Raw genomic sequence first — 144,179 nt, forward strand, 5'->3', positions numbered from 1 at the left:
TTCTGCCACTTATCTTGAATCTATGTCCCCTGGTTCTAGAATTCTCCACCAAGGGAAACAATTTTATCCTGTCCACTCTATCTATTCCCCTCATAATTTTGTACACCTCAATCAAGTCACCTCTCAGCCTTCTTTGTTCTAGGAAAATAACCCTAACCTATCCAATCTCTCCTCGTAGCTACACTTTTCTAACCCTGGCAACATTCTTGTAAACCTCCTCTGCACTCTCTCCTGAGCTATTATGTCCTTCCTGTAATGTGGTGACCAGAACTGCACACAATACTCCAGTTGTGGCCTCACCAGTGTTTTATACATCAACATCTCAAGGGCAATTAGAGATGAGCAACAAATGCTGGTCAAATGCTCACACCTCATAAAAGAATAAAAAAAACCTGCTGGAAAAAGGAATGTACGATGTGGAATCAAAATACCATTTCCTGCTGGCTTAGAAAGCCAAAATCAGGGCCAGTTACTCCCTCGTTCCTTCCACCTAGCCACTCAATCACGAAGATTGTTTATTTCCACCTCCAAAATATTTCCCGCCTGCACCCCTACACTACTGATGCCCTTGTATCCTCAACTGATGAAGCATGACTTGGACCCACGAACTTTTGGCTCAGAATGGGGAGTGATTCTACGAAGAACAAAACCTGAGGTCTCCCTGTGAGTGAAATTCCTCCCATCATTAATTCCTATTTTGTACTCCCACTAATAGTCTCACTAAAATTAACACAAAGAACTCCACTGTCTCAATGTCCAAAGAGCTCATGCTGCAACATTCTGATAACCAAGATAACCTTTCAACAAGTGAGACAGTCTTGTTGAGTATGTGTGCGAATGCAATAATGGAATCCAGTGGGCTACAAGTGAAATTCATAATTTAAATTTATATTAAACAATAATGATTCTAGTTATGTGCTGCAAACAGAACAAGTGCTATTATACAACAGATATACCACGAAACAAAAAGATGTTACATCGGGGGCTGGCTACAAGGACATTATTTTCTGTGAGTCCTACATAGCTGAGGGAACCATAAAGATTACGAACAATTCCATAAACTGTGGTTGTGAGAATGCATCATTCTTGTATAAATCTTTAAGAAGGATTTTTATTTTAAAATAAAAATACAAAATTCATGACTGTCTTTGCAAAATGCAAAATTACAAATTAGTGAAATATTAAATATTTTACAAGCTTTCATAGTTTATTCAATACACACCATGTGACTAAAATATCAAACCTTTGTTGTGAATACTAATTTACTTTGACATCTTGGCCATTCCCCCTCCTGAAGGCGCTAATTCCACGCTGGATTACGGTTCCATAGGTACCGGTCTTGCTTTGGTAACTTGTCCAACTTGACCTACTTTATGCCTAAGCATAGACAGTGAGCACTGACAAGCTATTCAAACATGGAGGGCATCAAAACTCAGCCTAATCATGTCTTCATTCAACTTCCAGCAGGGGTCATAGATAGAGATCAAGGATAGGAATGCTGGCCAGTTTTTATCTTATCCTGGCAGGTGGAAACCGGTTGTAGCACCCTTAATGCCACTCCAGCTGTGATTAGCTAACTCAGACATGCAGATCTAAGTTGTTTCTTTACCATTCTCCCATCTTGATTGAGGCACAGAAGACAAAGGTGCTAATTAAATACAATTCTCTTATTTCGCAATCCAACTCAGAGTTAGGATAGGGTAAGCTTAATTCAACTCATACCACCATCCTCTCATCTTAGTGGCCCTATGTGTTTGAAGCAGAACTATTCATTTATGTTGTAGTGTGAATCAAATTGTTCTTTCATCAATACAAGTGTCCAGTAGAGGCAGGCAAATTTTAGATGCTGAAACCAAATCTTGCTTTCTGTCACTGCCCAACTGAACAATTAAAGTGTCTTGAAAGGTAATTTGAATAGTCTTCCTCCCCAAAAAGATGAGATTTATTTTGTTTGTATGTTAGCACAATGAATGGATTGTATCAATGCTGGTTAGTATATCAATTGCACAATGTCACCCATACATTAAAATACATTCAATGATTAATTTACATCTAACACTCTCCTACATACTCTGATAAAAATTTCTATGAGCTGCAACAGAAATATACAACCAGAATGATAGGAACTGATCAGCACTCGGTGATAATTAATTCCTTTTAAAACCAGAGCACCGAGATATTTGAGATTTTTCACAGTGATTTACAGCAAGATGACGGCACATACTCGTCAATCCATAATCGGAAAACTTCACTGCTTCTTCTTGTTAAAGAAGTAAAAATGTTTGCGAAGGAAATTGAAGGAACCAGGGATCTGCTTGTACACTCCTTTAGCTTCCTCATTTTCTGAAATGCTTCTTGTTACCTGAAAAATAAATGCATTCTGGACCACTTGCTCAAAATTCTCAACAGCAAACCATATGATGATGCACAGGCCCAACTGCTTGTACTGTTCCATATTTTTTTTTAAAACTGTAAAATAAACTTGTAAAAAGCCAAAATGCATGCAGCCAACCCTGAAACTGAGCCATAGGAAGCTCCGAGATTTGATCCCTGGGTTCCCAGGTTGCAATTCAGCTGGTTTAACATAAGTGAACTGGTCAAGGGCCTCTCTCCTGATTGCTTTTAGTGACATGTGCCTGAAGTGCATGTATAAGGATATGATCAGACTTGACTGTGAAGGGAAGAGCTTGATAACACTCACCAACACAGCACCATACCTGAAGAAAGGCCACTCATGGAGGGTGCCCAATGTTTCCAAACCACATCCAACAAGATTAGTACCTTCAGAAAAAGAACTAGTAAGAAAACAAGAAATAAAAAAAATCACCCCACTCAACCAGTTCTTGTTGATGTTCCAGATACAATGTACATTTCATAATTGGTGTTGTCAGTAAAGTTTTAGTAAAACTTATCAAATTTCCATACTGTCTTCACTTAAACTGTGAAAATATCCAGCAGTACAATTATAAATTTGTCCTTCCAAACTTGGCTATATCTGGAGAGGCCAATCTGAGCTGAATAGCACTGAGCTACAGAACTGGTTGATATAGGTCTATTATGTGTGGTGGTAGCGAGGGAAGCATATTGAGGGAATGATGTATTTCGTTTGAGGAGTATTATATATATAATACATTGATAACAATACACTTAATACATCTGCTGAGAACAATGTACACTCATTAGTTCAGATACAGCTATCCATATTTGAATTATCCAAAAACTTCCAACATTACCTCTTCCCCAAATTGTTGTTTTGCTCAGAAGAAAAATTAGTTTAAAAAGCTAATTCCAATGAATAAAGATCGATTTTAAGCAGGTGAATCAAACTACAATAACCTGTGTTTATGCAGCATCCTTAATGTAGAAAACATCCCAAGGCACTTAAATAAGAGCATTATAAATAAAACCATTTTTGGAGATCCCGGGAGGGATTTGATTGATGAAATTGGTTTTAAGGAGCATCTTAATAGAGGATAGAGGGGTAGAGAAGCACAGAGGTTTAGGGAGGGTTTAGAGCCAAAGTAACTAGAAGCAGGGCTGCCAATGGTGGAGCAATTAAAATGAGAATGTGCAAGAGGCCAGAATTGGAGGAGTGCAGAGATCTTGAAGGCTTGTAAGAGGTTACAGAGATAGGAAGGGGCAAGGGTGATGTTTTAAAATTTAAGGCTTTGTTGCACTGGGAGCCAGTACAGGTCAGCAAGCACAGGAGTGATGGGTGAACGAGACTTGATGCAACTTAAGAGAGTGCAGAATTTTGCATGAGCATGCTTATGTAGCATGGAAGATGTGAAGTCAGTCAGGAGAGTATTGGAAACATCAGAACCTGTGTCAAATACAATGCAGTTTTAGGGTGCTGACCCCAAAGGTTAAGTCTTAACCAGTGGTATTGTACTCAGAGTAAAATAAAACAACTCACCCGCATTAGGAGTGTTTGTAGATCATCAGAATGAGCATATTTACTGATAACATGTACTAGCGCTTTCATGTACCAAGATCCCTCCTTTTTATGTCGCCAGGACACATAGCCTAAAGGGTTCACAAACATCTGAATAACTCATTGATACTTCTCATTAAAAAATCTTAGTCACTAATTTATGTAGCCTAAGTATACAGTCAAGCTGCACACCCAAAATACAGTCACTAAATAACTCTCAAAGCTGTGACTGCACATCAAAAACTCATTCAGTACAGGCCCAATAGCTGAATGCAGCAAGACATCCTAGCATCACTGCTGTTCCCCACATCTTAACAATTTCAAGCCACTCAATAAGGTTCAGTAACAATTATACATTGTGTATTATGAATATAATAACATATTGCAACCAAAGAACAAGTATGGTAAGATAACTGCAAAAAGAATAGGTTTAAATATATTTATACCCCTGTAAATAAATTATTTGATAAAAATCAGGAAAGGACTTTTTACTTTAAGGATCATCACTAGGGATACAAGTTACTGAGACTGGCAAAAAGGTGGGAAGTAGTATTCCAAAGGGATCGGTGCTGGGGCCACTGTTGTTCACTATTTACATGAACAAATTGGAGCTCCCAAATCGGAAGTATAGTTTCAAAATTTGCAGTTGGCACCAAATTGGGTATATAGTTAATTGTTAGGAGAGCTGTGACATAATAGAAAACATGAACACACTTGCAATACGGGTCTGTATTTGCTAACTGAATTTCAACACAGATAAATGTGAGATGGTAAAGAAGCCATATTGTCCTTGGAAAATAAGAGTCTAAATGGAGCAAAGGGATCTAGGTGTACAGATAGAACATTAAAAATAGTCACAGAGGTTAAAATAAGTAACAAAGTACTAGCGGTTATTTCTAGAAAAATGGAATTTAAAAGCACAGAGGTTACATCAAACTTGTATAGGACCTTGGCTGGACCATCCTTGAGTACTATAAACAGTTCTGTTCTCAATATTATAAAAAAAGATAAAGAGGCACTGGTGAAGAAAATTTTGAATAGGCGGTGGCTCTCTTCTCTAGAAAAGAGAAAGCTGAGTGGGTGACCTGATAGAAGTCTTTAAGATTGTGAAAGAGTTTGGTAGGGTAGGCATAGAGAAAATATTTCCTCTGGTGGGGGGACCAAAACTAGGTTCATAAATATAAGAAATCCAATGAGGAATTCAGGAGAAACGTTTTTACCCAGATTGGTGAGAATGTACAACATGCTATCTCAAAGAGCAATAGAGGTGAATAGCAAAAATGCATTTGAGGGAAAGCTGGATAAACACATAAGGGAGGGAGAAACACAAGGTTATGCTATTAGGGTCAGCTGAAAAGGAGTGGGATGAAGCTTGTGTGGAGCATAAATACTAGCATGGACTAGGTGATCCATAAGGCCTGTTTCTGTGTTCTATATTCTATGTTAAAATCTAAATTACTACTCAACATTTAGGCTTCTCACTAAAAGGGACCCCATGTGAGTAATATTGTATTATCTTCAATGTTCCTAACTTCATTTCAAAACCATTAATTTCTTTACCAACCTTTTTGGAAATTTAGTTTCTTTTTTCCCCAATAATACAGTACTAGTTTTTCTTACAAGGTTGGGGTACAGCACAAACCTCTGTTGCTAATTGGCAAAAGTTATTAATCCCACTCAATGAAGCACAAAGTTGAATGATAAATGGAAAATGCCATCAGTTGGATTGTCAGAATTGGAGGTGCTTCATTTTCCAGCATTAATAGTCATCATTTTGAGAAGCATGAAAATCACAAGATAGAAATTAACATAGGTCAATATTATGCTATAAACTGACTGATGCTAGCTGCTTGAGCCTGAGAAATGCAACAGGGTTGACATTCAATTGGATCTATAGCTAACATGGTTTACATCAATCCAGAGGCACTAACTGGGCAAGTAAAGGTACCTGGGAAGGTAGAGTATGAAACCAAAATGTCACTGGGGGTCGGTAAGCTCGATACTGCATCTGGCTCATCTTCTGCTAGGCAGGGAGTTGCGTCGGTCTGCAAACTAATGGTGTCATAGGGTATACTAGGAGCACTGTCCACCTCCTCAGCTGTCTTGAATCCTGTATCCTTCAGATCTGTAAGAAAGAAAATATTTCATTGTAATGCTGTGAAAGTACAAACCTATTCGAATGAGTCCTTCAGATAACTTGGATGCTCCGAGATAACATGCAAAAGTGACCCTCTCACTACAGAGCCGGTCTGGTTGCACTGCTGGTTTATTCCACTCATGCTTTCCTTTGCCTTTTCTCTCTCCCTCTGGTCTCTCTTTCAAAACTGCATTGACCACACTCTTCCAAGCAGTAAGCTAAACAGATGGTCTCATAGACAGAGACAAGTGAAACTGATAAAAAGCAGTTAGAGCGAAAGCGCATAAGAAAAGAGATGATGAGACAGTAGATGACCAAAGAGGTTGGAAGTAAAGAGCAGCAAAGATTTTCAAAGACAATTGGAGTATTTGAAAAAGGAAGAATATAAAAACATGCAGGGAAAGGGCAAAACAATGTGACTAATAGCTCAGTTTGAACAGGTAATGATGTACAGGTACAGCTGTGATGGCCTCTTCCTGTCTTAAAATTTCTATACCATAAAATTTTTTATTCTATAAAATTTATGAAAAAATGCAAATGGTAATACAAATGCTAAAAATTCAAACTAATATTTTCCCTGAATGCACATAACATAGAATAAATCAAATATGGAAATAGGGTAACTTTTCTTTAATTGTTCTGCTATTGTGCCCATAATTCTTCTCCTCAATGCGGAAGGTGCACCAATAAGAGTAAAAAGGAAGTGACCGGATGTGATTTAAGAAGGGAGCACAAATCCAATTACTTCACAAAGTAATACCGGAAGTGTACCAAAGAATTTGTAAAATCATACTATGTCATGGGCCTCTGAAGAGAGGAGCAGTTGTGTATATGACTCCAGTCAGTTGAGTTTCCCCGATCCCCGCTGACCTCAGTTTTACTTGGGCTCCTTGGTACCACACTCAAGTCAAATACAGCCTCAATATTAACGGCAGTCACTCTCACCTCTGAAATTCAGCTTGTGTCCATGTTTGGACCAAGGCTGTAATGAGGTCTGGAGCTGCATTGTCTTAGTGGAACAGAAACTAAAGCTGGGAAGGATCATCCACTGCAGTTCTGTTGCCTTTGCATTCACGTGCTGGACTCCACCATCACTGAACTTGGAGTACCGATGGACCCTCCTCCTCCTGTTTGGTGGTGGATAACTAAGCGCCTTTCATAACTGGTCATGAGAGGTTTAGCATGATCTGTTTGTTGTGGGATTGCAGTTGGACTCTGTTCATACTATGCTGTTTTTACTGATTAGCATGAATAAAATTTTTTGCTTCACTGGGTGGGGGTGGGGTACATCAGGCTACTCCCTATTGAATGAGGACTAGTTAGCTAGTTATTGGCTTGCTTGTGATAGAGGAGTGAGGGATTTCCTAGGCATGAGATAACATATTGTGGTGGTATATAATTCTGCTGCCCAAGGTGTCTCTCGGTTTCTTAGTTTAAGCTAATGGATCTGTTCAGCATCAGATCAGATCCACTTAGTAGAAGCGCTACATGACACGATGGAAGGTATCCTCAGTGTGAAGTCAGGACTGTGTCTACATGAGGACTGTGAGGCAGTAACATCTATCAATGTTTTTGTGGACCAATGTATTGTGACAATTAGAGTGGTGAGGATGAGATCAAGTAGGTTACTCCTCTGTGATGGTTCTCTCACCACCTGACACAATCCCACACTGGCAACTACATCCTTCAGGACTCAGACAGCACGGTCAGTGGTGGTACTCCTGATCCACTATTGCTGATCGAGGTCCCCCATACAGTAAAATCTATGGAGGAAGACTGATTCATCAGCTGAAGGAGGATGGGAGATAGTAATCAGCTGGAGGTTTTCTTGCCCACTTGAGAGGATAGTTAACAGTGAACCAGACTTTTGTGGGTCCAGAGATGGCAGGTTTGCTTCCACAAGTGAACAGTCGGGTTTGTATGACAATCTGAAAGCTTCATAGTCACATTTACTGATACCTTTATTCCAGATTTGATTTTAAAACTGAATTTAAATTCTCAAATTGCCATCCTGGTGGGCTTTGGATACAGATTCTTTTGATTATTAGTCCAGGCCACTGGGTTGCAAGTCCAACAACATAATCACTCCACTACCATATCTTGACAGTAAATATTTTAGTGCTGATTTGAATATTGTTTTTAAGGCTGAGTTAAAGTAATAATCCATCCAAACTGGGCAACAAAAGGAGAATAATAGTGCCCCTTAGAAACTCAGGAACAAGACAGGAAGGATTCTAGTTATATAGCTGTTGCATTGCTGATCATTTGAAGTAACTCTTGAATATGGTCACTGGACGCTTAACTAAACACCAATAGTAACTACACCGATTATTTTTAATGCTTCTAATAGGAGATCTATTTCCATAACTCAGCAGCAATTATGGTACCTACCTCCACCACAAGCCTGAATGAAGAATAATTTGGGCTTTTCACGCAGTGTTGGGCTGTGTGAACCATCAAAATAGCTGACAATATGCTGAACTGGTACTGGTTGACCCCCATCCACTCCAAAAATTGCACCAGGAAATTGCCTGTGCTGAGCCTGAGTAGAGAAACACATTCATAACATTCAACATTATAACAGCATAGTATGCATCTACACCCAGGAAATGTGGCTAATGTATTTACACTGCAGTGTACACCCATATCCAGTTGTTAGTTACTGTTAAAATGATAATTTACACACAAATACTTGTTCTATACTGACTTATGTAGAGTAAACATAATGATGGGATGAAAATCTTCTGTCTGATAGCTGTACTGTAATTGTCACTCTTGCTCAGAGAACAGACAAGGAAGGCTGATATGAGTGATGTAAAATGCCACTGTTGCTGTAAGAGGTGTGTTCTGAGGCTGCAACTGAGGTATATTATTAGACTGAGGTCGAAGATAGCTTTACTCTGTATCTAAACCATGCTGAATCTGACCTATCAGGGCTTGATGCTTCCAATATGTGCCTGAAACCGGAAAAATATTTCATTCCCCAGCATAAATACTTTTCAGCTAAATAAGCAGAAAGTTTCACACAAATACGAAAGGAGAAAAGGTTCTATATTCTGAAGTAGTCACTCTTACTCATCAAATGAAGGGATATGCCACACACTACAAGTAGTTTATTTCCCCTGCCTATTTCTGTTAGTGCATTTGATTTCTCTGTTTGTAAGCACTCCCACACCATGCATCATTTGCTAGCTAAAATGATAATAAAGCTTAAGCTAGCTCCTTGAAAAATATACATAGGGGCATACAATGGTGAGCTGACCTTTGATTTTTTTGTAACACTTTAGGCAAGAATTTGTAACCTGGACAAAGGTCCCCTCCATTCTCTCATCGACTTAAACAGAAATTCAGTAACAAATATGTAAAAAGCAGCATGCTCTTCCAAAACAGTTACCTTATAGTCATAGAAGCTTCAAGTTCACAGCACAAAAGTTTGTACAGTACAAGTTTTTGTCCATGGGTTTGGAAAAAGGTCATTACCATGGAATGAAGAAAAATGGCAAGTTTTTCATGTATGTTCATTGGTTGTCAGTTAACAACTTACGTTTGTCAAAAACATTTTGCAATTTTCTTATTCCAGTTCAACAACAAAAATGTAAAAGATCCCTCATAACTGTCAAGATATTAAGACACTTTTACTCTATGCCCTTTTATGACATATTAACATTTGAAATAAAAATCAAACCGTCTGTACATCCATTTTCAGCCATTCCAGAAGTTATAGAAGTTTTAACAACTATCATCCGCCAAGCACTTCACATCAATGGAAAAAATAAGCAACAAAAAACTACAAATAGTGGAAATATGAAATATAATCATGCTGGAAACACAAATCGAGTCAGCAATATTCCAGCAATAGTACTGAAGTAATGAGGTCAGTCATCTCAGCTCCAGGACATCAGTGCAGGAGTTCCTCAGGGTAGTGTACTAGGCCCAACCATCTTCAGTTGCTTCATCAATGACCTTCCAACATAAAGTCAGAAGTGGGGATCTTTGCTGATGATTGCACAATGTTTAGCACCATTCGTGACTCCTCAGATACTGTAGCAGTACAACATCCAGGCTTGGGCTGACAAGTGGCAAGTAACATTCGCACCATACAAGTGTCAGGCAATGACCATCTCCAACAAGAGAGAATCCAACCATCGCCCCTTGATGTTCAATGGCATTACCACCACTGAATCCCCCACTATCAATATCCTCGGGGTTACCATTGACCAGAAAGTGAACTGGACTAGCCATATAAATACTGTGGCTACAAGAGCAGTTCAGAGGCTAGGAATAGTGTGACGAGTAACCCACCTCCTGACTCCCCAAAGCCTGTCCACTATCTACAAGGCACAAGTCAGGAGTGTGATGGAATACTCCTCACTTGCCTGGATGAGTGCAGCACCCACAACACTCAAGAAGCTTGACATCATCCAGGACAAAGCAGCCCGCTTGATTGGCACCATATCCACAAACATTACTTCCTCCACAACCGATGCACAATAGCAGCAGTGTGTACCATCTGCAAGATGCATTGCAGGAATTCACCAAGGCTCCTTGGACAACACCTTCCAAACCCATGACCACTACCATCTAGAAGGACAAGGGCAGATAGGTGGGAACACCACCACCTAGAAGTTCCTCTCCAAGTCACTCACCATCCTGACTTCACTCTCGCTGGGTCAAAATCCTGGAACTCCCTTCCTAACAGTAGTGGGTGTACCTACACCACATGGACTGCAACGGTTCAAAAAGGCAGCTCACCACCACCTTCTCAAGGGCAACTACAGATAGGCAATAAATGTTGGCCCAGCCAACGAAGCCCACATCCCATCAATGAATTTTTAAAAATTTTTAAAGAGGGAAGAACAATTTTCCTCAAATATTAACTTATCCTTTCTCTTTGACTGACACTGATGAACCTGCTGTATTTCCAGCAATTTTTGTCTTTGCTTCAGTTCTCCCGAATCTCTCCTTGTGTTAGGGATCACTCCATTGGACCTGATTAGGGACTCTGTCCTTTGCAGCAACTCAACAGGAACTGGGACCTGAAAGGGACATGCAGGTCTTTGGGAAACACTTCCACCTCAGTGTAGCGGCTCAAAGACAGTGCACAAACCTGTTTGTAAAATTCACCCAAAGGCAGCACATAACAGACAGTGGTGACAGTTGTACAATTAGCACAGTCATTGTCATTATGGAAGAGAATTGTTTCCAAGTCAGGTTCAGCAGGAAAAGAACAGGAAAACTAGGGCAGAAAATGAAGAAGAAAGTAGAGAAAGAAGTAGAAGTAGAAAGAAGTAGAAAACAAATGAAGAACCAAAGAGAAAAACACCAAAACACACAAACAGAAGTAAACCAAAACAAGAAATTTTCACTCTTATTTAAATATTACTGACCCACTGGACTAAATTATGCTATGCAGTTACTGTATCTATTGCTTGAATCAGTACCTTGACTCACCTGACTGCCATGCGAAAGAATAACCACAATACAGCAGTCGAAATCTGTATGGTCCTTGCGAGCTAGACTTTTCAGCTCCTCGACCATCAACTTTCAGAGAGAAACACATAACAAAATGAGGAAACACCATCGATCCATGATGTAACATTTGTTAAAACTAAGATTTTCACAAATCAAGTCACCACAGGGAACATGGAATCATGGTGCTGTTGTTCTGTTTTACCAGAGCAAGTGAAAAGTGGTTGGGAGATAGAGGAGAAAGAAATCCATAAGGCAGGAGATCTCTCTAAATGTTTCTATCACATACAGTTTCTGGTGTGAATAAAGTCATTACAAAAATATTAAACCTTCTGCTATGTCTAACTCCAACCACTGATTGGGTAGATTAGGACTTAGGGTGCACAGTCTAAAAATTAGAGCCAGACCTTTCAGGAGTAAAATTAGGAAACACTTACAAAGGCTGGCAGAAATATGCAACTCTTCTGCAAATGGCAATTGATGCTAGCTAGATCAGTTATTAATTTTAAATCGGAGGTTGATAAATTTTTGTTTAACCAAAGGTATTAAGGAATATGGGGCAAAGGTGGTATATGGTCACAAATCAGTCCTGATCTCATTGAATGGGCGGAACAGGCTTGAGGAACTAAATAGCCAACTCCTGTTCCTATAATGCAAAAAGCTCTGCCAAAGGTGTTCCTACCTGCTTTCGTTAAAGCCTGGCTAAATCCTGGAAGTTAACTGCTAAGTTTTAGAAGTAGAGATTTTGCACAACACATAATTTGGTCTGGCTGCAGTTAATCTCTCATATTTTCATTGGAGTTATACAAGGTGCCTGTTGAATTTGGATGGCTATCTGTAACTCTGGGTGCTGTCCATTACAGTGGAGGTAATCCTGCTTTGAGCAAATTCAATAATTCCCTTTTTCTGGCTCTTTGGAACATTCTTGGTAAGTTCTGAAGCTACAGGTTCCTTGTAGTAGACCAAGAAACCCTTGCAAAGTGTTGGATGCAAGGCTGTGCTGAATTTTACAGGCACATTGTGTTTTATGACCTATAATGACAAATCAAAGATTATTAGTAGCGTGTGGAAATACTCACGTGTTTGGTCAGATTTCTTTTAACAATAACATCAAAGTGCAATTTCTTAAAGAGATTTTGCACATTTTCGCAATCGATGTCAGAGCCTGAGCGACAAGTCAAACCACTGCTTGGAATGAAATCTATATTGTTGATGATCAAACAATAGCCACAAGGGTCAGCATCCATTTTATAAATCTAGAAGTAGGCAAAGGGAAAGGTGAAATCCACAGAAACTGAACACTTTCTGAAAATGGAAACATGATTTTCACTCAATACAGTCTCTTCTTGATAATTCAATGTCCTTTTCTTTGCAGTAAAAATGTAAATTATCCAACAATTTGAATTAAGCGCCATAAATCGAGAAAAGAGGAGTGAGAGATAAAGGGGTTTAGTAGGGTAGGGGTAGAAAAAATGTTTCCATTTGTGGGGAACATTTATGATGTCCAGACTAGGGACCATAAATACAAGATAGGTACTAATAAATTCAATTAAAGAGAAATTTCTTTACTCAGAAAGTGATAAGAATGTGGAACATGGGAATGGTTGAAGCAAATAGTCTAGATGCATTAAGGGTAAACTAGATTAGTTTGTGAGGGAGGAAGGAATAGAAGGAAGTGTTGATAGAGTTAGATGAAGTAAGTTAAGTGGCTGGAAGCCTGTGTTAAGTATAAATACTGGACCTTGTACTGCAATGTAAATTCTAGGTAAATAATGCAGCTAAGTAGCATTTGGTGGTTAAAAATTAGAACCAGATAAATTAAATTGAGCACTTTTGAATTAAGACTAGCAGCACACAAATAAATGTCTTATTTTATTGTTTTAAAAATTCTCTCTCACTCTCCGGGAAAGACAAAGTGATCTGTGACAGTGATAAGAAATGGAATTCTGTTAGTCAAGATCTCTCAGGTCTGGTACAACAGATACAGGGGAATGCTTCTCTGCTCTAACAATGTATTTTAACTGTAGCATCAGACTGTCAGCACTTATAGTATCAGTGGGAATTGTTCAATTTCCAACAAATTGTATCCATTTGACCAATTTACTAAGAAGAAGCACCAATTTACAACCAAATACTATAAACACATGTATGTTATGAGCTGGATTGAGACAAACCAATTTATCTCATATATGGCCCTTATAGCCATCAAATTAAAATCAATGGTATCTCAAGCCCCAGTGTGGTTATCAGCAGTCCACGTTTTAAATCTTAAAGTATAAATTTCATCTTATGTGTGGTTATTAGGTTGGTAAAGAACATAAGAAATAGGAGCAGGAGTAGACTACATGGCCCATTGAGCCTGCCCTGCCATTCAATATGATCATGGCTGATCTTCTGCCTCAACTTCATTGACCTGCCCACTCCCCACATCCCTTAAATCCTTGAGATACCAAAAACCTACCTCAGCCTTAAATATATTCAGTGATGGAGTCGGCACAACCTTCTGGGATAGAGAGTTCCAAAAATTCACAACCCTTTGAGTGAAAGAACTTCTCATCTCAGTCCTAAATGATTGACCCCTTATCCTGAGGCTCTGCCTGTGTTCTAGATTTCCCAGCTAGTGTCTCACCTATGAAGTACCTTCAGAATCCTGCTTGTTTCACCTCTCATTTTTCTAATCTCTAGCGAGTATGGGCCCAATTTACTCAGCCTCACATCATAGGATAACCCATAATCATTGCAGGGACCAACCTAGTGAATCTTCGCTATATCACCTCGAAGGCAAGAATATCCTTCCTTAAATATGGAGATCAAAACTGTGCACAGTAGACTCACCAAAGCCTTGTACAATTGTAGCGAGACTTCCTTATTCTTATACTCTTAAACCCCTTACAATAAAGGCAAAGATGCCATTTGCTTTCCTAATTGCTTGCTGTACCTGCATTCTAACTTTCTGTGTTCCTTGTACGAGTACACAAGTCCCTCTGAACATCAACATTTATAAGTTTCACATCTGTGGGATTGTACATACAGCACATCTGCTTGAACTGTATTAACAGAAATTGAATTTGGGACTGAATTATGTTCCACACCAGCCAATATCCTTTATTCAAAACTCAACAAGTAAACAGTTTGTATAGATGCTGATATAGCCACTTACCATGTCATCCTGTAGTCTTCTTGGAGTCGGTGTTCTTGGAAATACGAGATCAGTATCTGAACCTGAAAAATGAGGACACAAAATTGTGATGTATCTTTCTCTATGTAACAAATCTCTTTCAAGTCATTGACAGCCACAGTTCCAAACTCCCAGCTGCCCAGCATTTTGGCCTTCCATTCGCCACCATATTTCTACAGCTGTCATCCAGCTTGACACTCCCTCCTCTCCACATTTTCATGTCTTTATCCCTAGTAAGATCTTTATACTCTCTCACCCTGACCACTCCCCCTGGTTTAGTCCCCGTGTTTTCTCTCTCAAGTGCAAGGGATGTAAACTTAAGCAAATCTGATGCACAACTGTTTTATGCATTCCTCACCAGATCTGACTGGACCACGCAAGTGCAACCAGATTGACCAAAGGTAACTACTTCTTCTGGAGAGCAAAAGAAAACCTCCGGGTACTTTTATTAAGTAACAATCGTTCCTTAAATCTCTTTTCCCTGTCTCCTCCAGCCTCACCATCTACAAGTTTGTGGAGCTCATGGACTTTGTCACTAAGGCAGACCATCTGTCCCGCTACCTCCCTTACCTTCACCCACCAAGCGAAACCTCTCTTCTTCAGGTTTCTCCACCCCTAACCTTGATCCTGCTTCATTCTCCAGTTTGTGCCCTATTTCCCCATATGCCCTATGCGAGTACATCATGTCTATGAAACCCACCTTCTGCTCTCTTGACTAGATTCCTAACAAATTGCTCACCATTTAACTGCCCTTCCTCTCCACAGGTACTATTCTTCTCCCTTTCAAAATTGACTCAAAAGAAAAGCATCCCTCAATCCTTAGGTCCTCACAAACTACCACCCAAAATCCAAACTCCATTTCCTCTCCAAATTCCTTGAATTTGTTGCTTCCAAAATTTGTACCCATCTTTCCCACAAATAATAAATTTGAAACTTGTATTCAGGTTTCCAAATTAGTCACTAAAGACATCCTCTGTGTCTATGACTGTGGTGCATTTTTCTTCTCAAATGCTGCAGCCCACCCTGACAAGTTCTCACACTATCATTCTCCAACCCCTCTTCTTTTGTATAGCTCAGTGGAATCGCGCTCTTCTGGATCCATTCTTACCTGTGTCACAGGAGCCAGAGCATCTCTGGCATAGTTTTTCTTTCCATCTGCCCCTTCACCATTGTCTCTGAATCCTTGACCCACCCCTCTTCCTGATCTACATGTCATTCCTTAGAGACATGAAGTCAGCTTCTACATATATACTAACGATGTCCAGCTCTACCTCTCGACCACTTCTCAACTTTTCCACTGCCTCTGTGCTAATGTATGCTTTATTGACATCCAATTTCAGTTGAACCATGTTTTCCTCATTAAATATTGGGAAAATATTTTCTCCCTGATCTCGCTGACCTACATTGGCTCCCAGTCAAGCAATATCCTGACTTTAAAATTCTCATCTTTGTTTTCATGGGCTCGCCCCTCCCTATCTCTATAATCTGCCCCAGCCTTGCGAGATACTTGCACTTGTCTAATTTTGCTCTCTTGAGCATCCCCAATTTTAATTACTCCACCACTGGTGGCCACACGCTCATTTGCCTAGGCCCCAAGCTGTGGAATCGACTTCCTACCTTGCTTTCCTCCTGTAGGATACTCTTTAAATAGACCTCTTTGGCCAAACTTTTTGTCCCCTGACCCAATATGTGGCTCAGTGTCATATTTTGTTTTATCATGCTCCTGTGAAGTGCCTTGGATGTATTATTACGTTAAAGATGCTATATAAATCTAAGTTGCTGTGGCTGAAAAACAAAGCCATTGCTTTCAATCACACACAAACTCTGGACCCTTGCCAATGATTCCATTTCCTTATTCAGTTAGTATCCTTGGCTAAACTATACTGTTCTCAACCTCAGCATCTTATTTGATCCCAAGTTGAGTTTCCGATATATATTGTCACAAAGACTGTCAACTTCCACCTCTGTAACATTACACATCTCCACCCCTATTCAGTCCACCCACTGCAGAAATTTACATCCATTTGACTGTTCCTATGTTGTCCTAGACAGCCTTCCATCTTCCATACTGTAAACTTCAGCTCATCAAAATCTCTGCTCATCCTGTGCAATCCCACACCAGGTCCTGCTGACTTACCATCGTTGTTCTTGCAACCCTGCTTTGGCTCCCGGTCCCCCAAATCCTAAAACCTAACCATCCCCATGTTCAAATTCCTTCTTAGCCTTGACTCTCCCTACCTCTCAGAACATCTTTTAACTTATAAGTCTCATCCCTAGAACTCTCTCTTCCTCGAACTCCAACAGCTTGAGCATTCCTCTCAATACCCTACCATTGGCAGCCCTACCTTCAATCCTCTAGGTCCCACACTCTGGAATTCCCCACCCTAAACCCCTCTGCCTCTCCTCATTTCTTAAACAAAGATTTCCTATTACCTCGTCATCTGGCTGAACCTCCATTTTTGCCTAATTACATCTTTATGAAATACCAAGATGTTTTTCTAGATTAAAAAGATGTTATATAAATGCAAGTTGTTGTTACATTCTCTAGAAACAAATCTATCAGATCCTGCTTGTACTGATCCTGGATTTCTATAAATTAAGCGTATTTACATTTTACCCCAATGGCCACTTTTTATAAAGCGAAAGCTTAAAGTATTTTCAAAGATGAGAAATACAAAACACATTTATGCAGGCTGTAAAGTGCTTTGGGGGCATCCTTCAGTTGTGAAAGGCACTAAATAAATGCAAGTCTTTCTTTATGGCAGATCTCACAGTGCTTTTTATTGTACAGCAAACCAGTTTGAAAGTGCGCACTTCACAACCCCAGTGAACTGATTTATTTTATAGCGAAAAACAATGCTCACGTTTAATCAACATCCCATTAGAGAGAGTTGGGAACAAAAACAGTGTATTCCTTCCTATCTTTCATCCCCAATGTTGCTTTGATATATCCCAGTTTCATTGTCCTTGTCTGTCTTCCTAAATTTCTGAACCACTTGCTAAATCAGATCCACCTCAGGTTTGTTGTATCATTTTGTGCACTATTCAAGCCTTTTACCCATTAGCCACCTTTTTAATTTTTTTGATATCTTCCCAATGGGAGGAAAGTGAGGGAGAAGCAACCGTTCAACACCTGCCTAAACACAATGGCTGGGATTTTTATAGTCACAAACTCAGTAGCTACAAACTGGTCCCGAATTATCCACTAAATCGTAACCAGAACAGGGTTAAAGTAAACCCATTTTGTCAAATAATCAGTTTCTTTAAACACAACTTACGTACATTGGATAGGGCGAGATGTCGGGATTTCCTGCTGTACAGATTTACACCCTCGCCAGGGTTCAACTGGTTTAACAGAGGTGAAGGGCCTGTCTTGGATAGAGAGCTCCTCTTGCAGTAAATCAAGAAGCTCATGTTGCCCAGTTGCCTGCAGACTTTCCAAAAAAGCAGGAAATGCTCCTGTCCCGCGAGTCTGCAGATCAATTACCAACTGACGGGCTTGGTCCCGACGTGTGCCCGAATTCTACAGTCAAAGAAAATTCTGTAAACTCTATTTTTACAATTATTTAAAATACTGTAATTTCAAACTTAAGCAGTATTCGTACATAATCACAATGTTAGCTGGCATTTGGTTTATTTAAGTGACTAATCTTCCAGAATTCCGTCAAGACAAACAGTAACCAAAGGCAGATTTCAGACAGAAATAGGAAATTAAATCTCTTACAAATCTTCAGCACATACACAGCCCAGTTTAAAACAACTTATATAAACATGCAGATACGGCACTTCTTATCCTGTGTCTGGCTAGGTCTCAAACATGATGCTTTTACATTCTCTCATTCTTTCTTTGTTCTGTCTTCTTGGACATGTCCTGTCTCAATATTGTCCCCAACCATAAACATTCATTTTTAACCGTGGACAGCTGATTAGCTCTTCCTCTAAGGATAGGTATGATACCTCATTATTGTTACAGCTGAGATTAACTGATAGCAGAGTAGGGGTTGAAACTGGACCTTTGGAGAGATTTTTTTGGTTTTGTCTCACAACATGCAATGTATTTCCCCACTAAATCAGGGGAACAGTTAAGTTCTACTGGTGTATAAATAGGATTTGAAACCTATTTAAACGTGTAGAGCTAATTTCATTTTCAACCCTTGGGTTTTTGCATTATCAAAGATGGCACAAAAAAACACAAGAGGGTTATACAATCATGTCAAGCTTTAATATTTCAATTAGGGATTTAATTGTAAGAGATGTGGAAAGTAACTTGAGAATGAAGGGCAGGACAGTAGGTACAATAAAACAAATTTGTTTAGGGTTTGCACATAAAATAATAAATACAGATGAGAGAACAGAAAAGAAACAAGGCAAGCAGACAGAAGTTATTAAAACATTTTATTCAAACTGACTTGATTTCTTAAATGATTTTGTTGTACAGTACTGGTTGCAATGCTTAATATTTGATACACCACAGGAACAAGCTTAACAGTTAATACAGGTAAATTTAATTATTGCAAGATACAAATAAGAACGTTTCACTAACTATTTGAAGTGTGCAACTATATTTCAAAACTGGTAAACATATCTTAATGATAAGTAACTTGTGCTTTTTATGTGAGTTTACATATTTTACTAGTATTTGTTGTACTTAAAGTCATATTAATTGCAATTATAGGGGGTTGGTTAGCTCAGTTGGCTAGTGTATGGTTCAGAATAATGGCATCAGTGCGGGTTCAATTCCTGTTCCAGCTGAGGTAGACTTGGGAGCTGCCTCCTCGCCTGCCCCATGCGGTGTGGTGCTGGAAGGACCCCAGACATGGACTGGGATATTCAACTGTGTGCAGCATCACAGTCGACTTCCAATTCCACTCCCAGGCAGCACCTGCCCTTCCTTCCCTGTGACACCGTGAACCCCAGCGAGATTTGAAGCACCTGACTGGAAGAAGAGGCTTTTTAAAAAAAAAACCCAGAAAACCTGATTGACGGGATCCGTTTGTTCCCTCCCCTCCTCGACCCGACCGGATTCCCTCTCACACCTTGACTTCCTCTATCATGTCGTCCGTGAAAACGCCTTTCGCCACCAGAAAGTCATAAATGAGCTCGGGCTTCAGTTTTGTCACCAGATGCACGCGATGCCTCTGCAGAAGTTTCCTCTGAAGCGCGTTCATCTTTGACAGTCAATTCCTCAGGAATGAAGCACCGACCACTCGGAAGCCCGGCCTGACCCCACGTAAAATGGCGTCCAATCACTTCCGGGCGGAGTTCCGGGCTGTGCTGGAGTCAGGCCGTCTCCCAGAGTGGGCCACAGAGGCCACCAGGAGGGTATCTACACCCTCAGAGCATAGGAGTCACTGACAAATAAGAGTGCCACACAATCCAACTAAAAAAAAACTTGCAAAGTGCTCACCACTCAGAAATCAAGCAAGTCTGAATATACATGGCTTCAGGAAAAACCAGTAAAACTTGGAAATGAAAGGTGCCAGTAAAACTTGCCCGAACTGGTCTTGTCTACCTTAAAATGGAACCCCAGTGTTACTGATTTTTTTTCTTACAGTCATCAGCCTACTCTGAACTGTTTCTCACTTATTTGCAATTTGGCCTTTTCCATTTCAAGCTGCAATATATACGACGGCACTCCCCTCCCCAGCGGTGTCAAGGACAACCTTGGCCCCTGGCTGCAGCCACCCTAATTTTAATTCATCTATCCAGAACAACCTTACATTTTCATAACAAAAACAGAATTACCTGGAAAAACTCAGCAGGTCTGGCAGCATCGGTGGAGAAGAAAAGAGTTGACGTTTCGAGTCCACATGACCCTTCAACAGAACTGAGTGTAGTTAGGAGAGGGGTGAAATATAAGCTGGTTTAAGGTGGGGGCGGGGGGGTGGGGGGGGAGAGAAGTTGAGGGTGGGGTGGTTGTAGGGACAAGCAAGCAGTGATAGGAGCAGATAATCAAAAGATGTCACAGACAAAAGGATCAAAGAGGTGTTGAAGGTGGTGATATTATCTAAGAAAAGTGCTAATTAAGAATGGATGGCAGGACACTCAAGGCACAGCTCTAGTGGGGGTGGGGCGGAAAGACTGACAAGGTATTAGTTGTAGATTTGAAAATAATGGAAATAGGTGGGAAAATAAAAATCTATATAAATTATTGAAAAAAACAAAAGGGAGGGGGAAGAAACAGGGTGGGATGGGGGGAGGGAGTTTAAGATCTAAAGTTATTGAATTCAATATTCAGCCCGGAAGGCTGTAAAGTGCCTAGTCGGAAGATGAGGTGCTGTTCCTCCAGTTTGGGTTGGGCTTCACTGGAACAATGCAGCAAGCCAAGGACAGACATGTGGGCAAGAGAGCAGGGTGGAGTGTTAAAATGGCAAGCGACAGGGAGGTTTGGGTCTTTCTTGCGGACAGACTGCAGGTGTTCTGCAAAGCGGTCGCCCAGTTTGCGTTTGGTCTCTCCAATGTAGAGGAGACCGCATTGGGAGCAACGAATGCAGTAGACTAAGTTAGGGGAAATGCAAGTGAAATGCTGCTTCACTTGAAATGAGTGTTTGGGCCCTTGGACAGTGAGGAGAGAGGAAGTGAAGGGGCAGGTGTTGCATCTTCTGCGTGGGCATGGGGAGGTGCCATAGGTGGGGGTTGAGGAGTAGGGGGTGATGGAGGAGTGGACCAGGGTGTCCCGGAGGGAACGATCCCTACGGAATGCCACCAGGTGGGTGAAGGGAAGATGTGTTTGGTGGTGGCATCATGCTGGAGTTGGCGGAAATGGCGGAGGATGATCCTTTTAAATGCGGAGGCTGGTGGGGTGATAAGTGAGGACAAGGGGGACCCTATCATGTTTCTGGGAGGGAGGAGAAGGCGTGAGGGTGGATGCGCGGGATATGGGCCGGACACGGTTGAGGGCCCTGTCAACGACCGTGGGTGGAAAACCTCGGTTAAAGAAGAAGGAGGACATGTCACAGGAACTGTTTTTGAAGATAGCGTCATCAGAACAGACGCGACGGAGGCAAAGGAACTGAGAGAATGGGATGGAGTCCTTACAGGAAGCGGGGTGTGAGGAGCTGTAGTCGAGGTAGCTGTGGGAGTCGGTAGGCTTGTAATGGATATTGGTGGACAGTCTATCACCAGAAATTGGGACAGAGAGGTCAAGGAAGGGAAGAGAAGGGTCAGAGATGGACCATGTGAAAATGATGGAGGGGTGGAGATTGGAAGCAAAATTAATAAATTTTTCCAGGTCCCGACAAGAGCATGAAGCAGCACCGAAGTAATCATTGATGTACCGGAGAAAGAGTTGTGGGAGGGGGCTGGAGTAGGACTGGAACAAGGAATGTTCCACATACCCCATAAAGAGACAGGCATAGCTGGGGCCCATGCGGGTACCCATAGCCACACCTTTTATTTGGAGGAAGTGAGAGGAGTTAAAGGAGAAATTGTTCAGTGTGAGAACAAGTTCAGCCAGACGGAGGAGAGTAGTGGTGGATGGGGATTGTTGGGGCCTCTGTTCAAGGAAGAAGCTAAGGGCCCTCAGACCATTCTGGTGGGGGATGGAGGTGTAGAGGGATTGGACATCCATGGTGAAGAGGAAGCGGTTGGGGCCAGGGAACTGGAAATTGTTGATCTGACGTAAGGTGTCAGAGGAATCACGGATGTAGGTGGGAAGGGACTGGACAAGGGGAGAGAGAAGGGAGTCAAGATAACGAGAAATGAGTTCCGTGGGGAAGGAACATTTTCATCTTACATTATCTTTACATTTTCATCTTTGTTCTGTCTCATTGTCTCTTAACTTATTCCAGTGTTTCTGCCTGCAACTAATGGTTCCTATAGTCCGTTCCAAGTGTTGAGCTCACTCTGCATGAAGAACTATCTTCTGATATCAGTCCTAAAAAAGAAACTTGCATTTCTAGTTACAGCCAATTTAGTACTTTTGAAGGTGTAGTCACTGTTGCAATATAGGAAACATGTATGCGGCAGCCAATTTGTGCAGCAAGCTCCCTCAACCACCAATGTGTAATACCAGATAATCTTTTTAATGACATATGAGGGATAACTATTGGCCAGGGCATGAGTATCTCCCCTGCACTTCGTCGAAATAGTGTTATGGGTTCTTTTATGCCCACCTAGAGGGCAGATGGTGCCTTTGTTTAACGTCTCATCCGTAAGAACAAGCCTACATTTTTCCCATTGCTGCATCTAATTGTCTCTTAAATTATTTCAGGGTTTCTGCCTCCAATACTCGGAGGACTGTTCCAAGTGTGGATCTCAATCTGCATGAAGATAATAAAATAGTTCTAATAGAAGTCCTAACGTACGTTACCTTTTGTTTAGTTTGAACCTGTGTCTCCTTATCCTCTTCTTATGGTTTAAAGTTATATTGTGTGTAAACCTTTCCCTGCCATTTACTATCTTATATACACAGTGATTATGAAGTCCTTGTGCAACTTTAAACTGTAATAACTTTTGTTGTACATGATAGGACACAAACTATAAACAGCTTTTGAAAGCGTAATTCATAAAATGTTTAATGTGAATTTTATTAATGATGGTGAAACTGATTAAAACACTGAAACTGGGCAATTTTTATTTTCTCTTTGCAATACTTCTCTCTTATCTGCATTAATTTTTATCTACATTTTTGATCCCCACACACATTGTATTTAGCTCATTCTTTCTGAGCTGCCTGAATTCCTTTTAACCAATTTACACTGAGGTTCTGAACCCAAGTCATTTATGCAGCTTAGAAACACCCGTGGTCCCAACACAGAGTTCCAGGGCACCTCATCAGTAGTTACCTCCCACCCAACTCTGGACATTATTCTGCTAACCTTCTGCCCTCAGCCAATTTCTTACCTGTCCTCAAGTTTTGCCCTGACTTTCCAGAGCTTGGTGATTAATTAGTAATCTTTCAAGTGGAGCCTTATCAATTGTGTTTTGAAAGTTGAAGTACACAATGTCGTAGGGTATGCCATGATTGAATAGTTACTTTCTCAGAACTGGAATTGGTTAGTCAGGATCTTCCTCATCTAAATCCACTTCAACTGTTGATAACTAGTTTGTTGTTGTACAAATAATACTCAAATTTACTCTTAATAACTAAATCATTTTGTTGGAATTGTAGACAATTGAGTTAGTTGTTGCCCCTCCGATTCTAGCCTCTTGTACATGCTCCCCCCTTTCCTTTGCCCTATTGGTGATCATGCTCAGAAATTTTCTTCCTAAATACCTCTGCCTCTTGAACTTCCTTTAAGATACTCCTTTAGACTCTCTGAACAAGCTTATGGTCACTCCAGATAACCCTTTCTTTGGGCTGTACATCCATCCCCCACCCATTTGGTTATACCTGATTTTGTTCTTGAATTTCCTTGTTATAAGGTAATTTTGTCACTCCCCTGCCAAGGTTTACACAGCGCTTTGGATGAACAGTGAATATGTTTTTTGTACCACCTCAGAGAGAAATCAATCCATATACCATCTTGGCCAAACGTGTTGGTGAAACTAATTGGAGTTGTTTTCCCTAGCTAGCAATTGCTAAATGTAAGCATGATGCTAAAAGCCCGATTTTTAAATATAATACTTTTACTACAGTACATCTTGTGATGCAGAAACTTTAGTTTTTAGGATTGTTATAATTTTATTTCAGTCCAGAAAAGATGTCAAATTAAACCACAACCAACCCTCTTTGCTTCCTGTTAGGTCTCAATAGGAAGGTTGGGAACCTGAGATCACACTCTGGTTCTCCGGGGACCTCTTTCAGTGTTGCAACAGGCTGTAGTGACAAGTTGGCTGGTGCTGATTGGTTGGTTTTGAGAAGAGGCGGTGGTTGACTTTACAAATTGAAGAATTTTCGCGTTTAAAAAGTGTTGGGACTCGAAACCTAAAAATAAATAGTAAACTCGATGATAATATTAATAAAAAGCGAGGAGAGCGACGGGCGGGGGAATTGCAGTTGCTAGGGGGCGGTGGGGTGTTTCCGGTTCCGGCTCCGTGTCCCCGGTTCCGGTCTCTGTGTCCGGCTGGAAATGGTGGTGGGTCTGAGCCAGAGTGGAATGGGGGTTTTGGGGACCTGGGTTCTTCTGCTCTTCTCCCTCCTTCCTGTGGCTGAGGGGGCCGGACGGACGCTGGTGCTTCTGGAGAACATCAACATGAAGGAGACGCACTCCATGTTCTTCAGGAGCCTAACAGGTGGGAGGGTGACTTATTCTCAGTGATGGGTGCACAGTGGTAAAGAGAAGGTGGAATGCAAGATCTTGGAGCGATAGAAAAGGAGCTAAATCCGGGGGAGACGCGCATGCAAACATTCAACATTAATGGGCAGGAAAAGACTAGTTGATCCAGCCAGCCTGCCACACGCCGTGATGGCCAGATCACTATGGCTAAACATTTCCCTTCCCGCCTACTCTCCTAACTTTGCAGCCATGCAATCTCCTGGGAGAGGTGAAAATAAACAGGGAAAAGACCCAGAGCCAATATGGGGGGAAACTATTTGCAAAATTCCTCTCTGTCTCCCTCAAGGGATTGAGACCAGTCCAGAAAATCAAATGGACCAATTGTTACCTTTGAAGACACTTTTCTATGTCACCAATGTCTGACTCAGTCAGAAATTAGTCCAGCTCCCTCCTAAATGCATGCAAGAGAGTCAGCACCACCGCATCAGCTAGCAATGTGGGTGATGACTAGATCCCATCAGCGCCAGAGGTCTTTGGAGTCCAGAGAATAGAGGTTAAATGGAACTGATGGGGAGATAATCCAAATTTTGACTGGAATGCTGAGGGGTTGTAATTGTGAAAATTAAGGTAACAAGTGACTTTAAAAGAGCGACCTTCTATTAGCCACTGTACCCTCAGGACAGGGTCAATTCATACCAGTGCTAGTTTATGCTACGTCTTGCTGTAAGTATGACTTGTGTATCTTCGAATGTTCCTCATTGGTTATTGAAATGCACTAACCCGTGCCTTTGTTTGAAATCTCCAATTAGATCTTGGATTTAACTTGACATTCAAGATTTCGGATGATCCTGGTTTGTCTTTGATTAAGTACGGAGAATTTGTATATGATCATCTCATCATTTTTTCCCCATCGGTGGAAGGTAAAGATGTCTGTTTCTTCTGCAATAGCTTTCTCACTTGGAAATTGCAATTTTTAAAAAAGGCTTTTCTAGTTTCCCTGTTTAAAGAAAATCACCGGTAGACTGCAATGGCTTGCTTGGAATGCAGTCATCTGTGTAGTGCGCCCTACCAGCAAGAGAGTTGGAGGGTTTCTAATGTAATGTAAAGTCAACAGGGTTCAATGTCAGGAAATATATTTATTTCTCAGCGCTTTTCCGCTCTCCTTAAAGACATTAACTGCTTTTTGATTTCACCAGTTGTTCTCCAATTCCTTGTCCAAGTTTCCTTTCTTTAATCAAGATCATTGAGGCCACTTGTAAATCCCATATTGGTTCAGCCACAGAATTACATAGAGCATGCAGCACATTTTCAGGCCATTCAACCTGGCCAATCCACACTGATGTTTATATATTCCACGCTGTTCCCTCCCATCCTTCCTTTCAGCATTACTCTCAGTCCATTCCCTTCTCCCTCATGTGCTTATCTAGCTTCCCCTTAAATGTACCTATGATAATGGCCTCAACCATTTCCTGTAATAATCACCACTCGCTTAGTAAAGGAGTTTCTTTTTCTTGAGTTCTTGGTGATTATCTTACATTGATGGCCTCTCGTTTTACACTTCCCGACAAGTGGAAAAACACTCTGTTTAGTCTATCTTTCCTAATTTTAGAGATCCCTATTAGGTTATCTCTCAGTCTTTTTTCAAAAAAAGAGACTGAGCCTGTTCACGTTTTTCTCACCGTTTTGGTATGAGCCTTGTCCATCTTTTTTGCACCCTCTCGAGTGCCTCTAATCCTTTTTATATTTGACAACCAGAACTGTACATGGTACTCCATTTGTGGTCTAATGTTCGATACAAGTTTCGTGTAACTTTTTAATTCTATCTCTTTAGAAATAAACCTTAAATTGCTTTTTGTTATGGCCCTATTAATCTTATTTTCCTTATCAACGTATTTACCAAAATACTTAACTGTGCTCAAATTCATTTGCCAATTCTACATGTTTAATATCTCCTTGTAATTTGTTGCAGTTCTCCTCAGTATTGACTAACTCCTCCAAAAGAATTCTTGTCTTCAAATGTATCTTATGATCTCCTGTCGAGACCGATAACTTTAAATAATATATTTGAATTCCTTGTGAGCAGATTAAAGGAATCGCACAAGATTTTAATTTTTAAGACTGTTACTGTAACAAACAAAGTAAAAGCAACATATGGCTAAACATTACTTAGTAAGCAACTACAGAAAAGATAATCTTTATTAATGTTTTAACACAACTGATAACCACACGCCGCATCTGTATACATTACAACATGCTCTCCATAGGATTACAGTCTTCATAGGAAACAGTCCACAGTCATTCCCAACTTCCAATGAGTCCACGTCTTACCTGCTTTGTCGAATGACAGTGAAAAGGCACTTACCTCCATTTTTTGGAGAATTTCCAAACAAGCAGTAAGGGCCACATCAGTGATTTCTCACCTTGGGTTTGCTAGAACAAATCTTCCAGAGTCTTTAGAACCACGTGATGCATCTCTTCAGCCAGAAACTATCCTCCCTCCTGCGTTCTGCTTGTTGCATACAAGGGAACTCTCAGTCTTCTATCTGCTGACCACACCAGCTGCAGACTTTTATCTCTGTGAGACCTCTCTCTGTCCAAAAACTCGGAGGCCAAAAGGCTGTCTATGGTTAACCGAGCTGCTCCTGCCTTTGTTTTCAGGTGTGAACAGTTTGCACCTTACTCGCAGTGAGTCTCAACCTGAGCCTTGCTGTGCCCCTGGTAACCAGGCCACCCAGGTTTGTTGTCAGGCAGAATTCAAAGCAGTAAACATGACCCTCTTATTCCTCCATTTTACGCTGAATTAAAGATAGAGTCCCAAAACATCATCATCTTATAACACCCTGTATTCATAACATTTAGAAATTATGTTTTTGATTCCAAAGTCTAAATCATTAATATTTCACTATTAAATCACTAATTCAGTATTGACCAGAGTTAGATCTGGGACCTTCCCTCAGTTTGTAATGCTTAGTTTGCTATTGAAGGAGTTCGTATATCTTTCTTCTTGGTCTAATTTTTGGCTGAGAGAGTGGAGAATAAGTCCCTCCCAGGCCGAGGAATGACAAAATAACAAATGTCAGCCCATCTGTCTGCTAGAGAGACCTGGGAGCAGGTTTGGCATTTCTCCATCTGTTTCCCAACTGAAAAGCCAATGAAATAAGGAATTTGAATATTGGGAGAAAGCCAAAAGAGTGAAATTGCAAAGGACAGAAGCCACTAAAAACAGCTAACAGAAATGGAAGTTACTTTAGTTAGTTTAGTATGTTAATTCAGATTTAATACATTTTTAAGAGATTGCTTTGCACTGCCATTAGTGCTGTTTGGCTAATAAGAAAGGAGAATTATGGAGTGTATATTGTGCTGTATCAGACAGTGGGTGCGAACTTCTAAAAGAGATCCACGTGCTGCAATTGAGACCCTAACATTCTCCCACCGCCACCCGACCCCACCCTCTTTTCCCCCCTCCAACACCTCAGCTGATGGAGGTTAGAGTATTACTCTTCCTGGAACCAATGCCTGCTCTATTTGGGGGTGTGGAGGAGTGAGAAAGGATATGCAGCTTGGATTAATGGGAATTTGCTTTTGATTTTAGATTTTGGAGGCAACATCAATGTTGACACTATTGCCACGTTCATCGATGGAGGTGGAAATGTATTGGTTGCTGCAAGCTCAGACATTGGTAAAAATATGAAATAATTATTACATTTGAAATGTCGTGACTTTGGTCATGTGAAGAACACATCAAGCATTATTTTGTGCATTTTAATCTTCATAATCAAAGAACAAACTTGCATCTATTTATAAAGACTATCAATGCCAGGATGTCCCAAAGTGATTGATAGTAAATTAATTAGTTTTGAAGTATAGTCATTGTTGTAATGTAGAGGATGTGGCAGCCAATTTGTGCACAGCAGGGTCCCATAAACATTACTGAAATAAATGTCCAGATACTCTATTTTGGTAATGTTGATTGTGGAAAAAATGTTGGGCTAGGCCACCAGTGAACTCTGCTGCTCTTCAGATAATGAGTGCCCTGGAATCTTACACAGCCTCTTAAAGAGGCAGACAGGGCTTCAGTTTTAGCATCTCAATAGAAAGAAAATATTTCCAACTATGCAGCTCCCTCCCAATGCTGTATTTAAATGTTAACCTAGATTATGTGCTAGAGTATCTGGAGTGGGGTTTTAACCCATGAGCCTCTGACACGCTGGGTTGAAACTGATACATTGTACAAAAATTAATGGAGATATCTGTATATTAATTAAAAGTTTCATTGCCCCCTTTTGATCAGAATATTAATTTTGCAAATTTATAAGTTGTGATTTCTCAGAATGAATATGTAAATGGGTGTTAAAACTTGTTCTCTTAACTGGGAATAAAGCTATAGATGCAAACTATCTTTGTCATTGGCTCTTCCTAGACAGATCTTTCCTCCTGCAGGGAGCATAGTTGTATGGCCATAGTAAAGGAGGAAAATAGATGTTAAACAGATCTTCCATCCTCTTTAGGTTATGGATCTAGTTCCAGGATCTTTGTGTCCCTTTAGAGTAGAAATGCAGATAACTCTGCACAGGGGTGATTTGTCTTTCCCTGTGAGCAGATACCTGGCACCCCTGCTTTTGGTGGCTTGCTTCACCATCTCCTTTACTGGCCTATTGAAATCAGGACCTAGTAGGGGTGGATTGTTGTTGGACAACAGTAATCTGCTGTTTGGACAGCAATTTCTCATTGACCAGGTTCACAGGTTTCATAATTAAAATAGACATTGTGGATTTAGTGTTGCATCAGTTGGAAACCTGGCCCTTTAGTAGCTGGTTGGTATTATTCCTTCAGCTGATCTGTATTTCATAGATGTGTGTTTTATTTAAGCGCACTTTCCTATGTCAGAGAGTACAATACTTTAAGGTGATGCTAGCTTGGCACCAATAGGAAATGAGTATTTTATTGCTTGTGTTGGCCTCAGGCTCAAAATAAACTTATCTACACTTAAATCTACCTACCTTCGCTTATCGATTTCAATTAGAGTATCTTCGGGAATGCTTCCAGTTTCCTTTTTGCTTTTCATTTTCCCATATAGTTGCTGTGATTTCAACTTTATCCCTTATTGCCACTGATACTTGTCTGTATTCTATATGCCACCATGACCGTATCACAAACTCTCATTAAACAGTTTGTGCAATTACTGCCCATTAAAAACTCATGGTTCATAATTTGTTTTTAAGACTTCAAAGCCACTTAGCCTAAAGAATTCCTAATATCATGAATGATCCTTGCATTTTTCACCCACGCCCAACAACATCTTCCCAAATTCTATATGTTCTGGAATGGTTCCTGTAGATTGGAAGGTAGCAAATATAACCCCACTATTTAAGAAAGGAGGGAGAGAGAAAATGGGGAACTACAGACCTGTTAGCCTGACATTCGTAGTAGGGAAAATGCTGGAATGTATAACAAAGGATGTCATAACTGGACACTGAAAATAATGGTAGGATTGGGCAGCGTCAACATGGATTTATGAAAGGGAAATCATGATTGACCAGCCTGTTAAAGTATTTTGAGGATGTAACTAGCAGAATAGATAAGTGGGAACCAGTGGATGTGAAATAAAAACAAAATTCTGGGAAAAACTCAGCAGGTCTGGCAGCATCTGTGGAGAGAGAAACGGAGTTCAAGTTTTGAGTCTGTTGACTCTTCAGAGCTAAAGAGAAGTAGGAATGGTAGATGTGGTCCATTTAGATTTTCAGAAAGCTTTCAATAATGTTCCACATAGGCTAGTAAACAAAATTAGAGCACATGAGATGGGGGTAATATACTGACATTGATTGAGAATTAGTTAACAGACAGAACAGAGGAGGAATAAACATGTCATTCTCAGGTTGGCAGGCTGACAGAATAGTGGGGTACCGCAAGGATCAGTGCTTGGGCTCCATCTATTCTCAATACATATCAATGATTTGGATATGGGGACCAAATGTAATATTTCCAAGTTTGCTGATGACAAAATTAGGTGGGAGTGTGAGCTCTGAGGAAGATGCAAAGAGGCTTCAAGGGGACTTAGAAAAGGCTAAGTGAATAGGCAAAAAAAACGCACCTGGATCATCATGTGCAGTTTTGGTCTCCCCACCCAAGGAAGGAAATACCTCTCATAAAAGAAGTGCAATAAAGGTTTACCAGACTGATTCCTGGGATGGCAGCATTGTCCCCTGAGGAGAGATTGAGGAGACTGGGCCTGTATTCTCTACAGTTTGGAAGCATGAGAGGTGATCTCATTGAAGCATACAAAATTCTTACAGGGCTCGACAGGGTAGATATGGATAGGATGTTTCCCCTGGCTGGAGGTGGGGAATCGAACCAGGGGACACAGTCTCAGAATAATTTGGGACCAGATGAGGAGGACTTTCTTTACTCAGAGGGTGGTGAATCTTTGAAATTCTGTACCCCACAGGGCAGTGGAGGCTCAGTTATTGAGCATGTTTAAGACTGAGATCTTGATTTCTAGTTACTAAAGACATCAAGAGATATGGGGATAGTGCGGGAAAACGACATTGAGGTAGAAGAATACTTGGTATTGGTAAAGTGCATGGTAAAATCGGGCAAAGTCAGCATGGTTTCATCAAGGGGAGGTCATGTCTGACAAATCTGTTAGAATTCTTTGAGGAGGTAATGAGTAGGTTAGACAAAGGAGAGCCAATGGATGTTATCTACTTGGACTTCCAGAAGGCCTTTGACAAGGTGCCACACAGGAGGCTGCTCAGTAAGATAAGAGCCCATGGTGTTAGAGGCAAGGTACTAGCATGGATAGAAGATTGGCTGTCTGGCAGGAGGCAGAGAGTGGGGATAAGGGGGTCCTTCTCAGGATGGCGGCCGGTGACTAGTGGAGTTCCGCAGGGGTCAGTGTTGGGAGCACAACTTTTCACTTTATACATTAATGATCTAGATGAAGGAACTGAGGGCATCCTGGATAAGTTTGCAGATGATACAAAGATAGGTGGAGGGACAGATAGTATTGAGGAGGTGGGGAGGCTGCAGAAGGATTTGGACAGGTTAGGAGAATGGGCAAGGAAGTGGCAGATGGAATACAATGTGGGGAAGTGTGAGGTCATGCACTTTGGTAGGAAGAATAGTGGCATAGACTACTTTCTAAATGGGGAGAGAATTCAGAAATCTGGAGTGCAAAGGGACTTGGGAGTCCTAGTCCAGGATTCTCTTAAGGTTAACTTGCAGGTTGAGTCGGTAGTTAGGAAGGCAAATGCAATGTTGGCAATTATTTCGAGAGGACTAGAATATAAAAGCAGGGATGTGCTGCTGAGGCTTTATAAAGCTCTGGTCAGACCACATTTAGAATATTGTGAGCAATTTTGGGCCCTGTATCTCAGGAAGGATGTTCTGGCCCTGGAGAGGGTCCAGAGGAAGTTCACGACAACGATTCCAGGAATGAAAGGCTTAACATATGAGGAACGTTTGAGGATTCTGGGTCTATACTCGATGGAGTTTAGAAGGATGAGGGGGGGATCTGATTGAAACTTACAGAATACTGAGAGGCCTGGATAGAGTGGACGTGGGGAAGATGTTTCCATTAGTAGGAGAGACTAGGACCCGAGGGCACAGCCTCAGAGTAAAGGGAAGAGCTTTTAGAACAGAGATGAGGAGAAACTTCTTTAGCCAGAAAGTGGTGAATCTATGGAATTCATTGCCACAGAAGGCTGTGGAGGCCAGGTCATTGAGTGTATTTAAGACCGAGATAGATAGGTTCTTGATTGGTAAGGGGATCAAAGGTTACGGGGAGAAGGCGGGAGAATGGGGTTGAGAAACTTATCAGCCATGATTGAATGGCAGAGCAGACTCGATGGGCCGAATGGCCTAATTTCTGCTCCTATGTCTTATGGTCTAAGATCAGTGATAATCTAGTTGAATGGTGGAGCAGGCTTGAGGGGCCGAATGGCCGCCTCCTATTTCCTATTTTAATAGCACCGTGCGGAGTTAATTGTGGAGCAAAGCAGTAGATCATTTAGGAGCTGGGCAAGACTAAGTGACGTCATTGGGTGGAACAGGATAATGTTCGCAAAGGTGGGGAACATTGAATTTTGAGGTGCGAGGGGGCACAATTTTTGCAGGTTCTTTGGGGATTAGGGTAAGGGTGGAGGGTGATGCAGCTGGAATTTTCCAGCATCTCTGAAGGTGAGTTAATTTTTTGTATGCTTGTTTAAAGGGGACCCTTTACGAGAGCTGGGCAGTGAATGCGGAATCGAATTTGATGAGGAGAAAACTTCTGTTATTGACCATCATAACTATGATGTTTCTGATCCTGGCCAGGTAAGGGCATTGGGGAAGGAAGTCATGCTTCATCTAATAGTGATGTATTCCTCACAAGGCAACCTGATTAATGGTTAGAAAGATCTTTGCAAAGTTCTTGTTTCTTTCTCCCCACCCCCACCCCCCCAAAAAAAACCTGGAGCCATAGATTTTAGACATTTTTACTTTTATATGTAATGAATTTTACTTCTGTTAAAGTGAGAAATGCTAGTGCTGAGAAATGGAACACATTTCCAATTTTGCAACCTAATATAAGCATCAAACACTTTGGTCGGTTATGGAACATATATTAAAATTTGTTAGCATTTATTAAATATATTTGTAAAGCAATCATGAATTGTGCCACAAAGGGACTTTAAAAAGAACTGTTAAGCGTTTTAAAAGATTGATTCAAAAGAAAGAAAAGTTGACTATAAATACCTCCTTGTTTCCAAAGCACACACTGATCATTGCTGATAATGAACAACTGCTGAAGGCTCCCACTGTTGTGGGGAAACAACCAAAGAATCCCCTTTTATTTCAGGGAGTTGGGTAAGTGGGTAAGGTATTTCTTGTTCTTATACTCTGTACAGTAAACTTGTAGCAGAACAAAATAATCAATTTGTCGCAAACTTGACCATGAAACGCTGCTCAGTTGTGGCTTGCAGTCTGTGGCCTTTAGAGTATCTTTCACTCCAATCTGAGTTTGGCAATTTAAGTAAACTTGAGTGAGAAACAAGCTAGTTTCATTGCCCGATAACTGCAAGAACTAGCAGTGCGATGTCTTTGATATTGTGCACAGTATTGATATTTGCATTTTGTTCCCTAAAGCATGCATGTTCTTTACTTCTAGTAGTTTTGTTTTTCATTAAATTTTGAAACTGCTGAGTTTCCTTGGAGTGCAAATTGTTTTGCAGGGACAGATGTTGGTTGAGGTTTTGTGATAAGGTCTTGGTGGTATTTGGATGAATACAAGAATAAGTAGTGATGGAGAAAAAGGTTTAAATTACAGCAACTTTAGTTGGAAATAACAAGGAGAAAGGAGGTTGGCAGCATTCAGGGGGATTTATTCCAATCAACTGCAGTAAATACTATACGGTTAGTGTAGATGGTTTTGAGGTTAGACATGTTGGAACTTGGGAGCGTCAGAGTAAGGATTGTCCATGAGCAAAGATGGAAAAGGAAGTGATTTGACCACCAAAAATTATTTAGTCATGTGAAATGTAGCCAGAAGGCTCGTCAAATGATAGAGCACATCTGAGGGTGTTTAAGTGTGAGTTGAAACAAGTTGCTGTGTATCCTTCTATACTCAAGTCTTGAAGCCATACTAATGAAGGCAACTGATCAAGAGTGGAATATTTTATATATGGCCTGTGGAAGAAATTAGTTTGATAGAATTATTTAAAAAAAAATTTGATACCACTTTATATACGATAGCAGCTGTGGGCTGAATGGCTATTGAGCTTTTAATGCAGCAAAAATTCCCAGGTGCTTTGCAGTTGATGATCAGACTGGGGAAGGAGAGAAATCAGGGGAGGTGTCAAAAGGCATAGAGGAGCTAGGTATTGAGGAAACTTTAAGGGGAGGAGGAGATGTAGCAAAGCAGTATGGGGAATTTAGGGATCTTTGCAGAGTGTGGAGGAGAGATAACTGAAGGGTCTGCCAGTAGTGATAAAGTAAGTAGGAGAACATGTAGTAGGCCAGAGGCAAAAGAATGGAGGTTATGAGCATGGTGTTGGAGGAAGTATAGTACAGGAACCAACTAAGTAACCAAGTAAGTACACCAGGGGAGGGGGATGATGCTGTGCTCAGAGCTCAAGAAACAAGCTTGAATGCTGACGTTAACATGTATGTGTATTCACGTCATATTTCAACAAATTATGAAAGATTTTCTGTGCAGACCAACTTTTTATTTCACTTAAAAACTGCAACTTAGTTGGTTTATCTTGAGTCCATCAACCCAAACCCCAATGTTTCTTTTTGTTTCCTTTCTAGTATGGTGGCAGATCCTGATAACCCCCTCGTACTGGATATTCTGACTGGATCCTCCAGCTCTTACTCCTTCTTCCCAGACAAGCCTATCACACAGGTAACTCTTGTGTGTAATCTCCAGGTTGTGGAATGGTCCTCTTCCTCTCCTGGTGAACACATGCTGGAGTCCGGTACTACAGGCAGTCTCTGGTGACCATTTTTCATTCATGATCCTTATAAGGTGGATATTAGTAAGTTATTTGACTGTGGAACCCAGCCAAGTTCATTCCTCGCATTACCTGATAAGTAACACTTTGGGATATTTAAACAAAAAGGATCATGTGATAAAGGTCAGAAAGCTAGGAATTCTGCAGCAAGTAACTCTCCTCCTGACTCCCCAAAGCCTGTTTAGTATCTACAAGGCAGGAGTGTGGTGGAATACTCTCCGCTTGCCTGGATGAGTGCAGCTCCAACAACACTCAAGAAGCTTGACACCATCCAGGACGAAGCAGCCCACTTGATTGGCACCCCGTTCACAAACATTCACTCCCTCCACCACCGACGCACAGTGGCAGCAGTGTGTACCATCTACAAGATGCTGCAGGAACTCACCATGCTCCTTGGACAGCACCTTCCAAACCCACGACCGCTACCATCTAGGACAGGCTTGTCCAACCTTTTTGCTTGGTGGGCCACATTTGCATATTTTTCTCAATCAAGGGGCCGATGAGAAAATTTCAGAAAGACAAGGTTTGCCACAACAATAAACTGAATTTCAAAAAAAAGTTGTTTTAAGGAAAGAAGCAATTGCTGAGCAAAAGTACAGCAATGTCATAGCAATAAATTGTTAATTTAAAAAAGAGTAATCAATGAAAATGACCAGTGTGTGAGAGGGTCAGTGTGTGTCAGGCTCACTCCCAGTCCCAAGGTGCTCACTCACTCACCCTCACCTGTTGTTAGTAGGTGCGTGTGTATGTGTTGATGTGTGGTGGTGAGAGTGAGTGAGAAACCTGGGCGCAAGTGTACAAGTGAAACTGGGCACAACACAGACTCACTTAACCCCCTCCAAACGCTCAGTTTCTCGCACTCACCCCCACACTCTGCCACTCGCACTCCTCTCCCGCCCCCAACACGGTCACTCAGTCTTTCGCACTCCCCCCAACACACACACACAGTCATTCACTCATAATCCCCCACACACTCAGATACGCTCCCTCACTCCCCCCACACACTCTCATACACTCACTCTCCCTCCTCCCCACCCCACACACACTCAGACATGTGCTGTCATTCCCCCAAGCACTCAGACACGCTCTCTCACTCCCCCCATACTTACACTCTCAGGCATGCTCTCTCACCTCCCCCCACACACACATTCGGGCACACTCTCTCACTCCCACACTCACCATGGCATCGTCTCCTTCCTGTGCCGCCAAAACTTTGCCTTTCGTGGGCCCGGTATACCTGGCTCTCTAGGCTTCAGCTCCACCGTTGCTTGGCTCCAGAGGCACCAGCCCAACTATACCTTTGTTTCCCTCGACCTGGCAGCCCTCAGCATACTCACCATGCCAGTGTTCGCTGCTGTTCCAATCAAAAACTGTTTTTCTCCCTCATTTGCTCACTAATGAGCCTATCAGCAGCAAACGTGGGGAGAAATGGCCTGTGATTGGAGGAGCAGCTCCATACAGAACCTTCCATTGAAACTGACCTGTTTGACTGGAATTTTGAAAACTGACTCAAGGGGCTTTGTGGGCCATATACTTTGGACAATCCTGATCCAGAACAAGGGCATCAAACACATGGAAACACCACCAGCTGGAAGTTCCCCTCCAAGCCACTCACCATCCTGACTTGGAAATGTATTGCCATTCCTTCACTGTCGCTGGGTCAAAATCCTGAAACTCCCTCCCTATCAACACTGTGGATATACCTCATGGGGGTTCAAGAAGGCAACTCACCACTGCCTTCTCAAGGGCAATTAGGGATGGGCAATAAATGCTGGCATAGCCAGCGATGCCCACATCCCATGAATGAAATTTTAAAAGCACAGTTCTTAAATTCATCCCTTTCCCAGTTCAAGGGCACTGAGGTAAATTGTCATGCCCCACATGCTCCCCTGTCTCCGATCAGCTAACTCAGTACAAACTACAGATTGAATGAGGGTTTCTGATTTAATCTTTCTTTTCAGTTCAGCCTTTGTTAATTGATTTAATCAAGAGAACTGCAAGAAAGTTCAGTCCTGTTCCATTTTCATTGTACATTTCTTGCCGTATTGAATTTGCTGCCTGCTGGAGTTGTATCTATTTTTACATATACGTGTTTTCACCACTGGGTTAATTTCACAACTACATGCTTGTTGTTGAGCTTGAGGAGTGAAAGCGATGAGCATGCTTTGTGCAACATGTTCTGTTGTGTAGATACTGGGTACTTGAGGGAGACATCTTAAGTGTACATATGGGTACTCTGGTGCATATTGGGCACTCCTTTATGTATATTGCATGTACTATTGGGCATATACTGGGTGCTCTAAGCATGCACATGGCCAAACTGCTTTCCATTGGAGTCCTTGTTCAATTAAAACACGTGTGTTGGAGCTGAACGTGCTCAAATACTACTGCATGGAATGCATGACAGCCAGTAATTCATCTGTAATAACCGATAGCTAAATGTATATGTATAATAGGAAGGGAAAAGACAACCAGTTTTGTGACAAACATCTATATTTTTCCACATTGTGTTAGTATCCTCATGGTGTGGGAAAGAACACCTTGCTGATTGCTGGACTCCAGGCCCGGAACAATGCTCGTGTAGTTTTCAGTGGCTCTATTGATTTCTTCAGTGATGCCTTCTTCAACTCTCCTGTACAGAAAGCTACTCCAGGAGCTGAGAGGTAAGATGAGGTACCCAAAGTTACTTTGCAAGGTATAAGATTTTTCATCAGTAACTTACACTCCTACCAATTCATTGTCACTACATTTCAGAAAGAAAACTTATCATTTAAAAAATAAATTATTCTTGGGGAATCCAGGCAAGGTCGCATTTATTGTCCCCAAGAAGGTGGTGGTGGCCCTGCTTCTTGAACCATTGCAGTTTTTGTACTCTCTCAATGGCGTTAGGTAGGGAATACCAGGATTCTGATTCATTGCCAATGAAGCAATGATGATTTATGTCCGGTTTGGATGGACACTTGGAGATGATGGTATTCTAACAGCATTGCTGTTCTTCTCTTGGTGTTAGTTGTCACAGATGAGGGAGGTGCAGCTGAAGCATGCTTGAATAGATACTGCATTGGATCCTAAAGATAGTACACACTGCAGCTACTGGAGGTGGGATTGGATATTGAGCCTGGTGGTAAGGACAGCAATCAAGTGAACTCCTGTACCTTGGACAGTGCTAAGCTTGTTTCAAATTGTGGCTGTACCAAACCAGGCGCATGGTGTGTATTTCATCGCATTCTTGACTTGAGTGTTGTGGATAAGGAGGCTCTGAGGGGTCAAGAGTTGTGAGCCGCTAGTTGCAGAGTACCAAGCCTCCTGCGTTGTTGGTGTGGCTGGTCCAGTTCAGCTTTTGGTCAGTCGTGAACCCCAGGATGTTGATGAGGGACTCACTGATGGTGTCATTAATGGTAATGGAGAGCTGGCTAGGAGTTCTGATGAATGGGTATTACCTGACGCTTGTTGGGCCAACTCTGGATTTCATGAGCTTTAACTGGAGGAATTAGAGGTCAAACATTGTCTTAATTTTAAAATTCTCAACCTTGTTTTCAAATCCCTCCATGGCCTCCCCCTTTCCTATCTCTCCTGTACTTCCCACTTCACAAGAGCCCTCTAATTCTGGTCTCTTGTGCATCCCTGATTTTAACCACAGCATCATTGGTGACCGTCGGTTGCCTAGGCCCCAAGCTTTGGAATAACTTCCCTAAAGCTGTCCGCCTCTCTACTTTGCTTCCCTCCTTGAAGACACTCCTTAAAATCTATCTCTTTGACCAAACTTTTGACCTAATATCTCCTTGCGTGGATCAGTGACATACTATAATTCTCCTGTGCAGCACCTTGGGGTGTTTTATTATGTTAAAGGTGCTATAAAAAATAAGATCTGGTTGTTGAAATGTGATTTTTTTTTAACAATATATTGTGGCTTGGTAAGCAAATTTTGCAAAAGGAAACTACTCAATAATAATAAATATTTTTCAGAATAAGATTATGGGAATTGTGTAGTTGACTTCTTAATCTGGGTGAGCATGTTTTGACCTCAGCATGGTTTTTAATCTCATTTCAGACTGCAGCAGATTTTGCAATGCAATAAAACCTCTTTCTTCTGCTGACTGCTCAATATCCAGATACTTCTTCCATTCAGCGAAAGCGTGAATGTGGGAATGTGAAATTTTAAAAAAGTAACATCTTTGAACCCAAAGATTTATTTGAACAGAAGCAGTTGCGCATCTGGGGTGCTGAATGATCAGTCTGATGGCACACTGCCACTCAACACCAATAAGTAGCCATTTTGGGGATATCTCTGAAGTTGTGGAGCTGAGATTGAGAATTGGGGACGTAAAGTTTTATAGTTGTAACATTGCTAGATCCAAAGGGGGATAGTCGATCATAATTACAGAGCATAAAATTTGGACCAAGGTGTGCAGGTCACTGCAATAAACATTCCAGAATTCCTCCCTACTCTGATATGTGAATTTGATATTGGTGTAAGATTATGTTAGAGTTTGATGTAATATGAACTTTTTCTTGAATTTAGATTCTCAAAAACTGGGAACTATGAGCTGGCAGTGGCACTATCCCGCTGGGTATTCAAAGAGGAAGGAGTTCTCCGTGTTGGAAAGGTGTCTCACCACCCTGTTGGAGAAATCAAACCGCCAAATGCCTATACCATAACTGACCTGGTGGTAAGTACAAATGAAACTCATACTAATTGTTAGAACTTTTCGTGGATATTTTAGGAGATATTTTGAATTAAATAATTATGCGGTGGGGACTTGTGGCAGCTGAAGAGGCTTAAAGGGGAGCAAAGGCATAGTGGTATTGTCACTGGACAAGTAATCCAGAGACCCAGGGTAATGCTCTGGGGACCCGGGTTCGAATCCCACCACGACATATGGTGGAATTTGAATTAAATAAAAACCTGGAATTAAAAGTCTAACGTCGATTGTTGTAAAAACTCATCTGGTTCACTAATGTCCTTTAGGGAAGGAAATCTGTCGTCCTTACCTGGCCTGGCCTACACGTGACTCATGGTTGACTCTTAAATGCCCTCTGAAATGGCCTAGCAAGCCACTCTGTTGTAACAAACCGCTACAAAGTCACAGAAAAGGATGAAACCGGATGGATCACCCTGTATCGACCTAGGCACCGGGAACAACAACGGCAATCTCAGCCATGTCGACTCTGCAAAGTCCTCCTTACTAACATCTGGGGGTTAGTGCCAAAATTGGGAGAGCTGTCTCATAGACTAGTCAAGCAACAGCCTGACATAGTCACTCTCACAGAATCACACCTTACAGATAATGTCCTAGACTCCTCCACCACCACCACCACCATCTCTGGGTATGTCCTGTCCCATCGGCAGGACAGGCCCAGCAGAGGTGGTGGTATACAGTCGGGAGGGAGTTGCCCTGAGAGTCCTCAACATCGACTCTGGACCCCATGAAGTCTCATGGCATGAAATCAAATATGGGCAAGGAAACCTGCCGATTACCACGTACTGCCCTCCCTCAGCTAATGAATCAGTGCTCCTCAATTTTGAACACCACGGAGGAAACACTGAGGGTGGCAAGGCTGCAGAATGTTCTCTGGGTGGGGGACTACAATGTTCATCACCGAGTGGCTTGGTAGAACCACTACTGACAAGCTGGCTGTGTCCTAAATGACATCGCTACTAGACTGGGTCTGCGGTAGATGGTGAGGGAATCAACAAGAGAGAAAAACATATTGATCTCATCCTCACCAACCTGCCTGTCACAGATGCATCTGTCCATGACAGTATCGGTAAGAGTGGCCATCGCACAGTCGTTGTGGAGACGAACTCCCACCTTCACATTGAGGATACTCTCCATCGTGTTGTGTGGCACAACCACTGTGCTAAATGGGATAGATTTCGAACAGATCTAGCAACTCGAGACTGGGCATTCATGAGGCACTGTGGGCCATCAGCAGCAGCAGAATTGTACTCGAACACAATCTGTAACCTTGTGGTCCGGCATATTCCCCACTCCACCATTACCATTAAGCCAGGGGATCAACCCTGGTTCAATGAAGAGTGCAGGAGGGCATACTAGGAGCAGCACCAGGCGTACCTAAAAATGAGGTGTCAACCTGGTGAAGCTATAATACAGGACTACTTGTGTGCCAAACAGCATAAGCAGCAAGTGATAGAGCTCAGCGATCCCACAATCAACGGACCAGATCTAAGCTCGGCAGTACAGCACATCCAGCCGTGAATGGTGGTGGACAATTAAACAATTCACTGGAGGAGGAGGAGGAGGCTCCACAAATATCCCCATCTTCAATGATGGAGGAACTGAGCACATCAGTGCAAAAGTTAAGGCTGAAGCATTTGCTACGATCTTCAGCCAGAGGTGCCTAGTGGATGATCTATCTCAGCTTCCTCCAGAGGCCCCCAGCATCACAGATGCCAGTCTTCAACCAGTTAGATTCACTTCGTGATATCAAGAAACGGCTGAAAGCACTGATACTGCAAAGGCTATGGTCCCTGACAATATTCCAGCAAGAGTACTGAAGACTTGTGCTCCAGAACTTGCCACACCCGTAGCCAAGCTGTTCCAGTACAGCTACAAGACTGACATCGAACTGGCTATTTGGAAAATTGCTCAGGTATGTCATGTAAACAAAATGCAGGGCAAATCCAATCCGGCCAATTACCGCCCTATCAATCCATTCTCGATCAGCAGTAAAGTATTGGAATGGGTCATCAACAGTGCTATCAAGCAACATTTGCTTAGCAATAACATGCTCACCAACGCCCAGTTTGGGTTCCGCCAGGGCCACTCAGCTCCTGATCTCATTACAACCTTGGTTCAAACATGGACAAAAGATCTGAACTCCTGAGGTGAGGTGAGAGTGACTGCCCTTGACATTAAGGCTGCATTTGACTAAGTGTGGAATCAAGGAGCCCTAGCAAAACTGGAGTCAATGGGAATCGGGGAAAACTCTCCACTGGTTGGAGTGATACCTAGCACAAAGGAAGATGGTTGTGGTTGTTGGTCAGTCGTCTCAGCTCCAGGACATCACTGCAGGAGTCCCTCAGGATAGTGTCCTTTGCCCAACCATCTTCAGCTGCTTCATCAATGACCTTCCTTCCATCATAAGGTCAGAAATGGGGATGTTCACTGATGATTGCACAATGTTCAGCACCATTCGCGACTCCTCAGATACTGAAGCAGTCCATGTCCAAATGCAGCAAGACCTGAACAATATCCAGGCTTGGGCTGACAAGTGGCAAGTAACATTCGTGCCACACAAGTGTCAGGCAATGACCATCTCCAACAAGAGATAATCCAGTCATCACTCCTTGATGTTCAATGGCATTACCATCACTGAATCTCCCACTATCACCATCCTGAGGGTTACTATTGACCAGAAACTGAACTGGACTAGCCCTATAAATACTGTGGCTACAAGAGCAGGTCAGAGGCTAGGGATTTTGTGACTAGTAACTCACCTCCTGACTCCTGAAAGCCTGTCCTCCATCTACAAGGTGCAACTCAGGAGTGTGATGGAATATTCTTGACTTGCCTGGATGAGTGCAGCTCCCACAACACTCAAGAAGCTTGACACCATCCAGGACAAAGCAGCCCACTTGATTGGCACCCCATCCACAAACCTTCACTTCCTCCATCTCTGACACACAGTAGCAGCAGTGTATACCATCTACAAGATGGACTGCAGGAATTCACCAAGGCTCCTTCGACAGCACCTTCCAATCCCACGACCACTACCATCTAGAAGGACAGTACAAGGGGCAGCAGATTAATGGGAACACCACCACCTGGAAGTTCCCATCCAAGTCACACCATCCTGACTTGGAAATATATCGCTGTTCCTTCACTGTTGCTGAGTCAAAATCCTGGAACTCCCTTCTTAACAACACTGTGGGCGTACCTACACAACATCGACTGCAGCAGTTCAAGAAGGCAGCTCACCACCACCTTCTCAAGGGCAACTAGGGGTGGGTGACAAATGCTGGCCCAGCCAGCGAAGCCCATAATCCCATGAATGAATTATTTTTTAAAAAGTGGGAATTCTGCTATCAAATGGGAATTGGGAAGAGTTAGGGGACGTGATGGTTGCAAGTGCAATTGAAGAATTAAGCTTTCTGAAAGCAATTGAAAGTAGGGAGAGATGTAGCAAGGCAGAGAAGTTTAGAGGGAAAATTTTTGAGAGCAGGGTATTCTGGCTGAATGCCTTGCCGCCTCTGATGGGGAGTTTGCACACTAGAGGAGGCTCAAATAAGCAGAGAAGGTGACATGTTGACTAAAGGATGTGCAGAGATAGAGTAGAGTAAGGCTATGAAATGATTGTGTACACAAATTTTCAAGTCAGCCTGCGCTTGCTTCTCTCATTGTGGACATAAGGACCCTCACTTGAAGATTTACTTTTTGTTGTAAGGAAACCTGACAATTCAGTACTGTTGTAAATTTAAATGCAAGTGGAGTGATTAAAAACTGGGCACAGGTCTTTCAATCTCTGTTTATCTGCCCCCCCTTTCACAACTTAAAGGGTCACTTAAAGGGTCAGTAGATAATTGGGAATTGGGGGGGGGGGGGGGGCGGCGCGGTTGGGTTGGGTTGGGAGGGTGGGGGGTGGTTGGGGATATTATGACTATATTTGCTTTTTGCTCGTTTTGCCTGTCTCTCTCGTTCCCTTTGTACATCGAAGAGAGTCATTTTCATGCTAATAGACTTGGATCTTATTCATCTTCTTTGACAATGAAGCTGCTCTATAACCTTTAGTGGCTACAGAGCAACATCATTGCCTCTTGAGAGTTTGGATAAACTCCATTAGTTGAAAATTAAATTGCGTATATAGTTAGACTCTGTAAGCTAGGTCATTTAGCTTTTTTCAAAATTTCAAATGAGATTTGAATTCCTGGTCAAATAGTGGAGTGAGATGGGGCCCTTTACACTCCACTAAGAAGCAAAACTATATGATGGAACGTAATGGGGGATTATTCTCTCAATCCGCTGACTTTTTATTGACTTTCTGTTTATGTACTTTATTCTTTCATTATTCAAATGTAAGTACCCAAGTCTGATTCTTTAAGGTCTGATCACAATTCCCTCTATAGCGGACTCTTCTGTGATGCTGTGAGGGTCTTTGGGTTGATTTGTGATATTTGTAATGTTCTGTCTTGGTGCAGGAGTACAGCATTGTTATTGAGAAGCTTTCCAATGGGAAATGGGTCCCATTCGATGGAGATGACATTCAGCTGGAGTTTGTTCGAATCGATCCATTTGTTAGAACTTACTTGAAGAGAAATGGTGAGTTGAATCTATATGACTCCAGTGATGGGAAAACATCATGACGTTTAGCTGCATTTGGCCTAAAGAGCAGAGTGTTAATATATGAATAGTGTTCTATCTTGTGATGCATATTGAATATCTAATGTTTTACCATAATTCTGAAAGTCAGATAATATGTTAGTGCTGTTCTCATAGAGGAAAGGTTATTGCTAAGTGGGAATGGGGAAGGGAGCAGGGGCTTGGCTCTGAGAGAAATATGCTGTTCAAACCGCAGATGTAAAGTACTGAATTAGTTTCCATGAGTGTAGGCTCCATTGCCTCAAAACAGAAAATCCCGGCATCTAAGACCTTTGTCAGACTTGCTTAGAATGTGACAGAAATAGACTGTGGGTTACCTCTCCCCAAAATATACATCCAGGTTAAACAAGTTTATGGCACTTCTGGAATTTGATTAAGTAGATCTAGTGGGAGAAGGGATATCATGAATTACCTAGAGGATGCCAGTGACAAAAGTTCAAGAATCATAACCTCGGGACAAACAATGAAGATGATTGAAAGGTGATTATCAGCAGGATTTATCCAAACAATGGGGAAAAGCATTGTATGAGAAGTAACAGGTTTTAATTTTGGTTTAGTGCTCATGTTGAGAGATGTTAGTGCTGGGAAATGGAACTATTCCCATTTAGGGTCAACATCAGATTGCCAAACTCAATTCACAGAGGTCTGTTTCAGATGGGAAACTTTTATCCCATCAGCCTAGACTAGGTGAAAGAACACAAGGACAAAGACACAGGAAATGCAGTGTTGGGAGTCAGCACCTGCCATGTTTCTCTCCTTTTTGTTTGCCTGCCAACTTCTGTTTATCTTATTTCTGTGTCTCTTATCTATACAGCTTGAGAATGGATTTCATAGTAATGAATGTAGAGCTTATCCTTGCAGCTCATCAAGATTGGAAAATATTCTGTAATCTATATGTCTTGTTTTCCCAGATGGTAAATACAGCATGCAGTTCAAACTGCCTGACGTTTATGGTGTGTTCCAGTTTAAAGTAGATTACAACAGGCTTGGATACACACATCTATACTCTTCCACCCAGGTATGCATCAGGCTAAACATTTGAGCAGCAACGTTGCTTGACACTTAACTGACTTCATTGTGTACTAGATGTGTAAAAGGCTTGCAAAGATTGAAAATATTCATCTGACGTCACTCCTGATGGCATATGGAAATTGCTGGGGAAGACTGTTCGGTCTTTGTTGAACAAAATCATTTCCCATTCATTATTCTATTCTGTTTAAGTTGGAAAAGGTTTCCGCATTATCATTCTGACACTCGAGTATGATTTCTGTTGCTTGTGCAACTGCTAATCATTCCTTTGAGAGGCAGCCTTCACTTACAACAGGGGAAATGACCTAGGGGAATGACACTGAATTAGTAGGGACAGATGGGAGTAGGAAGCACAAAGGGACATAAACAGATTGAATTCCATTTGATTTTCCCACTCAATGTAGACAATTGTGAGGTCATCCACCTTGGACTTGAGAGAGAGAAACTGGTATTTTCTAAACAACGAGAAACTAGAACTGCAGAGGAGCAAAGAGATTTAAGAGTGCAGCTACACACATTAAAAGCTGGAAGACAGGAACATAAGCAGTCACAAAAGGCTAATGGAATGTTGGCCTTAATCTCAAGAGGGCTGAAATACAAAGTAGAGAGCAGAGCAGAGTACAAAGAGAATGTTTCTTATGCTTCAATTGTATAGGAGCCTTGATCAGACTCCATCTTGAGTATTGGGTTGAGTTTTGGGCATCACATCTCCAGGACATATTTACCTAGGCTTTATGAAATTGTACATTTTGATGGCATGGTGCTTGTGGGAAAATAAATTGATGCACCTATGGTTCTTGGGAGCAGTGTGAGTCAAGGGATTGAAGCATTTGTTTGGTTTTGGGAAGGGTCTGTATACTTGTGTGGCTTGCAGGATGGCAGGTTACACTGAGTGAATCACCAAGAAAAGGCCAGAATAGATTTTTCCATTTCCAGGCAACATCAATTGTTCTGATGAGCATCTGCTTCACATTTGCTTTAGCCACATGTTTTTGTGGGAAGGGCTGCATTTCACTGTGGGAAATGTCTCTTTTTTTGGGTTATTCCTCCACCTTCAGCCATTTTGATGCCCTTCTGGCCACAGGCTCTCCAGCAGTCATCTGTAGTGGAAGGATGGACAACATAGAACTTGTGTGGGGTCTTGTATTTGTGACCTATGATTGAGTTGTCAGATATTTTTTCACAGGACAGTTTAGAAGTGAGTAGAATAACTTTTTTTTACTTTAAGTCTAACCAAATCTGTTTCTTTTTGTCCAAGGTGTCTGTTCGACCCCTTCAGCACACTCAGTACGAACGCTTCATCCCCTCTGCCTACCCATACTACGCCAGTACCTTCTCCATGATGGTCGGACTCTTCTTGTTCTCGGTGGTCTTCTTGCACATGAAAGAGAAAGAGAAGGCAGAGTGAACTGGGATTGCAGTGTGCTATGTTCTTGGCATCGGCAATGCTGAGAGTTTAAGTTGGTTTAAACTGGTGATAGATGGGTGCAAGTCCTAGCCTTTTGTATTGGTCATGGAAATTTCTTGGAGCCCAGACTATGTAGGATGCAACAAAACTTCAAATCCCAATTATTATTGATCCCTCCATTGTTCAGAGGTTAGCCATGAACTGCAGGTTACTGAAAGTGGGTGTATAAATTCTCCTTCTGGAGCTAATTGTTGAATCCATGTATTCTTATTTTACTGTGGGAGATGATATACTTCTGTGAAAAGAATTTATAAAAGTTGGCTGAGAACCAGGTTCATCTTTCACTCTGAGGATAAAGTTCATTGTTTCCATGGCTGGGACAGATGATTGGAAATTATTAGAACTCTTGATGGTTCTTCACTAGTTAAAGTGACAGCTGCATAAACACAAGAACAAGAAAAACTGGAAGTTTTTGCATTCGTCTATCACCAGTTCAAATCAAGATTATGTAAGAGTTAACCACTTGGTCACTCTTCAAAGTGATCTAACCCTTTGGCCAATAAGAGATTAAAATGAACTGGGAAAAATTTATTTTCATTGATCTATTGACAGTTGTTTAATTTATAATGTCTCCCTCCAGTTTTCCCGATCTCTGCACCCACAATGATGTAACTTCTGCTCAAAATTAATTTTCCAGACCATCGGAAATAAAGTTTAACATTCCATGTATTGTGGTTTCCATTTCTTTTAACTCCAAATATGTTCTATGGTCAGGTCCCATTGTATTAATTTTGTCTCACTTGCCATCCATGAGGTGATGTCTTGGTATCCAGCAAAATGACCCAGACTTCCATCGTTGCTAAATGTGAAGTCAGATCAAATCAGGGCCTATGTTGGAGTGTTTGTTTCTAAGAGATGGTAATTATTTTGTACTCACTTTTGCTGGAGTGCAGACCTCATACTTTGCCCTTGTGACAATTTGTCAAATGTCAGCTGGCTATTTTACTACATTGGTGGGAGGAGAACATCATAGCTGCAACCCATCTCCCCTGGAGCTGCTGAGACCAATTTAATACCATACTGCCATTTTGGCTGAGAGCACCAGAGGGGAAATTGATAAAAAACAAAAAGCTACTGCGGATGCTGGAAATCCAAAACAAAAACAGAATTACCTGGAAAAACTCAGCAGGTCTGGCAGCATTGGTGGAGAAGAAAAGAGTTGACGTTTCGAGTCCAACATGACCCTTCAACAGAAATTGACCCTGGAACCTTCTGCCCCTAGTGGCCCAGTACCCTGGATTGTTCAAAGCAAGTTATAATAGAAAATGTACATTTTCATGTTGCCAAAAGTTTTCAAAATGTCAAATACAGATGCATGAACATTGTAACCACAATTGGTTTGTTTGATTTAATCAATGTTAAGGCTGAGTGATTTAGCTGTGACTTGAAAACATGAATATTCACAATGATTAGATTCAAAACTAGCTTTCTAGCTGATTCAAAAGTAATTCAATTTCTGGACAACACAGACCTTCAGGGAAGAGGACAAAATGTTTCTTTAAATAAATAAAATAAGGGTGTAATTCTTAAATTGTGCTTCATCAGGGATTTAATTAATTGGAAGGAAAATAAAGAGTCCTGATTGTCTGCTGCATCTGGCTTTGAGCAAATATCTAGGAATTTAAATAAATTCTAGTTACCAAGTTGACACTAAACTAACACCCAGGAGCCTTTTCTTTTAGATTGTGGGCTCATTTCTGAAAGCAAGGATATATTTTCCTGAAGTCACCATCAGTGGATTTGGACAGTTAGGCTACAGTAATTCTAACTCGGATTTGGGGGGGATATTGTTAAAAGTACTGAATGTATTTCCTCACCAAGATGGCAGTGGGACAGCGACATGTACGCCTGCTTTGCGGCGGTGCGCGGCTGGTTTTGCGACAGTGGCTGGTTTGCGGCGCTGCGGTTAGGCGGATTGTGGAGCGCGGAGTTGGTGTGCAGTAGTGTTGGAGTCCTCGCGTTGGGCCTCGATCGAGGGCCGGGTTTCGGTGCTGGCCCCGGATCCTGAAGTCGCTCTGTGCCGGCTTTTTGGTGCTGGGCAGTCTCTTGCCGCCATGTTGCTCACCGTTTACTGCGTGCGGCGCGACTTGAGCGAGATCACCTTCACCCTGCAGGTGAATGGCGGCATGCAGCTGGAGACTTTCCGGGCGCTGTGTGAAATGGAGAGCAGTATCCCCGCGGCAGAGAGCCAGGTGAGAGCAGGAGGGACATGTACAGGCTTAAATATACTGCCACACCCGGGTATATACCAGAATACACACACTAGCACACAACATTATATACAATCAGCCCCGTTCGTGGTTCTATATATATATGCAACTCTACGTAATTATATGCAACCACACCCATATATAGTGTGATATGAACCCCCGCAGCTGAATCTGTCAACTGGGGTATTCGCACTAGAACCATTTCTGTATACATCTGGTGGCAAGTATATGAATACTGAAGTGTAAACTCTGATTCTGGACACATAAACCCCAGGCTATATATGCCTAAATAAGTCAATACACAGATCGGATCCTATATAACATTGGAGTGTGTTCTCTATTTCTTCTTCTCCCCCGCCCCCCGGAATGAACTATATACTTATACTCAATTCTAGATATCTAGATTGTTTAAGCTTTGCTTGTACACCTGGACTGAATTCTATGCTCAGTCATTTCTGTATATCCCCCAAATGTGCTTTATTCATAAAATATTTAAAGCTTATTCCAAAACATTTCAAATTGGACATTATGGAAAGTATTCTGCATAGAGCATATTGTACTCTGAGGTGCCTCAATACAATTGTGATACGTGTGATATTTTTCATATTCAATGACAAGTGTACAGCCCAAGGAGTTCTACAATGTTACAAGCCTCTTGGTGCACTATGGCTGAAGGGCCTTAGAAGGTGGCCTTTTCCCACCAGCCGCGTCTTTGCGGCGGCTGCCCCAAGCTTTAGTGCATCCCTCAGGATGTTGTCCTGGACCTTGGAATGTGCCAGCCTGCAGCACTTGGTTGTGGACAACTCTTTGCACTGGAAGACCAAAGAGTATGTTTCACCAAGTTGACGATCCTTCAGCAGCAACTGGTGTTTGTCTCAGTACACATACTCTTGAGTACTAAAAACACAGGGTGGCGGTGGGGTCTTATATATCACGCAGGGAGTCCCTGAGTTGCTTGTCAACATTGTCAGCATTGGCTAGTAATGGTAGAGGTTCCAATTTTCTTTCCATCACATGGCTAACCAGGAGTTTCTGCTGCTCCAACTGCCTGCTTTTGTCATGTGTTGGAAGGATTTGCAGGTTGATACTCAACCTCTTTGGCCCCATTATGATCCCACCTTCCTTGGACATTGACTCCTGGGTGGGGCTCAAACCCAGAGCTTCTGGCTCAGAGGCAGGCTTGCTACCCACTGTGCCACAGAACCCCCTCAAAACAGGGTACAGTAAGCCCTCAGTTAAAGTTGTAGTTGCATTCCTGAAAAATACAACTTTAAGCAATTCAAAATTTCCTATTAAAACCAATATAAAAACTAGAGTTGGGTTCTGTAGGACCTTTGTCATCAGGGAAAAAACATTATACCCTGTAAGCTGAAATACATTACAGTGCTAAATAAAATAAGTTTTAAAATAAAATAAATGTAAAAATTGAAATATGCTAACTTTCTACTTATATCCCCCACTCACTGCCTTTCCTGCTCACTGCCATTACTCCTTGCCAAACCTCCTGCTCGCCACACATCTGACTCCCTGACTCTCCCCGTCGCTGCAGACCCTTCCACTTGCTGACCCTCCATTTCACGGCCTCTGCCACTCCCTGACCACTGCAGTTGCTGCCAACACTTCGGTTTGTGACTTCAGCTGCTCCTTGACCCTCCCATTTGGTGCAGACCTCTCCTCGCTGAAACAGCCAGCCCCCACCTCTCCCGCTCGCTGCTTCCCCCTCCTGAACCCTCACTATGAGCAAGGGCTCTGGAGATGAATGGCGAGAGGCAAGAAGAGTAGCGACTTGCAGGAGGTAAGCCGTGAGCTGGAGAGGCAGTGAGAGGGAGGGTCAGAGAGCAGCAGAGACCGCAAACTGAAGGGTCAGCAGCGAGAGGAAGGATTGGGAGCAGCAGAGGCAGTTCCAAAATGGTGGAGAATGAGTCGCATGGCCCTACATTGGACCCAGTGCAAAACGACTTTAAAATAAAACTTGCAATGCTAAATGAGAATACGGGCCCCATAAACTGACCGAGTTTAAAGTGAAACGACTTAAAAGGGGGACTAATGGTATATAAAACACTATACGTAGTTAGATGTGCACCTGCCTACATCCATACATATATGAAAATATACCCACCAACCCACATATACATAGCTGGAACTAACTGTATACAACCATATCCTCAGCTATGCCTGTAATGGTTGTACATATTTTTAGTAATGGATATAACACACACACACACACATGCCCAGATATATGCAACAGGAACCATACACAGCCTCAGATATAACTGCACCTGTCTATGTACACATCCACAGACTCATCTGCCACATTTTAAAAAAAGAAACTGAAAGAAAGCCGTCTGACTCCTAACTGACCTGAGGTTTTGCTGAGTAATCAGCATATGATTGATTTAAAGAATGCTTAGCAATTACTTTGTGGTGGTAAAATGATCTACACTTCCATTTTAGAAATAATATACTCTTCGTATAGTCCAATACACCTAAAAGAACGCAAACATCTTGCAACTTGCTGTGAACTATAGGAAATCCAGGAATAAAGTAACACCTTATAGGTGTAAAACCATCGTAACAATTGTGCTCATATGGAGTTTGAAACTCAACACGTTTCGACTTGCAAAGTTCTTTCATCAAACAAAAATCAAAGGCAATGAATCTGAGATATTGTCAACTTAAGAATTAGATTTTATGACTTTAAAGAGATTTTTTCACCATGTCATCCAAATAACACCATTGTGCAATGGATAGTATAACGTACCTGACCAAATGAAACAATGTATCATCCAACCTACTATAAGCAATTTAATAAATTTCTGCTAATAATCAAATACACATTAGGAAAACTCCTGTGTTGCTGCTCATTTTCATTTGGAGGATACTTTTTACAATGATAGAGATGTTATGCCATTTAATGTGCTATGTATTTTTAGGGTCACTGATTTTCAGCGACTGAATAAGTCAAATCTTGCTTGTCAAATCATCGAAGTGTGACAGGAATAAAAACAGAAAATGCTGGAAAAACTCAAGGTCTGACAGCATCTGTAGAGAGAGAAACAGAGTTAATGTTTCGTGTCTGTATGACCCTTCTTCAGAGCGGGACAAGTGTGACAGAAACTGGGTTGATATAGATAAGAAAGCGTGTTGACATATGCAAGACTTCTAATATATGAGAGCTATTTGCATTTCATTGATTGCAATGTCAGATTCATAAATCAGCAACAAGTAACAACTGAATGTGTAGGCCCCATACCAATTAGCAAGCAGGAATGAAAATTTGCAATCGTATATTTAAAAAACACACAGATCAAAAATGGGCAGCTAGTACTTTAGGAGTTATGGCACATTATCTTAGTATGAGTTATGTATTGTAATTTCATTCCCATACCTTTTCCTTATTTATTTTTATGATTTATTCCAATTCATACCCGCTTCCCTTGAAACAAAACTATTAAAAAGCGAGAAGCTGAAGCAAATTACTCAAGGTGTATTTGATTCCCCTGGCTGAAAGTTTAAAGTTAAAATTAAGGGGCTGTGAAACAAGTGCTTTTAGACTGGTTTCTGGTGAAATTTAATAAGTAGATCTGTTTATTTGGACAGTTGTTGGTTTCAAGTTCTTCGTAATAAATACAAATTAAAACACATGAGAGAACAGGCATCCCATCTACTTGTCAGGCATGCAAAATGCTGTAAACAACCGTTGAATGCAGTTTTTTCGCAAGCAAGCAACTTCGGAAAATGTTGACACGAGCAAAATCCTGCAGATGCTGGAAATCTGAAATAAAAACAAAAAATGCTGGAAATACTCAGCCCGTCAGGCAGCATCTGTGGAGAGAAACAGAGTTAACATTTCAGATCGATGACCTTTTAGTTGTTACTTTCAGAAAATGTTTGATGTTTACGCTTTACCTTGAAATTAAATGAATGGAGTAGTGAATAAATTCAGCTTGCATTAGTAAACAAACAAGTCTTTGTATATACTGTAGTTACTTACATAATTAATCTCAAGGAGAGGTCCAAAACATTGATGTTGTTTTCAGATCTTTATACCGAAAAAGCAGTTATCATTTAGGGTTCTTGTGAATTTAAGAGGGGGCTGGGTCCAAATAGCAAGTGGTGGAATGCTTTGTGAATATTACTGAGATTCATGCCGGTCAGAGAAGGCTCACTCAACTAATTCCTGGGATGAAGGAGGCTATCTTACGAGGAAAGGTTGAGCAGGTTGGACCTATACCCATTGGAATTTGGAAGATGATCTTATTGAAACATATAAGATCCTGAGGGGACTTGACAGGGTGGATGCTGAGAAAATGTTTCCCCTTGTGGGGGAGTCTAGAACTAGGGGACACCGTTTAAAAATTAGGGGCCTCCCATTTGAGATGGAGAGGAGGAGAAATCTTTTTTCTCAGAGGGCTTGTTTGTCTGTGGAACTCTCTTTCCCAAAGAGCTGTAGAGGCTGGATCATTGAATATATTCAAGGTTAAGTTGGATAGATTTTTGATTGACAAGGAAGTCGAGGATTACAGAGGGCAGGCAGCAAAGTGGAGTTGAGGCCACAATCAGATCAACCATGATCTTATCGAATGGTGGAGCAGGCTCGAGGGGCTGAACAGCCTACTCCTGTTCCTCATTCTTGTGTTCTTGTTCATAAAGGAAGGATGCCAACATGCTTTTTAAAGAGAGGCTTATTGTGATTGACACAGACAGTAGTTACTCAGAAAGGATTGAGACATTTACCAATAAATTAATAAAGCCCAACCCAACATTTGAAGATCTCACCAAGCTCTACACAAATTGAATTCAGGCTCAGAACACAGACCAAGAGAACATAATTCTTATTTGTTGCCGGTCCAGTGCTATAAATCTTTGGAGAACAGCTTATTGGAGAAGTCTATCCCTGTGTTTAACCAGGAACCATTCAAAAAACGTGTTTCACAGCCCCTTACAGACTTTGTTCTCAGGATGTTAATGACTCTCAAGGTTGTATTGATTGCCGATCTTTGGTTGCCCTGAGAATGGTGTGGTGGGCAAACTTCCTCAGTGATCGTTTGTATAACTGATTGGCTTTCGCGGTCACCTGAGCAGGTATTAAAACTCGAGCATGTAATGTGGAATTAGAGTCACACACACAGCACTTTGGTGGATGTGGCAGGTTCCATTCCCTGAAGGAACACTAAGATGAGTTTATGTTTCCTATATTACGGCTAACAAATAATTTCCACCGTTGTGGTAGTTGAGACTATGACCGGCATGTCCGGGTGAGGTGCCTGCCAATGGCATAATCACTGTATGTTAGTTAAACCTGAGTGCTGTTTCTGTGTTAGATAATCTTTGCAGAGAGGCCATTGACTGATGATCGGCAGACACTGACAGCGTATGGACTGAAAGATGGTGATGTACTGGTATTGCGACAGTTGGATAGACCACCGGTGCAGCCTAGTCTACCACTCCCAGGTGTATCAGGTGAGAGATCCTGTAGGAACGGCTTGCCAATAATTTTCATGATTTGATTACCCCTATCACCTACAGGCCTTGTACACACTCTTGTAAAAATCCATTTTTGAATCCACCCCAACACTGTCATGACAAAAAGGGAATTACACAGGTGATTATCCCTTTAAGATGGGTTTTGTACAGGAGACTGCAAGCTGTGAGGATATTAGTAATTTCTTTTCTGCAGTCTACCTGAAAGATTGGTGAGTTAGCATTAAAGACAATGTTGTTAACCTCAGTAATCCTGGATTAGGGAGGAGAAAATCAGCCAAGTTTCCTGCTCCTGATTGTTATCATGTTGAAAACTATCTGGGCGAGCATTTGGATTCGGCTCAGATGATACATTCTATGGTGCAATAGCTTGTGAGCATCACTGTCTGGACTCGTGCATAAATAACAGCCATTTGGATGGAGTACGAGTGTTCAGCACTCATGGAGCTGTACTCTGCAGGGAGGCAATGCCCTCAGGAGAGGACAGATTGTGTGCAAGAAACTCTAAAAATACTATTTAGGATAAAAATGTTGGGGCATTTTCTTAATTCTTCAAATGAGACAATGCTCAATGCAATAACTGAGCTTGACTGTTCTTTGTCCATTCAAGAGTTATTAGAGTTAAGATAGTGTGCAATTTAATTATATCTTGGTTGGAAATATATTTGCATTATTTTGTCCAGGTCATATGGAGAGCCCAGTGGGCAGAGCCATGCTATTACGTTGCCTATGTGGAAATATCACCATAAAGATGGCTTCATTGCCTTAGAATCTTACAGCACAGGAGGCCATTTGCCCCATCATGTTTCTGTTGGCTCTTTGAAAGCGCTGTCCAATTAGTCTCACTCCTCTGTTTTTCCTCATAGCTCTACAAATTTTCCTTTTCAAGTATACAGAGAATTCCCCATCAAGTTATTATTGAATCTCTTTCCACCACATCTTCAGGTACTACATTCCAGATCACAACATCAAGCTGTGTCAAATACATTCTCCTTGTCTCCCCTTGGCTTTTTTGCCAACTGTTTTAAACTCATGTCCTCTGGTTTCCAACTCTCCCCTTATTGGAAACAGTTTCTCCCTATCTACCCAAACTCCTCTATTAAACCTCCCCTTAACCTTCTCTGCTTCAAGGAGAACAATTTCTAGCTTCTCTAATCTCTCCACGTAACTGCAGTTCCTCATCCCTGGTAAATTCTAGTAAATCCTCTGCACTCTGTCCAAGACCTTGACATCCGTCTTAAGGTATGGTGCCAAGATTTGGACACAATATTCCAACTGAGGCCTAATTGGTGATTTATAAAATTTTAGCATAACTCCCTTGCTTTTATACCCTATTTATAAAGCCAGAGATCCTATATGGTACGATGCATAAAGGCGATTCTAGCTGAAGAATGGGGATCCTGCCAAGGGGAATTTAACCTACCATCATTGTTCATGCCTGTGGTACAGTCTCTGTTCTATGCCATGTCTTGGCTTGGCTTGTTTACAAACATGTTTTTAACATTAATTCCGGTGATATGAATGGCTCATAAGTTTTCACTGCCTTTCAGCACTGTGGTATGGACACTGGCATTGGTGTGGGGTTTACCTATTGTCAATGTATTTTGATATTTCTCCCTCTTACCTTCTTTTAGGACTTCCCAGGATTGATTTCAGTGGTATCTCAGTGCCTGGGTCAGTGGGGCCTGGAACTCCTGCATCTGGAGTAGCTAATCAGCAACCACCAAAGCCAACTCCCAGTAGCTCTACTGCTTCCCCTCCCCCTGTTCCAGCTCCGCACAGCTTGGAAAATAATCCTACCTTACTGCGGGACATGCTGTTGGCCAACCCACACGAGCTCTCACTGTTGAAGGAGCGAAATCCTCCATTAGCTGAGGCACTTCTTAGCGGAGATCTTGGTAAATATGGAAATTCTATCGTCTTGTTTCTGCTGGTCTCCTTCCATGTTTGTGCTGCTATTTGACAATTGAATTGACTCCTGTGAGGGTTAAAATACTGCCCACAGAATTTGTTGTAGGACACCTGTACAGGATTCTTCTGATAAGAGTTACTCATGGTGTAACTATGGGCTTTTGCTTATTAAGCAGTGTTGATAATTAATTAAAATGTTGGGAAATTTAATTCAATAATTTTGTTAAATATAATGAGCTAACAAATGTACCTAGTTAGAAAAAGGTTTTCATGCACAGTTTTGGGATTGTAATATGCCTTAGTTTCAGACAGCTTCTGTATTACAGTTGTGGCTCCTCAGAATTGTAGTCCTGTGGCTGCTTAAGGACACATTTAGTACACTTTGCCTGGTTACAGAAGGTTTGCAGGATGTTTAAAAGCTCAGCAGCATGTGCAGTGCTGCTTGTGGAAGTGTGAGTAAGGGTGAGGTGGTGGGTTGTCAAAGACAAGGTGAGGGATGAGATTGTGATCTTTTATGTATTGTATGATAAATTACATTTTTGAGGGTATATAGTGAAGAAGTGCAGTAGGTGAGGAACGAGCTTCACCATTTTGAATGCAATGGGAAATTGGAAAGGGAGGTTTGGATATGATTGGTTATTTTCTGCTTTCATTATTGTCCAATTAAAAATAAGACTTAGACCCTTAACCTATGAGGAAGAAAATTGACAGTTTTAGCAGGTGCCAGCCTGAGCTCAGTGGTAGCTCCTTGGTCACTATTTATCTCTAAAGCAACAAACTAAAACAAATGATCTGGTCCTTTATCTCATTGCTGTTTGTAGGACTTTGCTGTGCACTAATTGCCTAATTCACAATTGTTCTTTCTTTAATGGTCATGACAAACTCGAGAAGTTTCATTGTTGCTCACAAATAACCACTTGGATGAATAGCCACAGGACAGCCAGTGCCTGTGGAACTGTACCCTGGCGAAGAGTCAGTGGTTTTAGACATGAAGGGGAGGACATTTGCACAAGAACCCCGAGAAATTCTTAGGCAACTTTGAACAATATAGCCATAATGAATAATAACATTAACAGAATGCTCTTCTAACAGCTCATTAAACAGAGGCAGAGTTATTAATTAATACTGAGCTAAGTGATCAGTATGGCTGTGCTCATTACTGCTCACTCATGGCTGTTGTGTACTATGTACTGTCTCAATGGTTAAGTAATTCTTTCCGCTTTGTGCTATTTCTCCATAAGATAAGTTTACAAGAGTGTTGCGAGAGCAGCAGTTGGAACGAGCACGGCGAGAACAGGAGCGGATCCGACTTCTAAATGCTGACCCCTTTGACCTGGAGGCACAGGCCAAAATTGAGGAAGACATCAGGTATAGAGCCATTGCTGTTTGAGGCCTTGAGTTTTCCTACTTAACACTTGTTGCACTCCAAAGTAATTCATTGTGTGAAACAATTGAAGATATTTTGGTGGTGTTAAGTGCTCTGTAATCACAGGGGCTTATTTTTCTTTGTTCTTCCTATTTTTCTTACACTTAGAGCATCTAAGGTTGTCTGTATTGAGTGGTTTCTGTCTGAACACAAGAACACAAAATTTGGTGCCCTACATTGGGGAGGGGGAAATTCGAGCAGTACTCCTAAGTGCCCCCTGCTGGAATGTGAACAGTGTTGATTGAGGACAAATTTAGGCTCAACTGTGATGCAGTCTACAGTTGAATAGCTTGCCAACAGAGTCTTATTTTACATAAGAATGATGGATACTTGAACATGGTACCAGGGTGTGTTTAGAGCCCATGGAATCATACACTCGCAAGAAATCTGGGTGCTTTCAAATGAGATGGGGAGCAAATTAGAAAGAAAAACATTTTTGATATATTCTTGTGCTTGCAGAATTATTGGGGAAATGTTATGCTGGTCCTAGGACGCTAGCAATTTTTTATTACTAGGTCACTAATTCCTTGTGCAAGTTTTGCTGCAGCACTTGAGAAATGATGGAGAGTTTTGTCCATGCACTGCTCGATTTTCCCAACCCCTCCGTATTCAGTCCTCCACTGGGAAGCACCCTGCATAGATGTCAGTTTACCTGGGCAATTGGAATTCTTGGATGGGTCAACCACTGTTCTCCTATTCATTCCATCTGTTTCATAGCACATATTCTGGTGTTACTGTATCTTATCAGTAGTACTCCCCACATCCCTCTACTGTTAGGAATTACATGTAGACACAAAAAAAGAGTGAAAGGGCAGGATTGACGGTGCAGTGCTAATTTTAGCCATATACCTCAGGTAACCTCTGCTAGTGAATTTTGCTTGCTGAGTGCCAAGATCAGGCTTGTAGTTGTGGTGCTGGCATCTCTTCTACCTTATTCTGTTGTCCTGTTAACAGACATTTTTGTTTTCCAGGCAGCAGAACATTGAGGAGAACATGACAATTGCAATGGAAGAATCACCGGAGAGCTTTGGTCAGGTGGTAATGCTCTACATCAATTGCAAGGTTAATGGGATGCCAGTCAAAGCATTTGTGGATTCAGGTGGGTTCATATGTGCTTGTATGATTAAATTATACATAGATTCTGAGTTAGTTTGAAACAATAATTGTAAAATCCTTGGTAGCATTAAAGCAGGCCAGGTTGGGAAGCAGGTTGGGTAAATGTGCAGGGAAAGTATATAGTTGAATGGTATCAGATGTACAAGATCCCTGTGTCTGACATAACAGTACATGGCAGCTACAGATGTATTACACCCACCAAGTTTATTACAGCACTATTATTCCATGTGTAGATGCTGTATTTGTTGTACACATACAATAGCCACTTGCAGCTATCCTCTATACAGGACATTAAATGCACAATTGCTGCTTTGTACACCCATTCTCCATATACACATTAGTACACAATCATTAATGCCTATTACTTAATCTCATGGCTGCTCCTTCCATGTGTCCTGTAGATAATTTTACCATTAGCACTCAAGACAAAAAACTTACATGCTGGAGTAAATATTTAAAATGGAATGATCAAATTACCTTTAGGCACATCAGTAAATGGGACTGATACTATGGGGTTATGATCTAACAGTGAAATTGTGCACCCAATTTTGTCAATAAGTCTATACTGTCATTGATACAGGAGCACAGATGACAATCATGAGCCAGGCATGTGCTGAGAGGTGCAACATCATGCGCTTGGTTGATAGGCGGTGGGCGGGAATCGCCAAAGGTGTTGGAACACAGAAAATCATTGGCAGAGTTCACTTGGGTGAGTAATTTTAACATGATATGTATCTGATTTTTGAGAATTGCCAACATTACTATTTTATGAAGTAAAGTATCTGTAGTGCTTTGAATTTTAAATGGTTGGAGGAGATCACAAGGCTTTGTCCACATATATAAATAACCATTCCTATAGAACTAACAGTGATGGATATGATGTGGTGGGGTTTCCAGTTTTTTCCCCATCTGTCTTAAAGATGCGTTTTGGAGAGGATAGTATCTCACTATTTCTGATCTGCAGGGAGCTGATGTAACATTTGAGTAGTGCAGTGTCCTGGTCCCCATTCCTGGCATCAGAAAATGGAAGGAAAGAACATATTCCTACTTGAAACGATACAGAGAAACATATCCAAAAATAGTGCACTGGTCCAAGACAAAAATATTAACAGAATATAAGCAAAACGGACAGGAGTAGGCCATTTGGCCTTTTGAGTCTGTTTCACCATTCAATACGAGCATGGCTGAACTCTACCTCGGGTCACTTTCCCACACTACACTGATATCCCATAATTCTCTTAGTGTCCAAAAATCTATCAATCTACATCTTGAATTTACTCAACAATTGGAGAGCAAATTCCAAAGATCTATGAAACTTTGGATGAAGAAATCTCTCTTCATCTTGGTCCTAAATGGCCAATCCCTTACCATGAGACAGTGAGCTCTGTTTCTAGACTTCCCAGCCAGGGAAAACATCCTTCCCGCATTATTCACGACTTGATGTGTGCCATTTAGAAGCTACTCTTTGTTCTAATACGGATTCGAAATGTTAACTCTGTTTCTCTCTCCACATATGCTGCCAGACCTGTTGAGTTTTCCTAGCATTGTCTACTCTTGGTTCTGGTTTTTAGAGCTGGAGTGCCTCCCATTAGTTTCAGAGCAGTGTTATCAAGAGCTTCAGAAAGGAAGGGACTCTAATGTCAGTAGTTACAAAAAGGGAGCCACAGGAGAAATCAAATAGTTGTGCACAAAAACAGGGAAAAGGCAAGGGATGTTCAGTAGTCATTTGTTGTTGGCATTCAATTTAGCTGGCTTTAGTCGATATTTTGTCTTTTTACAGCCCAGGTTCAGATTGAAGGTGACTTCCTCCCCTGCTCTTTCTCTCTCCTGGAAGACCAGCCAATGGATATGTTGCTTGGACTCGACATGCTCAAAAGGCACCAGGTAAGAAGTGAGCACCAATTCTAGGCAATGGAGCCAAAGTCATTAGGATGAGGGTAGCATGATTCAAAATTTGGAGCTGAAATTGGATGAACTGTCAACGTTGATTCTGATCATACGCCATGTCCCAGACACCTCCATCTGGCAGGTCAGCCCCAGCAGAGGTGGCAGCACAGTGGTATACAGTCAGGAGGGAGTTGCCCTGGCAATAACCTGCTCACTGACGCCCAGTTTGGGTTCTGCCAGGGCCACTCAGCTCCTGACCTCATTACAGCCTTGGTTCAAACATGGACAAAAGAGCTGAACTCCCAAGGTGAGGTGAGTTGACTGCCTTTGACATCAAGGCCTCATTTGACCGAGTGTGACATCAAGGGAGCCCTAGCAGAACTGGAGTCAATGGGAATCGGGGGGGTGAAAACTCTCCACTGGTTGGAGTCATACCTAGCAGAAAAGAAGATGGTTGTGGTTGTTGGTCAATCATCTCAGTTCCAGGACATTAGGAATGCAGGAATTCCTCGGGGTAGTATCCTAGGCCTAACCATCTTTCAGCTGCTTCATCAATGACCTTCCTTCCATCGTAAAGTCGGAAATGGGGATGTTCGCTGATGATTGCACAAAGCTCAGCACCATTCGCGACTCCTCAGACACTGAAGCAGTCCCATGTCCAAATGCAGCAAGACCTGGACAATATCCCGGCTTGGGCTGACAAGTGGCAAGTAGCATTCGCTTCACACAAGTGCCAGGCAATGACCATCTCCAACAAGAGAGAATCTAACCATCGAACACATTCAATGGCATTACCATCGCTGAATCCCCCACTATGATCATTCACCAAGGCTCCTTAGACTGCACCTTCCAAAACCACGACCACTACTATCTAGAAAAACAAGGGAAGCAGATAGGTAGAAATACCACCACCTGGAAGTTTGCCCCTAAGCCACTTACCATCCTGACTTGGCAATATATCACTGTTCCTTCACTGTTGCTGGGTCAAAATCCTGGAACTCCCTAACAGCACTGCGGGTGTGCCTACACCACATGGACTGCAGCAGTTCAAGAGGGCAGCTCACAACCGCCTTCTCAAGAGCAACTAGGCATGGGCAATAAATGTTGGCCCAGCCGGTGAAGCTCACATCCTGTGAATTAATAAAAAAAAATTTTTAAATCCTGGGGGTTACCATTGACCAGAAACTGAACTGGACTAGCCATATAAATACTGTGGCGACAAGAGCAGGTCAGAGGCTAGGAATCCTGCGGCGAGTAACTCACCTCCTGACTCCCCAAAGCCTGTCCATCATCAACCAGGCACAAATCAGGAGTGTGATGGAATACCCTCCATTTGTCTGGATGAGTGCAGCTCCAACAACACTCAAGAAGCTTGACACCATCAAGGACAAAGCAGCCTGCTGGATTGGCACCCCATCCACAAACATTCACTCCCTCCACCATTGACAAACAGTGGCAGCAGTGTGTACCATCTACAAGGTGCACTGCAGAAACACACCAAGGCTCCTTCGGCAGCACCTTCCAAACCCACGACTGCTACCATCTAGAAGGACAAGTACAGCAGATAAATGGGAACCCACTACCTGGAAGTTCCCCTCCAAGCCACTCACCATCCTGACTTGCAAATATATTGCTATTCTTTCACAGTTGCTGGGTCAAAATCCTGCAACTCCCTCCCTAACAGCACTGTGGATATACCAACACCACAGGGACTGCAGAGGTTCAAGAAGGCAGCTCACCACCACCTTCTCGAGGGCAATTAGGGATGGGCAATAAATGCTGGCCTAGCCAGCCATGCCCACATCTTATAAATTAATTTAGAAAAACTAGGCCATTCATACTCGGCCATTTGTTCTGATCGTATGCCATTCACTAGGCCATTCATACTAGGCCATTAATTCTGATAATACTAGGCCATTCACCCATTAGTACAACTGCAACTTACACTTTAACATCATAAAACGCCCCAAGGTTCTTCATTGAACAAATTTTATTTAGAATTTACTGGCTCCAGATATAACTGGCAACAACAATTTCCTGCTTTGTGCTTCCCAGCGAAAACTGAACAGGCAGTTAAAATTGCCATTGGACTTGCCCACTCTCCTTCCCCCAAGCCCTGATTTTAACTTGCTGTTCTGAGCAGATGGAAAGAACACAACTGGAAACTGGTAGGGCTCCGATAACATCATTGGCACCTGTTATTTTAGCCAGAGACCTGTGCAATTGAGCCATTGTGGATTTCTCACTCAACCAACCTAATGGGAAGAAGACATCGGGGCCAGTTTGATTACTCCTCTGGGTCCCACAAGGAAAATTTAGGCCTGTCCTGCCCCAAGCCTCCCCACCCCAACCCCGATCCTGAGACCCTCCAGAATCCCTTACCTGTCTTTTGGTCCTAGATGTTGGCCTGCTGCTGCTTCAAATGGTGCCCCCACCCACCGAACATCTGCCACTTCCAGCCAGCTTTGGACAGGAGCCTGAATTGGCCCTGTGCAGATGAGGCCGGACCTCTCTGCTGAGGTTAACCTGGCTTCCCACCTGCCTCAGCACACCCCTGCATTACTGCTGCCACAAGTTAAAATCAGGGCTTTAGTGTCCAAGTTATAATATGAAGACATGGCATTTTGGTGAAGTACTGGGGGTGCCCCACACTTTCTAAATTCGCAGCCCAGCAAGAGTCCAGGCCTTTTAGGAAAGGAGAGAAATTGGGTAGAGAAAACCCCGCAAACTGTTATCTCAACCAATGTAGACACGAAGAAGAGATAGTGATCTGGAGCGAACCCTACTTGATGATTAAAAGCTCTGCATATGAAGATAACTTTTTGTCTCATATAATGAAGAATTAAACTAATTCCAAAGATTTAGTTGTTTATTTTTTTGGTTCACTGATTATTTTAATTTCTAGTGTTATAAATGCAGGTGCTCGTTATTCCTGTCTCCTTGCAGTGTTCAATTGACCTGAAACGCAATGTGTTAGTTATCGGCACCACAGGAACAGAGACCCGCTTTTTATCTGAAGCAGAGCTACCGGAGTGTGCCAGGTTGGCATATGGTGTTCCACGAGATGATCTTCATCCTGAGGAGCTGGCAGATGCAGAACTGGCCGAGGCACTACACAGATCGGCAGAGGAATCTGGTAAATTTGCGACAAATCTTTTCCTATTACAGAATTGTGGTAATGTAGATTTAGTTGTGGAATGCAGTAATTTAAAATTTGGTAACCAAGTGAACTACAGGATTATTTAAGGCAGAATGTCCCCCAACCCAGCTACCCAAATTCATGAGCAGTTAGTCTGTAGTAAAGGTTTCATTGATAGATCCTGGGTGATGTCCTGGCTTCATGATTGTTCAGTATCAGGAAGGTAAGTAGAAATTTTTTCTTTTCTGTCTTTTCCAAAGCTTACTCAAAATTTTTGTGCCGTTGTTCCTTTGGCTTCATCAAGGTGGACCTTTGCTTGGGTGTAATCCCATCGGCACTGGCAGTCTCCGCTATCTCTCAAAGTGGCAAACTTTAGTTTGAGATTAAATAGTGAACATTCACAGGTCTTTGACCACAAAGGGGATCAAAGGTGAATCCAATCCTACTCCCACCCATGCATGACAAGGCTGGAGCTACTGTATAGTGATCAAGAGCGGGAATCCTGTCTAATTTCCTCTCAGGGGCTAATTTAAGTGACCCTACTATAGCTACAGATGAAACTAATTTAGTCAGCATGCACTGGAGATTGGATTTAGCACCTTCTGCTCTGTGTGGCTCAGTGCTACGTCAGTCAGAGCCCTTAGCCATTCATAATTAAAACCACATAGATTCACACTATCTCCTGGGTGATGTGTGGGTCTATTCTCTTCCCTATGCCATTTTGTTATGTTTCAGTGTGTCTATAACATCATGCATCTATTTATAATTAACAAGACATTGATATCTTCACACCAGTGCTTTTCATTTGGTCAGTCTAACCTCCATGTCAGCTCCAGAAGCTGGGGGTGTTAGTGGAGCGAATACTGTCTAATAATATCGCTCATACTTATGCTGTGATATATTTGTGTGGAATGTTAATCTGTTTGATATCCATGGTGATTCGTAATAGTATATGCATGTTGCATGCGTCCATTGCCTAATCAAGTTTGCTGTTTGGTTTGTTTTGGGTGTTTTTTTTATTCTAACAGGACGCCGGCATCACTGATGCATGTTGCACTTTGCTGCCCCTGAAGATGATCAGAGCCCAGGTATTTAATGTTCTTTTACTTTTAAATGACTTATTGTGGCACAACAGCCAAACGTACACACAGGAAATACTTGCATCAAACTACATGGTTGGCTTCACTGCATTGCCCTGAGGACCTGGATGGCCCTCATGACCAGCTGTGGCATAAGTGAACCACGCCACTAACTCGGCACGTGTACAATTCTTGGCTTCCTATCTGTTCACTATAATTTTTCCGATTGAACAGTTGGATCCCAGTGAATGCTTCAGTTTTTTAGCCTTTTTAACTCAACTGAGGCATTCCCTATTCACAAGCTAACTGGGTATTTCATTAGGCTACCCACTCACTCTGCAGTCTTAATAGAGTCGTATGGTATAGAAGGAGGTCATTTACCCCATTGTACATAATTGCTTCTCTTTGAAAGAGCAATCCAATTAGTTCCACTCCCCTGCACTATTCCCATTGTCCTGCAGTTTTTTTTTCCTTTTCAAGTATCTATCTAATTCCTTTTTGGAAGTTACTATTGAATCTCCCTTTGAGGGGGTACATTCTTGATGGTAAAGTAAATTCCCCCTCTGGTTCTTTCGCCAGTTGTCTCAAATCTGTGTCCTCTGGCCATCAACCTTCCTGCTTGTGTAAACAGTTTCTTCTTTTATTTATTTTTTATTCTTTCATGGGATGTGGGCGACACTGGCAAGGCCAGCACTTGTTGCCCATCCCTAATTGCCCCTGAACTGAGTGGCCTGCAGTGCCACTTGGAGTGCAGTTAAGAGTTACTGTGGGTTTGGAGTCACATGTAGACCAAACCAGATAAGGATGGCAGATTTCCTTCCCTAAAGGACATAAGTGAACCAGATGGGTTTTTACGACAATCGACAATGGTTTCACGGTCGCCATTACCGAAACTAACTTTTAATTCCAGATTTATTAATTGAATTTAAATTCCACCAGCTGCCGTGGTGATATTTGAATCCTTTGTTCCTAGAACATTAGCCTGGGCCTCTGGTTACTAGTCCGTAACATTACCACCACGCCACCATCTCCCCCTATTTATTCCATCAAAGCCCTTCATAATTTTGAACACCCTTATTAAATCTTCCCCTTACTTCATCTGCTCTAAGGAGAGCAACCCCTGCTCACCAGTTCCTGTATAAAGTTAGCAGAGATGCATTAAGTTAACGCACTGTGAAAACTTCTGATTTAATGCCTGGTTTGTGACTCTGTTGCTAGTCAAGAAATTACATAACTTGCTTGCCACATTTTAGGACACTTTACATTGTTTGCAGCATTACAAAGGAGTGATTGCTGTGTAACACCCTGCTAACAAGTTGTTTACATCCTCCAATAAGGTGCATCCTGCAATAAGTAATACATAATTTAATGATACATACTTAAACTCACTTTTAAGTTTCAATGCAGCTTACACTCGCCACATAACTGTTAGTCTTCAGGGAATGATGGCCTAGAGTAAGTTAGAGCAGTGTTGCTCACTAACTACAAGTATCTGATTGAACTAAGCACCATGCATTTGAATTTTCCTATTACAATGGGCAGGATTTTTCCTGCGGGCTTCTGAACTCTGCCGTTAGTCTCAAATTTGGGTCAGAAGCCCACACTCCGGGGGAAATGGTCACTAGTTGTGGTTTTCCCTAGAGCAGTCAGTTAAGGGCCAGAGGTTGGGCTCACTATCCAATTAAGGACAAAATGGGTAGGCTCTCTAAGCTGGAGGGCCAATAAGAGACCTTCCTGCTTGGAAGTAGCAGAAGATTGTGATGACAGGTACTTGAGGGAGAGGGAACATCAAAATGGAGGATCCTGTCTCCAACATTTTAAAATTTAAACCAAGAAATGGCTTTTGCAACCAGGCCACCACTGTAGGGGGGCAGCCCTCTAAAGGGCAGCCAGTGGCTGCTGCTGCAACCAGGCAGGCATGGAATGTCTCTCAGCCTGCCTGGAGCACTGGCCCTCTTGTCTACCACCAAGGGGCCATCTCCAGACAGCTAAACTGGCCCATGCAGCCTTCGGGAACCTGGAGGCTGACTGGAAAACCCCAGTTGACTTCCTTTAAGTGGCCGTTACCAAGTTGGATCAGCCACCCGCTGCTTACGGCCCTGTGGCCTCCTCTCCCCCCCACCCCAACCTCTGCCATTTCACCTCCATGAAAATGGCCCAGGTGCCAAACAGCTAGGGAAACCAGCATGCTAGCCAGCAGTTCTGTTTCTAACACCCACCTGCCTGCGATCGCAGCCCTAGTGGGCACTAAAAACCAAGCCCATAGTCTTCCTCAGTTCAGTGAGGTCATCTTTTTTTCAGTTCTGAGCTCTCCAGTTACTATAACTGAACTTCTATTGTTCAATGAAATGCCTGTACCAAGGTTGAGCCATCTATAAAAGTGGTCATTAACATTGTCCACTTGATGCTGGTTTGGAAATGAATAGAAACGATAGAACGACAGGATAGTGCATTGCAACTGCTGTGTAATTTTGCTATAAGATGCTCTGGAATAAGATGTATATATACCTGTAATCTAGGACTCAATTTCCTATTTTTTGTTTTAGGAAAAGAAAATGGCAAAACTACCTCATTGGAAAGCCCTTCATTACCAGCACCTCATCATCTTCATCTCCCAGGTCCCATTACAAGAAGTGACCTATCTCAAGCCCCTAAAACCCAAAGTCAGTGGGACCGTTCACTTTCCGTCCCTGCTAGCCTTCCTTCACAAAACCAGAACAAGTTTGAACTTACAGGTGTAAAAAGCCTTCAGATCACTCCTGAGTGCATGGAAACACAGGCAGAAAAACAGGCACTGTCAGGATCATTGGACAATATATTGACTTCTCTGTCTCCTGATAATCTGTCTGCTCCTTCTCAGGCATCACTAGGGAAAAAGCACATACCACAGTGTGAAAGCATTAATTGCAGCTCACAAAACCTCTTGAAATATCCAACTTCAGATACAGATGATGAGTCTGTGCCAAAACATGTCTTGCCAGACATGAGTCCACATGAGGTTGGCATGGAAAAGGGTGGCATCACACAGGAAAACCATTCTCTTCTAAATTTTAGAACAAAATCCCAGCTGGAAAGCATAAACAAAGGAGATTTGGAGGAACCACCAATAAGAAAAGTTGGAGAGATTTCTTCAGCTGTACAACCAAATTGTGATCCTGTGCCTGATCTGGGTGTAGCTGACAGGTCAATCCAACCACCCTCACCTGAACTGGCTTTTGCTGACAGTTCTTCTAACATGGATGAAATGCAACAGTCCACTGAAAGTGGAAAGGAGTTTAATGATCCAGACAGCCACATACAGCAAGTCACTGAGCCATCAGACATGGACCTTGAAATAGCTGAAAAAGATCTATGTAGCTGTCAAAAGAGATTTGAGACTGATGGAAAACCACCATTTGATTCTTTAACTGGGAACATTGAATTCTGTGGTGCTGAAATTGTAAACTCTACTGAACAACAGGAAGAGGAAATTAGACATTCAGCATCAAAAAAGACAGAAAACAGTTGCCAAAAGGTGGGGAAAGTCCATATTTCAGATCAGGAATTTGAGGATGGACATGTAAGTTCAAACTCCTCTATTGCTCAGGTGGATATACCCATTGAGTTTACTAGTGACTACGTGAGAGAAAAATCTGAAGTTGCTCTTGATGCTAATAAAAAGCATGAAGAGGTACATTTGTTTACCGAGATTAAACAGTCTACCTATCAGCAGGATCAGACATCAGATTCTGATTCACACTTCTCCCCCGTAGCTACTTTATTTAAATTGCATCGAGAGTTAGTCACCTCATGTCAGGATGCTTCCTTGAAGACATCAGCCAGTTCAGAGGACAACTATCAGTCATATGCAACAAATCAGGAAGAATGTGTTCAACCAATGGAAGTGTCTGAAGAATGTTCAGATAATGATGCCCTGAACAGGATGTGTGTTAGCACAGAAATGGAATCTCTTGTTGTGGAAATGGAAAAAGAACCTTTGCTCACAGCTAATTCCGAAGCTTCTTCCAAAAGAGACAACAGTGTGGAATGCTCCAATGTATTTCCAGAAAAACTTACCTCAGACGTGCCACGAGTTGAATCTGAGGAGATTTTTATACATGACGCAAAGGACAAGGCTACAGCTTTTATTATTGTGTCCAAGGATCTATCAAAGGAAATGGAAGTTTCGCCCCCTGAGGAATCATTGCAAACCCAAGAATTATCAGTAAAGAGTATGGTACATACACCTGACACTGCAGCAGGTGAAAACAGCCAGATGTCACAAAGTAGTGAGACACATTTGCAAGTGATGACAGATAATGTAGTGTGTCCTTCAGAGGTCCCAGACGTTTCAGCTGCTCCAATGATATGGGAAGGGACTATGGAAGCAAACGTGAATCAGCCTGATGGACATTCTTTGGATAGCCCTCTAGGACTGCATTCTCCAGCTTTATCAACCCAGATTTTCCCAGCTGCAAATGTTGAACGAATAAGAAGATCAGGATTTACTCAGCAAGAAGCAGTCGAGGCCCTTGAACGTTTTCATGGCAATACAGATCTGGCTCTCCTGGTTCTCCTTGCAAGAAAAATTGTGGTTCCTATCTGAAGCTGTCCAACAAGAGTCTGTAGGACAGTAATAAGCTGGCACTGTTTCGACATTTGGGCCTACAAATGGGTATCTGTTGGTCGAAAGGAAGCGAGTTTCAGTCAGAATCATTATTTTTGGATGTTGTTGGGAAAAACCTGTTTTATCTGTTGATATCATCTGTCACTGGCAAACTGGTTATTGTGGTCAAGTTTCAGCAACATTAGTATTTGATTTCAGTGCCATTCTGGAGTTACTACTTCACTCCGCAATATTCACTGGTAGCCCATAAGCCTACCAACCCAGCTCTATTTAAATATCAACCCTAATGCTGTTTAAACTGCCTATGATTTTTAAGTGAATATTCTCAAAGCTGGTTTGGCACAGCAAGGAGGAGGAAGGACAAAAGTAGCAGGTTTGAATCCTTGGAAGATGATCTACGTGTACGTGCAGTATTCATGGTGGAATCATGTTAGATTTAAAATTTGCGCAAGGTCAGTAGTTGTCTACATTGGATTTGGGGGTTGCTTTAGGGTTTGGCTTAACCAGAGGGAGAAGTGGAAAGTCTCTATCATGTTTCCTCCATAAAGTTCATGTATCTCACCTTCTGAGAACACAAATTTTTAGAATTATTTTACTCTTTTATAGCCTTTGTCAAATCTGACACAGCAACACCACCTCTGCTGGACATTTGTCACATTTGAGGCATATTCAGTATTCACAGTTGGTAAAAATTGTTTTATGAAGGTGTTTGTGCATTTTTTTTCTTAATTGACAGTAGTGATGTTGCTGTAATCTTCAATGGCTGCTTAGTGCAACCTCTGGTCTTTGTTTTTTCTCTTTTTTTAAACCAAATAATTAAAAAAAGTTATTGCCAAACAAAATATTGGTTTTGTGTCACCTGATGCGAGCATTTAAAAAGCTATCTGTATGAAGAAGGCTAGAAATCTGAAGTGTTCTGACTTCTTGTCTGTAAAAGCTGATTTCAGCCAAAGATGCAATGATGAAGTAGTAGGTTAAGGTTCTGGAGGATAGCAGATGGGAATAATGCACGATGAAAATCTTGATTCATCATTGAAACCTCTGAAACTATTACCGTCATAATCTGGACTCTCAGGGCTGAATCTTAATTCTCAAAAACTGGTGGGTTGGGCTCATGTCGCAAATTAAAATGTACAAAATCTGTAACAGGAACTGAACCTGCACACTTCCAGTTTTAACAGAGGTGGGATGAGGGGTGGGCAATCAACTCATTCATAGAAAGGGATTTGCTCATTTAACTATTATAACGAGGCAGCGTGCTTACATTTTAACAGGCATTCTATTTTTAACCATGGACAGCCAGGTATCATACAAATTAGGAGCAGGAGTAGGCCATTCAGTTCCTCAAGGTTACCCTACCATTCAACAAGATCATGGCTGATCTGATGTGGGCCCAACTCTGTCCCAGGCAAGAGGCGCTGAATCCATGGCGTAACTGCCTTCACAACACAGCTATGGGTCAAGAGGAGCAGGCGTGCTTCCTCCAGACCCAACAAGCTAACTCAGTAAACTGCACCCACCCCGCCCTCCATCCTCATGTGATCTGTCTATGCTCCAGAACGTAATCAGACTCGAGCATGATCGGGACCCTCTCCCACCGACTCACCATCTGACTCTTCCCTCATGACCAGGACCCCTCGGCCACCGTGGAACTCTTCAGTCCCCTGTAACCTGGACTCCTCCAAGTTTCTGAAAGTAATACTTAGTCCTGTTACAGATCTGGAAATTTTCTCTTTACAGTACTTACATTGCAGAAGCATTAAACAAATATCTCTAGTGAGCTTAAACCAAAATATTATAACTCCAAATGAAGGCATTCTCCCTGAAAGTCTTTGTACCTTATGAATTGAGCTGCACTATTGTCGAACCAATAAGTAATAAGAAAGTATTTGTCAAACCTAGCTGCTGTAATAGACTTTGGCCCTCTGAAGCTGGCTTCCTGCCTGAAAGGCTTCCAGCCTGTAAGATTGGGCTGTGTGGGGGTGGAAACCTCACTAATAGCAGTCTTGCAGTTAAATCAGTTAAATTCTGCCAGCCCTCCTTTTTCCCTGTTTCCCCTCCAACACACACACACATTCACAGAACTCACCTCCAGGCGTCAATGTCTTCTGAAAAACTTCTTTAAAAAGAACTGTGTTTCTTCAGATTGATTCTTTATATTCCATATAGGATAGGCTGAGCTTCCTGACTGGGTGACTTGCATCAAAGATGCTCTCTTATGAGAAATTTCTTGACATAGATTTTGCTAGGCATCCCTGATGTCCTTGTAGCTACCAAAGCATACATACAAATGTGTTCCAGGTTCAGTCACCAGTTTGCTGATCTCAACTGGGGCAAACGTTGGGGTACTGCAACTGGCTTCAGTGATCATGAGGATAGGAAGGAGAAAATTAGATTGGGTCGCTGCTCTTTATCATTGTCCGTTGATCCTCATCGTCCATTGACCCTTGTTGGAAAGTTTGTCTAGGTGGACATCAAAACAGGATCACACTTATCCCTGACGTGTCCAGCATTCACTGCCAAAATTCACTCTCCCAAATCGTTACATGAAGAATGGACACTTGAGTGTGGTACCAGAGAGCATCACATTATCCCCTTGGATCGGCATCCCAGCAAGAGATGGCACTTTCGAAGAGATATATTTCTTCATTCACATCCCTCACATTCTGTTGGACAAAGCAGGTTGATGTTAGGAGGATCATATGCCCTTTCTGATATAGATTATGTTGTTGGCACATCACCAAAGATGATTTCAAGTGTATGGGGGATGTGCTGAAGAGATATAAAGAGAGCCTAAGACAGCTCAGCCTCCACAAGAGAGAAAATGGTTACAGGGGTGTCTTCTTGAAGTTCAAGAAATATTAAATGCTTGGATAAGGTTAAAATAATACTGCTTAGTGGGAGCAGAAGTCACAAGTATAACTTAATAGAAAATAAATGTAAATCTAATAAAAGGAACTGCTTCACACAAAAGGGAAAAGTTGGTGATAGTCCAGGAAAGAGAAACATCTACTGTAGGTGGTTAAAACATAGCCAGTTACCAGGCTTGGACAGATAAAGACTGGAAGGGTGAGCTTTGGCCCTTGATTTTGTTTTTCTTATGACCTCTCACATGGCATACATAAAGGTGGATTCATCAATGACAGATTGTTGTGTTATTCTAGCCATATTCAGGTTTTCCTGGGGATACTTTGGAAACATTATCAATTATTTTGGTTTCTGAAGTGAACATGAGAAATATTCACAATCCAGAAGAGAACCATAATGGTTCCAAAAAGACATGGTAAGTATACTCATCCACTGTGCCTTAACCTCTATCTGAAGGATGGAAAGATTATCTGTAGTGATCCTCAAGGTGGGATCAGCCTTCAAGAATTCAGTCAATCAGAATGAAACATTTGAGCCTAATATATTAAAGCTGAACAAAGCATGCTCCTTTCAGGAGTACTTCCTTGGCATCTTGATATCAAGCTTTGCAAAAAGTTAGTTCTCTAACTTCAGCTGTTGGTCGTAGATTAGTTTCTGCATCAAAAATCTTCTGTTTCTCTGCACCAGTTTTTACTGAGCACATCTAAAGCCACAAAGATCCAAATTGAATGTTTTATAGCTCCTCAGTGTCGAGATGCTATTTTGAATTGGAGGTTGCCATGAATCTCAAATGCCATTGGCAGTTGGCTTCCAAGTCATTAGTACACTTGGCAATGACTTTTCTTGACCAATGGTCTTGGTTGATCCTTTGTTAATGCAAATTGCTGATGTTATGATATAGTCATTGATACATTATAATAGTTATTATGCACCAGGAATTGCCTTGGTCTGCTGTTGCATTTGGCCTTGTTTTCATATTTCCTGGTGAAGTCTACAATTGTATCCAAATAAATCTGTTGCTGGGTACTCTGAGTGGCACTTCCATAGACAGGTCAGCTTCTGTTAGAAGTTTGCCAATGTGAGACTGACCTCAATATCTAAGACAGAAAAGGGAAAAGAGGAAATGAAAGCAGGAAAACAGCATGCTGATCAGCATTTAAAGAGAAAGATAGATTAATGTTTCCAATCTGACCTTTCATTGGAACTCCATATCAAAAACCTGTTTTGCCCAGTTGTTTTTCAATTTTATGCCTTGTTCTCCTCCATTCCCCTGTCTGCCATAAAAGTGGGAGAAGAAGTAAGGTATTGGGTTCTTGTCCAATTACAAAGAATTGCCATACATCCAGCCTCTTTACCAAGTTGCTAATTTGTGGCTGCAGTCAGTCCGCTAGAGAAAGCTGCATGTTTCTCTCTACCAATTAATTAGCAAAGCCAATTAAAGAATGCATAACCTCTTTTATCACCAAACTCGAGAGGCACTGCCTGATTTAAGCAGGGTACAGACTTTATACAGATTACCTGACTTCACATGGTGCCTTAACCACTCTTCTCCATGCAATTCCTACAAATCCACTTGATCAGCATCCCATCCATCACATTAAACATTCATGCTCTCCACAGCTGATGCATCATGGTTAGAGTGTGCACCAGCTACAGATGCACCACTGAAACTCGCCAAAGCTTCTTCAACAGTACTTCCCAAACCCAACACCTAGAAGGATAAAACACCATTGCTTCTGCGTTCCCCTCTGAGCCGCACACCATTTTGACTTGGAGATATATTCACCGTTCCTTCATCATTGATGGGTCAAAGTCCTAGAACTTCCTACCTAATAGCATTGTAGGAGAACCTTCACCATATGGAATACAGTGATTGATTCAAGAAGGAAGTTCACCACCTCCCTCTCATGGGCAAATAGGGATGAACAATAAGTGCCAATGCCCACGTCCTGACAATGAATATAAAAAAAGTGAACCATTATACAGAACCATCTTTGATGCCTGAGAAACCATTGTTATGATTTGGGTGCTCCCAACTCTTTCATTCATATTAACAGCAAAAGGCAATTTCCTTAACCCTGAGTCTCCTACAACATCAAAGTTGTAACTTTATGCATGGCAAGAAAGGAATCATGTGTCGCAAGACTAACCTTTACTCTTGATCCAAATCTTTCACGCCATTGACTATACATGTTGCCTACCCTCTTGTCTTGCTCACACTGAAATATGGAAAACACCACTGAACACCATTCAGGCGAACACTAATATTGAAGCTTACAAGAATTTGAATTGAACTGAAACAAAATAATACAGAAAATAATCAGCAATATTTGATTTGCACTCATAAGATCATAAGAAATAGCAGGAGTATGCCATTTGATCCATTGAGCCTGCTTCACTATTCAATATGATCATGGTTGATCTGATTGTGGCCTTAATTCCACTTTCCTGTCTGCCACCCCATAACCCTTGACTCCTTTGTCAATCAAAATCCTGTCTAGCTCAGCCTTGAATACACTCAGTGACTCAGCCTGCATTGCTGTCTGTGGAAGAGAATTCCAAAGACTAACAACCCCCTGAAAGAAGAAATTACTCAAATCTGTCTTAAATGAGACACCTCTTATTTTTAAAGCCTGCCCCCTAGTTCTATGTTCCCCCCACGAGGGGAAACATCCTCTCAACATCTACCTTGTAAAGCTCCCTCAGAATCTTATATGTTTCATTGAGTATAGGCCCAACCTTTCCTCACCTTCGCTTCATCCCAGGAATCAGCCTAGTGAACCTTTTCTGAACTGCTTCCAATGCAAGTACATCACTCCTTAAGTAAGGAGGCCAAAATTGTACACAGTACTCTAGGTGTAGTCTCACCAATGCCCTGTACAGAGTTTTTATACTTAAATCCCTTATAATAAAGGCCAACATTCCATTTGCCTTCCCAATTATTTGCTGTACCTGCATGCTAACTTCTTGTGATTCATGTACAAAGACACCCAGAATCTTCTGTACTACAGCATTCTACAGTCTGTCTCCATTTAAATAATATTCTGCTTTTCTAATCTTCCTGCCAAAGTTGACAACCTCACAATTTCCCATATTATACTCCATCTGCCAAATTTTTGCCCACTCACTTAGCCTATCTATATCCCTTTGCAGACTCTGTATCCTTCTCGCAACTTTCTTTCCTACCTATCTTTCTTACCTATCATCAGCAAATTTGGCTACAATACAGTCGGTACCTTTAGCCAAGTCATTAACATAGATTGTAAATAGTTGAGCACTGATCCCTGCAGCACTCCACTAGTTGTAGATTGCCAACCTAAAAATGACCCTTTATCCTGACTCTCTGTTTCCTGTTAGTTAGCCAATCCTCTATCCATGCTAATATATCACCTCCAGCATGAGCTCTTATGCAGTAACCTTTTATGTGGCACCTTAACAAATGCTATTTGGAAATCTTAATACACTACATCTACTGGTTCCCCTTTATCACCCTGCTTGTTACATCCTCAAAGAATTCTAATAAATTTATCAAACACAATTTCCATTTCACAAAACCATGTGACTCTGCCTGATTGTATTATGATTTTCTAAATGTCCTGTTACTACCTCCTTAATGGATTCTAACATTTTACCAATGATAGATATTAGACTAATTAGCCTATAGTTTCCTATTTTCTGTCTCCCCCTCTTGAATGGTGAAGTTACATTTTCAGTTTTCCAATCTGCTGGGACCTTTCCAGTGAATTTTGGAAGATTACAACTAATGCATCCAATATTGCTGCAGCTACTTTCTTTAAGACTCTAGGATACAGGCTGTCAGGTCCAGGGATCTAGCCAGCCTTTAGTCCCAATAGTTTTTCTGCTAGCTTTTCTCTAGTGATTGTAAGTTCCTCCCTTTTGACCCTGCTTTTCTACCATTCTTACGATGTTTTTGTGTCTTTTATTCTGAAGACAGATACAAAATACTTGTTTAATGTGTCTGCCATTTCCTTGTTTTCCATTATTAATTCCCCAGTTTCACCCTCCTAAGGGTCTAAAGCTCAGTTTTGCTACTCTTTTCCTTTTTATATACTTGCAGAAGCTTTTATTATCTGTTTTTATATTTCTTGCAAGCGTTTTCTCATACTCTAATTTCTCCTTTATTTTTAAGTCATCCTTTGCTAGTTTCTAAAATGTTTTCAACCTTCTACCACATCTTTGTAGCATTGTACATCTCTTCTTTCAATTAGATACCACCCTTAACTTCTTTAGTTGGCCACGGAAGTTGCAGCTTTCTTGTAGAGTCTTTCTTTCTCAATGGAATATATCTTTGTTGAACTATCTGCTTAAATGTCTCCTACTGCTCTACCTTTTAACCCATTTTCCTTTTCCACTTTAGTGAACTCTGTCTTCATATTCTTGTAATTGTCTTTATTTAAGTTTAAGATATTAGTTTCAGACTCCGGTTTCTCACCTTCAAACTGAATGTGAAATTGTATCACGTTATGAGCATTCTTACCTAGAGGATCCTTTACTGTGAGGTCATTTATTAATTCTGTCTCACTACACATTATGAGGTCTAAAATGGCCTGTTCCCTGGTTGGTTCCAGAATGTATTGTAAGAAACTGTCCCAATACACTCTATGAATTCATCCTCCAGGCTCCATTTGTCAATTTGATTTGTCCAATCTATGAAGATTAAAATCTCCCACAATTATTGCAGTAGCTTTCCTATAAGCACCCAATATTTCTTGATTTACACTCCATCCTATAATGTAGCTACTATAGATGGGGATGGGTGGGGGGAGGGTGGGGTCTATAAACCACTCCCACCAGTGACTTTCCTTTGCTATTTCTTATCTCCACCCAAACTGATTCTATATCTTGATGCTCCGAACCAAGATCATTTCTCGCGATTGTACTGACCTCATCCTTTATTAACAGAGCTACCCCACCTCCTTTTGCTTTCTTCCTGTCCTTCGAAATGTCAAATACTGGAGTACTCAGGTCCCAGGTGTGGTCATTTTGCCCTGTATTTTAAACTGTCTCAATAAAACATCTAAAATCTGTGTCCTTTTCAGAATCTTTTGACTGAGTCTGATGAATGTTATATGAATATTTAAACTCTATGGAGCCCCTACTGCTAACATGCAGATAGGCAAATCAGACTGCTGTCCAGAAGTACTTGAGCATTTTTTAGTTTGGTCAGCTTCCTTCCCTCGAAGCATGCAACTGCTCTATTAACCCATTACCGCCCCTTTTGCCTTGCACTATCATCCCTTTTGTCATTTAATCTCTCCTGCCTTCCACCCTATCACTGATCCGTCCTTTTGTTTTTACCTCCACTTCCCACTTTTTCTGCCTCTTGCTTAAAATCTGCTACGTCAGTAACCTTTTCCAGTGATGCTGAAAGGCCGTCAACATGAAATGTTAACTTTGTTTCTGTCTCCACAGATGCTCTCTGACTTGCTGAGTGTTTCCAGCAAATTCTGTTTTCATTCACCATTACTCTTTGCTTTCTGCCCCTTAGCCAATTTTGCATCCATGTTGGCACTGTTCTTTTAATACATCGGCTTTAATTTTGCTGACAAGTCTATTGTGGAGTACTTTGTTAAATGCTAATATTCAAATTAAAAGCTATCTCCAGGAGTATTTGTATATTGTTTTACTTACCCTCCCTGTAAAGGCACAGAAGGTATTTTAACGAGTTCTGTAACAGAAGTCCATTTACAATTCACAGTATATTGGCTGAAGTAAAATTTCATATATTAATAAATATGTTAATGGACATTTTATGATTACTTTAATCACAGATAGTATAGATGAAAATACACTTCAATATTTTGCTAACCAGTTTGCAGCTGGAACTCTCTGCACTGTCATCGTCCTTTGTGATAGATGTCTCTCTGGAGGAAGCCAGGACACAAGGAATATGGCATTCTTCTGTGGAATTCATGGCACTGAAACAGGCTATGAGTAGTTTGGCTGAACTTGAATTACTTTAAGGGGCAAGCACTTTATAAAGTTATAAAAATGTAGACTGACATTGCAGCTGTGGTATACAGTATTGAAAAGCTGCCTGGTACTGGATGCTTGATTGTTTGCCTCAGTACCATGCAAATATTACACAGACTTACATAAGATATATGACATAGAAACAGGCCATTTGGCCCAACCACTCCATATCAGCGTTTATGCTCCACTCGAGCCTCCTCCCATCTTTCCTCCTCTAAATCTATCATCATAACATCTATTCCCTCCTCCCTCATATGCTTGTCTAGATTTTCCTTAAACTATTCACTTTAACCATTCCCTGTGGTAGTGAGTTCCACATTCTCAAACTCTTTGGGTAAAAAAGTTTCTGGATTCCCTACTGGATTTCTTGGTGACTATCTTATATTATGGCCTCTCATTATGCTCTTACTCAGAAGAGGAAACATTCTCTCTGTGTCCCTGCTATCAAAATCTTTCATAATTTTAAAGACCACTATTAAGTTACTCCTTGTCTTTTTTTCAAGAAATGTGATGGTGCAAATTGAATTTATGAATTTGTCAATTCATCAAACAGCAGAAGCATAGAGTGAGCAGGTGGATAGCCCGAGCAGTATTAAGATCTAGTTTCACAAATCGTACCTTCTCTCAAATGTGTTAATTGTTGTTTTTTAGCAATGGGGCTGTTTGGAAATACCTTGGGCTATAGCCCATAACACAATTGCTGGGGTTCTGCTGAAAGTTAGTGCAGTGGCCCTGGACATCTAACCCATAATCAGTTGATAAAACATAGGGCAGGATATTGAGGTCGGCGAGTGGGAGGCGGGGCCCGCTTGCTGACTCGTAAAATGACGTGGGATGACGTCAGGCAGAACTCCCGACGTTACCCTGCGTCATTTCAATTTTCAGGTCGGCGGGGGTGCAGCCAAATCAGCTGTGCGCCCACCGACCTGTCAATGGCCAATTGAGGCCATTTAAAAACGAATTGAACTAGTTAAAGGACCTGCCCGTCCAACCTTAAGGTTGGCAGACAGGCCGGGAGCCCTGGCAGGCTTCAGAAAAAGCATGAAACCTCATCCATGGGCGGGATGAGGTTTCATGTAGGTTTTTAAAAATTTAATAAAAGTTTAATTGAAAGTGATGGACATGTCCCAACTCATGTGACAATGTCACAAGAGGGGACATGTCAGGGAAATTTTATTTTTCACATTTACCATTTTAAAATTTGGCACTGATCTCCCTGAGGCAGCACTTAGCCCCAGGAAGAGGAGTGCGCTCTGTCGTGCGCATGCGTGAAAGAGCGTGCTCCCAGCTGAGGGAATACCCCCGCCCGCACAGAGAGTGCATAGTGCTTAATTGGCCCACCCAAGTAAAATGGTGGCGTCCTCCCTGATCGGGGGTGCCGATTGGAGGTGCACCTGCACGCGCCCGCTGCTGAATTCCACCCCCCCAACAGGGGGAAAATTCTGCCCATACTTTCCATCAGCAATGCCTATGAAAGTTTAAAATACCATGTAAAAATATTTGACCTCACCTTTGTTTAATGCATAAACAGCTTGCATTTTTAGGCTGTCTTTAACGAAGAAGATATTGCAAGGAAAGTTAAAGAGGGTGGATAAAGATGACCAAATGAATGCTGGGCTATGTGACAGAGATTAGAAGGGATGCCAGATAGCTTGGCCAAAAGTATATATTTTGAGGTTTTGAATGTTGGAGAGGCAAAGATGTTTAGATAAAGAATTTGAGAGAGTATGGCAAAGGTGGCTAGAGATAATGTAATTAATGGTGGGACAAAGATAGGAGGATGCACAAAAGACCAGAAATGGGTAACAGAGGTGATCAATGGGGAGATGGTGACAATGGTGACGTTTCACACAAAATTAATCATATAGGATGAAAAACAAGAGATACAGAGTGGGTGCTAGCAGATCAATCACCTGTTAAACACCCAGTCCAATTTTCCTTCACATTGTCTTCAATGGAAAGGACTATTGTATGGGTGTATAATCAGTGGCTGTTTCGCTACAACTCATTTTGCATCCCTGTTGTAGTTGAATTTTGTATCTGATTTGCAGTTTAGAAATTTGTGGACCATTTGATCCAAAAAAAGGACAAGTTGCAGTAGTGTTATCAGCCTCTCCCCATTGATCACCTCTGTTCTGCATTTCTGGTCTTTTGTGCATCCTCCTATCTTTGTCCCACCATTAATTACATTATCTCTAGCCATCTTTGCCATACTCTCTCAAATTCTTTATCTAAACGCCTTTGCCTCTCCAACATTCAATATCACTGAACTAGTAATCCAGAGGCCCAGCCTAATGCTCTGGGGGTTCAAAACGCACCCTGGCAACTGGTGCAATTTAAATTTAATTATTAAATCTGGAATATAAAGCTAGCCTCAGTAATAGTGACCATGACAACTATCATCAATTGTTGTAAAAACCCAACTGGCTTTTGGCTCACTAATGTCCTTTAGAGAAGGAAATCTGCCGTCCTTACCTGGCCTGGCTTTCAGGTGACTCCAGAGCCAGAATGTTGTGGTTGACTCTCAACTGCCCTTAGTTCAAGGGAAATCGCGGATGGGCAACAAATGCTGGCCTTGCTTGTGACATCCACATCCCATGAAAGAATAAAAAAAGACTGGATGAGGTTACAAAGATAAGGTATAGCAAAGCCATGAAGGCATTTGAAATTTAATGCATTGGAGTACAGTGTAGGTTAGCAATGATGGTGGTGATGATCAGTTATGATTTAGTGTGGGGCAGGATATAGGTAACTAAATTTTGGCTGAGTTAGGGTTAATGAAGGCAAGCAGAATGACACTGATGAAATCAAGTCTAGAAGTGACAGAAGCATGAATAAGGATTTCAGTGGCACAGCAGCTGTGGTAGGAGCCTTGGCAAGATGCAGCCTTAGTGATGAAGTTTAGCTCTGGTTGAACAGGATGGCAAGGTTTCATACTGCCTGATTTTGCTTAAACAAATGGTTGGGTAGGGATGGAGTTAATGGCAGAAGAGCTGAATTTATGGCAAGGGTCATAAACAATAGCTTTGGTCTTCCCAAGGAAGCTGTGATTATCTATGGTAACGTCAAAACAAATCGAAAACTAATGGTAGATCCTGGCAGGAGCTGGGAGGCGATAGCGAAGATAACGGGAAGAGAGGCCATTGCTGGAGTAACCAATTTAATTTCGATTAGGTAAAAATGTATCAAAAGAGGATAAGACACTGATAGACAAGTAAACTGGCAATTCATAAATCCTAGTTTCGTCCAGATGGATTTTATGGAATGCGGAACACAGATGAGAACAAAACAACTGAAACTTGGCAAAAGCTAAATTTTATATAAATCTACCTGGAGACTGCCAGCGAGTCCGAAGAATTGACAATCTCCCTGGGCCAGTTAAATTTTAGCTTTCATCTGTCTTTCAGTGTGACACTGAAATAAACATTAAAGCTGCTCAAATGTCAGGAGTAGCATTATTAAACTAACTGTAAAAAAAAATGTAAACCACAATTTTATATTTTTTAGAATGCCAGAGGCTGCTCACAGTTTTGTGTTCTGACTGTCCCTGAATTGCCTGTTTAAACACCCCCAGAGTAAACTCATTCCCCAGGTTAGAATGACTATTTAATTTCTTCACAAAAAGGTTGCAAAAGCAAGCTTTTGCTTTATGTTCCCACTCACAACAGTACTTATAAAATCACACAGGAACAATGCCAAACTATGAATCATGCTAAAGTCTAAGATACTAATCTTATATTGCAAATTCTGTCATAAATTAAATATGTGTGTGAAACCCAGCATGGTGTGCACCATCTGGCACCTTGTAGACACTGAGTGCTTTGACTTTTTCTCTTCTCATCATTTTTTTCTCTTTCCTTGCCTCCATCACAAATTCCTCTCTGTCATCTATTTATTCAATGCATGCTCCTGTGAGTTTTAGTCTCCTCGGAATGTATCCTGCATCACAAGCACTGGATAAATAAGGTCTAAAATATACTTCAATTAGACTATAGTATTGGCCACAGTGACCCAACATCACCTCAGCCCACATTTGTATCCTAGCTGGATTTAGATGACAGGTGAATTCCAAACATCTTGTATTTGTCTGGAATACAGTTATAATATTAAAATTCCACACTAAAAATGTCTGATTTATCAGTGAGAACTATAGTGATAATATAAAATATATAATTGATACTGTATAAATATGCTTACAGTACAACATAATCCATGTAGTCTGTTCAAGTAACACAGTGAAGGATTGAGGTGGGCAGTAACTTGGAATAGTTGCCATTTGCCAAATGTAAACCAGACGAGCAAAGTGTAATCATGGGTCCATTTCTCAGGTTTACTTGCTGCTAAGGAAAATTAATTGAGAACAGCACTAATCATTTCATGCTAAATTAATTAATCATATTGGATGAAAGACAAGAGAGACAGAATGGGCGCTAGCAGACCAATCACCTGTTAAACACCCCACCCAATTTTGTAGAGGTGTATAATCGTTGGCTATTTCGCTACAACTCATTTTGCACCCCTGCTGAAGTTGAATTTTGTACTTGATTTGCAGTTTAGAAATTTGTGGACCATTTGGTCCAATAAAGGGCAAGTTACAGTAGTGCTGTCAGGAGGTATGTTGCAATTTCCAAGTGCTGGCCCAGTCTTAAGGAGATTCATTGCAATGATGTAGAGACTATCACTTTCAGTGGGAGAGGAGAGTGGGCAAGAAGTAAGGCAAGTCAGTTTGATTCCTAGATAATGTGGCTGGCAAAGAAAGATTGCAGCTAAATAAACTGTCTCTGTGGCACAGTTGCTAATAGATTGGCGAAGTTAGGGCTGTTTTCCTTAGAGAAAAGAAGGTTGAGAGGAGATTTGATAGAGGTATTCAAAATCACGAAAGGTCTGGACAGAGCAGACGGGGAGAACCTGTTCCCACTCATGGAAGGATTGAGAATGAGAGGGCACAGATTTAAGTAATTAGTAATAGAAGCAAAAGTGATATGGGAGGAACTTTTTACGCAGCGAGTGGTTAAGGTCTGGATGCACTGCCTAGTAGTGTGGTGGAGGCACGTTCAACTGAAGCATTAAAAAGGGAATTAGACTGTTATCTGACAAGGACGAATGTGCAGGATTACTGGGAGAAGGCGGGGGAATGGTACTAGGTGAGTTGCTCGTTCAGATGGCCGGTACAGACATAATGAGCCAAATGGCCTCCTTCTGCGCTGTAAGAATTCTATGATTCAGTGATTTAATTTGATACATGAATCAGACAGGTTCAAAGTATTTCAAGGTAATATTAATGATTTACCAACCTGGCTCATTAATGAAACCTGGAGAGATACATCAGTCACTGTGGAGTTGGGATTCTTCACCCTTTGCTCCAAATAACCATGCTGGCCAGTGTCTCAACGGGTAACATAGTCCTCTGACAAACCGCACTCGCCTGCGCTCACTGATCTACAATGGCTCCCAATCCAGCAACACATCAATTTTAAAATTCTGATCATCTTGTTCAAATCCTTCCATGGCCTCACTACTCCCTATCTCCGTAAACCCCACCAGGCCCACAACCCTCCAAAATCTCCTAGTTCTTCCAACTCTTCCTTTGCCCCAGCATTACCGGCTGTGCCATCTCAGCGTAAACCCTGGAGCTCCCTCTCTAAATCTTTCCAATTCTCCTTTAAGATGCTCATTAAAACCTACCTCTTTGACCAAGTGTTTCTAAAGTTTCCTGTCAATTTTTGTCTGATTGTGCCTTTGTGAAGCACTTTGAGACATTTTACTATGTTAAAGGCAAGTTGCTGTTAAGCTCTTTGGCCTTAGGTATATGAGGTGAGACCCTATGGTGAGAGAATATGCATTTCAAATTGAGACAATAGAAACGCAAACTCTGGGGAGATCCTCAGTAATTTTGTTTGGAGACCCTGATATCTATCTGAGGCTGAACCAATCTATTTGTAACCTTGGTGTCATATTTAACCCCAACATAAGCTTCAGACCACTTACCTGCAGCATCACTAAGGCTGCCTGTGTCTACCTCCATTAACATCACCTGACCCCAAGCCCTTCCTCAGCTCATCTGCTGCTGAAATCCTCATCTGTGCCTTTGTTACCTCTAGACTTGACTATTCCAACACATTCCTGACTGGCCTCCCACCTTCTACCCATCGTAAAAAGAGGCCATCCAAAACTTTGCCACCCATGTCCTAACTCACTGCTCATCCTGTTCAGTTCTATTCACCCATCACCCCTGTGCTCGCTAATTTACATTGCCTCCCAGTTAAGCAACATCTTGATTTTAGAATTGACAGCCTCTTTTGAAAACCATTCTATTACCTCATTCCTCCCTATCTGTTTAATCCCCTCCAGCCCCACAATCCTCCAAGATATCTGCACTTCTCCATTTCGGACGTCTTGAGCATCCCTGATTTTAATTGCTCCACCATTGGCGCCCATGCCTTCAGCTGCCAAGGCCCTAAGATCTGGAATTCCCTCCCTAAATGTCTCCACTTCTCTCTTTCCTCCTTTAAGAAACTGTTTAAAATCCACCTCTTTACCAAACTTTTGACCATCTGCTCTAATAGCTGCTTAGCTGGTTCAGTGTCAGGTTTTGGTTTATAACATTCCTGGGAATCATCTTGGAACAATTTACTATGTTAAAGATACTAAGTAAATACAAGTTGTTGTTAACATGGTGGTGGGTGTCTGCACTTGCTCATCAAAGAGAATATATCATAGCTTCAATTTTTAAAATTTAATTTGTAGCTTCAATTTAATTGGGTGTCACTGGTTAGGCCAGCATTTAGTGCCCATTCCTAATTGCCCTTGAAAAGGGGGTGGTGAGCTGTCTTCTTCATCCACTTCAGCCCATGTGGCAAAAGTATTCCCATAGCGCTGTTAGGGAGGGAGTCTCAGAATTTTGATCCAGTGACTATGAAAGAACAGCATCAGTTCCAAGGTAGAATGGTTTGTGGCTTGGAGGGGAACTTGCAGGTGGTGGTATTCCAAGAGCATGCTGCCCTTGGTCTTCTAAGTGGAAGAGGTTGCGGATTTGGACAGTGTTGTCGAAAAAGCCTTGGCGAATTGTTGCAGTGCATCTTTTAGATGGTACACACTGTTGCCACTGTGCGCCAGTAGTGGATAGAGTGAATATTTGCAGTGGTGAATGACGGGCCAATCAAGCAGGCTGCTTTGTCCTGGATAGTGTCAAGCTCCTTCAGTGTTGTTGGAGCTGCACTCATCTAGAGAAGTGGAGAGTATTTCATCACAATCCTGACTTGTGCCTTGTAGATGGTAGAAAGGCTTTTGGATATCAGGAGATGAGCCACTTACCACTGAATACCCCATTTCTGGTCTACTCTCTGTGACAGTGCTAGACTCCCTCTTGTTGGAGACAGTCATTTCCTGCTACTTGTGTAGTACAAATGCTACTTGCCACTCATCAGCCCAAGCTGGTATATTGTACAGGTCTTCCTGCACGAAGAGTTGTGGATGGAACTGGACATATGCAATCATCAGCGAACATTTTCACTTTTGATATGATGGAGGGGAGGTCATCGATGATGCAGATGAAGATGATTGTGTAATGTGACAGGATTAATTAATGACCTTAGAGTGAAGGCACCCCTAGGTAGCAGTGACCATAATATGATTGAATTTTAGGTTCAGTTTGAAAGGGAGAAGAGGGGGGTCTAAGACTTGTATTCTAAACTTGAATAAGGGTAACTATTTGGGCATGAAAGCTGAGCTAGCTGAAGTGAACTGGGATACCAGGCTAGGGGATAGATTATTAGAGAAGTAGTGGCAGACATTTAAGGGGATATTTCAGAGTACCCAGAATAAGTATATTCCTACTATAAAGAAAAATTCTAAGGGGAGGGCCCACCATACGTGGTTAACTAAAAAAATTGAGGAAAGCCTCAAACTTAACGATAAAACATATAACTGCACAAAGATGAGTGGCATGTCAGATGATTGGTCAGAATATAAAGAATAGCAGAGAATGACTAAAAGGTTAATCAGGAGATAGAAATTAGAGTATGAGAGGAAACTAGTTAGAAATGTAAAAATGGATGGCAAGAGTTTCTACAGGCATTTAAAAAGGAAAAGAGTGAGTAAAGTGAGTGTTGGTCCTCTAGAGAGTGAAAGTGGGGAGTTAAAAGTAGATAATTAGGAAATGGCAGATGAAATGAACAAATATTTTGCTTCTGTATTTACTATAGAGGACACAAAAATCAGAAAGGGAAGTGGTACTGAGCTGCAGGCTGACAAGTCTCCGGGTTCTGATGGACTTCATCCTAGGGTCTTAAAAGAGGTGGCTAATGAGGTAGTAGATGCGCCAGTGTTAATTTTCCAGAATTTGCTAGATTCTGGAAAGGTTCCATCAGACTGGAAAGTAACAAATGTAACCCCTCTTTCAAACTCTCTTTCGAGTTATCAACAGTCACAGATTGCAACTCTTTTGAGTACAATCACAGTTCTTGGTTTCCAGGAGTGGGACATGAACCCACAACCCTCTGGTTCAAAGGCGAGGGTGCTATGAACTGAGCCACAGCTGACACCCCAACCCCTCTTTCAAGAAGGAAGGGAGGCAGAAAACAGGAAACTATAGTCTAGTTAGCTTGATGTCTGTCATGGGAAAGGTATTAGAATCGATCATTGAGGAGGTTATAGCTGGGCACTCAGAGAAACTCAAGGTAATTGGGAAGAGGCAGCATGGCCATGTGAAAGGAAAATCATGTTTAACCAATTTATTGGAGTTCTTTGAAGGAGTAACATGTTCTGTGGTTAAAGGGGAGCCTGTAGACCTGCTGTGCTTGGATTTCCAGAAGGCATTTGATAAGGTGCCACATGAACGGTTATTGCAGAAAATAAAAGCTCATGGTGTAGGAGGTAACATATTAGCTTGGATAGAAGATTTGCTGGCTGGCAGAAAACATAACTGCATAAATGGGTCTTTTTCTGATTGACAGGATGTGACGAATGGAGTCCTGCAGGGGTCTGTGCTGGGGCCTAAACTTTTTAAAATTTATATCAATAACTTAGATGAGGAGAGTGAAGGTATGGTAGCTAAATTTGCAGATGACACAAAGATAGGTAGGAAAGTATGTTGTGAAGAGGACATAAGGAGCTTGCAGACGGATTTAGAGAGGTTGAGTGGGCAAAAGATCTGATAGATGAAGCATAATATAGGAAAATGTAAAGATGTTCACTTTGGCAGGTAGAATAAAAAAGCAGAATATTACTTAAATGGACAACGACTGCAGAATTCTGAAATGCAGAGAGATCTAGGTGTTCTAGTGCATGAGTCACAGAAAGTTAGTATGCAGGTACAACAAGTAATTAAGGCTAATGGAATGCTGTGCTTTATTGCAAGAGAAATTGAACATAAAAGTAAGAATGTTATACTTCAGTTATACAGGGCATTGCAGAGACTACACCTCAAATATTGTGTGCAGTTTTCATCTCCTTATTTAAGGATGGATGTAAAAGCGTTGAAGGTAGTTCAGAGGAGGTTTACTACATTGATACCTGGAATCAACAGGTTGTCTTATGAGGAAAGGTTGGACAGACTGGGCTTCTTTCCACTGGAGTTTAGATGAGTGAGGGGTAACTCGATTGAGGTATACAAGATCCTGAATGGTATTGACAAGGTGGATGTGGAAAGGATGTTTCCTCTTGTGGGTGAGTCCAGAACTAGGGGGTACTGTTTTAAAATTAGGGGTTGCCCTTTTAGGACGGAGATGAGGAGAAATTTTTTTCTCTCAGAGGGCTGTGCCCTCAGAGGACTTTGGAACTCTCTGCCTCTGAAGGTGGTGGAGGTGGGGTCATTGAATATTTTTAAGGCAGAGGTAAATAGATTCCAGTTAGGCAAGGGAATCAAAGGTTATTGGAGGTGGATGAGAATGTGGAATTGGAAACACAAACAGATCAGCCATGATCTTATTGAAATGCAGAGCAAGCTTGGGGCCCAAATGGCACACTTCTGCCCCTACTTCGTATGTTTGTATGATTGGGGCTAGGACAAGGTGCTGAGGAGCTCCTGCAGTATTGTCCTGGGGGTGAGATGATTGGCATCCAACAACAAAATCATGTTACTTTGTGCTAGGTATGACTCTAACCAGTGGAGAGTTTTCCCTCTGATTCCCATCGATTTCAATTTTACTAGGACTCTTTGATGCTGCACTTGGTCAAATGCTACTTTGATGTCAAGGGCGATTGTCCTCATCTGACTACTGGAATTCAGCTATTTTGACCATTTTTGGACCAAGGTGTAATGAGGTCTGGAACCAAGTGGTCCTAGCAGAACCCAAGCTGAGCATTAATGGACAGGTTATTAGTGAGTACTTGACTGCACTGTCAATGATCCCTTTCATCGCTTTGCTAATGATTGAGAGTAGGCTGATGAGGCAGTGATTGGTCAGATTAGATTTACCTTGATTTTGTCATGAAATTTCATGGAGTCTAAAGTCAGTGTTGAGAACTTCCAGTGCCACTTCCTCCCAAATGTGTACCATGTAATATTAAGGAATGGCTCAGAGCATGGCATACAGCAAAGACTGTGGGACCTTGACAACATCCCAGTTGCAGTGCTGAATACATTTACTCCACACTGCTGGTCGAAGAGGATATACTCAGGGATGGGGATGGAGGAGTCTAGGATATTGGCTGAAAGGTATAATTCTGTGAGTATGACTATGTCAGGCTGTTGCTTGACCAGTCTGTGAGGCAGCTCTTCCAATTTTGGCACAAATCCCCATATGTTAATGAGGAAGACTTTCCTCCTGGCGGACTGGATGTACGTTTGTCAAGTCCAAAACCAGTGCCCAGGTTGTTGCCAGGTGCTCCATGCACTTTTACTCCTAGTATAGTTTGTTGTAGTGGTTTAGTACAACTGAATGGCTTGCTAGGCCATTTCAGAAGGCAGTTAGGAGTTAACTGTATTGCTGTGTGTCTGAAGTTACATATTGGCTAGTCTGGGTAAGGATAGCTGAATCTCTTCTTTAGGTGGCATTAGTGAACATAAGAACAGGAGCAAGAGCAGGCCATTTGGCCCCTTGAGACTGTTCCGCCATTCAATAAGATCATGGCTGATGGATTGTGGCTTTAACTCCACTTTCCTGCCTGCCCCTCATAACACTTGATTCCTTTGTAGATCAAAAACCTGTCTAACTAAGCCTTGAACATACTCAATGAACCAGCCTCCACTGCTCTCGTGGGTAGAGAATTCCAAAGATTAATGACCCCCTGAGAGAAGAAATTCCTCCTCATCTCCTTCTTAAGTGGGAGACCCCTTATTCTGAAAGTGTGCCCTCTAGTTCTGGACTATCCCACAAAGGGAAACATCCTCCCAGCATCAGAACCAGATGGATCCTTACCACAATCTGGTCACCTTTACTGAGCCTAGCTTTTTAAATGCACATTTATTTAATGAACTGGATTAAAATCCCCCTAGTGGAATTTGAACTCATGTCCCTGGATCATTAGACCAGGAATGTGGATTGCCAATAATAACAGGAAATGCTGGAAAAACTCAGCAGACCTGGCAGCATCTGTGGAGAGAGAAACAGAGTTAACATTTCGAGTCCAATATTCTTCTAATGTGGATTGCCAGTTCAAGTAACATAATCAAACAATGGTACTGTTACCATTTATATCATGTGAATGATATACATGCAGTACAAAGATTGTATGAGAGTGAGGGCCTTTGGCAGCTCTGGGATAGGGCAGCAGCAGCATCAGCCTCTTGTCCTGCTGCCCAGGCTCAGCAGGTACTGGAGCTGCCGCAGCGTGACGCTGCCGCAGCGTGACGCTGCCGCCAGGGGGGGTACGTGAGCAGCTGTGACGCCCTGAGTGCGTGCGCGCCGCCGTTGCGGCGCTGTCGCTCCTGGCGGAAGATGGCGGCGATGGCGGATCGGAGCGACTGAGAGCGGGAGGCGGTGAGAGCCACGGGCTTCACTCATACTCAAGCAGCGGCCTTGAGCGCACGGCGAGCCGGCACAAGGCGTCGGGCAAAGGGGAAGCGAGCTAGGCCGGTGAGTGGGTGAGGCCCTTGGCGTGGCATCCACACAGCTGCTGGGGGGGGGGGGGGTGGAGGTGGTGGTAAAGCTGGGCCCCGGTAGTGGGGTGCCAGCACCCACCCCCCCCCCCCGGGGGGCTGTGGGCAGGGTGGCGCCCACCTTGGTGTGAGCTCCGTCCCCACTGCCAGTGGAGCCGACCTCAGCCAAGCAGGGCTCAGCAGGTTGCTCACCGTGGGTCCCGGGTGCATTGGGTCGGCATCCGGCCCTTTGTATTGGGAAGACTCCCCGGAGCTCAGTGGAGTGAATTGGTCACATGCCAGTGGCAGTCTTGGAGGATCTGGGTCCAGGGTCAGGTGTAAAATGCACCTGTAGCGAGAGCCCCTCTGCCCCAGTTGCTGAGACATGGAGCTGGATCTGGAACCACTGGGCAGGGAATTAAAGAGGGGAATATTATCCCAAACTGTGATATGGGTAAAGAGAGGTGGAATATTCTCTTGAACTCTATAATGTGAGTACAGTAGCTGTATGACCTTTGTATCCTATAATATGCAAGAGGACCAGCATAATTCTTGTACGGCATTATATGGATAAGGAAGAGGTGCAACATTGTACCTCCGCCCTATAAAGTGGGTAAGAATGGCTGGCATAAAACTACCTATGAGAAGTGTGATGCTCCTATATACCTTGTAATATGAATAAGGAGGACAAATTAAATCACTGTACCTGTAATGTGATTAAGGGGTGGAGAGTCACTGTATTTCTCAGGTGTGTGCAGAGGACTAAAAATGAGAATCTGACAGCCAGAAGATCTTGACTTTATTTTGGTTCTGTTAGTCTCTGACTTACTGTGGGGATGGGAGGAGTGGATCTTTTCTGTTTCAGCATAACCTGGAATCCTCGAGGTGAATGGCCAAATCTCACGTGATTTTTAACAATGGAACTGAATCTGTCCTGTTCAACGGAAATTTATTTTCTATCCTGAAAAGGTGGTTTACAAATAAATAGGGTATAGAGTCTAGCACAAATTGCACTGAAAGTAATTTTAATTTACCTCGAGAAAAGGTTTGAAAATGTAGTTGTTTCAACTGAAAAAGATGACTGTGGTTGCCTATTTCAGTTCTGTTAGAAAAAGTGCTGGGCTGATTGGGAATGCAGATCAAGGAGCTTGCTTTGAATCAACCAGCTCAGCATCAGTAGAGTGTATCTTTGGAATGTTCAGTTATCATTACTGTTGATGTGTGGTTATTGGAGCTGAGTCTGTACAGTAAGGGTACTTTTCAAACTGTAATTGTGGAAGTGACTGTACATTGCAGTGTTGTTACTAGGACTTCAGTAGCGCATGATAGTGGGCGTAAGAAACTTTCATATTATGTCCACTTGAACTGTGAAAAGACACCCAGCCACACAATTCTAGTTTAAGGCTTTCCAAATGTGGGTTGTGTTCAGAAAGTGCTTTTTGAGCTGTATGACACTAGGGCGATATTCTGGCTGTTAAAGATCTCCCCCTGGTGCTGGAAATAGTTCAATGTGATGAGTTGAGCATTGCACAAGAAGCAGTTTGTACAGTACAGTGTAGATCCTACCACTTTATAACCTGTTGTTTTGTACCACATAAACCGTTTGGCCAAATCGATCACTAAAAGCTACAGGTACAAAATAATCAAAAAAGCTAATGGAATGTTGGCCTTTATTTCAAGAAAATCAGATTTCAAAAATGAGAAAGCGATGCTTTAATTGCACAGAGCCATGGTCAGACCCCAAGTACATCAATACTTTCAGATTTGGGCAGCGAACCTCTGCAGAGATACATTAGTCTTGGTGCAGATTCACTGGAATTATGCTGGAGTTTAAATTCTGGAGACATATTGCATGTAAACATAGCTTCTATTCTGTTAAGTTTAGAAATTTGAGGACGATCTAATTGAGGTTTTTAAAATGATTGAGGGATTTAATAGGGTAGATACAGAGACAAGATTTGTTCCGGCAAAAGAAATCCAGATCAAGAGGACATAATCTTAAAATTAAATCTAGGTCATTTAGGGATAAAACCAGAATTGCTTTTTCACACAGGTTGGTGGAAATCTGGAATAGTACCCCCCATGCACTCTTTCTTCCCCCCCCCCCCCCCCCGCCAGCCTAAGGTTCTACATGTTGGGTCTATTGAAATTTGTCAAGACTTGGATTTTGTTAGGTAAGAGTATCAGGAGATGTGGAACAAAAGTGTAGTTGAGGCACAGATCAGCCCTAATTTAATTGATGAGACAAGCTTGAAGGACTGGATATCCTACTCCTATTCCTTTGTTCCATAGGCGACTTGATTCGAATATTCAGGCCCATCAGTCTCCAAGCACAACCTTTAAAAAGTTGTTGAAAAGTTAGGATGAAAGGGGTAGAGGGTATAATCTGATAATTCATAGAAGTAATGGTTCCTCTGTTTCTAGGAAGGGGAATGTCACCGATGGAGCAGGCTGGCGTTGAATAGTGGGGTTGTCAAATGACAATTCTGGAGTTTTTCTTGATAATATAACCTGTGGAAGCAATAGATCTAATGAGCAATGGGTTTTACTTTGCTGCTATATGTAACTGAAATTAAGAAAATCAAGTCCAGGTTATTTTTTTTTTAAATGTGACTTTTTTTTAAAATTTAGAAACAGCTAACAGTGTAAAGCAAACCAAAAATGTGTTTCCTTTGTTCCTGGGAGCACAGTATTTTACAGAGACTGGGCAGGTAGTTCAGTTCTGATACAATACTGCCACAGAGATTACAGAGTTGTGGAGAGATTCTGTTCTTTTAAAGATGGTTAGAAATCCATCTGGTTTTTATATAGTTCACTATTGACCCATTTTGTTCTTAAACCAGATTACCAATATGCCTTTATGTAGTGGGCCATAGGAATTGAGAGATTTTACACACAGCCTTTTGACCTTGCTAAATTTGTAGCAGTATTGACTAAGCGTGGGAAGTGTTGCTATTTCTTGTACGTAGGCCTTCAAAATGCAGTGCTTGTTATGAAGGCAAACACTAAGCATTCTTTGTTAGCAATGTTGAATTGTGAAAAACATCCAGCAGAGTAGTATTAGATTTTGTCCTCCTAAACCAGGGCTATGTGGAGAGAGCATTTTGAGCTGAATGACACTGGGGTGAAACACTGGTGAGTTTAGATATGTCATTGCGATTGGTGTTAGCGGTGGAAGCAATTTGAGAAGATGAGTTAAGAGCATCACATGAGAAGCTTATCGCAACTTTACAGTGTCATTTTAAGTGTAATTTTTGCTGTACTGCATTGATGTCAGTACATTAAAATGTCTCATGACAACATGAATGAGATATGTGTATTATTGAGTTAAATGAACTGATCAAGTTTTGGATAGTAAAAGGGTCCAAAACAAGGACCTCTTCCAAAATTTCATAACCACTTGGTGTTCCTCAAATGGCCAGAGGACATATTAGATAACCCGAGAACCCTCCATTTGATTGAAATGTCTGGATGAGCGAGCTCCGTAAACATGTTGACTTGACTGAGTTTTTGCCTGTGTGCTTCATCCTTTATTTTTTCATTTTCTCGAAAGAACATCCCCCTACCTAGCAGTGATTGCTGCTATACCTGACTTCACATCTACTTCAAGTGTGTATAGTACATTATGGATGCTACTAAATCCTGAGGTGCTGATAATATGCCCATAAAAGAAACTTTAAAGTCCTATCAGATTTCTAAGGGAAATGTTTTGCTGGTTTAATACAAGAAACAATGGATATAGAATCTTGCAGAGATATCTCCTGCATTTGTGCAGTTACAGATTCCTGTACCAGGGATAGGTTATATTCTGATATGTATTTTGGAATCACCATTGAAGTCCAAAGCTGTATGAAGAGTGAAGAGAAAACAAGGCGAGCCTGACAACAATGCCCCAGCATTCTCGTACCGCCAACATCTGGTTAATATTATTGATATGAGCATTGAGTTAATTTTTTATTATTTTGCCTTGCACATAATATATCTGAGAATTGCTACAATTTCAGCCCACCTTTGAACAAGTCTTTCTCATTTGTAATATAGAGTGGCATGCGATGGCCAGCTCGTCAGACAGCGAGGATGACAGTTTTATTGCCATGGACACAGAAGAAGTATTGGATGGGCCCATGGAGCAGGATGAGGAGCCTCATGTTGAATTGGAAGTTGAGGAAATGAGACATAACCGCTCAATGTTAGAGTTGCCTGAGGAGGTGCTGGAATACATCTTGTCTTTCTTATCTCCATATCAGGAGCATAAAACAGCTGCTCTAGTTTGCAAACAGTGGTATCGACTCATTAAAGGTACGCAACGTGGTTCAGGGTAAAATATTTTTGGCGTAAGATAGAGATCTGTAACTATGGCCAAAAGGTTAATTTGAATCATAGAATGGTTACAGCTCAGAAGGAGGTGAGATGGCACATTGTGTTCGTGCTGGCTGTCTGCAAGAGCAACTCAGATAATCCCACTCTGCTGCGATTTCCTCATGTCTCTGCAATTTATTTTCTCTTCAGATGCTTATCCAATTCCTTTTGAAAGGCACAATTGAATCTGTGTCCACCAGATTCTCAGGCAGTGCATTCCAGATCCTAACCACTCACTTTGGAAGAATGTTCTTCCTCATGTTGCTTTTGGTTCTTTTGCCATTCAACTGATGTCCTCTGGTTCTTGACCCTTCTGCCAATGGGAACTGTTTCCTCTCTTTTTTGCTATGTCTAGACCCCCTGGTGACTTTGAACACCTCTATCAAATTTCCTCTCAGCCTTCTCTAAGGGAAAATCCCCAGACTCTCCAATCTATCTGCATAACTGAAGTCCATCATTCCTGGAACCATTCTCTTAAATCTTTTCTGCACCCCCTCTAAAGCCTCCATACAATTCCTAAAGTGTGGTGCCCAAAATTGTTTTATGAAGATTCATCATAGCTTCCTTGCTTTTGTACTCTGTGCCTTTATTTATAAAGCTCAGAATCGCATTTGCCTTTTTAGCTGCTTTCTCAACCTGCCGTGCCACCTTCAATGATTGTACATACCCCAGGTGCCTCTGTTCCTGCACTCCCTTTAGAATTATACCCCTTATTTATATTGCATCACCTTGTTCTCCCTACCAAAATGTATCACTTCACACTTCTCTGCTGTAAATTCCTCGTGTCTGCCCATTTCACAGGAAAGGTCGGGGAGTGGGATTAGCTGAGAGGCTCTTGCAGAGAGCTGGCACGGAAACGACACATCATCTGATCTCCTTCTGTGCTGTAACCATTTGATGATTCAAAATAACTTATGCCTATGTCCCCTTGAAGTCTATCACTATCCTCCCCACAGTTCATAATACTTCCAAGTTATATCATCTGCAAATCTTGAAATTGTACACCCAAGTCTAGGACATTAATATATATCATGAAAAGCAGTGGTCCCAGTACTGACTCCTGGGGAATTCCATTGTATACCTTCCTCTAGTTTGAAAACAAACCATTCACCACTATTCTTTGTTTCCTGTCACTCAGCCAACTTTCTATCCTTGCTGTCACTATGCCTTTTATTATACATCAACTTGACTGACAAGTCTGTTATATGACACTTTCAAAATGCCTTTTGAAAGACCATGTACGCCACATCAACTACATTACCTTCATTAATCCTCTCTGTCAACAAACTCAAAATGAGTTAGTTAAACATGATTTGCCTTGAACAAGTCCTGCTGTCTTTCCTTAATTAACCCACACTTGTCCAAGTGACTCTTAATTTTGTCCCAGATTATCATTTCTAAAAGCTTTCCCACCACCGAGGCATAAGCTGACTGGTTTGTAATTGTTGGGTTTAACCTTGAACGCTTTTTTAATTAAGGGTACAACATTTGCAATTCTCTAGTCCTCTGGCATCACCCCAAGGAGGATTGGAAGATAATGACCAGTACTTCCACAATTTCACCTTTACTTGCCTCAGCATTCTCAGATGCATCCCATCTGGTCCTGGTGACTTATCAACTGTAAGTTCTGCCAGCCTTTCTAATACCTTCTCCTTGTCAATTTTTAGCTCATCCAGCATTTTAACTATCTCCTCTTTCACTGTGACTTTGGCAGCTTCAGCTTCGTTAGTAAAGACAAATGCGAAGTACTCATTTAGTATGTTAACCATGCCCCCTGCCTCTGTGTGTAAACCCCCTTTTAGGTTCTGACTTGGCCCCACCTCTCCTTCATATCCTTTTGCAATTATATGAGCCTATAGAAGACTTTTGGATTTTTTTTAATGTTAGCTGCCAGTTTCTGCTCATATGCTCTCTTCTCTCTTTATTTCCTTTTTCACCATCCATTGACTTTCTATATTCAGCCTGGTTCTCATATCATCAACTTGATACCTGTCATGCATGCACTTTTCCTGCTTCATTTTACTCTCTTGTCATCCAGGGAGCTTTGGCTTTCATTACCCTATTTTTTCCCTTTGTGGAAATTACCTCAACTGTGCCTGAACCGGTTCCTTTTTAAAGGCAGCCCATTGTCTGTTACTGTTTTGTCTGATAATCTGCTTCCAGTTTACCTGTGCTGGATCAGTTCTCACCCCACTGAAATTCACCCTCCTCCACTTATGTATTTTTACTCTAGGTTGCTCCTTGTCCTCTTCCATAGCCAACCTAAACCGCATGATACCATGAACACTGTTTACTTAATGTCACTTGATCCACTTGACTCATCTCATTCCCCAGAGCCAGATCCAACAACGCCGCCTTCCTCTGTGGGCTGGAAAAGATACTGATTCAGAAAATTCTCCTCAACACACTTCAGAAACTCTTTCTCTCTCCCCCCCTCCCCCCGCTCTACCCTTTACACTATTACTATCCTAGTCTATATTAGGATAATTTAAGTACTCCATTATGATTACTTTATAGTTTTTGCACCTCTGTAATTTTCCTGCAAATTTGCACCTTCGTGTCTTTCCCAATTGTCCGGGGCCTATATAATACACCCAGTAATGTAATGGTATCTCTATTGTTTCTTAACTATAACCGAATAGATCCTGTGTTTGACCCCTCCAAGATAGCCTGTCGTTCCAGCACTATAATATTCTCCTTAATTAATGCTGCCACCCCTCCTCCTCTCTTTTCTCCCCTGTCTTTCCTGAGCACCTTATATCCAGGAATATTCAGTATCCAGTCCTGCCCTTTTTTGACCCAAGTCTCAGTAATCACCATGACATAATATTCCCATGTGGCTATATGTGCCTGTAGAATGCACAAAGCGTGGTAAATATGTTAATTGTAAACTTAATTTAGACCTTATTGCCTCCTCTTGATCTGACCCCACCTAATACCTTACTATTTCTTACTTGAGTGTTATCTGTCTCTCCCGATCTTTTGTGCACCTTGTTTCTCCTTTCCAATGCTACATCCTGGTTCCCATCCCCCTGCCAACTGTGATGCAGATTATGATATGGGTAATATGGCAAGAAAATGCTGATCATCTCAAATTGACTATGTAAATGTACAATTTCTGTGAACAAGGAAAGATCATTAGCACCAATAAATTGGTCCCATTTTGATATAACATCTCTACCTGCTCGCCATTTTCAATCTCCTGAAATGCATCTGATTACATCTGGAACCCATTTAGACTGTCCTAGTTATTTCCTTCTCTGGTAATTTTCCACAATGTTGCGTAAAAACTTTCCACCTGTCTTCCCACCCTATTTGTTTCTTCCTTATCTTAACTTGTGTCCCTGATGTTTGAACCCTTCACCATAGTGAACAGTATACTTGGATCTCCTAAATATCAAATTCCTTCACTACCTTGAATACTTTACTGATGTAAAGAACATAAGGGTATGGGTATTTTTACATCCTCTTAGCTAGCCTGCAGAATTTACCTTCTGTCATTTGAGCCAAGATTCTTGGTATCCTCCAGTGTTGCCATTGCACTCGCTCTGTGTTGAACTGATGCAGAGAGTCCATGTGCTCTCTTAATACTGAAGGTGCATGAGCCATTGGCTCTTGACTTTGTAAACTTTTGTTGAGTCCTTGCAGAGAAGGTGGCTCAAAGCACTTGAGCAGTAGTGAGTGGAAGGACCTTGAACCCATTTTGCTGTTGTGTTTAGTAGCCTTTCTTGTAACTTCTGCAACTCTAATACCATTGGGCTTTCCTGCCTCCACTGAGTTTCCGATTTCAGTTGCAGCAAGGTGGTGGGGGGGTTGCGCGTCAAAAATAAAATTGCTATGTCAGTGCAATGTGCACTCTCACAACTGGATAACTGTACTATTGTCGGAGGTTTGTGAATTATCTGATTGAAGAAATTGACCCAATAAAATCCCTTTGGGTGAAAGTGGAGTGCGGGGGGTGCGCCAAATACAGGGATTTCTTTCCCTTTTTGAAAATGCCATTAAGCTTCTGTGTCTCTTTGACTCCCAGGCGTGGCTCATCAGTGTTACTATGGTTTTATAAAAGCTGTTCAGGGAGGATATATTCAGTGGGAGAGCCGGACCTACCCCTATCCCGGGACTCCGATAACCCAGCGCTTTTCACACAGTAAGTAGAGTTTCCTGATAGCATTGATTTGGGCTAGGTGAAGGATGTTTATTAAAGCAGCTACTGTACTGTATTGGTATTGCTGCTCCGCATGAATTGTAACTGCAGTTTACTGTGCTAAAGCAGAAAACCCACAGGGACTATGCTAATTTACATGGCTTGTTATGTCAGAATCTATTTTTAATATTGTTTTTTGGGGATTTACCAAGAATAGAGTGAAACATGATTTTGGTGAGTACTTGAGCACTGCTCCCTGTATTCTCCTTTCACTTTTCATCCCTTCTGTCCCCAAAAGGATTGAAGTATATAAGTAAGGAGGTCTTATTGCAATTATATAGAGCTTTGGTGAGACCACAGCTGGATCACTGTGTACAGTTTTGGCCACCTTAACTAAGGAAAGAGGATATACTTGACTTGGAAGGGGTGCAACAAAAGTTCATTAAACTGTGATGATGAATAGAAAAGGCTCTGATTAGCATCTAGTAACTAATGGAGATCTGCAGGGATTTGGTTTGGTTCTTCCCTCTTCACAGTATTCACAAACAGTAGAATAAGAGTACTACTGATAAATAAAAGTTTATGATAACATATTAGCACATCCTGTTGCTAAGCCAGTTTTGAATTAACAAGCCTCAATTTTTTCTTAATGATCCTTATGCGTAGGGCATTATCAAATATTACCTGAAAATTTAAGTAGATTACATCCAGTGCAATCACCTTTATTGACCAATGTAATTTCCTCCTAAAAAAATACTCTATTTGTGACATGGCATTGTTGCTTTTAAATTTATGTTGACTGTTTCTTGCGACTACTGCAGTCTTTGGATGGGCATTGATAGCATCGCACAAACAGCTCTTAAACGTTTTCCCCCACTACTCATATTTGGCTGGCTAGATTGTGTTTTTATGCTGCTCTTCTGTTTTGAGAATCAGAATCTGGCCCAGATGTCAAGCCTGTATTTTTAATTCCTTGCCCATTTTTCTTTACATATGCTTTAGTGATAGATACTTGTCTTAGTTTCCCAAGATGAAGTGGCAGGAGCCAGAATTTATCCACAATCTTTATTTGCTGAAGTTTTAGGAAATTATTTTAGATTATTTTAAGAGATTATACATTATTTTTTACAAGTGCAGGTGTGTTCCATGTAAAGACTGCCAAGTGAATTATTAAGTAAATACGTTAGATCAGTCTAAGTTAATTGTGCGGTCAGGGAACTTTGCAAATTGGAATGGAGTTGTCAGTTTTGGGTTGCAGGTTGGAAATATTAACCATTTTAAAATTGTTTTGCATCTAAAAATATAAATATAAAATTGTGTTGGGTTGCATATGGAGAGTTAAGACCAAGTGTAGATTTTAAACGAAGTGAAGTTAGATGGCAAAAGTAATTGGACCAAGATATGCAGATTAAATTATCCCTATTTTAAAAACATGTATTCTGTCCTAATTGGAATTAATGTCCACATTTTAATGGAAATTGCCTTTGTAAACTTCTAACACTGTACTAACACCCTTTCACAAGTGGTGGTGTTACAATTACTCCACTGGCAGGAGGATGTAACTGCAAAATGACAAGTTTCCATAGACCATTATATTGCAAACAATGGAATTTATCATGGCAAAGTTGACAGTGCATGCAGATGTAATTTTTTTACAGCTCACTTAATTGTATGTTTGGGTCTAGTAGCAGCATCATTAACAGTAAACAAATTTTCATCTCATTCCATGTGTGTCCACACTACAGTTTTCAACATGTGATTTTGAATTCATATTTAATGGGATTTACTTCTTTGAGGATACAATATATTCAATTTTGCAGTGTGTTAAATAAGGGTAGTGTTGCAGTTTAGTTTTATTGTAGTGTAGCTTTTGGCCTCTGTCCCCCTCATACTCTCAAAAAGGCCTCCCACTGTTCATCTCTTTAATTCCAGGTGCTTGTTACTATGATGCCAATCAGTCCATGTACGTCTTTGGGGGTTGCACGCAAAGCAGTTGTAATGCAGCATTCAATGATCTTTGGCGGCTTGACCTCAACAGCAAAGAATGGATCCGACCTCTGGCATCAGGTATGTGGTAGAACAAAGAAGAGGTGAAGAGTGTCGTGAGATTTAACTGATCAAAATAACTGAATTTGTCTGCATGCCTAGAGGTGTCAGATAAAAACAGGAGAAGGTGCCTGGATTGGATAAATTTCTTGATAGGTTGTTGCTCAATGAATGGTTGTAATTCAGAGTTAATATCCCATTGGGGTGTGTCAATCAGTGACAAGCAATGAATGGTTACACAAACAAAAGCTGGTTAATGGTGCTACAATAGCAAAGTGGAAGTGTACTGAAAATGTTACAGCAATCTTCCTCAATGGCCTAATGGGGAATGCAATAAACTGGATCATTTTCATCCATACAAACAGGAAGGTTCAATGCAGCTGATCTTAGCCAGCAATTTGAATGCAGCTATTTGTTTCAGCACTCCTTATGAAAATTAGCCAGAGTTCCTGATGCTAATTACTATCCAGCAACTCCTGGAAATTAAGAGTGTGGCCCCAGATGAGGACAAATTGATGCCATGATGCTTTCTACAGTTGAATAGCATGCCAGCTGAGCTCAAATATGAAGTCCGGACACTTAAGTAAAGTGCCAAAAGACTGCTAGAGTCCATGGAACCTATTCTTCAACAGGAGTTGGATATTCAGGAAAATTAAGGATAATATTGACGAAACCAGAACTCCACATGTTACAAGCTCATTATAATGAATGCTTTTTCTTCATTGGAACTTGAACCACATTAAAGCTCAGAGAACCTCTTAACCTGAAATGAAGAATTCCAGAAGGAACTGCATCTCATCCTTGTGAATGCTTCCAGCTGTGCCCTGAATTTCAGAAGCACAGCCATACCTGTTGAGTGTTTCCCAAATGTGTAGAATGGGCAGGCTTAAGTTAATTTACTCTGGGGCCAGTTAGAGCAGAATTGAGCTGACTCTTCTTTGGAGCTGAATCCTATAATGGTCAAGAAGTTGTATGAATGTATGAGGATCTTTATAACATCAGGCTCCTGATATATTTTTGAAAATGTTTGGAACATTTCTCCTGATAATGCTGTATGTATTTTCCATTTTTAAAAAAATTGCGAAATCAATCAATGGAAATAACAGTGCAGCAGGGTGTTAATCATAGTACTTTGTAGCTGATTTTTCAAAAGATCTTGCCAGTTTTCATCCTCTTCCCCCAGCAATGATTCTTGCTTTTGGTTCTGTGGATGTTGTTTGCCTTCTGATACCTCACACATGGCCATTCTTCATGTATTGGCCTTGATGATAGTTTGAAAGATATTTAGCTGTGTGGGGCCATCCTGTCCCCCCACAATGCTCCTAACAGGGTTTACTGGAGAATGATTTGGAGTGGATGCAATAGCCAATTTTCCTTTCCCCTTAACCCAGGTGCAGTGGACTATTTTTAGTCCTTTGTCCAGCTGAAAGAAAGGAAGAAGGAAGCATGTATTTAGAAAGTGCCTGTCATGACCTCAGGGCATCCCAACTGTTTTGCAACCTTTGATTTCTTTTCGAAACATATTCACTGTTGTTTCATAGGAAAATGCATCGACCAATTTCACACAACAAAGTGCTGCGAATGGCAAACTTCTTGCTCTTTCCAAAGTCAGTGAGTAGGCCTGCCAAACGCTGAGCTTGCTTTTGCCAGATGATGATTGATTTCGTCATCCAGTGTAGTGTTATTGGAGAGGCAGCTCCCAAGATAGCAAAATCTCTATACTGAATAGAGGGGTGTGTTGTTGATGGTGACTGTGGGGCCTTGAAGTGTGTGGCCAGGGGCAAGTTCATATAAGATCTCTGACTTCTTCAGACTTATTGTCAGGCCAAAGTGTTCTGAGGCTAGGGCAAAGCATTTAGCAACCAGCTAAATGTCCTCCAGAGTATGTCCTATGAGAGTGCAGTCAACCGCGAACAGAGTTCACTCAGTAGCTATTCAGTAATCTTTGCAAGCATTGGGCCTTTACAAGTCGAAGAAGTTGCCGCCTGCCCTGAATTGACTGCATACTCCGTGTCAAGATCTTTGTGTGGGTGCAGGAACATGGCCTAAAAGTACATGGAAACAGAGTGGAGCCAATACACAGCCTTGCTTGATGCTGTTGGTGATAGGAAAGGCATCCGATAACCTACCACTTTGCATCGCACTGGCCATCATACCATTGTGAAACAAGCAAATGACAGTGATCATTTTTTCAGGGTGGCCATATTTGTACAGAACCTCCCACAGGCCTTCTCAGTTTACTGTGTCAAAAGCCTCAGTTAGGTCAACAAACACCATATAGAGTTCCTTATTCTGGTCGTGGGACTTTTCTTGAATTTGACATGCTGCAAAGATCATGTCCACTATTCCCTGCTCAGCATGGAAGCCACACTGTGATTCTGGGTACACAGAGTCAATGAGGTGAGTGACAATCTGATTAAGAATAACCCTTGTAAGAATTTTTCCTACTGTTGAAAGAAGTGATATTCCATAATGATTGGCATAGATGGACTTTCTCCCTTTCTGTTTGTAGAGATGAGCTCTGGGGGGGATTGTTGTAGCCTTGGGGCACAGCACCCTGGTTCCAGATTAGGGAGAAGAGACTAGGGAGTTTCCTAACCATGTGAGTCCCTCCATACTTGAATACTTCAGGTGGGATGCCATCAGCTCCTGGCGACTTGCCCATAGAAAGCTGCTTTATGGCCTTCGTGACTTCTGCTTGAGAAGAATCGAGAGCAAGCTCTTCCAGTGTGCGGTGCAGTGGCAGTGACTCAATGGTGTTATTGTATACTGTGGATTGTTGATTTAGGAGATTACTGCTGCTCTGCCCAATGAGAGAGAATCTCATGTATATTTCTTAGTAGCTGATTGTCATCTGTGAGAGGATGGATGTCACACCGTTGGCTTTGCAGCCATAGATTGATCGCAGACCTTCATGCAGAGCCTTCAGGTCTTTTTTATCGGCAAGCTGCTTGAAGCTCATCAACCTTGTTTTCTCACCATTGGTTCTTCATCTCTCTTAGCTTGACCTGCAGCATGTATTTTGCGTGATGGTATCTGGATTCCTTGCAGGTGATTTCTTGTCAGATATGTAAGATCTGTGAGCGTCATGCACTTCATCTAGAAGCTTGCCTATGTCTGTGTTCTTGTCAAACCAGTCTTCGTGCTTCTGTTTAACGAATCCTAGGACCTCGGATGCCATGCTGTAAGTAACATCCTTTAACTTTTTCCAAGGATCTTCAATGACAGTATTGTCCTCCAGGATATCAGCAATTCCTGTGCTAGTTTGTGTTCCAATTCTTGTGTCTTGGCCATGTCTTTAAGAACAGTTACCTCAAGCTTCCTTTGTGGCTTGACTCTGTGCTGAAGCGCCTTCGATTTTATCTTCAAAGACACACTAATCCTGACAAACCAATGGTCAGACTAGCATTCTGCACCAGATGCTCTGGGCAAGGGAGTGGGAGAGCCTCTGCACAAACCCCACCCACTTAAATACACGCAACATGCAGGTTGTTCAGCAATTTGTCATCAACCAAAACATCAGACATACCGAACCCTGTGATAGTCATAACCCTGCACACAGGCGGCCTCAGGGTGATAGTTGCTCTCCAAAGATTGGGGGCATGGGCTTTGCAAATTGATCTGAACTAGCATGCAAGCTTGACTGACTTCCTACTGGGATCAGTGATCAACTCATGGTTCTTTGCTTAAGTCTTGTCAGTAACCAGCATGCCACACTCATTGGTGCCTATGCCCCAACAATGACACATACAGATGAGGTCAAAGATGCATTCTATGGTAACCTCAGCAAGATAACTAGAGGAGTACCCCACAAGGACAGACTCGTTATTCTTGGTGATTTCAATGTCTGAGAGGGCACAGACTGTAATACATGGAGAGAGATACTTGGACACCAAGGTATTGGCAAAGCAAACTCCAGTGGCTAGCTCCTTCTCTAAGTGCGGAGAGTTTGACCTAACCATCAGAAACACAGTCTTCCAGCAAGCAGACGAACTGAAAAAAACGTGGATGCACCCCAGATCCAAACGCGGGCACGTGTTGAACTACGTTATTGTATGACAAAGAGATCTCAAGGAGTGCACTCCACCCACTTCCTTTGACAATCCATAATGGTATATTACAAATATGTGGCATTTAACAGTATAGTTTAATTTTGCATTGTTTTAGTAGGTTTTTTACTTTGGTAGGGTTCCACAGAATTTCACAATATGTTAAGGAGTTCCTTAACCAAAAAAAGGTTGAAAGCCACTGATATAGATTGTAAATCGGTGAGGCCAAAGCAATATTCCACAAGTTATAACCTGCCAAGTTGAAAATAAATAATTTATTCTTAATGTTTTCTGTTTGTTAACTAATCCTCAATCCATGCTTAAATATTACCCCAATCGCATGAGTCTTAATATTGTGTAACAGCCTCTTGTGTGGCACCTTATTGAATGCTTTTTAAAAACCCAAATGTAATTCTGCCACTGGTTCCCTCTTATCTACCCTGCTGGTTACACCCTCAAAAAAAAACTCTACAGATTTTTTTCTTCTTTGTTCCTGGGATGTGGGTGTCATTGGCAAGGCTAATGTTTATTGCCCATCCCTAATTGCCCTTGAGAAGATAGTGGTGAGCCGCCTTCTTGAAACGCAGCAATCCCACATCCACAGTCCTTATTCGACATTTCTGCATTTTGGTACAACTGAGTGGCTTGCTTGGCCATTTCAGAGAGCAGTTAAGAGCCGACCACATTGCTGTTGGTCTGGAGTTGCATGTAGGCCAGGTGGTAAAAAGGGCAGATTTCCTCCCCTGAAGGACATTAGTGGACCAGCTGGGTTTTTACGAAAATCTGGTTGATTCATAATCATTACCGATACCAGCCTTTTATTCCAGATTAATTAATTGAATTTAATTTCCCACAATTTCTATGGTGGAATTTGAATTTATGTCTCTGGAGGATTAGTCCGGGCGTCTAGATTACTGGTCCATTAACTGGTCCACTATGCTGCTTGCCCTTTCAAAATTCTGCATTGATTCTGTACAGTCATGTGATTTTCTAAGTGCTTTTACCATGCCCCTAATAAAAGATTCTAGCATTTTACTTACTTCTGATATCAGACTAATTGGCTTAAATTCCATTTTCTCTCTCCCTCCTTTCTTGCATATTTGGGTTACAATTATGTGACAATTATGCTGTGTTGCATTTGGTTTTTCACTGCATTAATTTGGGTCTGTCGTACTTTCTCATATTTTATTCTGCATTGGAATTTGCAATGTGTGGTATGGATTCTATTTTGCATTGGATTTTGTGTTGCATGTTATACTATCTTGTACTGGGCTTTACACTGCTTTGTGTTTTCTATTGCGATAGGTTGAGATTTTATATTGTGCTGTGTATTTTACGTTGCGTCATGCTGAATTCCATGCTTTGCTGATTCTTTTATGCTAATTTGTGTTGTGTTTTCTGAACGTCATGTATAATTTGATTCTGCTTTTGGATTGAATATTCTGTTGGGTTGTAGCCTCATGCTTTGGGTGTTAGGCTGAATTGTCCCTGGTTTTCATACCATAGTGTGATGGATTTTGCGTTGTGAGGATTTTAGCTTTTAGGCTGAACTTTTATGCCAACTTGCTTTTTGTTTTTTGTTGTATTGTATGTTTTATATTCTGCCAGGTTGGCTTTTACTTTGCACTGCTTTGGATTTTTATGCCTTGTTATGCTGGGTTGTATGTCCCTTTTTTTATTACGATGCAGTGCACTTCTTATGTTAGGATATGTTGTATGAATTTTTATGTTGACTTCCTGTTGCATATTCTTTGGAATTTGGAAGCTTGGAATATGGTAAAGTGGAGGTTAAATAACCTGGGCTTTTCCAGTGTCTCTCTCTTTCAATTAATTGTGTTGCACTTTTTAAGCATATGAAAAGTTTTCATTTGGCAGTTAGTGAGGGAAATCAGTAAATAATGTGGCTTATTGCCATAACCTCGTCATATTCAGCAAGCTGCAATTTTTTTTAATTGTCCATGGAATGTGGGCACCACTGGCAAGGCCAGCATTTGTTGCCCATCCCTAATCGCCCTGAGGCGGTGGTGGCAAGCTGCCACCTTGAGCTACTGCAGTCTGTGCCATAGGTACACCCATGATGCTGTTAGGTGAGGAGTTCCAGGATTTTGACCCAGCGACAGTGAATGAATGGCGATGATAGTTCCAGGTCAAGATGGTGTATGATTTGGAGGGGACCTTGCAAGTGGTGGTGTTTCCATGTCCTTGTTTTCCTAGGCAGTCGAGGTTGAGGGTTTGGAAGGTGCTGTTGAAAAATGTTCAGGCATACTCAGTTTGGTTAAGAATTTTTCTCATTAGGTGATATTTTGAGTTGGCTGTTACGGAACTGGGCTTGTTGCTTTGTTAATGTAGGCCGTCTTGAAATAAGAAAGAGTTGACTCCCTGACCTCCTGATTCAGGTCAGTGTGCGAGGATCAGTGGATTTGCTCAACATCGTTACTAAAATGCACGAGGAAGTGTTATAAGAAATTCATTTTCTGATATATGCTTAGCACAGAAAGGAGTGTTAAGTGCTGCTTTTGTTGGGAGCTCTCACATTTACCTCTAAGGGATTGAAATTTGCAAGTGAAGATATAATGCTTTCTGACATCACTCTTGAATGGCCTAACTCTAATTTTAAGGTTATGTCCCTGCATTCTGGACTCTCCCACAAGAGGACTTGATTTCTCTCTTGTCTATCCTATCAAATCCTTTAATCGTCTTAAATACTTAATTAGATCACCATAATCTTCTATACTCATTAGAATACAAGCCTAGTCTATGAATTATTTTCTTATTATTTAACTCTTTCAGCTCTGGTATCACACTGGTAAATCTATGCTGCAACCATTCCAAGGCCAATATATCCTTCTTGAGGTGTGGTAGGCAGAACTGAATGCAGTACTGAGATGGGGTCCAACCAGTACTCTGTATAGCTGTAACAGAACTTCTATCCCTTTTTAATCCAGCCATCTTGAGGTAAAGGCCAACATTGCATTAACCTTTTACATTTTTTTTCATACCTATCCACTGGCTTTTTATTTCTGTACTTGGGGCCCCTCCTCGCTTCTTATTTTCTCACCATTTAGAAAGCAGTATGATCTATCATTTAACTGTAAAATGGTCAATCTCAGACTTTCCCACATTGAATACCATCTGCCATAGTTTTGCCCACTATTCAAGCAGCTACACTTTTTAGCAGGAGTCATTTAATAACAATCAGAAGTAGCAAATTGGCTGATATCCTCCACAATCTGAAGTCAGTTGTACTATCAATAATTGCCACACCAGTTAAGATCAGCTTATTTAGCATAGACTAAAAATTGAACCTATGACTTTTTCTTTTTACGACTAAAAATAGCACTCAATTAAAGAGCTGAATGTTGATCCGCAACTCATTTTGGTTTTTCCTTATCTGTTTCCTTGAACTCTTCTGGGGTCATTAAGAACTGAAATCTTTAACTCCTGTGGGAAATGGTAAGACTAGGCTTTTTGTCATCCCTGATAAATTGTACCGTTTTGTCATGGCAGTGTCGGTTTCCTCCACCCAGAAAGAACGGAAGCCATTTTTACATCTTATTGCTTCTCCAAGCAGACCTTTCTGCACTTAAGAGTGTGACCTCAGTCCTCTCCCTTCCCACATCCCCAACCCAACCCCAGAAAAAGAAAAATCTGTTGAGAATGAATTGGTATATAAATGTGACCTGAAATCAGAGAACAAATCTCTTACTAATCACATTTTACATTTCTGAAAAAGACTGAGTTTTAAAATCTAGCTTGTGAGAGAATACCTGATTTAAGGGTTTAAGCCACTTTTTAAAATTATTCCAATCTCCTGAGAATTCCCTTGCTTACCTGTTTGAGAAATGCCATAAGAAAGGACTGTTCAAGCTAAGAGTGCTTTACCCCGAGAAGAGTTTCTTGCTTCAAGGGAGAATGCTAATAAGGGCACTCTGCTGTCAATCACGGATTTATTCACTAAAGAGCAACTGAGATCCAGTCTGTTGTCATGGCTACCTATGCTTCCTCAAAAGAATCCCACACTACAAAAGTGAACTACATTAAATATCCTTCTATGTGGGGTTAACTGCTCTCTTTAGAATATAATTTAGAGGCATGTTTCAGTACTTCAGTCACAGACACAGCATCTGTATAGTGATGTTGAGTTCTTGCCTCCTGGATAACCAGTGAAATTTTTCATTAGCACATCTTGATTTTCAGCTGTTAGGTGCTGTTTATCTGTCTGATCTCACTAGTTTTACTCCAAGATTTTCTCCATGGTTTTGTATGCTTTAACTGCTTCTCATTGATGTATGTGGACTTATTGCTGCAGACTCGAGCCAGGAAGTGGCATTGTTAGTAATGTTACTGGAAATATTCTAATTTTGTATTCTATCTACGTCTTCAATCCATTTGGATCTGAAAAGCGAGAACCCTAAAATGTTCATGCTGACCCTTGCCTTATTCCATTTTGCAGCAGAAAAGCAAGAATGGGGTAATAGTGCAATCCATTTAACATTGGAGCATCAAATAAATATTTGCCAAAAATTGGCACGGATGGACATTGGGAACGATGAATATTCAATACGGGAAAGTGCAGTTACTCAGTTTCCACAATTCTTTAACATCAACCTTATTTGAAACGCTTATGTTTAATATGTGTATGTAAAAATGTAAAGCCTCCTTTACAGGCAGTCATTGTGCCTTACAGCCAAAGGTTTACATACTGTCCTCCATATATTCCCAATATGCTAATGAAAATCTGATGGTAAACTCCGGGTGTCATGAAAACATCAGCTAATTGTGAACATTGAGGAGGAGGTCGGACTTCACTGCATCTCATTTAAAAGAAAATGTACATACTAGAAATTCCTTTTCGTAATTCTCTTTATTTTGTAAAATTATATAATGCGATACACCTTAACTGGACGGTAATTTATACCAACGAGTGCTGGCCTGTGTAAAATGTGAATGCTGCAAGTATGTAAGTAGGGTCATTCTGGTTCTATATAACTATGTTAACTGCTGACTCTTTCTGAAAATGCCGTACATGGAATATTATGGAAATAACACATCTTTTTGTCTTTGTTTTCATAATGAGGGCTGTGACATAGCTTAAGAAGGCACAGGATGGTAAATAGCTTTTCAATCCAATTTTTAACTGGCCTATCCAGGAATCATCCAGTTTGTCATCTTGTCAACAGCTTTAACAGTTTATTTATTCATGAAAAATATACTATAAATTTCTTATCTGTACTTCCTCCAATATGGGGCAGCCTATGCCAGTTTACAATAGGGCTTGGACAATCTCCAGATTTGGGCTGACATAAATGACATTTGTGTCACGCGAACGCTAGACTCTAACAAACAAGATAAGATCCATCTACTTCCGTCTTACCTTCAAAGACACCATCATGGCTGAAGTGTCCACCGATATCTTGGGAGGTTATCATTGACCAGATGCTTCATGTCTTCACCATGACCACAAGAGCAGGGAAGAGGCATAGTATTTTGTATCAAGTGGCTCACCACCTGACTTCTTAAAGTACCAGGTGTGGATGGGTGCAACTGCAATGATTCGCATGAAGCTCAGCACCATCCAAGACAGAGCTATCGACTTGATTGATGTTCTGATATATTTATTATCTACAGGATGCACTGCAGTAACTCATCAAATTACTTTGGCAATACCTCTCAACCCTATGCCATCTACCACCAAGAAGGGCAAAAGCTTCTCTTTCATGGGAGCACATTACTTCCAAAGTCGCACAGCATTCTGACTTGAACACATATCATGTTAATCACATTAAGAGGTTGTGGTGGAAGAATTAATCCCCAGGCTGGTCTTTTGGTTAAAGCTGGTCTATTTTCAAGACAACTCCTCAGTGCTACTAACTTCCTAGTAGCTTCCATCCAAAGTGTTCCAGCTATACCTTTTTATTCTATTTAGATGGGATAATTAATGCCCATCACCTGTTTAATTATCAATTGGTTTTAACAAGATGATTGCCATTAACATATCATTCCTTCATTGTAGGTCAAAATTCTGGCATTGCCTAGCACCATCATGGATCACTACAAAGACTGGGGCAGCTCAACCCCACTACCCTTCGCAGGGCAGCTTAACTGGGCACAAAATGTGGCATCACCAACAATGTTCCCTCTAATTTCTGTTTGCTGTGCGCAGCCAGCTTGTTGCACTGTACTGCTCTGAAATTACGCCTTTGTAACTTAGAGGGAACGTTGCTTGCCAATGTCATCTGCACCCTGGGAATGAATAAAAAATATATTTTGAGTTAACCATTTCAGAAATAGTGCTGCAATAATCATGTGGAATAGAAAAAAAATCTCTATTTTAAAAATTATTTCCCTTACTCCCATTGATTTGTTTCCCCATTCTCCTGTCCACTCCACTTCTGTATTAGGGTCGAGTTCTTGCTGAATCCAATTTGCACAGGTCTCTTCATTCTCTCACCCAGATGCCTATCCTTTCTGAATCAGACTAGGCAATGAGTGTGGGCAGATTATTTTGTTACGGAGAGTACAGCAGTCTAGCCTGATCCTGTTGTTCTTCAATGTTTGCACACATGAGGCTTCCAGAAGGACTCACTGAGCAGTGATCAGGAATAGGGATCTTGGTTGATATTTTTGTTTTTTTTATCCTTGCCTTCTCCTCCCAAGAGTTACTGGATGCTCAAGCTTGAAGTACCTGCTTCTTTGCCCTGGAATTAACGAGTTTAGCACAGGCGAGACATTGAATCAGGAATTCCACGGCACACGGTACCTTGAATAAGCATTTCTGTAAGCTTGCTCAGATGTTTTACACAGAAACATAATTTTTCCCTCCCTGTTTCTTGTAGGTTCCTATCCTTCTCCAAAGGCTGGAGCCACATTAGTTGTGTACAAGGACCTTCTGGTATTGTTTGGAGGCTGGACCAGGCCAAGCCCCTACCCTCTGCATCAACCGGAGAGGTTTTTTGATGAAATACATACCTACTCACCCTCCAAAAACTGGTAAAGATTTCATCATATTTTAATGTATTATATTTGTGAGTCACCTTAAAGCTGGAACTTAATGAAAGAGCTCCGCTAAACATTCATTTTGAGAGATTGTGCTTGTTTTCCTACTTTAGATAAATCTAGTAATCAACTAACTACAGAAAAGCCCTCTATCCTGTCTGTCTAATTGTAAGTTAGATCCACTGTATGTGACAACACTGCTACTTTTGACTCAAATTCCTTTTTCATGTTTTTTTAAAAATCTGTTTAACAAAAGTGTTGAATCACAAAGTGAGGGAGCAGTGGAGTTAAACACATGTTCATGATGTTTCCCTGAAGTAAAAATAAATTGCTGCACAGCTTTGCATTCGGTGAGTCTTCCTGGAGCCAAATGAATCAATGTTGGCACGTACAGAGCATCCCACCTGAGTAGACAAATGAAAGGGGGTTTTTGCTATAGTTGCAGGATTATTTTTTCAAACACAACAGGAAAATACATTATACAGTGAGAGAATCCAGGAATTCATATATTGAGAGAGGGCTTCTAATAGGGAGTCATATGACTTTGCCCCAGCTTGGGTTTCTTTTAGGAACTTTCATTTCCAATGATAATGGGCTGATCTTGGGGACCGAGGTATTAGTACCTCTTCACTAAGGGGGGGAAATGACATTTTAATCTGGCAACAGACCAGTGTGAGTAATAGATACCCAGTATATCTCACCAGCTAAGTTCAGCATCTTCAGTTTTCCTCAGTGCTTCCTGAGATGGGGTAGCTCTGGGTCCTATTCAGTAACCTTCCAGTTCCACATTAAGTGGCCATTCTTCATGTGTCAGGCTGAACAGTAAGTGTTACTGGACAGGTTTTTGGAGCACGCCTAAACCCAAACCTGTGTTTAACCAGCAATTTGCACCAGGTTTCTGGAATATCTGGAACTTAAACTGATTCTCTTCCTAGCCTAGGTGCACTGAGCACCATTGTAGCACCTAGTTGTATCCCTGGTTGAAACTAACTGGAGAAAAATGCTTTTAATATCCCTTGACTGTGGCTTGGATTACACCTGAACATGGGATTGGATTGTGAGCATTTTCGTTTCGATAATTGTCATCTCTTTCTCTCTCTCCTTCTCTCTCTCTGAAGGTGGAACTGTATTGTAACAACTCATGGACCCCCTCCGATGGCTGGCCATTCATCCTCTGTAATAGGAGATAAAATGATTGTATTTGGAGGGTCATTAGGCTCTCGACAAATGTATGTATATATACACCTTAAGGAATTTACAGGTAGAATTAGACAAACTGTTCAGTGCTGAGGTTTTGCAATGAGATCCAGTATCTAGGGTGTCTCACCCTTTGAATGTGCCCTTCATTTATTAGTTATTTTGGTGCTTCCTACAAAGTGTGTTGCTTGCATACTGTTCCCTGATTTATAAGGATGTGCAGATTTCTTGAGCTGACTCCCAGAGGTCCCCAAGAGCTGCTTGACATGATGCACCTGATTTTTGATCACTTTCCTCCTTTGTGGAGTGGCTATGCTTCACTTACGGTGGCACCACTCAGATTGGGAGGTTGCTTTGTGAGGAATTGCAAGTATAACCTTCATCCTACAGCTGCAGATGATGCATTGATCATCAATATATCAGCTGTTGAGAAACTTTTCACAGATGCCAGGATTTCTGGTGCACTTTTTAAAGTTAATTTGTGCTGGAAGATCTGTGATTGGCTTTAACCAGTGTAACTCTGAGTGACCAGCTGCCTCATATCATTTAGAAAATATGCAATAGGCAGAATCATGGTTAAGGTTATAGTCACTTGCTGTCTCTCGGTGCCTTTCTTTTTGATCAGATTCAATACCATTGATTTAACCCTAATCCAGATTTTGAAAGCTTTGATGCATGATCTTGAAACTATGCAGTTAAGAATTCAGGTGCAGTGTTACATTGCAAACATTCTGTCACCGTTTAAGTTCAATGATCTTGTCACTCTGATTTTTTTGTTAGACTTTGATAAGCAGATTCCTGGTAGTCTAATTCTCTTCTGACAGTTGCTTTGCTCTTATGTTTATTTCTTCTGATTTACTCATGTGTTACTCTTCCATCCTAAATCTTTGCATTATCTGCTAGCTTGCCTTTTGTATCCCTTTCCTGACCTGTGCTGTTTTGACCCATTCAGGAGCAATGAAGTCTGGATCCTGGATATGGAGCAATGGGCCTGGTCCAAACCCGCAACATCGGGTAGCATGCCCCATCCAAGGGGTGGGCAGTCCCAGGTGAGAGAAGAAGAGAGGCCTAATGGTGACTTTGCTTCTTGTTCAATGTGTTCATTTTTTCTTGGTGCAATGAGGAATGTGCATTTGAGATGTGATCTATATTAGTGCTATTGTAAACCAGGTTTTATTGCAGTTAATCAGGGGATCAGTAGGCTTGCTGGAATGTCAGAAGGCCGCCTGAGGTTAAACATTTGCTCAGCTTCAGAGCTTATTTAACCCAGGTGTGGGATATTTAGATCTGTCTGCCTTCCCCGATATGAAGTGCAGTCCTATTTAGATAGGTATGTACCAGTAAATGTGACATGAGATGGCATTGTGAATTTACATTATACTATAGGATAATTAAAAGCCTATATTCAGGTAGTTTCATTCAGTTGCGATGTAACAGGTTCTAAAATGACCTGACCATGACCTCATCTTAGCCTAGTTTCACTTTTCCATTTCAGTAAGAATGCCAGAAAGAGTTTTCTTTTTGTTCTTTGTGACAATTAATTTCCTTAATTTTTTTCCTTTTATTGTTTAGTCTTAACTTTTTTCCCTCATAGTTTACTTTTCTTCTATTCTACCCTTTACTCTTCTTTTCACCTTTTTGCTTGTTTCTCTTCTTTTAAGTTTTTTGTTTTCTCACTCATTTGGAGTCATAGAGTCATTTTAGGGCACTGATACTGCGAAAGCACTCGGGTTTAGCATGTACCATCTTGTCTCTGCTTTAAAAAAAAAACATATTCTGAGTACAAATTATTATTATTTTGAGATGTTACTGATAAATGGATTATTGTCTGCGCTTTCTTCTCACCCCAATAAAGCGGGTATAATTTAATGTATGAAGGTTTCAGCTTTGACTCAGTAATAACATTCTCACCTCTGAACCAGAATGTTGTGGGTTCAAGTCTCATTCCAGAGACTTGAGTACAAAATGTATGCCAGGACTTCAGTGCTATACTGCGGGAGTTGCCATGCTATCAGAGATGGCATTTTTCAGGTGATTCCACTAAATAAAGACCTTGCATAACCTCTCAGGTGGATGCAAAAGATTTCATTGCACTATTCAAAGAAGAGCAGGGAATTTCTCCCGGTGTCCTGGCCAATATTTATCCTTCAACCAAAAGAATTAAAACAAACTATCTGGTCATTATCTCATGGGATCTGTGGGACCTAGCTGTGCACAATAATAAGCTCTTTTTCCTACATTACAGCAGCGACACTCTTCAAAAAGACTTAAATGGCCCTCCGGCACTTTGGGATGTCCTGCGGTTGTGAAAGGCACAACGCAAATACAAGTTATTTCTGACTAGTTAATTAGTACTGAATGCATCACCTCTGTGCTTTGATCTCTGTAAAAGTAAGAGAATTCCAATGCCTGGTGTACCATACTGGTTTGCAGTGTTATTGTATGGTCACACAGTGAACACAGTTCTACCTTTGATTTAAATGGGTCAGCTTGTTCACACAAAGGAGTGTGCCCTATATTTTAAAGTAGCTTTAGAGTGGAGCTGTCAAGAGTATATGATTAATATAACTTCTGAGGAAGTCACAGATGGACAAAGACTATAATTTAACAAAAACATGTTTCAATTTTTATTTAGATTATTATTGATCATGAAACTATCCTGATCCTGGGAGGCTGCGGAGGACCCAATGCAGTGAGTATCTGTGTCACCTTCAAATTCTGTGGCATGTTCTCCCTACCTATTGCCCCATGAGTTTGGGCTAGTTACAGCACTGTGATGAAAGATTGCTATGTAGTAATTTGGAAAAACAGCCTTTAAGAACAATTACTTAATCCTCTTAAATATTTCATGCTTTCTGTACCCTTGATATTCAATAAATTAGTAAATAAAATAAGCAAATTTTGAATGGGTCAGTAATGCACAGCTTTCATGGTTGTCAAAGAATATCAGTTAAAAATGAATCTAGAAAAAAAAACTTGTTGACATAGGGTTGTGAGAATAAAGAACATGTTGCTCCAGAAGACATATTTGACTGAACTCTTTAAAAAGAAGGTAGGTACTTGGGAAGTAAAAATACTAAAAGTTTTGGAGGAAGAGTAGCAAATTGAAATTTAAAAGATCAAGAGATTCTACAATTAACAGAAGTTGGAGCAGGCTGTGCAGCTTGAATGGCTGTGCTGTTTCTAATATGATAGTCGTATTCCAACATTTTAGACAAATGCAGGCACTGAACTATAACTCCATGTAATTTCAAGTCACATTACTAATTCTGATTTTTATTTGAGTTTTGAGAGCAACAATATATAAACCATTTTTTAAAATTGCTTGAAAATAAATTTAGCCAAAAATAAATGCCAAAAATGATGGGGAGTGAAATGGAGGCAGTAACCCTAATAATGATGTAAATGTAAAGGGCCATCAGCTATGTTATAAATCTGGTGGCTACAGTGTTATACTTGAAGCCAGTTTACAGTTCCATGTTGTTATCTTTTGATAACAGTGACAGTGTAAGTGCATATTGATGGCACCAGAAACAGCCACTAGATACATCTGATTTCAAGTTCTATTGAAATTTATAGGAACCTAGAGAATCAACAGATTTTGAATAAACTGTTGTCCTGTAAATAAGATATATGTATAGAGTTGTGCTTGTTCAGCTTGTGCATATAAGAGACATATATTGCAATAACACGGAGGAACTGCACCCTATTTAAAAGGCTACATTTCAGTACTTTATGAATCTAAACCTTGACTTAGTGTTGAACTTGGTAGACTGCCCCAAGTTATGGTAGTTAGGGTTGATGTTAATATTGTGCTGTATGTTAATTAATGGCCATTTTGGTCCACACTACTAAATAACCAAGTCAGCCTGTTGTTTGTGTTACATTAAAACGTTGAATTGCTGTTCTGAAACAGCTATTTAAGGATGCCTGGCTGCTACACATGAACAGCACCCCTTGGACATGGCAACAGCTAAAAGTGGAGAACGAGGAGCATGGAGCACCAGAGTTATGGTGTCATCCGGCCTGTAGGGTAAGACTTCACAAGTTTTGATGTTAAGCATTTAGATTAGATGACTCAGCTGGTTAACCCCATGATGAACTGAGAATAGACTAAAAACATTCTGGGTTTGATTTATACTATGTTAGCTGATTTCAGCTGGGGTTTGTGGGTTGGTTCAGTGACTGCTCTTCTGGATTAAAAGGGCAAATTAACCAGGTCTTTGCCTTTGATTTTTATCCAATAATCCCTGTCAGAAGTGCACATACTTCAACATTGATGGTCAGGATGCAGGTTGTGGTTGAATAACACAAACACTCACTGTCTGGGCTCTTGGGTAATGTACTGAAGAATGACTGTCACCTGTGCAGCTGTACCACAACTAGAAGTTTGCACCTTCAGGAAGGGAGTGGAAAATTGGTATATTAGAAAAAAACAGAATCACAAAGGTTAGTGTTTGGATAAATCCTGGATTATTTACAGTGCCTTGTGGGTCATCCTATGAAACCAATTTTTATTGCAGCCATTCACCCTCTATCATGGTTGCTTTGCAAGAGATCACCCTTTGATTTATTCCTTAATTAAAACCTAACCATGGCAAGAACCTTCCACATCTGATGGGAGTCAGTCTGTATACGCATAAAGTAATGCACCCAAAAATTGAAATCATAACTTCTCACCATGAATAACAGTTATTCTGATAGTTCTAGGGTGAGAGAAGAGTTGGTGCACTCCAGAAGTTGATTGATCTCATCATCCATTAAACCAGGGTACTAGTAAAACCACAGCTCAATTTGATTTTCATTTTCTAAAAGTCATTTGTTTCTCTTGCATTCTTTTTATATCCTTTTTCACAAGCAGTAGAAATAGAACAATCCATAATTTGGTCCGTGAGTTTGACTTTTAAAGAGCAAGACCTCGTTCTTTGCCATTGTTGTGCTAGTGCACTGGAAACAACTTTTATTGAATTAAGTTCTTAAATCATGAAGTCCTGAGGTGTCAATTGAAGGTATTGAAGCTCTATATGCTAAACTGAGAGATGTGATTGTAAGCTAAGGGAAATTTGAGCTAACTATATCGAAGAAATCAACAACTCTCAAATCAGTATTAACTTGCATCCGTTACTGTGAATATGGACTCCTTTGAATAGATTGCCACTTATCAAAATATCTATGGATTCGGTTAAATAGACTGTCACCCGGCATAGGACTGAAGAATTGCAGAGCAACAGTGGGTTATGGGAAGGAGAGTAATCCTTGGTGCTGAGGCAAGAAGGGGATTAAAATAATTTTCTGTAAATTAAACTCATTGTCAGAAGAAGTGGCCTGTCTGCATCTCCATAGTTTTGTCCAATCCTTCGTTTGAGGAAAGCAGAGGAGATAGTTATGTTCATGTAAAACAATGAAATGGGATTTATGTTTAACAGATGATTTTAAAATGTTGATAATAATTGTGAACAAGGTTAACTAATCTTTCTTATTTCATTTCTAGGTTGGACAATGCGTGGTAGTGTTCAGCCAAGCACCTAGTGGTCGAGCCCCTCTCAGTCCCAGCTTGCATTCTCGCCCATCTCCTATCAGTGCCACACCACCAGCCCTTGGTGCAGAAATGAGAGAGCATCGATCACAGTCCCCAGTACGAAGTACTGATGAAGTTCCTTGTGTGAATGGACGCTGGGGTACTTTGCGGCCAAGGACGCATAGGCCAACAACATCCGGTTCTCGGGAAGGCAGCCTATCTCCAGCCAAAGGGGAAAGGTCACCAGTTTTAAATGGTGGAACCTTATCACCAGGATCTTTAGCTGGCTCTTTGGACAGTCCAGTGCAGCCAGGATCCCCTGTCACATCAGCTGTGGTGGAAGGTTATGATCTTCGAGGTTCTATTGGAGGACTTCCACATGTTACTAGGCAAAGTGCGCCAATGGAACAGAAGGTAGATTCAGGATTAGATCCATATAGGTCTCAGGACCCTGTCAACTGGGATTCAAAAGCTTCTTCCAGCAGCAGCCATGGAGAAGATGGGAATGAGACAAGTCCAGGAACTGAGATTAGTGTTGGGAATGCTCCAGAGCAGACAAATGGAATTCACACACCACCTCACATTGCAAGTGCTTCTGGCCCAGTCTCACCAGGAGCACTCCGAAGAGGACTGGAGGCCGTGAAGGATTTCTTACCACAAAGTTCATCATTGGTTGTTTCAGCTAGCGGAAGTTCAGCTCCTTTATCTGTAATACCAGGAAACCACAGTAAAAGTTCAAACAGTACTGATGTACCACCACGCCCTGCACCCGCCCAGGCAGATGGACATACACTGCCACCAATTGCACGCCGGTTAGGCCACCACCCACCTCAGTCTCTCAATGTAGGGAAGCCCCTGTACCAGAGCATGAACTGCAAGCCAATGCAAATGTATGTGTTGGATATAAAAGATGCAAAAGAGAAGGGAAAAGTCAGTTGGAAAATATTCAACAGTGGCTCAGTTGTAGGCCCACCAGAAACCAGCCTCCACACAGTTGTGCAAGGCCGGGGCGAGTTGATCATTTTTGGGGGGCTGATGGACAAGAAACAGAATGTGAAGTACTATCCAAAAACCAATGCATTGTATTTTGTGCGAGCTAAGAGATAATGCACCACCTCAAAGTATTTCACATTACCTGATGCACACCCATAAGCTGTGAATTCAAAAAACATTTATCTGTAAAACTACCCTGGAAATGGCTTAAAGTTTGCTTGTTAAACACAAATTTTATTCCATTCCAGTGAGTTTGTTACATTCGGACTGATCTGTCTTAGTTTGATTCTCGCTATGTCCTCAAAAGCTTCTGCTGCCTTCAATACTGACTGGATAAGGAAATGGCCTGTGAATATTTCCACCATTGCAGTAACTTGTATGTGTGGTATGCTACAGGTTAGCAAACGTGCTTTAGCTAGGTGAGATCTTACTATAAACAAGTGCATTGATAGTGGCACAACGGGTTTGCAAGAGTCTGCAATGCCTGGTTTGAAGTTGCAGCTTATCTATAGGAGCTAATGCCCATTTCATTGAGATGGGTTATTTTTGCGATTCAATATTTTGGTCGCAACCTTCAATCTGCTCAGTGACTATTCTTTATCAGATCAGCTAACTGACATAAACCAAACACTCCAAAAATTGCACATGCTGACTCCAAAGCCAGTTGAGTTGATACATACATTCTGGTCAATGAAAGGTGCCGTATAGAGTTTAACCATTTTCTTTACTGCAGTTTATAAACTAATTTATTTTTAAAGAGAAACAGTGCAGCTAATGTATTGAGGAAGAGAAGTAGAGATGTAGACAGAATTGGTACTTGCTACAGTACTTGTCCCACTGCAGATTGGGGTCATTCATATTGGGGCATACCTGTCCATCTGTAGAATGAGGCTCCCAGCCCTCATTGTACGTGCCCAACCTGGGGAGGGAGCATTCATTGCATCTATCCCATTGCAGAAGGGGGCTCTAAGGGGTCAGTGTACTTGTTCTGTTGTTGTTGGGGGCAAGTAACCAAGGAATGTTGGTATTTCTAGTGTTGCCCTAATGACTTAATGTAGAGATACTTGAGAAATGTAAGCCCCATCACTGCCTAAAGTCTTTTGTCACCCAGCTGGTAAAATAGGATGGAGTTAATCCAAAGGAAAAGAGCTTTTTTGTTGATGAAGACAGGCTGAGTCTGGTAGTAATCCATTCGAATGTATTGCAGCAACCTTGCGCTGTATTAAATTCTGCCTGTTGTCTGACTTGGAAATCTGACACTCATTTCAGTCCAGGCACAATTGGTAGCTGGTGTTTTATTTATATTTTAAGGACTATAGCAGGGAGCTATTTGACACAGCTGTCTCAGTTTAATTGAGAGCATCTCACATCCCACTGGCTTCAATTATCTGTTTTCAGTGACAAAGGGAACTTGTTAGGTGATGTTTGAAGGCTGTTTATTTTCTGGAATTTTTGCTTTTGTAAAGCTGACATTTTATTTTTCTGCCTGTTCCAGTCAATTAAGACCACTTAACTGACACCACGCGTTTCCCTTGTTCATCAGTTGCGTTCAGGTATCCAGTTGAATCATAAACAGTATCCTGCTTTAATTAACTAATATTGTTTTTTTAAATTTGCCTTGTTACGAGCAATTCCATCATCAATTAAGTTGGAGTTTACTGCCAATAATTGTCTAACTATTCTTGCTAAGATTAGAATGAAGTTGCCAAGGAAAATGGGTACTGAGCTGCAATCTTGCAGTTGGGAAATTTTCCTGAACTATTTACCTTAAGAATCTGTTGTTTTTGTGCTGATTTTTCAGTCTTGTACAGACTCCAAGACAGTATAATTTGCTGACATTTTGTTGTGAGCCACAGTTTCCTCCAGCATTGTCTTCAGGATTGCTACTGTCCTTTGCTCCAAGGAGAGGTGGTGAGCTTTGCAATTTCCCATATAGTGAAATCCCAGTATCAAATGTGATTCCCTGGGTCGCTGCCACGGAGAGTTTGCAAAAGGGGAAAAAAACACAGGACAGAGTTAACATACTTGCCTTATAGTTTTAATATAGCCTCTTCAATTACTTTGTGGATGCCAGGTTAGTCTTAACTCCTAATGTTTCGTTGGCCTCTTTCTCACTTGACAGTAAGAAGAAAGGTAACAACATTGAATTCCAGTCCTGGCTATGTCCCACACCAGGCAGGCTGCGATTTAAGCCCATGGGCACATAAAGCAGGAACTGTGGTTAGTATTAAAGGTGAAAGGGAGGCAGGTATGAGCAGACCCCACAGTATTGAGTGTTAGTACCCTGGAAAGTGGGACAGTTTGTGGTGTAATGTGTTCCTGCACCATACACCTCACAAATTGTTCAAATCTAACAAACTGCTGATCAAAAAGGATGGAAGAATTTATATATGATTTAGCCCAAGTGTAGCAGAAAGGAAGAATTTCAGCTTTCAAAAGCTTATGGTAGTAAATACAGGCCATAGATAAAGAACGCCCTTCTGAATTTAGCGAGCCAATCACCCACATTGTAGCTTTCAAATTGGAGCTCATGAAGTCATCTTGAATTTTGTTGGGTGGTTGAGCTTTTGATTTACTAATATGTATACATGTAGCCGCATAAAGTTTATCTAGACCCCAGAAAATAGAGGAACTGCTTCTCCAGCCCTGTGTACGCACATAAGATATGAATGTACGTGGCAGTTAATTGATACAACAGTTCACACTTAACCCAGCTCCCTCAATTGTCTTTGTGAATGTGGTGGTTTGGAGTCTGCTGCAACAAAATGTGTAACCGTCTAGAGAGCCTGGCTGATTTTTATGCTGTTTTGGTTTCTCTGCAGATGCCAGATCCTTAAAAATGCAATTCAGTAATTTAAAGTGTTGACAGTTGCCCCTAAAACCAGAGAATCATGTGCAGCCCCTGAGCACATAGGGAAGTCACTCTGGAGAGAAGTGAGCTTGTCACGGGGCTCTGAGTGCTGTGATTTGTTGGAAACTATCAGCTTCTGTGAGTGTATGCAGTGGTGCACTGCCACCCAGGGCTACAAACGTGTTGAAGGCAGTAACAGGGCTTTAAATTGCACAGATATGGTCCCTTTGCCAGACCTGCTGCTTTGATCTATTTTCTACAGGTTTTAGTTAAATAAAGGATGAACTAAAATGCTGCTCAAATTTCGAATCAAGTAAATGTAGCTCGTGAAAAACCTTTTACTTTTTGATGTGCTCCAGGTATATGACAAGACTGTTGGGTATGTGGGTACATATCTGGTGAATCCTTTTCATGCCTCAATTCATTGAATTCATGTCTGGGTTTGATGAGGTTTGTAGTGCAGATGTATTTTGTATTTGTGATTTTTCTCCAAGTAAAACCACAGCTGTGGTGCTATTTATGTCAGCCTCTTTCCTAATCACCTAATCATACTATTGATTCACAAAATCACAGTGACGTTAAATTCTATGCAATACTTTCATCCCCAAAACTTAGCTATTCAAATCTGGTTTCAGCTAATCCTTCCACTGATTCTCAAACTTTTTTTCTATCCGACCTGTGTCATGCAGTCACTTTTTTTCAGTTGTGTGTCTGTCTTCCCGAGGTAGAAGGTAAGCATGGTCTCTTTGCACTTGAGATTGCTCCCAGATGATTGCCTGGTGGTGGACGTTTAGAGCCAGTAAACTCTCTGTACAGACCTGATAATGTGATAACTTAAAGCAGCCAGATAATCAGGATTCCAGGGCATTGTTAATTGACCAGCTAATCTCACTAACGGGACCTAATGGGGTAGATCTTCACCGAGGTCATTGGGATCTTTCCCACTGACGGTCAGAAAACCCTGATGAGCAGAGTGGTTCTACACCAAACAGAAGCTCGCCAGTATTCCATGTTTGTAAGTTGTACAGTTTTAGCTAGTTACACACCAGCATGTATCCATGTGTACACTTGAGGGTCCTTAACCTTTTCCTTTGCCAACCTTTGCCTAAGTTCTTAGACAGTGGATGAGGTGTGTTTCTCTGGAAAGAGCATGGCCATATCATTTTGGACACACACAGACACTCTATAGATGTAGCTTTAGTCAAAGACTCAAATATAATGATGGGTTTGGCTGTGGCAGACACCTGACTGTACAGTAGCCCTGTTGGTATCCTGGTTACTGATTCATAGCCTTTCATCTTTGCATGTCCTGACCTCTCAGGATAGCCTGATATCAGTATGGTAAGAAAGCACTTGGCCAATTAACCAATTGTATTCAGAAAATAACTAAATTTTGGCTCTGCCTTCTCACCTTCAGCTGCTGGATCTGACGATTTCACATTCAGCTGTTGTAGAACTGGACATCAATACAAACTAATACAAACAATTTCAAACACAAAAGAGTGGGAAGTTGTGACACTTGAGGCCTGCAAATTCTTTGTTCATTGGCTATTTATAATCCCCTGCAAATGTTCTGTCTATTGATGTACTAAACAGAGCAGTTAGGGCCGAGTTGGTTTCCTTTTCCTCTGCCAATCGGGGTGTATTTTCACTGTGTATAGGTTTATCTGTCAACAATTAATTTGCTTTACCACTTTTGGTGTGCTACTTTTGACTACACACTGCTTAATATCATTTTTGCTGCAGTTTTTATTTTTTTCCCTTAATTTTGTACTTGTTAAGATGGAAGAATGGACCAATTTCCAAATGGCCATCTAGCTCACAAATCATGTACAGCACAGGTAACCTTTACATTTTCACAGGATCAGAAGAAAACTTCCATTTTCCATTACCAAAAGCACTATCCTGTGGCCTCTCTGGTATTGTCAGCTTACTTTTTCTGTTGATCAGTGCCCACTTGGAATGACCAAACTTATTTCATATAGGACTATTACAGCCAGCAGATATTGGGAGACTTATTTCATAAATCCAAGTCTTAAGGTTAAAGATCAGTGAAAGACTCTGCATCACCCAAACCCCCTCTGCTTTTTTTAAGAAATGTAAGGTTTTACTATCCTAACAAATTTAGGAAGAAAAAAATTGCATAAAAATAAATTTCATTTAGATAGCTCAGAATTCCCTGAAACATTTCATATTCGAATGAAATACTTTTGAAATTCAGTCATTCGTTACATGGGGAAGGACAATTTGCGCGCACGGTCCCGTAATTTTGTAATTGAAACAAATGACCGGTTACTTGTGGCGATTGTGGGATGAATGTTTGTCTGGACACTAAGAAACGTCCTCCTCTTTGAATAAATAGTGCTCTGGAATCTAAATTGCATCTAAAAAGGCAGACCTGGTCTCATCAGAAAGCCAGCAACACTGATGGAGCAGGCTCCCTCAGTACTGCATTGAATAGTCAACCTATTTTATAGTATGCTCAAGACTTGATTAACTTATAATGACAAATTTAGAATGTTCAGGAATGTTAAGAGCTGGGACCAGATGTGATTTTTAACTCTTGATACCCAGTTGGGTGGTGCAGAGAAGTTTATGCAGTGTTAGAAACGATAAAGTACCGGAAAAAAAAATTGGAAATTTAATGTGTTCCTTATTGTTTGTATTTACCTCTAGGCTTGTCACATGGTAGGGTGGTCCCTGGTAGCAAAATCGGTTATTTTTAAATCTTCTGTATGAACAGCGAGAATTCGTTTTGCATTTAATTTTTTGCACAGCCTTGGAGGTTCTTGTCCTGGGAGTTGTCACTGCTCTATCCCTTTTGGTAAAAGAATTTTTTCCCTCAGAGCTGGCAGTTTGAGTAGAGCAGAAATTCTGCACTTGCAGTGGGCTTTCTTTGCCATGCAGAATGTTTGTGTAAGTATGAATTGTAAAATTAATTGGAAAAGAGGGAATCAGATTTCAGCACAAGTGAGCCAGAGTAGGTTTCCTGACAAAAGCCAGGTCATGAGGCACTGATACACAAGGAGTCTGATGCTGTCACTTGCTGAAATAGATATAAACTTTTTTTGCATAGCTGTGAAAAGCCTTGTGCTGAATTTTTATCGCTATGCTACTACTGCAAATTGTCTAGACCTCTGACTCTTTTTGGCTGACACCTTTATGTCTGGCTCCAAAGTAACGAAAATGATTTGCAGCAACCTCCTTAACGCTAAAACAAGGGGACGAAAAGCCCAGATGCTGGAAGTCTGAAATACAAAAAATGCTGGAAATACTCAGCAGATCTGGCAGCATCTGAGAGAAGAGAAGCAGAATTGACATTTCAGGTCAATGATCTTCATCATAAAGCAATCTAGCTTTCTCTAGCAGTTTAATTAACCAGCCAAAGCTGGTGCTACAGTTACAATCGAGATTCCTTCCTCTTTTCCCTGTTGCATCGCCACATACAGGCAGGCACTAGAGCAATGCTTGGGTGCAAACCTGACACATTGATTAACTTTGCAAAATGGTGTTGGTGTTTAAAACAACAATTGGCATTCTGTACTCTTGTAATAAGATTCTGAATTTGAAATCCAAACTTTTTCAGTGGAAGGAGAAAGTTGAAAACTTATCTGGACAAATTACGACAGCAGTCAATTTAGCGAGAGGGAGTAGAATTTTGTAACACTTGCTTTTGTGCTGAAATGATTGTTGTCGTGAATGCAGATGATTGAATCAGCTTTGGGAAGCTGTACTTAAACCAGGTTTCTCCCCGTCAGAGTAGCTTCTGTTTATATCAGAAGCTTTCCTCTAATGCAAAATCTGCACAACATTCCTACACAGATGCAACAGTAGCTTGTGTTATGGGCTGAGCAGGTGTGTTGCCTGAGTCCATGATTTAGAGTGCAATGGAGGTGTTTTGTAAAACTGAACCAACCTTTAATTAAAAAGACATTGTTTAAAGAAAGAATGGAATTGTTATTGCTGTTGAGTGGAGTACTGACCTGATTATGTAGTCTTACTGTGAATTACATCTAGCCACACAGGCTCCAGGTTAAATTCCTGGTCTGTTCTATGTTAATTGATTTCAGACAGATTAGCAATATGAATGCCAGTATTGGCCTAGGAGGGGAAATCAACCAGGCTCTTGCACCTTTTGCTATGCAGCATCCTCTGTTGAAAAGTGTGTGGGGGGATGTTGGATACCCTTCATGATCAAATAGCCTGCCAACACTATCTAGACTCGCATACGATTGACTATTTGGGTAAGTTACTGGAGGATGCCTAGTCCTTGTGGACCTTGTAACCAAGCATCACTGAGAAGAGGGGGTGAAAAAGCATCAAGATGATATTTAGCAGATAAATGTGTTTCTTATGATTACCTGCCACAGATGGTAAAATAGAAAAGTGGAGATCATGGCAACTAACCGTTGATAATTAATGTTCGGTGGTACTTCTCCCCCCTCCCACCACACACACGACGTTTATATCCAGTACAAGCTATTCCAGTTTTTCGCACAATTGAGTTCAGTTTTAATGAAACCATGTATGTCCAAATAGATGGTGTTGTCATGGGATCCTCTCCTCTCTAGGCCCAGCTCTCGCAAGCATCTTTGTATTTCATGAGAAACATATCTTCGATGGAATGACACCTAATCTCCTACCCCTCGCATAGTTCTGATATGTGGATGACGTGTTTGCTATATTTAAATCCACAGCTGTATTTAACAGTTTCCTTGCATGTCTTAATAGGCTCCATCCTGCGCACAAATTACCTATGAAATGGAACAGTCAAACGGACTCCCCTTGATGTACTAGTTGAGAAATTTGCCAGGGGATTCTCTACCACGGTCTACCGGAAGCCTGCCTTCATTGGTCAATATACGCATTGGGATTCTTACGGTTCCACATGCTATTAGATTGGTCTTATCGGCAACCTTGTAAATAGGGCCCAAGCCATTCGCTCACCATGCAAGCTTGATGCTGAAATAGGGCGCATCAAAAACATCCTGCAGGATGATGGCTACCCTGATCAGATCATTTCACAGTATATATCTCACAAACTCATGAAAGGGCCTAAGACAGTCACTTTTGGCCCTGAAGAGTGTCCAGTATACCTCAGGTTACCCTGGAAGGGCAAGGTATCTCAAAAATTTAAACAACAGGTTTCACACTGCTACTATGCAGTAGCAACACAAGTGATATTCGCCACTAACGATGCTGCCATCAAGCCAAACAGATGTTCTGCCTATCACACAAATGAGTAATGTAATGAATTTCAGTGCCAGTGTGATGCTAGGTACGTAGGCTGTATGTCCCAAAGATTGACGAATTGTATCAAGCAGCACGTCCCAGCTGCTGTTTGCAACGGGCAGGGTACAGACCGTGCCCAACCAACCTGTGCTTGCAAAATTCAAAACTCAAGTGTGCAACATTAGATGTGATTCCACAATTGAACAACATTTGCTAAAAAATCCTCAGTGTGCTAAGAATTACTCTGACAGCCAATTTAAGATTGTCAGTCAGGCTCGCAATGTGGTGCATTTGCATGTGCTGGAAGTTACATTTATTAATACACAGGACCCTGTTCTTTGCAGAAAGAACATGTACATACATTGCACCTGTTTCAGCTAATCAAAATAAGTGACAGCCATTCGCTGACCCACTCTTCAGAGCAATGCTTTGCCCAATCAGGGTCAAGCTGCCTGGTTTAAATTTCAAACAATGCTTGGCAGTTAACTGTCAGTCACTATCATGGCAATGCCACTTGCCAACCAATTAGCACGCTCTTCACATACAGTATAAATTGTTATTTTCCCTCTTATATTGGTATTCTCGTGAGTGTTCTGATGAGTGCAAGACGAAAAGCTTACATATCTCTTTTCAGCAATACTCAAGTTCTGTACTACCAAACAACTATTAATCTCTTCTAAACAATAGCTACTAACTCACCGTCCAGTGGAAATAGATTTTGTCCAATTCACCTTGAGGTGTTCAAAATTGAGTGATTCACCATCAAATCTCCTCTTAATCTCATTCTTCTAGTGAAAAAATCTATAATTTTTCTATATAAAGGCTCGTAACCCCTTGTATCACAATAAATATGTTCTGTACTCTCTCCATCTTGATATCCTTAAAGTAGCTCAAAATTAGGAAAAATATCCTAACTATAGTGATTTGTAGAGTTTTAGCTTTAGCTCTGCTTTAATACCATATGCACCTAATTATAAAACCTTTTGGACAATTAACATCATAGTTACTTGAAAAATCTCTAGCATCAAAAGGTACCTTGCTGACTGACACTGAAGGATGTCAAAATATTGCAAAAGAATTTAATAAAGAATTTTAAGAAGCTACAATTGCTGGAACTCAATGAAAAACAGAAAATGGTGGAACTTCAGTAGGTCTATTAGAAGCCGCTTAAAAACAAAAAAAAAGACAGGACTTTGGCCCTCACTGGGCTGATCTGTTGTGTTTTCAGAGATAACTCAACCCATCACATCACACATACATGTGCACAGGAAATACTGTCAAGCAGAAAGCCTGCTAGTTAAAGGCACAACTCACTATAGTACAATGCCACAGAGCAAAAATTCCCAGGTTTTTGATACCTGGTCTCCACTGAGTTACCAATTTGTTGGGGTGGTAGCTGAAATATTACAATTGACAGTGTTTCTGGTGTAAGGAAGGGGCAGTACCCTGGAGCTAAAGTATTCCAGTGCCTTCTACTGGAAAGCATATGCATGTGGAGCTCGACCAGGATGCTCTTCATAACCTAAACAACCTACCAAAACTCACGACTGAGTTACAAATAAAACAATGGGGGAGATTAGAAAAAATCCTTAACGCAATTCAAGAATCTGGGATTCTCTACCACAAATAACTATTGAAGCAAAGTCCTTAAATTTGTTTCAATGGGAATTATAGTTAATTGAAAAAAGAATATCAAAAGTATGGGAATCAAGCAAAGGACATTAGACTAAGTGGTTTGTGCAGAAACAGTCCAGTGGAGATTTGAAGGTCATGTAGCCTGTTGTGCTGAAACGTTCTATGACTGTACAATTGGTGATTGATACTCATTGATCAATGCGTCTTCCTATTACATGATTTCCCTAATGAACAGTAAAAGATTTTGGAATTTAATATCCGGATTCAAAAAGACTGAGATCCCAAACACTTGGCTTTATTTACATGGCATAGATGGATTTATTTACAAAGAGTGAGGTACATAAAAATATACCCAGAGTGAGTGAATCTCATTCCAGGTGAATGAATGGGGTGGTGATAAGTGTGTGGGCTTAGGTTTACTGTGAAGTGAGAAAGAGAGTTATATTTACATAGTACAAAAGTGAAATATTTCAGATTTGCACCATCTGTAGAAACGGGAAATTCTGGATTAAACACTCGGCATGTCAGGCAGCAGCTGGGAAGAGAGGAACAGAATTTCTGTTTGATAACTTTTCCACAGAACTGGAAAATGTTAGAGCTTTTGAGTCACTGTATATACAGACGTAAATAACCCGGGGGGTTGGGGAGAGCGTGGAATGTGGCAGGAAAGAACAAAATAGGAAGGTATAGTATGATGGAGATTAGGAGTAGTTAAATGGTATAATGCTAGGCAAAAAGGGGTGGTATTTGGACAAAAGATGGGTGCAAGGAAGTGTAAATTGTTGCAGCAGAATAGCAAAGGGTAAGAGAAGCGCAGAAAATCTGACAAAATGGGAGGATTCCTGTTGCCAGGAATGTGTCAGAAGAAAGGCAGATAGACTTCAGGGGTGAAGACCACCCTGCCATCCATGGAACATAGGGGATCTCTCCCTTTTCCATTCCTAGAGATTCAGGTGCAGCCACGGTGTTAAGGCTGGCAGGCTGTAAAGTGCCCAGTAGAAAGATGAGTTGCTGTTCCTCGAGCTTATGTTGAGCTTCATTGAACAGCATTGGAGGCCAAAGACAGGGAGGTCTGAGTGAGATGGAGAATTAAAGTGGCAGCAACAAGAAGTTTTAATGTTTAATCTTAAGGACATTATCCCTGGCAATGTAGCACTCCCTCAGTTTGGCACTGGGGTGTTAGCCTGAAAATAAATTCGGGAGAACACTGTCATGTGAATCTGGAGTCAGAAGTAAATTTAAGCTGCATTTTGTTAGTGAACACTGATAACAGTGGTGGTTTGGTTACCAGAGCAGGCACTGCTAATTAAACCATTCTACTTTATTGCAACAGACTGTACAATCAAGACCAGTGAGTGATCGGGTGCCTTTGGTGATAACCTGGGATTGTGTCCGGTGATTTTTCATAAACTCAAGACTGAATATATCTTGCACACTGTATAGAGCAGGTCACAGATTGATATCAGTCTTGATTATAAAATATGCAAAAAACTACTTTGTTTCAACACAATTCATAATGTTAATACCTTATATCTCTGAAATTATAGATTTGATATGAGTGTATATACTTCAAACCCACCACTACAATGACCTGCAGTGCTGCTTTTTTGTACTGCACTGAAGGGGATGATGCCATTTGAATTAGTACTAGAATAAGATGCCTCAATCCAAGCAAACATGATGTTCAAATTCTTCCACTGATGCTCCCAAAGTACAAATTTTGGGTGTTATAAGGTTCAATGTGTCCTGAATCACCATATGGATTTAATATTTTGTAGTGGGTAGTGTGAAGGTTGGGGGTTCAAGTAGCTCAGTTGGCTAGATGGCTATAGCATGTGATTCAGAATAACACACACAGCATAGATTCAATTCCCATTCTAGCTGAGGTAGACTCAGGACCTGCCTGTCCCAAGACTCAGGACCCGGCTGTCCCAAGTCTCCCTCAGTTAGAATGGGAATTGAACCTGTGCTCATCCTCCCCCTGAGATTTGACAGCAATGGAAAACCATCACTGACAAAAACTATGAAGAAAATGGCTCAGGATAAAACATGAGACATGAGGATACTTTCTATCCGTTCTTCTCATATTAGGTACACATGGGGTGGAATTTTATGTTGGCAGGATTTTACGGTCCTGCCAAAGTCAATGGACTTTTGAACAGCTCGCTGCATTTTAAGCCCTGCCTCTGCCACAACAAGTGTTGAAAATTGTTTAAACATTCAAATACAGAGGCCAGAAACTGTTAGATCTTAATTCTTTCCCAATGCGAGATGTTAGAGTGCTGAGAATTCCAGAGCTTTGTAATGTTTGCATTTAAATGTGCACTAATTTTTTTTCTATAATACAAGTAAAATATTGCGGATGCTGGAAATCTGAACTAAAAGCAAAGTGCTGGAATTACTCAGCAGGTCTAGCAGCATCTGTGGAGAGAGAAACAGAGCTCTGAAGAAGAATCATCGACTCAATGTTAACTATTTCTCTCTCCACGGATGTTGTCAAACCTGATGAGTATTTCTAGCACTTACTGTTTTTACTTCATTTCTATTTTGGGGGGAAGAAAGGTCATTCTGAATTTACTTGAAGTTTTTGCAATTAAGATTTTGTTGCCTACATCATGAGTGGAGTCAATGTAATGAGTGTTGAGACTTGAGTATGTTTCTGTCCTGTGTTAGAGTGTCTAAAATGCTGAGCAGACCTTGGTACAGAGAAACTATTTCTTTCGGTAAAATCTTTTTTTTAAGATCAACACTTTGTATTTTTTTTTAAACTGTCTTGATATTTCAGTGTAAATATGCCCAGTGTGCCCTTGCCTGTCATAATGACATATCATGTATCCCTTACTGTAATACACCACAACAGTTTAACTCTAAAAGCTGATGCTCAACTCAAATTGTTTACTAAGAGCAAGAAATAATCAAGAATAGGAGCATAAAGGGAAAGTAGAGCAAAGTACAAATGATTACCAGACATGTGTTGTCAAAGTTCAGATAAATGCCAAGGCTATTCAATAATTCACGTGATGTGGTCAATTGCAGGACATTTAGCTTGAGGGCCAGAGTGTCAGCTTGATTGTAGCAAAGTGGTTGGCTCTAAAGCTGGTGCCACCAGTTGATAAAATTACTAATGATAGCAAATGGTAGAAGTTGCAAAATGTGTTGTCAGAGTCTGGTGCTTTAATGCTGCAAACTTAAAATGAAATTATCTCTGACGACACACTCTTTGATATACTCCACACTCCTCACTGTAACACTTTCTAATATGTCCTGCGCTTCCCACTCTAAGAACATAAGAAATAGGAGCGGGAGTAGATCACACGATCCATCAAGCCTGCTCCACCATTCAATACGATCATGGCTGATCTTGGGCTTCAACTCCATTTTCCTGCCCATTTCCCCTGCCCCTTAATTCCATGAGAGACTAAAAATCTGGCTTGTCCCGATTTTGAATGTATTCAACGATGGAGCATCCACAAACCTCTGGGGTAGAGAATTCCAAAGATTCACAACCCTTTGAGTGAAGTAATTTCTCCTCATCTCAGTCCTAAGAGATTGGCTCATTATCCTGAGACTGTGCCCCCATGTTTTAGGTTCCCCAATCGGCTGAAACAGTTTCTCAGCGTCTACCCAATCAAACCCCCTCAGAATTTTATAGATTTCAATGAGATTGCCTCTCATTCTTCTAATTTCCAGGAAACATAAGCCCAATTTACTTAGTGTCTCATCATAGGACAACCCCCTCATCCCAGGGACCAATCTAGTGAACCTTCGGTGTACTGCCTCCAATGCAAATATATCCTTTCTTAAATGTGGAGACCAAAACTGCACCCAATATTCCAAATGTTGTCTCCCCAAAACCTTCTACAACTGCAGCAAGACTTCTTTATTCTTGTACTCCAATCCCCTTGCAATAAAGGCCAATGTGCCATTTGCCTTCCTAATTGCTTGCTGCAACTACATGCTAACTATTTGCATTCCTTGTACAAGCATACTCAAGCCTCTTTCAACATCAACACTTACAAGTTTCACACCTTTTAAAATATATTCTGATTATCCTTACAACCAAAGTGAATAATTTCATACTTTCCTAAAATGTACTCCATCTGTCATCTTGTTGCCCACTAACTTAACTTGTCTATATCACTTTGCAGCTTCTCTGTGGCCTCCCCAAAGTTTACCTTCCCACCTAGCTTGGTATCAGCATTATTAGATACATTACCCTCTGTCTCTTCATCAAAGTCATTAATGTAGATTGTAAATAGGTGACACCCCAGCACTGATCCATGTGGCACTCCACTATTCACTGCCTGCCAACAAAAAAGTCCCATTTATGCCCATTCTCTGCTTTCTATCCGTTAACCAATCTTCTACCCATGCTAAAATACTACCACCAACCTTCATGAGTCCTAATCTTGCCCATTAACCTTTTGTGTGGCAGCTTATCGAATGCCTTTTGGAAATCCAGGTATACTACATCTATTGATCCCCCTTTATCTACCCTACTAGTTACATCCTCAAAAAACTCTAATAAATTTGTTAAACAGGATTTCCCCTTAGTAAAACCATGTTGACTTGTTGTAATCATACCATGCTTTTTTAAATGCATCAAAGTGATTGGCTCTAAAGCTGGTGCTGCCAGTTGATAAAATCACCAGTGATAGAAAATGGTAGAAGTTGGGAAATATGCTGCCAGAGTCTGGTGCTTTAATGCTACAGATGACACGCTTTGATATATTCCTTTTTAATATGTCCTGCACTTCTTACTCTAATACTCTGATATATCCCTCACTGTAACAACCAAAACCACTTGCATTTATAAGATGCCTTTAGCATTGAAATGCTCAAGGCACTTCACAAAGGCATAAAAGGAAAAAAATGAGCACCATGATAACAATATTAAGAGAGGTGACCAAAAGAAGTGGGTTTTAAGGTGGATCATAAAGGAGGGATTAAATGTGCGCTTGCCAATGGTGAGACAAAGGAACAGGGCATATACAAGAGGCTATAATCAGAGGAACAGTGTGTTCTGGTGGGGTAGAGCTTGTAGAGATTACAGAGATTGGGAGTGGTGAGGCCTTTATGGGATTCAGATAAGGGCAAGAATTTTAAATTTGTGATTTACAGGTACCAGGAAACAATGCAGGCCAACAAGGACGGGGTGATGGTTGAACGGGATGGTGAGGCCACAGCTGGAGTACTGAGTGCAATTCTGGTCGCCACATTATAGGAAGGATGTGATTGCACTGGAGGGGGTGCAGAGAAGATTCACCAGGATGTTGCCTGAGATGAAACATTTAAGTTATGAAGAGAGGTTGGATAGACCTGGGTTGTTTTCGTTGGAGCAGAGAAGACTGAGGGGCGACCTGATTATGTACAAGATTATGAAAGGCATGGACAGGGTGGATAGGGAGCAGCTGTTCCCCTTAGTTGAAGGGTCAGTTACGAGGGGACATAAATTCAAGGTGAGGGGCAGGAGGTTTGGGGGGTATGTGAGGAAAAAACTTTTTTACCCAGAGGGTGGTGATGGTCTGGAATGCACTGCCTGGGAGGGTGGTGGAGGCGGGTTGCCTCACATCCTTTAAAAAGTACCTGGATGAGCACTTGGCACGTCATAACATTCAAGGCTATGGACCAAGTGCTGGCAAATGGGATTAGGTAGGTAGGTCAGGTGTTTCTTACGTGTCATTGCAGACTCAGTGGGCCGAAGGGCCTCTTCTGCACTATGTGATTCTGTGTAGGCTAGAATATGAGCAGAGTTTTGCATGAGCTGCAATTCATTGAGGGTAGAGAACATGGGGATTGTTGAGTTGAAGTGATAAAAGCATAACTAAGGGTTTGTTCCACTTCTCTCGCCTCATTGAAAATCCTCTTTCCCTACCACCCACCATAGTACCACATCAAAATTCTCACCAAAATTTCTTCAATGCTTTCTTCCCTCAGCCTCTGCACTGAGTATCTTCTCATCCTTGGTGATTCCAACTGCTATTTCAACTCATCATGCTCTCCTCTGAATTCACTGTCCTCATATCCTCCCTTAATCTCAACCTCCATTAAAAACTCCCCTATCTATATTCACAAATGCTCCCTTGACCTTGGCATCACACCTGGCTTCACTACTTCCATTGTGTCAATCACAGATAAGGGCATCTGATCAATTCCTGGTATGGCTCCCCACCCACATCGCCCTCCCAACCCCACTGCACCTGGAAGTAATGCTTCCCACAAGTCAATAAAAACTGCATTTTCAAATTTCCAAATGTCTGTTCCTTGGCCCTCCATTCATGACATTTCTGCAGTTTATAATCTGCTTAGTTACATCCTCATATCCACCTTTGATGCCCTTGTCCCAATAAAAACCATTACTGTCTCTCACCTTGGGTTGTTCTGCTGGTAAGGCCCCTCAACTTAAATCCAAGGGACACAGATTTCAATGTTCACATGAGACAATTAGTTTAGCCATATATTGCCACTGCTGAACCACAAAGTGCTATTGGGTCCTGCTCTCTTCTCCTAAAACTTCTCGTTATTCCAGGATCTTCCTGAAATGCAGATCCTGGAATGCTACTCTTCTAGAAACCATCTTCTTAAACCCACTTCCCTGACCTTCTCCATCCACACTTTCAGCAACAGGTGTGAGGTTCTCATGGACATTCAGCTGACTTTGCCACTTCCCATCTTTCATCTATCCAACCAGGCCAAACTTCCCCTAAGGTTTTCCTCTGCCCTCACCTTCGCCCTGAACTTGCGTCCTTCTCTGCTTTCTCTCCTATTTCCCCTTATGCCCTCCCCCAGCTTACCTTGTTCATGCGACCCATCTTCTGCTCCCTTGACCCTATTCCCACCAAACTACTGACTACTAAACTTGTAGGTTTGTATGTCAACCTACCCATGTAGGTTGATAAGGTTAACGGTTCCCTCTCCTGAGGCACTCTCCGCCTCACCATCTAATCTGCTGTCATATCTCCACTCCTTGTAAATTATCGCGCCCTCCAACCTCCCCTTCCTCTCTTGAACGTACTGTTGCCTCCCAAACCAGTGCCTATCCTTTCCGTAACTCTGTTTGAATTGTTTTGATTTCCACTCCACTACGGAACTGAAACTGCTGTTATCAAAGTCAAAATTATCCCATGTGACTGTAGTAAACTATTCCTCTTTGTTCTTCTTGATCTGTCTGCAGCTTTTGACATGGTTAACCACACCATCCCCCTCTTAACATCTGTCCTCCATTGTCTAGTTGTGTGGGACTGTACTAAACTGGTTCATTCTTATCTATCCAGTTGTAGCCAGAGAATCAGCTATAAGATCTTCTTCCCACTTCCACACCATTATCTCTGGTGTCTCCTAAGGATGTATCCTTGGTCCCCTCCTATTTCTCATCATGCTGCCCCTTGGTGACAGCATCTGAAATTAAACACAACAGGTTCCACATGGACACTGACGACACCCAGCTTTACCTCACCACCAACTCTCTTGACCTTTCCACTGTCTCTAAATTGCCAGACTTCTCGTCTGACATTAGGATTGGATGAGTAGAAGTTTCCTCCATCAAAATATTGGGAAAATCAAAGCCATTGTCTTCGGTCCCTGCTACAAACTCTGTTCTCTAGCCACTGAATCTATCCCTCTCCTAGCAACTGTCAGAGACTGAGTCAGATGTTTGCAAGCTTGATGTCATACCCGACCCTGACATGAGTTTCCGGCCACGTATATGCTCCCTCACCAACACTGCATACTTCCACCTCCACAAGGTCGCCCATTTTCAGGTCTGCCTCAGCTCGTCTGCTGTTGAAACCCTTTGTTATCTCTAGACTTGACTATTTCAACACTTATCCTGCCAGCCTCTCATCTTTCACCCTCCAGGAACTTGAGCTCATCTGCTACCCGTATCCTAACTTGCACCAAGTCCCCGTCGCCCCAGAGCATTTAAAAGATGCTGTCTAAATGCGGGTCCCTTTTTCTTCCTGTTTTTATTCTGAGAATGAATTGCCTTGAAAATAAAAAAAAAGCTCTGATTGGGATGAACTGACATGTGTGAGCTGGCAAGGGATATAGTTTGCTGCAAATAGCAATAGACCGAGGAAGGCTGAAGCTGAGAGACAGGTTGTTGCTGGGGTTTCCATGGAAACCGCGCGTGTCCCGTGGGAACGTATGCCTTGTGACATCAGAGAAGGCGAACCGGCGCGCTGATGTCAGACGCAGGGCTACAGAGGCTGGTGGTTGCCATGGCAATGTAAAGAGTAGGCCGCGGCTTTTGATTATTGAGCGAGAGGAGCGCGGATGTGGCACGAACAGAATCACCGAGCGCGCAAACACTTGGAAAATGTGAGTCCGACATGATTTGGTGGGGCTAGTCCAGGGCTAGGGGGGCGGTGGTAGGGCTAGTCTTGGGAATGGGGGGGTTATTGGTGGGGCTAGTCCGGGGAAAGGGGGGTAGTGGGGCTGTGGGGGGGATGGGGGGGGATGGTGGGGCTAGTCCGTGGAATGGGGAGGGAGGTAGTAGGGTTCGTACGGGGAATGGGGGGTGAGGTAGTGGGTAGTTGGGCTGGGGTTGGGGTAATGGGGCTAGTCCGGGGGAATTGGGGCTAGGGATCGGTGGTGGGGCTAGTCCGGGGAAGTGGGGGCTAATTGGGTCTGGGGTAGAGGGCCTGGGGGTGGGGTGGTGGGGCTGGGGGGCTAGTGGAGGTGGGGTCTTATTGGGTGTGGGGGGGATAGTGGGGCTAGTCCAGGGAATTGAGGGGGGGGGTAGTGGGGCTAACCCGGGAAATGGGGTGGGGGGGGTAGTGGGGCTAACCCGGGAAATGGGGGGGGTGGGGGTGGAGGTGGGGAGGTAGTGGGGCTAGCCCGGGAAATGGGAGGTGGTGGGGATAGCCCGGGGAATAGGGGGTGAGGTAGTGGGTAGTTGGGCTGGGGGGAGGTAGTGGTGCTAGTCCGGGGGTAATGGGGCTAGGGGGGGGCGGTGGTGCAGCTAGTCCGGGGAAAGGGGGTGTAGTGGGGCCTGGGGGGGTTTGTGGGGCTAGTCGGGGTAATGGGATAGTGGGGCTGGGGTGGGGGGTAATGGGGCTGGGGGGGGTGCAGTGGGGCTAGTCTGGTGAATGGGGGGATAGGTAGTGGGGCTAGCCCGGGGAATGGGGGGGGGGTGGGAGGTGGTGGGGATAGCCCGGGGAATAGGGGGTGAGGTAGTGGGTAGTTGGGCTGTGGGGAGGTAGTGATGCTAGGCCGGGGGCAGTGGGGCTAGTCCGGCGAATGGGGGGGTAGGTAGTGGGGCTAGCCCGGCGAATGGGGGAGGGAGGTAGTGGGGCTAGCCCTGGGAATAGGGGGTGAGGTAGTGGGTAGTTGGGCTGGGGTGGGGTAGTGGGGCTAGTCCGGGGGTAGTGGGGCTTGGGGGCGGTGGTGGGGCTAGTCTGGGGAATGGGGGGGCAAGTGGTGGGGCTAGCCCGGGGAATGGGGGGGTGGTGGGTAGCAGGTAGTTGGGCAGGGTGGATAGTGGGGCTAGTCTTGGGAATGGGGAGGGTTGGTGGGTCTAGTCCGGGGAAGGGGGGGTAGTGGGTAGTGGGGCAAGGGGGGATGGTGGGGCTAGTCCAGGGAATGGGGAGGGAGGTAGTAGGGCTAGTCCGGGGAATGGGGGGGCGGGGGCGGTGGGGCTCGTCCGGTGAATGGGGGGGAGGCGGTGAGACTAGTCTGGGGATGCGGGGGAGGTGGTGGGGCTGGCCCGGTGAATTCGGGTGGGGGAGGTGGTGGGGCTGGTCTGGGGAATTCGGGTGGGGGAGGCGGTGGGGCTGGTCCGGGGAATTGACGGGGGGAGGTCGTGGGGCTGGTCCGGGGAATGGGGACCACCAAGCATTATAGGCTTTTGCAAAACTACATTAATCATTTATTAATAAGAGAAATGATTTTAAGCACATACATATGTCTACGTTACTACTATACTATCTTCTAAATCCCCTAATTAATCTGACTCCCAGTTATACCTCTGTTAAGGCATCAGTAAGACACATAGACTTTTAAAAGACCCAGATACCCTGAACAATCTAATTCAAAGTGAGTTTCCTTAACTTCAGGTCCTTGTAGACAGCTTCTTGAGGCTTAGATGCTAAAGGCTTCTCACGCTTGTTAGATCGTAAAATGCTTGCCTTTACACACAGCCTTCTCTCCTTTATACATATTTTTTCCCTCTGAATGCATCGTTTCACTATGTCTTTGGACTTTACCTCCCTGATCATAAAAAATTATGATTGTACCAATTTTACCAGTAATCTTTGGGAAAAATGAACATTGTTTCTGAACTTCACCTTGCTAAGTGACACATTTCACCCCTCCTTTGAAAACAATCTAGTCTGGTTTATGTAAAAATGCAAATGCTCTTTTACACCTTACATTTTAAACTTCCCCCATGTTTACCTACTTAACATTTCAAACCTAGCTTATCATTTGTTACATCAAAGCCTCCAGACCAGTTGCCTTTAATCTAATTAAATCTCTCTCTCACTCACACACACACACACACACACCACTATTTTCCAATAAATTCCAATTACATTATTATATCTTTCTGACAGGCTGGTCCTGGAATGGTGGGTGTTACTAGGGCTGGTCCTGGGAATTGAGGAGGGGGTTGGGGTAATGGTGCTAGTCCTGGGAATGGGGGAGTGGGGTAGTGGGGTAGTGGGGCTGGTCCTGGTAATAGGAGGGAGCAGTGGGGCTGGTCCTGGGGACAAGGTGGGCAGGAATGGGGCTGGTCCTGAGGATGATGAGTGATGGGGCCTAGGCCTGGTTCTGGGGATGGGGGAGGGGGTAATGGGGCTGGTTCAGCGGATGGGATGGTGGGTATTGGGGACGGTGTTAATGGGGGCTGGCCTTGTGGGGATAGGCTGGTATTGGGGCTGGTCCTCGGGAGGGGATGGGTGGGGTAATGGGGCTGGTCCTCGGGAGGAGACGGGGTGGGGTAATGAGGCTGGTCTTGGCGACGGCATGTAATAGGGCTGATCGGGGGGTAGGGGTAATAGGGCTGGTCCTTGGGACAGGGCGGGGGGTAATGGGGGATGGAGGGGGTTGATGCGGGTTGGTCTTGGGGCGGGGGGTTAATCGGAACTGGTTAAAGTCATAGTCATAGAGGTCTACAGCACAGAAAAAGGCCCTTTGGCCCATCAAGTCTGCGCCGGTCAAACAAGTAGCTAACTATTCTAATCCCATTTTCCAGCACTAGGCCCATAGCCTTGTATGCCATCGCATCGCAAGTGCACATCCAAATACTTCTTAAATGTTATGAGGGTTTCTGCCTCTACTACCCTTTCAGGCGGTGAGTTCCAGATTCCCACCACCCTCTGGGTGAAAAAATTCTTTCTTGCATCCCCTCTAAACCTCCTGCCCCTTACCTTAAATCTATGCCCCCTGGTTATTGATCCCTCCACCAAGGGGAAAAGTTCCTTCCTGTCTACCCTATCTATGTCCCCCATAATTTTATACACCTCAATCATGCCCCCCCTCAATCTCCTCTGCTCCAGGGAAAATAACCCCAGTCTATCCAATCTCTCCTCATAACTAACATTCTCCAGCCCAGGCAACATTCTCGTAAATCTCTTCTGCACTCTCTCTAGCACAATCACATCTTTCCTATAATGTGGATTCCAGAACTGCATGCAATACTCTAGCTGTGGCCTAACCAGCATTTTATACAGTTCCAGCATAACATCTCTGCTCTTAAATTCTATGCCTGGCTAATAAAGGCAAGTATCCCATATGCCTTCTTAACCACCTTATCTACTGTCCCGCTGCCTTAAGGGATCGGTGGACATACACACCAAGGTCCCTCTGACCCTTGGTTCCTCCCAGGGTCCTACCATTCGTCATGTATTCCTGTGCCTTGTTTGTCCTGCCCAAGTGCATCACCTCACACTTATCCGGATGAAATTCCATTTGCCACTGATCAGCCCATCTGACCAGCCCATCTATATCCTCCTGTAATCTAACGCTATCCCCCTCACTAATTACCACCCCACCAATTTTCGTGTCATCCGCGAACTTACTCAACCCTCCTACATTCAAGTCTAAATCATTTAAATGTACCACAAACAGCAAGGGACTCAACACCGATCCCTGTGGAACCCCACTGGACACAGGCATCCAGTCACAAAAACACCCCTTGACCATCACCCTCTGCTTCCTGCCACTCAGCCAATTCTGGATCCAATTTGCCAAATTGCCTTGGATCCCATGTGCTCTTATCTTTGTTATCAGTCTCCCATGCAGGACCTTATCAAAAGCCTTGCTGAAGTCCAAGTAGACTACGTCAAATGCATTGCCTTCATCTACACACCTGGTCACTCCTTTGAAAAATTCAATCAAATTGGTCAGACATGACCTCCCTTTAACAAAACCATGCTGACTGTCCTTGATTAATCCCTGCCTCTCCAAGTGTAGATTAATTCTGTCCCTCAGAATTGCTTCCAATAGTTTCCCTACCACTGAGGTTAGATTGACTGGCCTGTAATTCCCTGGTTATCCCTTCGTCCCCTCTTGAATAACGGTACCACATTGGCTGTCCTCCAGTCCTCTGGCACCTCTCCTGTGTGCAGAGAGGTATTGAAAATTATTGCCAACGCCCCTGCTATCTCCTCCTTTGCCTCACTCAACAGATTGGAATACATTTCACCTGGGACTGGAGATTTATCTAATTTTAAGCCTGCCAAACCACCTGGAACCTCCTCCCTTTCTATGCTAATTTATTTAATTATATCACAGTCCTTCTGCCTGACTTCCATACCCACGTCGTACATCTTACTTGTGAATACCGACACAAAGTATTCATTTAGAACCCTACCTACGTGTTCCGGCTCCACATACAAATTACCATTATGGTCCTTAATGGGTCCTACTCTTTCCCTAATTATCCTCTTACTCTTAATGTACTTGTAAAATAACTTTGGGTTTTCCTTTATTTTACCTGCCAATGTTTTTTCATGCCCCCTTTTTGCTCTCCTAACTTCCTTTTTATGTTCCCCCCTACACATTCTATACTCCTCTAGGGCTTCCGCTGTTTTGAGCCCTCGGTATCTGCCATAAGTTCCCTTTTTCTCTTTATCTAACCCTGTATATCCCTCGACATCCAGGGTTCCCTGGATTTGTTGGTCCCACCCTTTTTCTTTACTGTTATATGTTGGCCCTGTACTCTCCCTATTTCCTTCTTGAATGAGTCCCACTGCTCTGATGCAGATTTACCTAAAAGTAGCTGCTCCCAGTCCACTCTGGCCAAATCATATCTGATCTTATTAAAATTGGCCTTCCCCCAATTTAGAGCTCTGATTTCTGGTCCATCCTTGTCCTTTTCCATAACAACCTTGAATCTAACGGAGGTATGATCAATATCTGCAAAATGCTCCCCCACTGATATTTCTACCACTTGCCCGGCTTCATTCCCTAAAATTAAGCCCAGGGCCGCCCCCTCTCTTGTAGGACCTTCTACGTACTGGCTTAAAAAGCTCTCTTGGATGCATTTTAAGAATTCCGCTCCCTCTATCACACTATGACTAACCTAGTTAATGTTGGGGAAGTTGAAATCCCCCACTATTATTACCCTATTATTTTTACACTTCTCTGAAATTTGCCTACATATCTGCTCTCCTATTTCCCTCTGACTGTTAGGGGGCCTATAGTACACTCCCAGCAATGTGATTGCACCTTTTTTGTTTTTAAGTTCTACTCGTATGGCTACATTTGAGGATCCTTCTAAGATGCCTTCCCTCCTTACTGCTGTAATTGATTCCGTGATCAATATTGCGATACCCCCTCTTTTACCTCCTCCCCTGTCTCGCCTGAAGACCCTATTCCTAGAATATTGAGGTGCCAATCCTGCCCCTCTCTCAACCATGGCTCTGTGACAGCAATGACATCATACTTCCATGTGTTAATTTGTGCCCTCAACTCACCTGTCTTATTTGTCAGACTCCTTGCATTAAAATAAATACCATCCAACCTTGCCAAACTCCCTTGTGCCTTAACTGGCCTATAACTTCTATGCCTTTCAGACTCACTTGCTCTCTCTTCTAATTTTGGCTGTGCATCTCCACCTGCTGAACCTCCTCTCAGGATCCCATCTCCCTGCCAAGTTAATTTAAACCCTCCCCAACAGCACCAGCAAACCTCCCCGCAATGATGTTGGTCCCATTCCGGTTTGGGTGCAACCCCGTCTGCCTTGTACAGGTCCCACCGCTCCCAGAAACG

The 144,179-nt window shown here is 41.8% G+C and overlaps 5 protein-coding genes across 8 annotated transcripts in view; 4 read left to right on the forward strand and 1 right to left on the reverse strand.

Moving 5' to 3' along the window:
• Positions 1–1,083: 1,083 nt before the first annotated feature.
• Positions 1,084–20,148, reverse strand: casp9 (caspase 9, apoptosis-related cysteine peptidase). The gene is made up of 9 exons (XM_078558070.1): positions 19,755–20,148; positions 18,001–18,241; positions 14,701–14,762; positions 12,620–12,796; positions 11,523–11,612; positions 8,463–8,613; positions 5,883–6,059; positions 3,917–4,026; positions 1,084–2,362 (listed from the first exon to the last, which is right to left on the reverse strand). The coding sequence occupies exons 1-9, from the start codon at positions 19,884–19,886 to the stop codon at positions 2,249–2,251; spliced, it is 1,254 nt and encodes a 417-aa protein (XP_078414196.1). The 5' UTR covers positions 19,887–20,148; the 3' UTR covers positions 1,084–2,248.
• A 4,374-nt stretch (positions 20,149–24,522) lies between these two features.
• Positions 24,523–47,875, forward strand: ddost (dolichyl-diphosphooligosaccharide--protein glycosyltransferase subunit (non-catalytic)). Its single transcript, XM_078558069.1, has 11 exons — positions 24,523–24,894; positions 25,688–25,798; positions 28,471–28,557; positions 33,088–33,191; positions 33,628–33,722; positions 35,166–35,259; positions 37,883–38,031; positions 39,891–40,038; positions 44,529–44,649; positions 45,621–45,727; positions 46,997–47,875. Exons 1-11 carry the CDS (start codon positions 24,732–24,734, stop codon positions 47,144–47,146), a joined length of 1,329 nt encoding a protein of 442 aa, XP_078414195.1. The 5' UTR covers positions 24,523–24,731; the 3' UTR covers positions 47,147–47,875.
• Positions 47,876–49,107: 1,232 nt separating this feature from the next.
• Positions 49,108–70,906, forward strand: ddi2 (DNA-damage inducible protein 2). Of its 4 annotated transcripts, XM_078558087.1 has the most exons (11): positions 49,261–49,398; positions 54,741–54,879; positions 55,767–55,845; positions 56,535–56,798; positions 58,053–58,179; positions 59,209–59,336; positions 59,934–60,062; positions 61,134–61,237; positions 64,187–64,376; positions 65,408–65,467; positions 68,005–68,132. In XM_078558087.1, exons 2-10 carry the CDS (start codon positions 54,805–54,807, stop codon positions 65,422–65,424), a joined length of 1,113 nt encoding a protein of 370 aa, XP_078414213.1. In that variant the 5' UTR covers positions 49,261–49,398; positions 54,741–54,804; the 3' UTR covers positions 65,425–65,467; positions 68,005–68,132. The 4 variants fall into 4 exon arrangements, with proteins under 4 accessions (XP_078414211.1, XP_078414212.1, XP_078414213.1 ...); XM_078558085.1 differs by lacking the exon at positions 55,767–55,845 and having other exon boundaries at positions 49,108–49,398; XM_078558086.1 differs by lacking the exons at positions 55,767–55,845; positions 68,005–68,132 and having other exon boundaries at positions 49,108–49,398; positions 65,408–65,468.
• Positions 70,907–90,799: 19,893 nt separating this feature from the next.
• fbxo42 (F-box protein 42) lies at positions 90,800–120,479 on the forward strand. Its single transcript, XM_078558088.1, has 10 exons — positions 90,800–90,943; positions 94,987–95,244; positions 99,335–99,451; positions 101,381–101,515; positions 112,380–112,533; positions 113,658–113,768; positions 114,689–114,785; positions 116,372–116,428; positions 117,653–117,769; positions 119,228–120,479. The coding sequence occupies exons 2-10, from the start codon at positions 94,998–95,000 to the stop codon at positions 120,359–120,361; spliced, it is 2,169 nt and encodes a 722-aa protein (XP_078414214.1). The 5' UTR covers positions 90,800–90,943; positions 94,987–94,997; the 3' UTR covers positions 120,362–120,479.
• Positions 120,480–138,156: 17,677 nt separating this feature from the next.
• cplane2 (ciliogenesis and planar polarity effector 2) overlaps positions 138,157–144,179 on the forward strand; it is a 20,398-nt gene continuing 14,375 nt past the window's right edge. Inside the window, exon 1 of the mRNA XM_078558090.1 lies at positions 138,157–138,284. The gene's annotated coding sequence lies outside the window, so the exon portion shown is untranslated. The remainder of the gene's footprint in view (positions 138,285–144,179) is intronic.

Source organism: Cetorhinus maximus, chromosome 15, assembly GCF_964194155.1.
Source record: "Cetorhinus maximus chromosome 15, sCetMax3.hap1.1, whole genome shotgun sequence".
NCBI classification, from domain to species: Eukaryota; Metazoa; Chordata; class Chondrichthyes; order Lamniformes; family Cetorhinidae; genus Cetorhinus; species Cetorhinus maximus.

Bases quoted from the DNA above. Each gene is read 5' to 3' on its own strand.
- casp9 (XM_078558070.1), bottom strand. From the start codon at position 19,886: ATGAACGCGCTTCAGAGGAAACTTCTGCAGAGGCATCGCGTGCATCTG. The intron at 14,763-18,000 runs GTACGTAAGTTG...CTCATTTTTCAG, and splicing joins GACATCTCGCCCTATCCAAT to GTTCAGATACTGATCTCGTA. The intron at 6,060-8,462 runs GTAGGTACCATA...TCTTTCTTACAG, and splicing joins CATTCAGGCTTGTGGTGGAG to ATCTGAAGGATACAGGATTC.
- ddost (XM_078558069.1), top strand. From the start codon at position 24,732: ATGGTGGTGGGTCTGAGCCAGAGTGGAATGGGGGTTTTGGGGACCTGG. The intron at 33,192-33,627 runs GTAAGGGCATTG...TTGTTTCCAAAG, and splicing joins ATGTTTCTGATCCTGGCCAG to CACACACTGATCATTGCTGA. The intron at 38,032-39,890 runs GTAAGATGAGGT...TCTTGAATTTAG, and splicing joins GCTACTCCAGGAGCTGAGAG to ATTCTCAAAAACTGGGAACT.
- ddi2 (XM_078558084.1), top strand. From the start codon at position 65,428: ATGTTGCACTTTGCTGCCCCTGAAGATGATCAGAGCCCAG. The intron at 65,468-68,004 runs GTATTTAATGTT...TTTTTGTTTTAG, and splicing joins TGAAGATGATCAGAGCCCAG to GAAAAGAAAATGGCAAAACT.
- fbxo42 (XM_078558088.1), top strand. From the start codon at position 94,998: ATGGCCAGCTCGTCAGACAGCGAGGATGACAGTTTTATTGCCATGGAC. The intron at 101,516-112,379 runs GTATGTGGTAGA...TGTTTCTTGTAG, and splicing joins GATCCGACCTCTGGCATCAG to GTTCCTATCCTTCTCCAAAG. The intron at 116,429-117,652 runs GTGAGTATCTGT...GTTCTGAAACAG, and splicing joins GCTGCGGAGGACCCAATGCA to CTATTTAAGGATGCCTGGCT.